The sequence below is a fragment of the Medicago truncatula genome, chromosome 4, assembly GCF_003473485.1.
Source record: "Medicago truncatula cultivar Jemalong A17 chromosome 4, MtrunA17r5.0-ANR, whole genome shotgun sequence".
Taxonomy (NCBI): domain Eukaryota; kingdom Viridiplantae; phylum Streptophyta; class Magnoliopsida; order Fabales; family Fabaceae; genus Medicago; species Medicago truncatula.
In genome coordinates this window covers 29904746-30048924 of record NC_053045.1, presented here as the reverse complement: position 1 = coordinate 30048924, position 144179 = coordinate 29904746, and the positions used below count along the sequence as shown (strand labels likewise).

Here is a 144179-nt window from a genome sequence, read left to right as displayed (position 1 = left end):
ACAAAAGGAGTTGATTAGGTTGAAATGTGAAGCTAAACTTAAAGGTGGATTTTATGTTGACCCTGAAGCTATATTCTTGGTAATTATCATTGTTATCAACCCAAAATCAAGGATTATTTTGCAACTATTATGTTTGAGACCAATAATGTACAGATTGATGTTTATGTTTTTTTATAACTGAATGAATTGGTTTTATTTTTTATGGGTGTTGATTAGTAACTTCATTGGCTGATTGAGAAATTTGTCAAGGTCTGTTTGTGTTTAATTTTTAATGTTAAATAAAATTAAAATAGTATGTTGATTTATAGAAGAACATATATATACTTGTGACTGTATGTACAAGTGACTGTTGCACTTGCATCTCTTTGTTTTTGCATGAGTTTTTGAGGTGCTGATTTTTTGCTACACAAAATATATGTATAGGATCGATGTGTGTTTGTGTCTACATTTTCTTTATGTCTATTGTATGAACTGTAAATTGTAGCTTTGAAACCTATGTATGGAACAAGAATTTTAAGGTGATTGACAACAATCATGATTGAAACAGTTATCAAGTTTAAGGTGATTGAAACAATCATGATTTGGATCTTACTTATTTGATTTTATTTTGTAGATATGGAGTCTTCATGTTGTCCACAATCCAAGTTGCCATTTCCAACTTTATCTGCTACCTCTAAGGGAGAACCAAAGGTTTCACTAGTTAATGACGGAATGATGAATATACAAGAAATAGCGGATGAGAGAAAGCTTGTCTGCTACCCAACAGGTATCTTAGCAAGTAATGATCCTTAGAGTTGCTGATGGAACATTTAGTTTACATGGAAAATACATGGGGGATTATGTGAGTAAGTCAAGATGGGGATTATGTGAAGTTTGTTGAAACTTCACTAGTTATTTTATATGCATTACAACTTACAAGTGATTTGAAATTACCAACCAACTCTCTCTCTGTCTGTGTTTAGTTGCAGCAGCAGGGTAGGTGATTAAAATTCCGCTTACAAGTTACAAGTAATTAGAAAACACCAAGGCAAGTGATTAGTTTGTTTTTTTGCTGCTCATTCATAAGAGATTTTGTTTTGTTTGTTTTCTTGACAGCTTTGTAGTTTATTAGCGTGTTTTCGAATCCAAACATGAAGATTTATGTATTTTGTGAAGTTGAGACTTACGAGTGAATCCCTCATGACCAGTTATTCAATATACTAAATTTAAACTTTTTAGATAATAACAATTAACACCTTTTCTTTGTTTTATGCAGCATCTTTACCTAATTGAAGTTTTCTATCTTTGATTGATTTAATAGCATTCCATATCATCTAGTACAATTGTCTCTAAAAAGGTGAGATATTAGTTCTAAATTTTAATCCATGTTATTTATTTTTTCAATAAGTTTATTGTTTAGTGTTTGATTTAGAACATGATTTGAAGGTTGTCTTTGTTATGTAGGATATTGTGTTTTGAAGGCTGACTGACTTTAGTTGGTATGCAAGGATAATAGGATATCACACCTAGGTATTCAATATGAACTACTTATTTAAGGTTTGGTTATTTGAGCATGAAATCGTATTAGTAGAATAACATTAGTTTAATGTCTAAACAAGGATATGAGTGATTGTGAATTTTTTACTTACTCTGCATTCATGTCACTACATATATTGTTTTTGAATATGACTTCAAGTTTTGGCAATAATGCATCTTAAATGTGATTAACTTACTAGAACAATGGCTGGGTTACTTGGGGGAAGATTGAGAAAACAGAACGTAAGGTGATTTTCCGCCTCCTAATCCATGCTACACATGTAAGTTTTCTCTTCAGTTGTGTAAGTCATTTCGTAACCCTAATTGTTTATTGTTCTATATATAAAGCACTATTAAAGAAAATTGTTGACTAGCTTGATTGACATTGCTTTGTTTCCTTGGCAAAATTATTGAAAATAACAAAAACTATGCTTGAGACCCACATATTTTAAATTTTGCAGGCTGATGGAAGTTACCTATTTAGCTCAGACATTATTCCGAAGCTTTGTTAATTAGCTCAAGAACATGTCAAGAGCATGAGAGAATGATAATGTCAATGAAGGAGGGGATAGTAACAACAATTTAGAGATTTGGAAAGTTTTAGATTCATTATCATCTTATTATTTTTAGGTACCGGATAGTTTTACTTTGATTTGTTCAGTTATTTGCAAAGTATATTTATGTATTTTTAAGAGTACTTTTCTATTGAATGAGACATTATTATGTTGATCAAAATTTGCAAATTATATTTATCTATTTTTAAGAGCACTTTAGGTTGATTTTTTTTTTAAAAAAAAAAAAAATTGAAGTTAGAGACAGAATTTATTTTATGTAGAGACAGATTTGGTTTCTTTGTATGCACGGAAATATATGATTCAGAGACGGAATTTTTCCGTGTCTGGTAGAGACGGAATCTGTAAATCCGTCTCCAATAAGCTTAGAGACGAGCAAATTAACCACGGACTCAATTCCGTCTCCAATTCCGTCTCCAACTTGTTTAGAGACGGATTTTTTGCATTTTAGAGACTGATTTCGCCCGTCTCTAATTTGGATTTTTCTAGTAGTGTTATCGTTAACCATTTGTTTTAGACAAACACTTTCTTTAATATTAGACAACATTTGAGGCATTGCGGTGGATTAAAATGTTGTAGTGAAATGAAATAATCATGGTAAATCACCACGATTTGACAAAAGCTACACTTTTCAACTCCTTTAAACCCATAGTTTATTAAAACATACACTTAACAAAATTAGTTTGTAAAAATTTAGAGGCTCCATAGTGCCCTATACATAATAATGTGCTCATTAAAGCGTGGGGTTGGCTTAGCTTAGAAGAGTAGCTAAGGTAACAAATGCTCTGGCTGCAAGCATGCTTTGCCACATTATTGCGAAGGCACAAATCGCATGCAATAGTTTTATATATACTTCCCACTCAGTCACTCCGTATATGTGAATATATGATGTGACCTTAATTTAAATCATGTCATTCTTCATGCTTTCTTTAGTTCTTCTTTTTTGAGCAAACTTTCTTTACATACATACATATATATATATATATATATATATGGATAGGATCAAATGACACCATGGTGTCAAATTAAATTTGACACCAAATCATAACCATTAATTCAACTTTAATCCAACGTCTATCATCAATTCATTAAATGCTCACATGCTTGATCAAATGATCCAAATTTTAATTTTAGAAACAATTTTTCTTTCTTCTCTTGATTAATTATTTACCAAAAATTCTCTATGGTATTATTATGATTTATTTGCACTATTCCCCGTCATCCTTGTTTTTTTTAGAAACCTTTTTTATTTTTATTTTTCTTAGATGAACCTAAAGAAATTGATTTATAAAGAGCACCACAGATAATTATTGAACGACTGCACCAAAAAATTAAAAAGAACATATGCTATTAAGCGAAAGCAAAACACAAATGCTAGAACACCCGATACAAAGATTAGTAAAAAATAGAATCTCCAAAAAAAATTAGTATGAGAAATCAAATGGCAAAATATAATGAAAACAGTAAGTAATTAATCAAGAAAAGAAGGAATAAATTATTTCTAAAATTAAAATTTGGATTATTTGTTCAAGCATGTGAGCATTTAATGATTTGATGAGAGACGTCAGATTAAAGTGGATTAATGGTTAGAATTTGGTGTCAAATTTAATTTGACACCTTGATGTCATTTGATCATATCCCATATATATATATATATATATATTCATGCTTTCACTTCCATTGCATGCCCTTGTGTTTAGAAAAAGTGGATAGTTACTATGTCTCTCATAAATCCTTCTTACCTCCTGATGAGAAACAATTTTTTTCCCCCTACATAATTACCACATCTCAAATTTATTATATTTCAATGTCGCTTGAAGAAACTTTTGTCCAATTAAGAAAGAGTCATTAAAAACAAAGGAAAAAAATGACACTTTTTGCTTACACCCACATTATCGCAGGGGAAGAAATCTCTGGACTATTATGTTTTGGATTTTGTTAACGAGTGTTCTTAAGACACTCATTAAACATTTTAAATTAAAAAACTATTTTTTAAAATAGTTAAATATTGTCGTTTTCAATGCATCGAATACACAAACTTTCATAAAGACTTATCTTTTATAAGATTCTTTACTGTGTCGGGAACACTCGTTAGCATTTTTTTTATGTTTTTAGTTTATTTTATCTTGTGCATTTCGATAGAAAGAAAAAGGTTTAAAGCTGCGGAAACCTTCTAAGCCCATGTTTGAAGTTGATGAGTTCGACGGAGTTTTGGAGTGCTTTCGACAAAAGATGGTGATTCGACAGGGTTTGAGTTCAGGAGAAGCAAATTTGAAAGTCAAGACATGTGGAAAAGCATACAGTTCTGATCGAAGTCATTCAGTTTATAATTGTTTAGATCTCTGCAGTTATCTTTTCTATATATATATATATATATATATATAGTAGTTTTTCATAGGAAAAACGTGTCACAAATCTCATTTAATTTATAGAATTCATACACTCAAAGTACCAACGTAGAGAAAAGAGTCAGAATGTATGTAATGATTTGTTGAACCACCTTTACTTTAGTGCAATGCAATTTACTTTTCTTTAAGTGTCTTTACTTTCTACATTCTTAAGCTTTTTCTTGCATTTCTTTTCATTAATTTCTATCGAAAAGCAGTTATCTTTATACAAAAATAATTTCATTCATCTTGTTCATAAAACAAATCATGAATATGATGAACATTCAACCATTTTCTGAAAAAAAGATTGCACAACATTCGATTTCTAGTTTGATCCTGCAAGTTATTATTTAAAACTAGTCTTATTTTTTTTGAATAAATTTAAAACTAGTCTTATTGTTTACCAAAAACACCGGTATGTAAATAAATTATAATCACAACGACTGCAAAAATGTGAACACAGTAACACGTGTTGTTCATTAGTTTTAACTCAATTGTTAAAAATGTCGAAATCTTTAGGCAGGACGTCGTGATCGGGGTTCGAACTTCGGTCCATCCACTTGTGTGAGTTTCATTAATTATTTACCATTTCGTTTATCTACAAAAAAAAATGTTCTTAGTACATTGTTTAAGCAATTAAAGTAGTGACTTTACCTAAAAAATTATATTATTATGATTTTTACATGTGTTTGACTTGTAGTTTTAAAACAAAGTTTCTTTTAATGGTTTTAAAAAAGAAATTATGAGTCATTTTACTAAAATATCCTTCATTATTAATATGAAAAACATAAACTAAAAAAATTGGGAAAAAAAAATAAAGTACTTCCTCCATTTCAAGCTAAGTATTGTCAAAAGCACTAAATTATATTCACATAAAAATTGCTTGACAATCCATTTCAATGATCAATTTTTTAAACCCTATAGTTTTTGCGAGTTATATGGTGAGGATAATAATAGCGTGCACTTCATCAATCATGGCATTTTCATAACCTTTCTGTTGTGGTTCTATGTGTAACACGAACCAAGAATATCATACTTCTGATAGGTTAACAGTATTATTAAGAGTTAATAGTGCTTTTCATCCCTGTAATATATGCTATTTTCAATTTTCGTCTCTATAAAATTTTCGGTTTGATTTGCACCCTCGTAAAAAATTTATTTTCCGGAAAACACCCTTAATAGGCCATTCAAAAATCAAAATTTCTTGAAATTTTTTTTTGAAAATGGCCTATTAGGGGTGTTTTCCAGAAAGAAAAAAAAATTATGAAGGTGCAAATCAAACCGAAAATTTTATAGGAGCAAAAACTAGAAATAACATATATTACAAGGGTGAAAAACATTATTAACCCTACTATTAACTTGTAGTAGTTTAAGGGAAGTGGTTGAAATTAGGATTTGGTTTAGATATTGTTTTGACTTCTTTAATCTAATTATGGTTACTTATATAATAATCTTCATAGTTAATGTGCAGTATAACATGTCTCCATAGCAATAATGTTTATAATCACATTCTTTATGGTCTGCTGGGCTGAATTTCAATCCACTCAAAAACTCTCTTATCTCTTCAAAACCTATTGTAATACAATTTATAATAAACTCAAAGACTTATAATTTCTAAGATACAAACTTTGATAAGAAATTCTTAAGTGTTCTTATGCGCTTTTTTATTTGATAGAGTAAGGGCACAATTAAAATAAAATATTCTTGTTTTCTTTCTTCAAGTCTTCAGCTCCTTATATAGGTCCCTCAAGATCTTCTATACTTCAAAGTCTGGAGGTCTTTAGAGTCTGATGGTCTTCAGAGTCTAATGAAGATCATCAGCTTCTGAGTAGCATCCTTTCTTCTGATCCAAGTCGTTGACTTCTGGTTGACCTTTCTTCATATTTTCTACCATAGTCTTCGAGCTTCTCTTATGCTTCAAATTCTCTTATACATGTTCAGACCTTATTAAATTTTGATTTATGGTTCGGCATGTAACACCCCAATTTTTTTAAATATTTATATGTATGTGTATGTATAAATATCTTAGTATTTAAGTGATTAAATTTTAATTTATGGTCCTGCATGTGACACCCCAAATTTCCTTAACCCTGTCATAGAAGTTCTGTTGTGACTGCCTTTTCAGAATCAGCTGGTTGTTCTGTCACAACAGTAGGAGTGGCACAGGTATTGTTGGATGCATTAAGAGTGGGTGAATTAATTTCAGTGGATGGAAGTACAAGAGATGGTGGTGGTTGTGTGTTAGTGATTTCATGGAAGCTAACTTACTTTTTTAATACCACCAATGATAAATTCTTCAAGAGCATTATCGAATTTTGTCAATGTTCTATCAATTTTCTTGATGTTTAAAAATTGATATTTCTCCAAAATTTCATTTCTCGTTATAAGATTTTAATTTTGATTTGACAGACTCTTGTTTTGGTGTTTCAAGAACTTGGATTCTTCTGTCAGCAAATCAAATTGTTTTTGTAAAGTTTTTAACACGTTTGATTTGTCCAAATAACATCTTACACGTTCTTTGATGGTACTAATATATTGTTCTTGAGTTAGTTTTGAAAGTACTTCATCATCATCATCAAAGTATGAGTCAGATTCTTCATCAGAAGTTGTAGTGGTCGCCAGTTCTAGATTAGCTTCTTATCTTCATCTTTTTTAGGTTCTGACTCTTGCTCATGTAACTTTATTTCTTGGAGCTTTTCTTATTTGATTTGTCCTTCTGTAACTCTGGAAAGCCAGCAATGAAATGGCCAAGTTTCTTGCTGCAGTTGAAGCAACCCTTCTGATCTTCTTTCTTGTTCTTGAAACTTGATCCTTTTGACCAACTCCTTCTACCTAGAACCATTATCTTTTTTGTCAGGTAGTGAAATATTTTGATTAAATAACCCATCTTTTCAAAACTTGAATCATCTTCAGGATTCTTCTGACTCAGAAGTTTTTAAAGCTTTATCAGATTTTCCCTTAGATGCCAAAGCAATAGACTTGGACTTCTTATCTGGTCATCTCTAGCAAGCTCAATCTCTTGAATTTTGAGAGAGCTTAGCATATTCTCCAAGCTCAGTGTGTTCAAGTCCCATGCTTCTTGAATGGTTGTTACCTTTGGTTTGAACTTGGCAGGAAGACTCCTAAGAATCTTGATATAATCAGGTACTGTATATCTTTTACTCAAAACTTGAAGGTCTGATACAAGAGTTTGAAACCTTGAATGCATGGTTTCAATATCTTAATTTTCCTTCATTTTGAAAAGCTCATATTGGTGAACCAACTGGTTGGCATTAACCTCTTTTACCTGTTGATTTCCTTCATAGGTAGAACACGATGACTCGAAAAAGGCTTTTGTAGTATAATTATCCACAATCTTATATACTCTAAGTGAGGAAGTGTGTAACACCCCGTTTTCCCAACATAAAAATTTCATAAAAATAATCAGAGTATTCATATAAACGGAATGTCACATTCTTTTCTTAAAATCATAAACTGAATAAATAACTATTTATCCTTTAAAATTCAATAACAAAATATTTAATACTTCGCAGCGGAATTTATTCAATAACTAAAACAGTATTTGGCACGAAGGCCTCTTCATAAATGTCTCATAAAAATCCAATATAAAACATAGTCATAAATCTTCAAAAACAATACGTAAGGAATAGAAAAGCAATAACAAAGTTCCCATCCCGTTACGTATCAGAGCACCTAAGACACACGAGAGAGAAAGCTCACACGACATCAACTATTCTTGGTTACCTGCAAGTTACTCATACGAAGAGCAACATTTCCAAGCAGAAGGGGTGAGATTTCACAAAACAATAATATTAAGCATATAATTCAGCAATTATATTTAACAACATCATAAACTAATCATAGATGGTAATATAATCATATAGCACTGCATTAACAATTCAAATCAATTTCGAATCATTATTAACTCCTTATTCATCACGTTTTATACATCAACATTTAACACATAATAATCAAATCATAACCATCATCATATAACAACATAAACAGTACAGCATAATCATCATCTCATATTAATATAAACAACACAACATAAACAACACATCATAGGGATCATCTTATAACAACATAACATCACATCATAAGAATTATCGCATAACAATATCATAATCAATATCATAATCTTCATAAGCGCTTCATTAACGACACGTGGGTAAATAACAACTTAACAACAACGACACGACTTCAACTCGACAATGCAACTTAGACATCTTATACATCTTGAACCATCTAGACAAAATGCGACTACGACCTCTTAATCATGCATGTGGTACCATTTAGGACATCAAGCCCCCATCGTATTGAGCGTAAATAGGCTCTCATAGCATCAAGCCCTCTCCCATCGTGTGTTATGTATAAATATACATTACAGAGCATCAAGCTCTCTCCCATCTCGTGTTATGTATAAATATACATTACAGAGCATCAAGCTCTCTCCCATCTCGTATTATGCGTATGTAATGGACTCAACTTCTTAACATTTTAGAACATCGACTTCTTAATACAAATCCAATAAATTGGAACATCATCCTTCATCTTAGACCGACTCGTGCAGCTTAGTTAAATAACGACAGCAACACAACTGTATACAAAAACAGCATGACATAATAATATAAAATGCAAGTCAACAACGTCTCAATTATTCACATATAATTCAAGTAATGCATATACAATTATATCATAATATAACAACATCAAATCACCATAAATCAGCTTCACATATCATCATTAATATTATATACAGTATTCATAACTACCCAAGGTTCAACTCTCAACGACTCGTGCGATGAAGATCGCAAAATCCTAAACAAGGCTTCTGTAATTGGGCAACTCGCGAGGCGAGAGCCTCTACTCGCCATGGCGAGTTCAGGTCAGCTTCCAAAAAGTTCATTCTTAATTAATCCAGGTTCATTATCATTCTAAATTATTTCCTAATCATTATTAAACATGTTCAGACACTCAAAAGCATCTAAGGATCAACTCAAAAGTCAAAATCACGAAATTTGGATAGCTCTCTGGTCATGCTCGCGATGGCGAGTTCATCTGCTCGCTATGGCGAGCTACGACGTGCAACTCGTGAGGCGGGTAATTGGGCAACTCTCAACGACTCGTGCGATGAAGATCGCAAAATCCTAAACAAGGCTTCTGTAATTGGGCAACTCGCGAGGCGAGAGCCTCTACTCGCCATGGCGAGTTCAAGTCAGCTTCCAAAAAGTTCATTCTTAATTAATCCAGGTTCATTATCATTCTAAATTCTTTCCTAATCATTATTAAACATGTTCAGACACTCAAAAGCATCTAAGGATCAACTCAAAAGTCAAAATCACGAAATTTGGATAGCTCTCTGGTCATGATCGCGATGGCGAGTTCATCTGCTCGCTATGGCGAGCTACGACGTGCAACTCGTGAGGCGGGTAAGGTTGCTCGCGTGGCGAGCGATGAAGTTCATCACTCGCCGTGGCGAGGATCATAGCTCGGGAGGCGAGCGATGAATGTCGCTACGGGCAGAAAAGCAGTTTCACCTAAAAATCATCAACTCTCATGGTTTTAAGTCTAATCTCAATTCCAGAATTCATCATCATAAACATTATCTAAGGTCTAGGAACAATCTCTACATCAATCTAACAATTTTTCACCGTTTAATCATCAATTATATCAATTTGACCTAATTTCCGATTCTTCTTAAACTCATCCTAATTCATGTTAAATGTAACCGTTGATTCATAGACTTAATAGAATTGCAAAGTTAGTCTCACCCTTACCTTAACAATGAAAATCGCAGCTCTCTAGGTGTTTCTCCCTTCTCTTGGCTTTTTTTCCATTTTCTCCAAAATTGGTCGTACGTTATGTTTTTCCTAAACAAGGTCTCTCCTATTTATAAAAATCTTTAACCTACTTATTTTTCTCTTATATCCAAATCTTAATATTCTATTCTAATATATATATATATATATATATATATATATAACAAGTAACAAATATATCTCTATAACATATATTTCTACAACAAATTATATACACACTTCTACAACAAATAACATATATTTCTACAACAAATTATATATATATACTTCTACAACAAATAACATATATTTCTACAACAAATTATATATATTTCTACAACAAATCATATATATTTCTATAAAAAATCATATATATTTCTACAACAATTAATATATATATATATATATATATATATATATATTATACTAATAAATACCAACATATAACATAACAAAATACCACTCATCAAAATAAATCATATAAATCATATAAGTATATTCTAAACTCATTAAAATAATCAAATAATTAAAGAGGGCGTTACATAGTGCATCCACCAAAATTCCTCTTACTCTATGATGCTTTTTGTATACTTTCGAGTAGCAGTCAGACTTTTCGTGTCTGTCACTATTCCATATGTATCAACAATAAATATGATATCATCTTCAATTATGTTTCGCATTTCATCATCAACATCATTGATGTAACTGTACATCTTGCTTTTCCATCATGAAAATTGAGTAGCATCTCCACTAAAATATGGAGGTTTTACTAAGAAATTGTGCTTATCATTTGTGGAGGTGTTGTAATCATAAAGAATAGCAAAATTATGGTTTCTGTCTGAACTAGTAGGACCAGAATCACTTTCAGAAGACATGATTTTTGTCATACCCCAATTTTGGACCGTTTAAAATCTCTTGTCCGTATTTTAAAATGGTTCACGTTCCCTTTTATTCGTTTTTTTTTTTTTTTTTTCACCATTTAAAATTCGGGTTTCTTGTCTTTAGTCATTCAAAAAGTTTTTATTTTTACATTTAAATCAACGTTCGCATTTCACAACAATTAAAACCGTCTCACTTTCATTTTTATGACGCATTTTTGTTATATAGTCTTTTTAGTCGTAACGATCATGTCTAAAAAAAAAAAGAAGGCCTAATCGCATTTTAAAAGGCGTTTTTTAAAAATCATTTCAACCGAAATTCCGGCAGGGAGGATACTTTGAAGTACCTCATGTCAGATTCCGAAGGGACTTTTTATTTTTTTTTAATTTTTTTTTATTTGTCTTTTTTAGTTTGTTTATTATTATTTTTTTTATTATTATTATTTTTTTTATAAAAAAAAAAACAAAGAAAGAAAGAAGACTCACGTCTTCCTCTCTTCTTTTCTTTTTTCTTTTCTTTTTCTTTTCTTTTTATTTTATTTATTTATTTATTTATTTATTTGTTAAGCCTTTGTCCCCAAGTCTCAGCTGCAGGGGCATTTTGGTCATTGTTTTGTACCAGAGTCAACCCTAGTTTGTCACTATAAAAACCCTGTCCAATCATTGGGAAAGGGGTCCGAAATTACTGTTCACGTCAGAAAAAAATCAGCATCAATTCACAAACCCTATTTTTCCATTTTTCCAACCAGTTTTCAGATCAAACACTAAAATTACAAAGAAATAACATGAACTCATGAAGAACATTCATAGATTCATCAAAATCCAGCAACACAAAACTTAAACAAAAACATCAAATCAGCCCATACAACCACACAAATCATCATCATCCAAACTGTACAAACAGATCCAAACCGAACCGGAAAAAGGAGAGGAGCAAACCGAACCGGAAAAAGGGGAGGAGAACCGGACCGGATTCAAACAAAGAGAGAGAGATCGGAAAAAGAGGTAATGGTTTTCTTTCAACTTTATGTTGTGTTTTGTATGAAGTTTTTTTTGAAACTAAATTTGTAGATCTAGCTCAAATTTCTCTACCCTTTTTAAAACTAATACCGGATTCGAGTAGAGGAAGGGAAGAGGAGTGGTTTGATGTAAAAAATTTTCGAAAAAAAGCAAAAAAAAAACTCCGGCGCGGCGGCGCTCCGGCCGACCACCGCGCCGGAGCAGCTCCGGCCGCCCCTCCCCCACCTTCTTCTCCGGCGAGATTCCTAGAGAGAAGTGGGAGCTTCTCTCTCTAGGTTTTTAGAAAGAGGTTTTTTTGAATTGTGTTATGTTTTTTTGTTAAAACTCTTTTATAATGCTTTCTTTTTTGTTGGATCTTGTGCACATGCGCATACTGCAATTCAGTGCTCCATCGCGTTACAGCCCTTGGATCTGGATCATTCCTTGATCTGAGGGCTCCTGTGTATCTTGATTTTGGATCAGGTGGATTTTTTTTTCTGCGTGAGTATGGTGTGGTTTCTGTTTGGACCATCAGATCGTTGATCTGACGGTCACTGTGTTTTCAGTATAATCCCTTTGTTTCTATGTTGTTCTTGTGACCCTTGGATCGTTGGATCCAATGGCTGTGATGAATCCAGTGAATGAATCTGGACTATTGATTTAATCCAATGGTCCAGAATTAATCCTGTTGAGCCAATGTTTTATTATTTTTTATTTTTAATTATCTTTATTTTTTAAATACTGTTTTTACACTTTGTTGACATTTTTGTGGTTAGAAAAATTCCAAAAAAATATTTTTTTTCTCACTATTTTAATTTTCCCTAATTTTAAAAATCCTTTCTATTTGTTTTCTTTTGTGTTTTTTGTTTATCTCTTATATGATGACCTTAATTTTTATTTGTCTTAATTCTTGCTTATTATTTCTTATGTCTCATTCATCATAATATTTCTTGTAATTACTAACTATTTAATTTTTGTCTTGAATCATAGCATGCACATTTAATTTTCTCATTATATTATTTTGTCATTGACTTAGTATGTATAAATAGGGAATTGATGTAATTTTATTTCTTGCATTTTATTTTGGCATAAAGGCATTAGGGTTGTATCTAGGAATTGATGTAATAATGTAGGTAACACAAGCACCGACACATGCACCGACACTACCACATTTTATTTACCGCTTTCCGTTAGTTTTTACGATGTTACGTTAGTTATCACCGTTAGTTTAGAAAAAAACCTTTTTATCAAAAAAATCAAATATGTCAAATTCAAAAAAAAAAATCATTTTCTTAGCAACATTTTCTCTTTATTTTCTTAATCAAATTCTCAATCAAACTTAATTCAACTTCAACCATTTCTTTTCAAAAATCAATCAACCTCACTCATTTCTTTTATCTCATGCCTTGAGGCCTCTTTCTCTTCTTAAAACCCATTTTCAAAAAAATCTTAAAATCAACCTAACCCACCAAAGAAATTCTTGAGTGGAACTACGTCGGTTTTGATCCCTTCCCAAAAGGGTACGTAGGCAGAGGACTCGTCCTTCCAAATCAAATAAAAATAACCAAAAACATACTTCTTCTCCCTCCATTCTTTCACTTAGATTTTAGGTAATAATTTTTCAAGTAAGCCAAGTGAATTTAGCACAAGATAATTTAGGTAAGCGGTTCCTTCGGAGTACCGAAGTCGTTTAGGGTGCTTAACACCTTCCCTATTCGAAACCAACCCCCGAATCCAAAGTCTCGAAAAGGGTTTTTACTCATTTTTTCCCTTCCCAAGAATAAAAATCGAGAGTTCAAAGATCGACGATTCAAATCAATTAATGGTTTGACATCCGAAAATCGCGAGCACAATTTTCTCTCTAGATCTTTAATTATGGCATGGTTAAGTAGTTGATCACAAACCGTGCTCAAATACCAACTGAAGGTGAGAAAAACATAAGAAGGGGGGTTGAATTGTGTTGACTTTTTCAAATCTTTTCTAACTATTTTTTAACTGGACAAAGTCTAATGAGCTCAGAGTCTGACTTGCACTGGATATAACAAACAAACAGAAAGATATATATATATATATATATATATATATAGAAGCATACACAAGGCAATTTATACAGGTTCCTCCTACAAACCAGGAGTAGTAAAGTCCTCTTGCACTTTCAAGGTATTTCACTATAAGCACACTAGAGTACAATTGCTCAAGGATACTTCTAAGACACTTCCAAATGCTTAAGCACACAAGCAAGAGACTTCCATTGTGCGATCACAACTGAAAGACACTTCTAGTGCTCAAGCACACAAGCAAGAGACTTCTAAATGTTTAGAAATAAATAAGATTTGTTCTTACACTTCAAATGCTATCAGAGGTGTAAACAATACAATTCAAAACAAACTCTAAGACTTAGAATTTCAAAGATACAAACTTTGATAAGAAATTCTTATGTGCTTTTTGATTTGACAAAGTAACGATGCAGGTAAAATAAAAAAAGTCTTGTTGTCTTTCTTCAAATCTTCATCTCCTTATATATGCAAGGATTTGAGAGAAATTTAAGAAGAGTGTTAGCGCATTTAGAGTCTTTGAGAAGCTTTCAAATAAAGGGCATGGGTTTTTGCCTGATATGGATAATGTTGTTGATTAGACATTCAAAATTCATTTATTCAAACTAGAATTATCTGTTCATTCTCTTTGTCCTTGAAGTTATTTGTTTGTTTTTACACGTGATCTAAATAAGACAGATTGTACTATCAGACTTTGATTAAGACAACTACAGAAGAGGACAAATCTTACGTGGTGTCTGGATCCCTCAAGATCTTATGTACTTCAGAGTCTGGAGGTCATTAAAGTCTGATGGTCTATAGAGTGTGATGAAGATCTTCAGCTTCTATGTAGCATTCTTTCTTCTGATCCAATGCGTTGACGTCCGGATGACCTTTCTTCAGATTTTCTACCATAGTCTTTGAGCTTCTTTTGTGCTTCAGATGCTCTTACATGTTCAGACCTTGTTAAGTTTTAATTAATTGTCTTACACACTTAAACATATATTAGCATATCCAATTGTTTTTTAATATTTTGTTATCATCAAAATCTTATAGGAATTGTACAAACCACTTTTATTCCAACATACCGGATTTACCCTTAGGGTGTGTTAACCAGGCAATCGTTGGATCAATTAGCAGATTATGAGGATTCTTGAATGTACGGTCTTGTGCGACACGACTCTTCACTATTACATGTGTACTACTTAATGGGTCTCTATTGTGGTATTTAATTACCTAAGTCTAGAGAATTGAATCTTGGCCTAATTCGAAACAACTAGGCAAAACTAGACTATGGGTCCTTTATCTTATTTATCTATAACACTTTAGTCTTTTATATTTTTATTACATTTAGGTCTTTTATCTTTTAAAGCATGGACAGGTTAACCCTTTTTTGTATTTTCTATTCAAAAAATAAAAGACGAGTTGATTTGCCACGTAGGATTATTAATAATAGTTTTATTCTACAAAATATTTTCTTTTATAAAAAAAAAAAAAAAAAACCCGGAAAATGACAATATTCATAACTTGTTTCATCATCTTTATAACACTAATCATAATTTTTTTGTTGTTGGAATTTCTTGAAAAAAAGATGAAGATTCTTGATTTTTATAGGTTTAATTTTTAAAGAAAAAGATGATGAATATTCAAGATGATGATGAATATACGAATAAATAATGAATTATTTTTTTTGGGTTTTTTTTAAAATAGTTAAGAATAAAATTATTATTAATAATCATATGTGGCAAGCCAACACAAAAAAATTTTAATTAACAAATTAACATGTATACACTTAAAAAGATAAAGGACCAAAATGTTAAAAAAAAAAAAAACTAAATATTACAAATAAATAAGATAAATGATTCTCAGTATAATTTTACCAAACAACTTACGTATGTTATTAATGGCAGTAAAAAAACATATAAGTTAATATTTTATTGAAAAACTATTGACGTTATTCAACAAATTGTTTTGACTAAATATTCAATAAGTTAAATTCAAAGAGATTTCATACTTTTTTAATTGAATTAATTGTTTTGATTGAATTTCATAATTTTTAAATTGAATTAATTGTTTTGATTGAATTAATATTTTATCTATTACTTTAATAAATCAGATACTTATACATTTAAAATCCTCTATATATACATTTGAGAATCTTTAAAATGAACAATACACATGGCATATCAAAATCAAATTCAAAGGAAAAGTTACATGTGGCAATCTGTAAGCTTGAATCATAAAAGTCACTAGTAGAGCTGTCAAAACGGGCGGCCCGGCCCTAAACGGGCCGGCCCTTGCGGGCTTCGGGCTTTAGCGGGCCGGGCCAAAAAGCCCGGTTGACAAAACGGGCTTGAAATATACTACCCGAGCCCGGCCCTACACGGGCCGCGGGCTAAACGGGCCGGCCCGTATTAAAAATTATATATTTTTTTTATTTTAAAAAATACTATAAAACACTACTATAATTTTTTTATAAATAATATTTTTAATATGTTTAAATAATGTCTGGCACAAAAGTAAATTGTAAACATTTTCGTACAAACGTCGTAAACTAAAACGACGAGAAAAATGATTTTAAATAAATTAGATATGTTATGGTTATAGATATTTATATATTCGATCTTTAAAATTATAAATAACGAAATGAATAAATATAACTTTATATTACATTTATATTTGTGTTAATTCATTGAATTTTCACTTTTGTTTTTTACTTTGATAATCAACTAAGTAAATAATTATTTGAAAAATATATATAATTTATAGAATTTTTTTTGTTATGCGGGCTAACGGGCTACCCGCGGCCCATTCGGGCTAGCCCTAACGGGTACCGGGCTTTTAAGGGCCGGGCTAAAAAGCCCTATTAAAATTCGGGCTCAATATTTTAGGCCCAAGCCCTATATTTATTCGGGCTAAACGGGCCGGGCCGGCCCGTTTTGACAGCTCTAGTCACTAGGTATATAACCCGTGCGTTGCATGGGTTTGATTAAAATATTACTTGCAATTTGCTCAAGAACCATACCCAAGCAATATTTTTAATTTGATCCACCAGTTTTCCCACATTATCCATCCTACCTTAAAATATAATATTGTTTCCAATATTTTAAATGCATCATATTGTTGTCAGTCAAACCAATTGCTTAAATATCTTTATGTGACTTTGCGATAACAAAGCTCTAAAATGTTCTCTCTAATTGCTATGAATAGAACCTGAAAACAAAATTAAAAGAAAAACAACATCAATCTTGTTAAAAAATAATGTACTCTCTCTAAAAATAAAACACAACATCAATCTTGTTAAGAAAATAATGTGCTCTTTCAATATATAATGATACAAAATTGAAGAGTATCATCCAAGAGTTGATTGAAGAAAGTTGATTGAAGAGTATCATCCAAGAGTTTATAGAAGGCATGGTGGAAACATCCCGGATTGAGTGAAAATGAATGTGGCATAAGATGTGGTTATAAAGGGTGAGTGGGAATTCAAAAAAAAAAAAGTACACTTTAAAATTTTCCATTTTGTAGGTTATAATTGAAGGAATGTTAAAAGATACATCCAATGATGATGTTGTAAGAAATTATGGAATGTTTTAATAGTTTGTTAGGTGCATAAACCGTTACTATTAGATTCTTAAAACATGGCTATAGAAAAACAATGATGTTTCTATTCATTAACGTAACTTCTTTGTTATTTTTGTCTAGAGTGAGATCATAACCCATTGTATTCTAATGTATTGTATGATTGAGTTAGCATTATTGTGATAAAAAATATGTGATAAGTTACATATTAGATTAGTTTATTAGATAGAATAATTAGAGAATAGAAATTAAGCCTTTTTTAGAGGTGCCACATAGGCACAATCCTTGCATTAGAGTGAGTCAAGTTTAGTTTACATAGAGAAGAAGATATAGATAGATAGATAGATGCCCCAAAGATGCGACACCCAACTTGTTCCTCAGCTCCTCAAACTTGTCATGCTTCACAAATTATGTTGGAAAGTCTGCTTCCATATATAGCAGTAGGACAATGTAGCGGTTTCAGTCTCCCTTTATTTACTTGATCTCTAATACAGTGATTCATTGTCTCAATGTGTCTACGCTAAAATGTCACAATATTTTTTTAGATAGTTAAAGTTTCATAGTGTTTAATTTAAGTTTAACAATTAGATTGGAGAAAAATATGACAACTTATAATTTTTTTCTTGATTTAAATTGTATTTCGAATAATTCAAGTAAAAAATAATAATTTATTTAATATGGTTCCTAATATTCACATACTCTTTTTCCATAACTTATAATATATTAAAATAGACCCCTAAAATTATTTGTTTACAACTCATCAATTATACGCTATATAATTACACATAATTACCTCACATCCTCCTCTAATCCAACAATGCACTCCAAAATAATCATTCCCAAATCTTCTTTTAATTCATTTCTCATTCTCATTTTCTTTCTTTTTTACTAACTCTTTCTCACATTTTCTACCTCTACGCCTTTTTGAATGGAGGATAAATAATAACTACAAATATATTAAGAAAGGATGATAAGTTTTGTAACTTAAAATTACTTGCATTGTTATAATTATTAGATTAGATAGAATGAGAAAGGGCAAGAAGTTATACTATATAGGAGAATGTTTTTTTTAGAAGTGACACATATGAATAATCATAGCTTGAGAATAATGAGTCAAATTTAATCTATGAGAAGATCTTTAAGGTACCATATCATCACAATGCTAGATCAAGAGTAACTCAAACTTACTTTACAGTATAAATATACAAGACTTATATATAATGGATATAAACACTTATACATTCAACCTTAACCTCATACTTTCATATATATAAAATCCATATAAACTTTATGAAATTAAATCTAAAAATATTGCTAATAAATTTATTAAACTTTAATTAAAAGAAAACAACTAAATGGCAATAAAGTCATTTAATTATCCTTAAAATAATGTAATAATAAAACTTCCTCAAAAGAATGTGAGTATAGTTAGACAATTTCATCAGATGCATCCAAATTTACTCTTAGTTGTAGGAAACTCAATTAATGGAAAGTATTAAGGTCAGCCAATTCCATGTTAAATTTCCATGTAAATCATCAAAACATGATTTTGACTCTTCAATTTCACGAAGATCTAGAACATTCCATTAGAATTTTGAAAAGATGTGTGCTTCTACAATTATTTACGTAGGATACTTGATCTTATAAGAAATTATTCAATTAAAAATATAATAAGAGTATTTTTTTCGTATTACAAAGACACGGATACTTGATCAAATTAAACTAACACCTATGGATAAAGATTCTTACTTTCTCTTGTTCGACCCTTTAGGAATTTTGGTGTTGAGAGTTTTGAGTTTCTTGTAAGATCCATCCTAATCCTCCTCCATCTTATGGCAATTAGTTGAGAAGGAAAAATCTCTAATAGTTATAGCAACAACGCATGTTAGCTTGAAATAAAAATGAATAAAAAAATATTCATTTTTTTTTTATGGATTTTTAATATGTTTCCTTCCACATGTTTAGTGAACTCTTTATCTCATAATAATGTTAAATAAAAAATAATAATGAAAAAAATACTTTAATTTCAATGAAAAAAATACAACTACCATTTCATATATGAAGTGTCCTTTCAACAAAACTCTCCTTTTTCCCAAAACATGTGTATTTGAAATCAAAGAAAAATATTCATTAGAGAATACGAAATATATTATAGAAATAGAAACACACACACAAAGCTTGAAGAGAAAAGCAAAACTATCAAAAAATAAAATGGAAGAAGAGATGAAAAGGATAACATAAGCAACACATAATAAGCTTAGAAAAAAATGAGGAGCTTTATAGTAAACTTGTGTGTGTAAGAGGATTGATTAAGAATATGAACAATTTTAAAACGTAACCCCTCAATATTAATAAAATGGATTATAATGCATTCATTGTGTAACTTGCAAGAAGTGAAGTAAATGAAATGTTTTTGCAACTGATAGGAAATGAAAGATAGATAGTAATGAATGGCTAGTAAAGAATCAAGAACAAAAGAGAGCCACTTGGCATAAGTATGAGAGATTAGTTAGAAAGGGGGGCATTGGTAAGGTGACACATAGGCGAAATGTAGCTTAGAATACATGTATATAGAGATAGAGATAGAGATAGAGATTGTTCAATTACACCATTTATAACAAACTTTTTTTTATTGATATCATTTATGACATAATAAAGTAACAAAGTATAACCAACAATCAAATAAAAATCTTCATTAAAAATTTTGAAAAACAATTTAAATAAATAAGTATATAAAATGACATAATTTCAAAATTAAAAAAACTAGAATTATAATTTATTAAATCTGCAAAAATAGATGTTTTTTTAATTTATGGTATAATATTTATTTATTTTTAAGATATATTTTGCATTGATTGAAAAATCACAATCTCAAATGACTATTGCTTCTTACATATGAATTTTTTTGTCAAAAAAAAAAAAAAAAAAAAAAAAACTAAATGGTCTTATCAAAAAGAGCAATGCTATATATCAAGAAATATTTTATCAAGAAAATTTCAAGAATGACATGGCAGAATAATCACCCTTAGATTTTATCAAGAAATTGTCCTGAAATTAATGTTAGCCAATAAAATCTCAGTCTGGCCGGAAATCATGGGGTGGTGGTGGGTGTTATGTATTTTTTTTTATGAAAGATTAATAAATGAGACTGAAATCTAAGGGTGATTATTGTGTCATGTCATTCTTGAATCTTTCTTATAAAATCATTCTTGATATCTAGCATTTTCCTATCAAAAATACATTAAAAAAAGTACAAACAAAAACAATATGAGAAGTACAAGTGACAGTGTATAATATTGATTATTCACATATGTCACACACTACCTCATTTACATTGATCCACAATCATGAAAAAGAACCTTGAAAAGAAAATATATTTACCGTATTAAATGATAATAATGAGGTTAAAAATGAAAAACATAACATTGATTACATTTCCCCAATTCATATTAACAAATGCATAACACAAATATTCATCATTGGTACAAAAACACATGACATATGGTTTTCATTGACGAATGGAAAAATGCGAAATAAATATTTATCAATAAAACATAAAAAAAAAATACGAGATAAATATCATCACTGATAAATATTAAAAAAAATATTGAGGGAAAACATTTTTCAATAATAATAAATATCTTTGAAATAAACAAGAGATGATTATTTTTCAATAAAAATATAAGTTTGTCATTAATAAATAAATAAAAAATATGGGACAAGTTTTTATCAAGAAAATGAAATAAAAAACTATCATTGTCCACCAAGGAATGAACAAACGACATAAATCTATCAATATCCACCAACGATGCAAGAAGCAACCATAGAGGATAATATCTTTTAGGTATGATGAACAACTAATATTGTCAACACGGAGCATCTACGCACCTAGCTCATTCGAGCAACATCAGGATAAAACCAGTCATGTTAAATCGAGATATGCATCCAATAGAACAACACCAGAACTAAAGAACCTGTGTCTTCAATCCAGAAAACAAGATTCAAGATTTTCAGACAAAATCACAGAGCCGAAATAAAGTCATCACCCATCTTCATCACCACGGAACAAAACGAAAACAAACGCCAATAATCAAAAATAAAATAAAAACATAGCAAAAACCAGATCGAGACTACCACATAATCACGTCAACACCAGATCTCTACAAGACAACGACGGCGTTGAACAAAACCAGTGACCACAATAGAATCAACACACACCAAGACTTTGAAAGGACAGCTGTTGCGGCGCTTAATCAACGGTGATCTGAAACCCATAAATATATTTTCATTTATACATAAAAACACGTAACATATATTTACCACTAATAAACATAAAAAAGAAACATGTGACACATATTTATCATCATTGTGGCAATAAAAAAATTCTAAAATATTATTTTTGACAAAAAATACTGACATATTTAAAAATTCACAGGATAAATAATTTTCTTCAATAAATAAAAAAATAAAACAATTTGAGATTGAAAAATAATAGTCTATCACCCGTGCATTGCACGGGTTAACACACTAGTATAGTACATGCAAGTAATAAATATATTATTCAATAAGTTGTTAATTAAAAAAAATTGTACACTCCAAGTTCGAGGTGAATATTATTCGGCATCAAGCGAACATGATTGTTTTTTTGAACAAGAAAGCGAACATGATTGTTGATTCTTTATCTAGGGCGGTTCATTGGCTAGTCACCATAGTTTTTAGCTTTCTCCTTTTTATATTGAACATTTCCTTATTAATGATGAGTAAATTTTGCTTGTAAAAAAAAATGTACAATTGAAAAGAAAAAAAAAATAATATTGAATTTAAAATGAAATATTTTTATCTAAATGAATGTATTCAATTTTTGAATTAATACTATTTAATTTTTCCGATTGCATCCCTGATTTAATATTATATATTTAACTTCACAATCATTAATTTTAAAGTGATAGATAAAATATATCTTTAGTCAATAGTTTCTTGAATTAATATTATTTAATTTCTTGAACGTGTTTTAGTCAATAGTTTCTTCAGTCAAACATTATATTTAAATGTTTTTTTAACTGATTATTTTGACTAACATTAATGACATATATTATTAATATTTAAAACAATTTTACATGATTGAATTATTTATGTATTTCTTTCTTTAACATCTCCCTATAAATATATGTTTTTATTTTTCATATATCAAACATCATTCTCTTTAAAGTAAAAGATTATTGAAGGTACAATGTCTTTATTTATTCAAAAGGTCGTCTTCTTATTTGTGTTAACATTGTTATCGGTGCACATTGTTCTTGGAGGAGTTACGATAAATCTTGTTAACTCTCTGAAAGACAATTTAGATTTAACCTTACGTTGTCAATCTAAAGATGATGATCTCGGATCTCATCTTCTACATCATGGTAATAACTATAGCTTTCATTTTGTTCCAAAACTTCCTCTTTTTGGAGAAACATTGTTCTTTTTGTTCCTTTGCATGGAATGGTGGGTATCATCATTTTGATGTTTGGGTACAAGGTGATGACGATTGCAATTATTGCAATTATAATATATTCAAATCAGGACCGTGTTTATCTCAAGAACCGAAGGCACCTACATGCTTTACATGGAAGGATTAAATAATATAATACATGTTTTTTATTTTAATAAATTTTGTGCTCGGGTTATTGAAAAATTGATGTATTGTCTTAAATCTTATTAGTGGAGAAACTTATATGAATCTATTGTAGTCCTATTCTTACTATTCTCAAATAAAACATAAGATTTGTAGAATACATTTAACACATCATTCGATTTGAATTATCAGTAAAAATAACTAACTAAACGTATAATAAGACTAATGGTTAATCTCGTTTCATTTTTTGGTTCATTTGTATTTTTGGTCCCAGACAATTAGGCGAGTTTTGGTTTGAGATTCCTTTAATTTATTCCGTAAAGCCACAATGTCTCTTTCACAAATCTATCATGAACATACTTTCGTTGAATGTTAATTTCCACATGGATACTAGAAATATCAAGGATGTTGTATGTAGGTTTAGCTGTTTCTCCAATGCAAAGAGACGGATGGGGACTAGGGTTGTATCGTAGTCACATCGTACATATATTGTCTAAGTTATAGTATAAAAAGATATCGATCTCAAAAGGATTGAGGAGTTATAGCTTCATATAGCTCTCTTGTAGAAAGCTTGTGTACGAGAAAATAAAATAAATCATTTGTCACAATAGTAAATATAAAAAGTTAAAGGTTGGGGAAAAACAGTGAAAAAGATTAGAAATTCTCAAGATGAAAAGTGTGGTTTAAACTACGTTCAGCTTTAACAAAGCTTTACTATAATTTACAGAGCTATAGCTTTCTATGACTTCCTGACAACCTGGTGATCTTAGGGAGTGTTACCTCAACCATCGTGTTAAGGTCATAACGTCACACCGTTAATGATACGATTACGCAGAATTTAACACGCAACATTGCTAGCTTAGGTGCTCACTTTTTCTCACGAAGAGTACTCCATGCATGGTCATGTATTTTTACAGACATGTTCCACCAACAGGCCTAACAATATTTCTCAATGTATGTAGGAGAGACAAATCTCATCTAGGTCACTCATGTTCCTTAGCAAGATTTGTCAACTACCCATTAACCAACTTGATATTTATCCAATAACAAACAATGTTTGAATGGTAATAAAGCATTTGAGTCCATAGGGATCATAATGGTTTGGGTTAATAGGTCTTTATCCCCTGTAATATAGGTCATTTTCAGTTTCCCCCCTGTAAAAAATTTATTTTGATTCACCCCCTGTAAAATATTTTTGTTTTGATTACCCCCCTAATAGGCCAAACAAAAACGAAAATTTCTTGAAAAAATAAAATAAAATTGGTTTTTGTTTGGCCTATTAGGGGGTAAATCAAAACAAAAATATTTTACAGGGGATGAATCAAAATAAAAATTCTACAGGGGGTAAAACCAGAAATGACCTATATTACAGGGGGGTAAAGACCTATTAACCCTAATGGTTTTAGGTCTAACGGTGATATACACAATTATCAATGTGAGAATAACTTATGACGCATTTATAACCTACTATGTAGTATTCTGATCGTGGGTAAATTCAGTATAAATGTTACTTCCTAATATGTATACGCATGTATAGAATTGATATCTCATATCCATAACATATGAGATGTAGTCATCAGTCTACATACATAACAGTCCATACGATATATTATTATTCTAATTTATAGTAAAACTTCATTATTGATACTGTAAGAATAGTTTTTTGTATGTTAATATAATCTTACGATTAAGTCTCCCTTAATGTTTTATTACTCGATCTATATATTTTAGGAACTTTATTAATCTTATAGAAAATAATAAAGAACACCTCATATTATTTAATAATAAAAGTTATGATACATAATGTTTGACATAAAATCAATATTGGTCTCTAGGCTTACACTAACAGTTCATCACTACTACAAACATTCCATAAGATTAGATTAACTTAGTACTGGGATCATAGAATGTAGTCATAATGTTTGAAAATCATGTTTAGCCATATATTTTCGAGCAACCTACCTTCACAGTTAGCTCATCTGTAGATTGCCTATATTTTGATAAATCACAATAAGGTTAGATTAACTTATTGAATTCTCTTAGCAAACGAAAATAATAGGATTATACAAATTTGTCATATGACTGCATTCTATGATCCCAGTACTAAGAAAGACTGCTCATTCATCATACGGATATATGAGTTACCTAAATAAAATAATTAAAACAATTCAAATAAAAACAAGAAACTTTATTGAACAAAATGCAAAGTTACAAAGTTCTATGATAAATAGTGGTATCAAACCAAATAAAATTAAGCTTATTTATAATCTTCTTTAAAAATAAAAATAAAAATAAAAACTTATTTATAATCTAAGCACTACTGAACTTATACATTAGTCGATTATTACAAGACTTATGAATGGTATTTACACATGATCATCTAAGTTCTCAAATAAAAAACAACAAAGTTGAAGTCCATAAGATGTTACGGTTGTAGCCAAGAATTATGATTGGTTGTAATAGCTCCCGGTCTTTAAAGCTTAATCTTATGTTTACCTTGCTTGAGTGATAACTCTTTTGGGGCTTATGGCCATGAATTCTAAAGTCTTGATGAACTTCCACTCCTTTATCAATAGGAAAATGCTCTTATCCCATCACGTTTTGCTCACTCCCAACAACACTTATAAAAATACCTCGCTTGGGTTAACTCACACACAGATATTAACACAGTGTGAGTTAACTCACGCTACGTGACTTAAGTTACGAGAAAAACACACATTAAACCTCAATGTGAGTTAATTTACGCTGGTTTTCTTTCACGCTAGTTGCCTTTTTTATTAAAGTTTATAAGTCCCATCAATTGCTAACCATGATTATTTAATTTCTTAAGATACTTAACTTATGGACATAAAACGATTTTGATTGTTTCACTAAAATAATCATGAATGTTCCATCATTTTCTAGTTCTTCAACCATGAATATCCGCTTCATAATAGAATATGCGTCAAAATTTCATCTTCTATTTTCTTTTCTTTTTTGCTTTCGTTTGCTTTTTAAAATTCTTTGCTTCTTTTGTAACACTATAGATAAGAACAATGGAGATAATGAACCCAAGTGTCTTTTTCATCAATTTCCTTCAACTTTTACAACTGTATTATTTTTGCTAACGCAACTTACATCTTATCATAATTTTTTCTTTGAGAAATTATTATATTCCTAAAATTATTTATACTAGCGAAAAGACGAACACGTTTCCGCTCTTTTTATTATATTAAAGTTTGAAAATTATGAACGGTGTATTTTTTATGAAATTTTGATTAAGACTAAAAATATAAATGCTTATTGCTTTCAAGTTATAACAAACCAAACAAATCATGATTATCTTATTTTAATGACACCAATAATATAAAAAAAAATATAATCTAAATTCTTTTTTTAATGACCCAACAATAATTTTATTATAGAAAAAAGTTGTTTAAGGGTATAATTGGAATGATAAAAAAGTAAGTATAAATATACTCATCTAGTTTGTTACACTTTTTAAATGATAAAGGAAAAAAAACAAAAAAAACATATATATATATATCGTGTTTGTTACATTTGTTTTAATATTTAAATTTATTCTTATATATTTGTTACATATGTTATTTGTATTGAAAGTTGAGGGTATTTTTGGAAGAAAAAAATAATTCAACCCAAAAATGCTGAAAGGGGTAGTTTTCTTTATACATAATATAGATAAATAACCTTTTAAACCTTAAGGTGTGAAATAATCATTATTTTGTTTGTTTCATTGTTCCAATAATATTATGAGTTTTTTTTTTCGACAGAAATAATATTATGAGTTATGGCAATGAGTTATGCTCGTTATTAAATAATCAAAAAGAGATTGTTTACGCTAATCGAATACAAAGGCAAAACGTTACAAAATTATTAGGGCATAAAATATGGTGAAGATAAGGTGTTACCTCACCAATCTATATTATCTATTTATATGAAATAATAAATGGATCGATGCACATGTAAGGAATCCAAAGTCATCCACCTAACATGTTTATTTTTTTTTCATTTCTTACCTTTTTCTCTATTGTATATTAAGAAACCAAAGTTTCATGTCACGTTCAATAACCACCACCACCACAAATATAGCCAATCTACTATATAGTGCTAGCTAGCTTCTAGTGAGGCTCACTATTTTGCAATAGTTTAATGCATTAGGATAAGTATCCCAACAGAAATATATTATCAAATTTATTGTGACAGTTGTCAAGATTAATTAGGCCCCAATTATAATCACAAAGCTAAGTGCATGTAAAGAGTTATGTTTTGTTATTTTTGGGGACAACGTACAAATTTGAAGGTCCATGAAGCTAATAAAGCATATTTAGTAAAGAGTAATGGCACATCAAATTTTTCCTAATAATTCTAAGATGATACTTCACCTTTTTTTGTCACTGTCCATTTTCAAGATTACGATACGTACCTAATTGTAATTAAGAGAGAAATACAAAGGAAAGTTAAAAATTATGCCGTTCATTACTTCTAAGTAAAAAAATAAAAAATAGGTTTCTTCTTAACCTCAGTTTTTAAGGGAAAGAGATCTTAGTAGTTTATTTAGAGATAGGTCAAGAGTTAAATAAAGATTGCTTAGAATGTTATAGTTAGGGTTTAAATTCAAATGCTCGTGATCAATTTATCCTCTCTAAAATTTATTAACTATTTGAGTTCAACGATTTAGGTTTTTCGAAAAGTATTTTAACAATTGAACGACCACTTTAAAAAACAAGAGTAACATAATGGCATGCAAGTGTTGAAAGAATATGATGATAATTTATAAAACTTTAAGAAACAAACAAATTTTGATACGAAATTCACAACAAGGATGGATGATAAATATGGCACTTAATTATCAAGAGAAATTTGAAAAAGGACAAAGGATTCACAAAACAGAAAATAAAGGGAACACATAGGAATTGAATACATACATTGAAAATAAAAATGAAAAAAAGACACAAAAGGGATACAAAATACACCCTTGAAACACAAGCAAGGTTATCTACAATTGCATGGCCCCATGTTATTGGTTTTTTTTTTCCTCCAAACCCCAATACAGCTGCAGCTGAAAAGGAAAAGACGAAAAGGCCAAGATAGGACCACTTAATTTGCACTCTTCAACATTATTCTTTTGGAGAAATTAACATCATAGCTTGGTTGGCAAATAAAGCAATTGAGCTAGCTTAATTTAATTAAGCGTTACTCCTGAAGGATCCAAGAGCTTTAATGGCTGATCCTCTTAGAATGTATTGGTGGTAAATTGCAGCCACTGCAGCTCCAATAAATGGACCGACCCAGAAAATCCACTGTTCATCACAAAAACAATTCAACAAAAGTTAATTATCTATTAGAATATTATTATCAACATATTTAAAAATAAATTCAAGACTATTGTAAAATTAAAGAAAACAATTGTTTTAGCACTAAACAAAAGTTTAATTAATGGACAAAAAACTAAAAACTGAAAAATATAAAGTTTGTCTGGCTAATATAAGGAGAGACTTAAACCTAATCAAAGTCTCCTCAAATAAACGGTTGTAAAATAGTTATCAGTGTCACTTTAATAATTTAATGATATGGATGTTTACCTGATCATCCCAAATTTTGCCGTCGTTGTAGATCACGGCTGATCCGAAACTTCTTGCCGGGTTAATACCGGTGCCGGTAACGGGGATAGTAGCCAAGTGAACCATGAAAACAGCAAATCCAATGGGAAGTGGTGCCAAAACCTTTTCATCATTTCACCAAACACATAGTTAGTTATGCTTAAAGTACTTATTATGAAGAAAAAGGTGATGAGTGTGTGTGAATTGAGTTTATAATTAAATGCTTACAGGAACATGGGAGTCCCTAGCGTTCCTCTTAGGATCAGTGGCAGAGAAGACAGTGTAGACAAGAACAAAGGTACCAATGATTTCAGCACCTAAAGCTGTGCCTTTGTTGTAGCCATCATGTACAAAGTTGGCACCACCTCCATACCTGTCAAAGTATGCTTTTTGGAAACCTTTGGCAAGTCCGGTACCACAGATTGCACCGGCACTCTGTGCTGCCATGTAAAATACAGCCCTAATCAAGGACACCTTTCGTCCCACGAATAGCCCGAATGTCACGGCAGGGTTGATGTGTCCTCCTGCAATCACAATTTCACACATAAACTCATTAACATAACATACTACCAACTAACATTTAGGGTTTCGAAGCTGGTGCATAGACCTATAAAACTTTCACACATTATTTGTTTAGAGAATAGGGTATTGCAGGTTCAAACTCGCGCTCCATATATTAAATGTCCAAACCTTACTATATGACTTGCACTTATATTTTACCTATATTCTTCAAATTAAGTTATTTTATGCAAACCTATATCCAAATTTAATAGCAAATTTTATAAAGTCTTTGCATGTGTAAGAGAGTGAGAGGAAACTATAGCATACCAGAGATACCGGCGGTGCAGTAAACAAGAATGAAAATCATGCCACCAAAAGCCCAAGCAATACCCAAAATTCCAACACCATCACAGTCGGTACCACCAGCTTTAGGATCAGACTGGTGGCTATAACCAATAATGGTCAAAACAGTGACATAAAGGAAGAGAAGTGTTGCAACAAACTCAGCTATAAGAGCTCTATAAAATGACCACTTTGTTAGCTCCTCAACATCTATCAATGGTGCTGGAGGTGGGTCTTGGTAATCTTTTGCTGAGTATTCTCCTTGTTCTTGAACCTCAACATCTTTAGCCATATTTGCTTAGTTCTCTTAACTTTGTTTTCAAAAGTGGGAGAGTAGTGGATTGAATTGAGTATGGTTTGAGTAGAATGAGGTGGTATTTATGTAACAAAAGAAATGAAAATTAATCAAATAATTAAATGTGTAATTTTGTTTGGTTATAGACAATGACATGATTAAAGTTTTAACACAATATTTTTTGCCGTCCTACTTAGCTTGATTTCGCTTGCATGGACCCACTTTTAAGGCCCACATTCCAACGGGACTTGTTGATTTTTGGAATATGATATGCATGTGGTAGGTCCAATGTGACCTAAAAAGGTTGTTGTAGACCAACGGCTACATGTGAGTATGGTCATGTATGGATTTTGAAAAGGGATTGTGTGTAGATAGATATAGAATTCTGTGGCAAATTAAGCATCAGCAACAGGGTGTACTGGTTTTGCTTCTCTGTCTGTCACTAGTTTAGCAATGTCCAGTTAATGATTATGGTCCCATTTGTTTTTTTGGTTTGAATTTTAACAGATTTAGACTAATATAGAGAGTTTTGGATGAATCTAGATTCCTTTACTAGTCAAATAGTCATATTCAGACCCTCGTCACATCAATGACCTTCAATGGAGATCGGATGGTCTGGATTTTAAAATCGAGATTTCAAATTTAAAAATAAAAATCAAAAATTTATTTGAAATTTACATCATCTAATCTCGATCCAACGATCATTTATATGATAACGAGATAGAAAAGTTAATTTGAATATAGATATAAAGTAAATCTTTATATACTTCGTATACTTAGATTTTCAACCTTTTACTATAGTTTTTTTTTTCTAAAGACTTTTTATTATAGTTAAACAACTCATATTTTGCGTATATATTTTTGTGTCTCTCAAATTATGAGCCCATGTGTGGTCGCACACGCCAAAATACATTGTTCCTCAATGTCGTCACTATACCTAATGTTTCATTTGCTCCTCTTTCATGCATTCAACCCCATTTTCATGTGAAAAATCCATTGATGCTGCAACAACCTGTCCAACGTAATTTCCAACACAAAAATTGACACCAACGTATCCCTGACCTTGAACATTGTTGCACTTCACATACTCATAAAGCGGAGAGGTTGTCAAACGACATTAAACTAGCCAGCGGCGAAGCTAGTAAAAAAATTATGCAGGGGCCAGGCTCGTCTTGGGGGAGTGCAATGTGTTCAATCAAGCCAGATCTCTAAAAACTATGGGCCTTAAAAAAAGGTCAGTCTAATACCCACCCCCACTTAAATTAAAAAATATATATATATATGTTACTTCTTTTTCTTTCATCAGTACATGTTTGAGTTTTTTCTAGACTCTAGTTCTCCTTTCTGAACATAAATTTGATGCCATCAAACCACCTTCAATGTGTATAATCACTTAATCAGTCAATTTGAAAAGTTATTTCATTGAAAGAATCACAACAATCATTTCTTTTTCGCATAAACCATTTGTTTCCCCTTTCCCACGACGAATGAGTGACAATCCAAACGACATTGTTAGGTAAATTTCACCTCTCTTTAAATTTATTTTATTTTATTTCATTTCATGTTTAGAAGTTCTTCTGATTCTAATTTTTAATAAAGTTTAGCTGCACAGAAAAATTGCATTTCTATTTTACTGGAGCCTATTTTAAAAAGAGAGTCGAGCCTCATATTTCATAGGAACGGACTTGAAAAGGGGCCAATTATAAAGAAACAATAAAATATTTTTAAAGCCAATATATTAAATTTAAGGGAAAAAAATATGTTTTTAATCTTATAGATTATAATTTTTTTAGTTTAGTCCTTACATAAAATTTATTCAATTTTTGTCTAGATTTTTTAAATTTTACAAAAAGAAAAAGGTGTTTAATTCTTGTATTTAATCTCTAGAAAAATATTGTTACTAAAATCAAACAAAAATTTAGAAACTTAAGTTAAAAATCGTAAGTGTTGTAGAGACTACAAACAAATTTAATCCGAAAATTAACCAATACATAAAAAAATCACAATAGTTTTTACTTATATGAAATGTAAATTAAAGCAACAACAAAGGATAAAAATTTACCGTAGGTATTTAGAAAAGTTGGGTAAAATGCATTTTAAGAAGTCAATTTTGTCCATAATTGATTGTTTACTAACTAGATTAATAATGTCTTTTCCAAGTAAATAAATAGGTTATTTGCAAAAAAAACTCATTGTCCATTTTATTTGTTTATGACTATAGTCTTAATAATTTTTACCGTTTAAAAAGTTTTCTCTATAATTGCTATTGAGACCGGAAGTATCAAACCAATATAAATAAATTAATCAATCATGTAGTAATATTTTAAATTTCTTATTTATGTTAATTTTCGGCAACTGAATTTATTTATGGTGGCTCAATATTTATTATTTAGGGTAGTTGAATATAAATTTATAACAACTATTTGAAGAATAATATATTTTTTGGGATAACCAGGCTACCCCAGCTTGTCTATGAAAAGATAGACCTCTGAAACTACTCCTCCCGCCCCGTGGTAATTAAGTGGTTTCATTTCAAACGGTGAAATATGTACTTTTTAACCATGGATTAATGATGTTAAAATATAAATTGCAATAAAAATTTGTCGTATTTTTTTTTTGACAAAAAACTGTTTTAACTATTCCCATTAGTAACAGGTGGTCAGGTGCTACTAACAATAGAGGAGAACTTTCTAATACAACACTAAATAAATATTTTATATGGATATATTTTTGATTATACTTCCTCCGGACACTATTATAAGCAAAAAAACTATTTTTAGGTTTATCGAATAAATGATGTATGTGGTTATATTAATGACCACATTCATCACTCATTCAATAAACTTAAAAAAATATTTTTTTCTTATAATAATGACCCGAGGGAGTATAATATTATATTTAAAATTAGGGTTTTGTTAACCAGTGTTCCAAAATATTGGTTAAGGAATTCATAAGTAAAATATTTGTCATAGAAATTCAAGATATTACTACTAATGGACATATATAAGATGTAATTACTTTACGTGAACAAATTGGAATTCTCTAGAGCTGTTGGAATTGATTAACATTTAACTGAAGTATGTCGTGTTACAAGTAAACATTTAACTGAAGTATACAAGTAAAATATGTTTGAACCCTGGTGGTTGTACTTCGGTTTGAAGTGAAACACTTCTCTTTTTGTTTTTATTTATTTATGTGTGGAGTCTGAATTGAAACACTAAACACCAAAGTTAGTGGCTAATAAATATTCCCATGATAAAATAACAAGAGATTAAGATATATTATCCTAAAAAATAAAGTTATCACAATGATTTTCAATACTACAATTATGATTAAGTTTATTAGAATAGTTTGTCTTCGTTGGATGACGAAGCTGTGCCAGAACAACTTATCTGGACGCACCTAAAATCAAATGGATTTTGGACACACTGCGGGTTCAAATTGGTTTATCCTTCACCACTCATTCTAATCAACTATGGCCCTCATAAATAATTTAATTAAGCAATTTTTTTATAGTAGTAAGTGTTTATGTGATATATGTAATAGATTTTTCTTTTTAAAAGGGACATAGATGTAATAGATGTTGGTGTGGAAATATGAATTAGAAGTCTCATATTCAATTAAAAAAAATTAACGTTTTTCTTTTAGGAAAAACATAAAAATAACGTTGTTAAGCATGTAAATGACATGATCTATGTAGATAATATTTAAGAGTTTCAGATGAAGATGTCGCGTCAAATTCTCTATATATAGTTATTTTTGACCCAATTTGATAATCTTCGGACTCTCCTCATAACTCAACTCTAGTATCAAGTATGATGGTTTATCTAATGGTGTTTTTTTTTCTGCAAGAGCTTGTCTAATGGTGTTGGTAATTGGTATCACATAATCACATTTGATAGAAAATGTTATTTTCTACACTATTTATTTACACTTCGACTCACACCAGCCACGAAATATAAACAAATCATTGTATCAAAGAAAATCAGAAATACAAACAAATAAACTAGAAACATTTAAACAAAAAGAATGTCCAACATCTTTGTCTTATCTAATAAGCTGTTAGAAAAGTCATCCCACTCTATAAAGAAGTTCTGGATCTTACTTTTCCTTTTAAATAATTCCACCTAAGGGTGTTTTGATTGGATGTTACGTGTTTTTTTTTAGTATAACAAGTGATTTCGAGTCTTAAATTTCAGTCTTGCTAAAATTCTTTAGTTTTGTTGTCTATGTGATTTTATCCTATAGGTAGAGCAACACCTATTTTCTATAGGGACAAAAAGTTAATTTTAAGTCTATTAAAAAATAATAATATTTGTACAACTGTTTTATAATTTATAATATGATGAAATTCACGTAATTTTTATCCAATAAATAAATATATACTAAACGTAAAGTATTAGAATGTGACTTGCTAGTACTTGTAAAAAAAATAAAAAATAGCTAGAGTGACAAGGCTGGCCCAAATCAATTAGAATGGCCAATAATTATGAGAAACCTCTATTCATCACGATTAATTATATATATGTATAGTGATGCATATGCCAGGGTGACTAATTGTATGAGACCAAAATAGTTGGTCCTCTTTACAGGTCAGTAGCTTGATTAGAAATTTAAAATACGAAATGGCCTTAATTTTCCAACAACTCTCTTAACATGGATTGGCAAATAATAATATTTATTCTATGTTTGTTAATAGAAAGTGAGGGTAAAATTTAAATGAATGGAGGAATTTCCATCACTTCCATAAGCATCAAGATCTCAGCATGAAGTTATAATGTCTATAAAAATTATTCTATGTTCTATAATGAGTATAATGACAGATTTGTGATCGTCATAAAAATTTGGACTTCATTTTTGGAACACAAAGTATGATGTTATGGCTGAGAGTGCACCACGTTTTAATCATATACTAATAATTAAAGTGATGATATATAATTATTTTTGTTTTAGCCGGTGTAATATGAGAGTGACTGTTTCACTGGACGGTGGCTGCCTTGATTTTATATTGAATAGTACAACTTCATGATCTTCACTTTGCACTTTAGCGGTGATAGATAGTGCTCATTCAAAGAAAAATAAATTATCTGAATTTGAGTTTATATATTCAAATACGGTCCTTTTAGAATCAAAATTAAACTTTGAGGTTGAGTTTTTAATTTGATATTGATGGCAGCATTGATGACCTTTGTATCGTCTATGCATACACTATAACCTTATATTAGGGTATTTGGTTATGTTGGATTTTGGAATCTAGGTTAGACTTTAGAGGAGTGTGGTTTGTTATACAGATTTTCTTCATGCTATTCAAATATGGTCCTTTGATTCAAATGTATGGACTATGGTACTTTGATTGCTGCTATTAAGATGCTGTTGCATCAAGATTGAGAGTGTGTTTTTCAAGATTGAGATGTTGCTTGTGTATGTCATAGGAGTGTCTCTTGTTAGAAGTTAGTTTGCCTCTTTTCTTTGCTTTGTTTCCTTTTCTATCTCTTTTAAATACTCTTTTGTTATGATAGCTATATATTTTTATAGTCTCTTTTTTTTTTTTTTTACAATAGGAAATCAAGTCATTTCATCCAAATAGGAATCTCAATATTACAAAGTAGAATAAGATTAAAAAGAAAATTTGGAGACTAGGCATGGATAATGTTGCTCTTGCAAAACAATGAACAATTGTGTTTGTTTGTCTCCTAACCAAACTTACACCACACAATTTGGATAATTATTTAATATGGTGGAATAAGTTCTAATAATATCCCTAATTAGTAAGGATGCCTAGTTTAAATTTGATTCACCACACTACCGAAGTTACAAAATGCTTATATTTCAAACACCCACTATATCTTGTATAAGCACTATAATTATAATCCGCACAACAACAAAAAAAAAACACTATAATTATAAGTATAATCAATTCAAAGTACACAATTAATTTAAAATACAATAAAAGTTTTCTTAAAAAAAAATAGTCGGTTGAAAATGTAGATTCATGGAGCACTGATTATCCCACTTAGTTTCTTTGGACAAATCAAAATATGACTAGCAACTTAGAATGCAAGAAATCAATATGATAAATTGACGAGAGATTAATGGCGCACTTGCACAATGGTATTGTTTCACTTATCAACATTGGACAATAAAATACTACACATTATAACAATTCCCAGAGACATGAATAGATTATGAATAGATTGTTAGATAACGTTAGACTTATTGGATATACCGAGGCTGAGGGTATGCGTTAACATTCTTGGGTGCAAAGATATGTAAATTGTACAAGACAGATTAGATTGATTGAAACCTACTTTAATTGTGTTTTCTTTTTACAGAAGTAATTTAATTGGTTGATGACAGTTGTTTTGTTCTACCAAAAAAAACAGTTGTTTTGCAAGTATAATTATAAATTATAGATTGATCAATAATTAATATGTTCCTTTAAGAGATGGATGCTGCGATTTTAAACTCCAGGCATGGCAAGAGTTAATATATGATAAATTTAATTTATTCGTGTGGAGCTGATTAACGGATTTAACTATACTTTGTGATCATTGGAGTGTCAACCGATGGAGTGTTTGCGTGAAATGTGGAGGCCTGTTCGGTAGACAGAAAATCACAATCAACATCTGCAATGAGTGTTGTGACTTGTGATGAGTAGTTATGGAGGAGATTGGATGGTACAAGGTTCACTGCACATGCATAATGTTGAGGATTGCAAATTTTGTGCAAAATGATGTATGTGAAGAGGTATAAGGTTACCACATGATTTATAAAAATGTGGTGCAGTAATAGGCAGTTAGCATCAGATGCTTACAATCAGGGTGTTATGAACATTCTCTAAAACGTGGCTGGATGGACAAATTTAATCACGGAAGATGTGTTATTGTTACCAGAAAGGTGTAGAGGGCATTTTGCAGATGGTTATATGGTACAGCTTGAACATTAGGGTAAAAAATCAACGTAATGGAACGATGATATGTTTAATCTGAGTTCGGATATATCCCATTTAGGCTAAGCTCCATTTACTCCATTTAGAGTTTGGATGCATTACATGTGGCAAAAAAACATCTAACAATTGAGATTTTAAATTAAAAAAGGTTGTTGCGATATGAGAGAAGAAGGGAACCTAATATGTTTGTTATTATTATGTATTTATTAAACAAATATTTATTTTTTAATTTAAAATCTCAACTGTTAGATACTGTTTTGTCATGTCTTGCATCCAAACCCTAAATGAAGCTTAGCCTAAATAGAGCATACCCGAACTCATAATCTAGGTTCTTTAACAAATCTTTATCTTTTGAATGGAACAAAGTTCAATCAAATTTTGCATGCTTCAAAATAAACTATTTCAAATACCAACACATCCAACCAAATGATTTGACTCAAGTACCCAAGTTCAAATTTGGAGTGAAAAAATTATTGGACATACTATAATTATCTTGTAGCCGCACTCCAAATTACTCAGGAATATTTTCCGCTAGGAAAAGGAGGGTTGACATCAAGACAAATAATCTAAAACATCGAGGAAAGTGTAAACCAAACAGTGCTGTAATAGACAAAATCAATCTACTAGACTGAAACATTGGTTTAGAAAGTCAAATTAATCGCATTTCATTCGCACACAAAAAAAAAAACAGAATAATTATGAATGTGTTTCTGCATATAGCATTTATATGCATTAGAGACTAAAGGTCTGCCTCAATGTGTTATCTTAACCATCGATCCTTTTCCTGTGAATGAGACGGGTACTTCAAATAAAAGAGGTTGTCATAAGGAGTTACAAGAAGTTAGAAATGATATCATGAGCATGGGATGTTATATGCCAAGAATGAGAGATGGCAGATATATAGTAGGAGAGATGGCCTAGTAGGGGAGTAGGCTGAGATACTAGGACAATGAACAAAAGATATGTACAAGTTTATGGAGGTATCAATCCAGTCCAGGCATATTCACGACAATACAGAATGCAAACTACTTTGACACTAAAATAACAAAACTGAACTTACTAAACCACGTAGATGAAGATAAAATTGAGGATAATCACTTACTTTATCTATCAATCAGTAACCAAATAAATTGACACATCTAGCTAGTAGCAAACAATTAATAGCATTATATAAGTTGATGAGGAAACAGAAAACACCCATCATTGTTACTATTAGCAAAAAGAGTAGTTTCAATATGGATAACAGAAACTTCTAAAAATAGACAGAAACAACAATGTTCAAAAAATTGCACAATCACAAATTAAAACCATCCAACAACCTAGCACTTGGATGATAACAATGAGACATGATTGACACATCAAAGAAAAACTTTTTTGAAACTGATTGTTAATCAGTATGCATCTGTATAATTAATTACAAAATCAATTTCTCAATAACAAATCCAAGAATAGTTAATTCCAGAGATAATGGCATTGATTCTAAAGAGGATGACATTGGCAGTGTGTCCTAAAAACTTAAACTCTATCCCTCCTTACATGTTTCTAACAAAGAACCACAATAGACAAAGCATAAAAACTCAAACTCAATCCCTGCATAAAATGTCTAACAAGAACAGGATAAACAAAACATGAAATCTAGACAACCAATAACACAGGAATATGTATAGAATCAACAGTTTAGGAGCCAACCGACATATTCACATCTTGCAAACAATTACAGCAGTAACTTATAAGAGAATGCAGTACAGCAGCTAACACTTAATAGTGATGACAATTATAAAACAAGGCCACACTCAACTAATTGTGTCAACCAATTGTGTCAAGGGAGACTTTCCTAGAATTGATTATTCATTGGTATAGTCTATTCAATTTAATTCAAATTCAAACTTTAACTCCATAAGCAATAGGACCTTTAAACCTAACTCAATGCATACTTACAATCACGACACAATCTCCAGAATAACAACACTGAGAACTGCACAAACATATTATCAAACAAATCACCCGATAACAAAAACACAAGAACTACACAAACAACAACGCCCCACAAAAAGGGTAATTTTCATAAATAACTATCTGGATTAATCTGAGACACAGAACATTAAATATGAAATTACAGCAAAATTCAAGCAACCACGCATTAAACAGAGAATACCCATAGCAAAATTCCATTGCCGAAATTATATGGAAACACCATTAAACAGAGTGGCCATAATAATATAGGCATAACGATTAAAATTCATTGCCAAAATTATATCGAAACACCATAGACATAATTAAACTAAACTGATAAAATTCGTCAAAATGGTCTAAATTATCCAAAACAGTAAAATTCAACAACAAAATTCTCAAACTTATATTAAAAAAACACATTAACGATAATAGTGAAAAAATCAACAACCACCTCAATCCTGAGGAATCTCAACATCACCATCATTAATCTCCTGCTGCAAATCCTTTGGATCTTTCCCATCAACAGTACACCCAACAGAAACACAGGTCCCCAAAATCTCCTTCACAGTTCCGGCAAGCTCTTTCGCCATCGACCTCGGCTTCATAATCTTTGCAATCTCAATAACATCATCAAGAGAGATATTCCCATTATGCTTGATGTTCTTAGTCTTCTTGCGATCCCTTTCTGGTTCCTTCAAAGCCTTGATAACCAGCGCAGCCGCAGACGGAACAACAGCGACCTTAGCCTGACGATTCTGAACGGTGAGCTTGACTGTCACCCTCAGACCCTTCCAATCCTTTGCGGTTTCTTTGGCGATGTCTTCTCCGATCTTCTTTGGTGAGAGACCGAGAGGACCGATCTTGGGAGCGAGGGAACTGGCGGCTCCGACTTCACCGCCGGTGACGCGGACGTAAACTTCGACGATTTGGGATGGATCGAGCTTTGGCGGCATTTTGGAGGGTTTGGGTGAGATTAGGGTTTCGTAGAGGAGATGAAATGAGGAGAAGAAGCCGCAGCAGCTACTGAGAAGAGTGTGAGAAATGGTTTGTGAGATGGATTTATATGTAGGGTTTTGGGGTAAGGACTGTTTTAGCCTTATCGTTATTGGGCTTTTAGTTCATTTTACGCAAACGAAATATTTTGTGTTTTGGTAGGTAAAAGATGGTTAGGGAGTTTCTTTTCCCACCCTCTGCGTCTGCTTCGGATTATAAAATCCGAAAAGTTATAGGGTGATTTTAGCGTGTATTTAGGATTTTCAGATTATATAATTTGTATTTCATCACGTGCGTAAGAAACTAAGAATGTTGAAAAAAAAAAACATTAAAATGTTAATGGATCTTTTGCTTAAAATAAGGAAATCGGACACAAACCATAAGGATTGTTAGGCATGGCAACATAATATGTAACCTGACACATAGGGTTGTCGTAAACAATTCGGAGACCTTGTTGTAATTTTAAAAGAATAATATTATTTTTGGGAGGCTAAATTGGAGGAGAGTTGGGCCTGAAATCGAGAACAAATTGGGCTCCAGATTCAAATCTCTTCCCTTGTTGAACAAATAAGAGTGTGTTTGGATGAGGTAATTGTGAAATTTTAAAGAATTTAGAATTCTAGACAATTCAAATGATTCCATTAAAATACTTTCATTTCTTAATACTTTTGTTTGGATGTAGTAATAAAAAATTTCATTGTCATAATTTTTGGCAACTTTTATAAATTTAAATTTTTTTGGACCATATTTGAAAATTGAAATCAGGGGTCAATTTGTAAATTTGATAAAAACATAAACTATTTTGAAATATTGTCAAAAGTTTCTCAATTAAACTCATGTTTCCATGTTTCTTTCACATGATGAGGGACTTAATTGAAAAACTTTTGATAAAGAGAGTGACTATTTTGAAATATTAATATAGTCGTAGACTAATTTTTGTATCACTTACAAAGAAATGGACCAAATTGATGGTTTACTCAATTATGGAGGCTAAATCTTATTTTCTGTTTAACTACAGTTATTTAGCTTCGTTTGCTTGTTTATCATATTTTTCTCATATTGTGTAGTACTTTGTTTTTGGTCAAGCTCTCTTCAATACACCTTTTGCGATGGCTTGTTTCAGTTTCTTAATATATCGGTATCTTTTGGCCTTTTCAAAAGAAAAAAAAGTAAATATTAGAGTGTGAGAGTGAGAATGAACGAATGTTTAATGTTAAGGTGGAGGAGGAAGAAAGAGGATTGAATGAAGTAGTCATGAGATATCTTCTTATTCTTCTTTATTTTTTTCTTCAATTTTCATGTTGACAAATACAGAGAGATGTCACGTAAAAAAAAAAATTGACAGTGAAACAACTTCATTCAATAGATAAAGCAACAAGCATTACAAAAAGATTGAGACACTTGAATTGGGGCATTCCCCATCCATTGTCGAAAATCAAAGTTGAGAGAAAAACTAACACAAACATAGTTAATCATACACATAGATCCTTCAAAAGTCAAAAGGACATAACCAAACCAAGAACAACAAACTAGCATTAGTTCATACAACCTCTTACAAACCCGAAACCTAGCAATATAAGAATGAGAATCCAAAGTCTTTTTTCCAATCCAGTTACGGATAATATCTTTGACTTGTGTTCGCATATTTCGACTATCATTGGTCTCAACATTGTCCAAATTTTCCAGATGTTTGATGGTTGGTGGATGATTAAAGAGGTTGTTGCAATGGAAGTCAGCCTCGTAAGTTTCCCTAGTCACTATGGATTGCCAACATACACTGGCTACTTTGTTCCAAAAGACATAACTCTTTTGGGGCTTTTTGTCAAACAACAAGAGTGCAGCCTTAAACCAGACAAAACAAAGACATAAACTATAAAATAAACAAACAGCAGAAGCCATATCTGAAGGGCCCAAGGACAACAAACCATGGACACTCCATGGTGGCTTTGGAATTGGTGGAATGAGTACCAAGAAAGAAGGTGTAGCAACAGCAATGGATTCATCAATTATGTCAAGCTTCTCATAGTTCGGTGGCGGTGGCTCGGGTGGAGGTCGTGTAGTCAGGAGAAGATCACGTCTTGGGGTCGACACCACCAACAGATCTGGACTTTTGTTGTGGTTGTCTCAAGCAGGAAAGATGGAGGTCGTGGATGATTTTGGTGGAAGGGTCATGGTGGTATGTGATGGTATACGGCTGAGGCATGATGGCAGTGAGGTGGTTATTGAGCAAACCGGCCTTGAAAGTAGAGGGGAGGGACTAGGAACACCTAGGTGCGGCGACCCATATGGTCGGGAAAGGCAGATCACGAAGATATGGGTTGATTTGCCGCCGCTGAACCAAGGTGAAACCCTAGTTTGGGTGAACGAAAGCATGTTAAGTTCAGAGAGAGAAGGTCCTCCTTCTCTCTAAAAACACATGGGTCTTATTGTCACGTAATTAAAATTAGCTACATAGGTGATTGATTTTTAGTCAAAATTGGTCAAAACATGCATGAAAGACTAGTAAGTGTAAAACAAGGTAAAATTGAGGGTCAAAATCACTCATTTTAGTCTATATTATAGGTTACGTGTTGATAAACATTGAAGACACGATTGAACACACGATCCAACTGCTCAAACACAATTTTGTCATGTTTTGTTGTCATTCACCTCACCATCACGATCATACATTTCTTGTTGGGTTAATAGGTCTTTACCTCCCTGTAATATAGGTCATTTCTGGTTTTTCCCCCTATAAAATTTTTATTTTGATTCACCCCCTGTAAAATATTTTGGTTTTGATTTACCCCCTAATAGGCCAAACAAAAACGAAAATTTCTTGAAAAATAAAATAAAATTGGTTTTTGTTTAGCCTATTAGGGGGGGTAAATTAAAACCAAAATATTTTACATGGGGTGAATCAAAATAAAAATTTTACAGGGGGAAAACCGAAAATGACCTATATTACAGGGGGTAAAGACCTATTAACCCTTTCTTGTTCATAATCAATTCTTTGTGAAGTTGGAAATTGTAGCTTCACACATGCTTTGTTCAAGAAGTCAAATTAAGCAACCAAAATTCTCGCTCGAGAGAATGTAACTTGACTCTTTAAGAGGAGCATACTCCGAGATCAATTGCACACATGTTAAAACAAGTTATGGTCATTTATACACCTAAAATCAATTTTGATACAAAGTATCCAAATAATATTTTCATACAAATCATTTTTATTGTAAAGATATCCAAACATAAATCTCTTATTTTAACTCACTTTTAATCGAAATTAATTTTACAAAAATCAATTTTAACCACATAACTAAACACATACTTAAACTTAGCGGCCAATACATCAAACCAAAAAAACTTAGTGGCCAAAATATTGTTAAATTTGAACACGAAAATGCAATTAAACCTATTATATACAATCTCCCGAACTTATATCTAGCATCAAACGAGACATTCCCTCAAAAAAAAAAAAAAAAAGCATCAAACGAGACTGTTAAAAAAAAGTAAATAGTTTATAGTTTTTTTTTAGGGAAGTAAATAGTTTATAGTTAAAATCCAATGAAAGTACGTGGTCTTAAATATTACACTAACTTTCCGAAAAAGATTCAATAATGGATGAACCGTAAAATTGGTGAATGAAGCCAGAATTGGATTTTCTTATTTTCTTATAAAATTGGTGGGTGATTTGGCATTCACATACACAAACTGACGAAATGAAAGAAAGAAAGGACAGAGAAAGAATATTGAACCTTATCCACAATGCCACCCAATATTATTATTTTTTCTTCTTTTTTTAACAACAAGAATAAAGAAAAGCTTCATATGAAGCTCTTTATAAAAGCATGACAAAGGCATGTCATTGTGGAACCACCATTAACAACGTAGGAGAAAGAAAAAATAAACCATTGATCATATGCAACTAAACACACACATATACTATATATATTAGTGATAAAAAAACATTGTATTTTAACTTCCAAAACCAACATGGCAAACAATAAGGGTTACTTTGCAAGAAGAAACCACCTCTTTCTTTCTGGTGATAGAGACTCTTCTCTAACGGATTCAGATACCATGTTTGAATTTGAAGAATCAGACATTTACAATTCCAATCATGCTAACTCCATAGAGTTTCGCAAATCTATTCATGGCTCTCGCTTGGCCAAGAAACCATCTTCACCGAAGCAGAAGCAAATGGACGCTGGAGTAGCTCCAGCGTCCATGCCAGTAAAGATCCCCGACTGGTCTAAGATCCTCGGGGATGAGTACAAAAATAACTATACCAAGAGAAATTACGTGGAAGAAGAGGATGAAGACGACGATGAGTGGTTACCACCACATGAATTTTTGGCGAGGACAAGAGTGGCTTCTTTCTCTGTACACGAAGGTGTTGGAAGGACTCTCAAGGGAAGAGATCTTAGCAGGCTTAGAAATGCAATATGGGCAAAAACTGGGTTCCAATAATTTTACCATTTTTCTGTGTTTTTTTGCTTTTATTTTTGGTGGGTGAGCACATTACGTTCGTATAATATATAGTATGTGTTTACTATAAGTGAAATATATCTATCATTTACTCAAAAAATAAGTGAAATCTATTATTTACGTTTGTATTGAGATTGAGATGATTAACATGTATGAGGTTGCGGATATTGATTTGAAACCTGGTGTTTGTATTGATGTCCATATCCTCATGAAGAATTAAGGATTTTTTCATCAACATTAATGTTTTTATTTTTTGAAGTCTTTATTGCTTTCATTAATCTAATAGTCTAAATTCTAAAGTTATTTATATATTAAGAAAATTAATAAATTTTTGCTACTTTTCATGAATTTATTTAGTCGTTTACTTCTTCAATTTTTTTTTTTGTCTTTTGCTTATATAATGTTTCGAATTCTCAAAACATTGAGCAATCTAACTCTCACAAGTAATATCTTTAATTATATATTTATCATATTTTAATTTTTTACTCAAAGTAATAATGATAATGATGCATAATTTTGAGTTTTTTTACAAAATAATAATTGATAGAACCCTCACCCGTCTCACAGTAACTTGTGAATGCACATTTGACCACATTTGATATAGATTAAAAAAAAAAAATATTGCTTAGTACGAGAGGACCAATAAAAACAAATAAATCACACTACCACTATCCATAATTCTCACTAAAAAAACAAAATTATATAATTTTAATTTTATTTTAGAAATAAAAAACTGTAACTATCAGTAAAAAAAAAACTATAAGTGCTAGTTTCTCTGTATTATAAATTTTCGTCGTTTTTCCAACCCCTACTAAATACATCATTGTACAAAATTAGAAAATGATGATAAAATCTAAACAAATTGAAAACGACAAATAATAAAGAATAAACAAACCCAACATCGAGTCAGTATTTATTTTGATAGAGAGAGTGATGAGACGATACCTATGATGAGGTTATGCTCAATTATTGAAGTGTGTCTCTTTTGATGAAAAGAAGAAAAGAAAATGCTAATAAATGTCTTTAAATTGTTGTTTAAATATACGAAATAATACAACTTTTATATTAAAAATTAGAGTTGTGTTATTTAAACAATTATTTATATGATAATTTTTTAGATAATCAAGATTTTATAAAGAAAAAGATGTATTGATACAAAAATCAAAATAATAAAAAATAAATAAAAACATAATATAAGTATAAGTGATAAGTTTACCATAAAAATTGTTAAGAGATGGTTATATAAATATTAATTTTTTAAAAAAACTGTATAGTCATTGTTAGCAAAACATAAAAAATCAAAACGATTGTTGGAGATTTGAGGAAGGAAAGGGAGTAGGGTCATTGTAAGAGCAGAAATTGAAAATAGTCTTGGTTGCTCAATAAATTGGTGCATATCGCATGGTGGGTGGGGTTTCGATGTGATTTTTGGCAGGTTAGGTCTTGGGAGTTAATAAAATGGCCACATGGCAGGTCATCCTCTACCACAAATAGCCTAAAAATATCCAATCATCGACATAGTGGATGATAATAGTTAGATATTAGTGTTTTCCTTAAAAAAAAAAGGTTAGATATTAGTGTTTATTTATTAAAACAAAAGAAATGCTAATAAATTCTCTTTTGGACACTCTCTCTAACATTCACTCTTTTATTGGATAAAATCAATGTATGTCCTACCACTTTATGTGGATTTTATTTCCAAAATGTATGACCCATATCGATTTAATTCGATGAGAGAATGAGTGTTAGAGAGAGTGTCAAAAAGAGAGTGTTGCTAATACTGATCTTAAAACAATAGTTATAGATAGTGATTTTTGAATTACAAGTGATATTAGTTTAACTTGAATCTATCGAAAGTAGTATAAAAGGATTTTATACATATATTTTTCTTTAAAGAGGATTTTATTTTATACATATATCTAATTAAGAAGAGTGTTATGTACATTCTCTTTTTAACATTATCTCTAACAATAATTTTTTATTGGATGAAATACATGTGAGTATCACATATTAGAAATGAATTAAACTCTCACATAAAGTGGTGAGACTCACATGAATTTCACCCAATAAAAGAGTGGGTATTAGAGATAACTAAAAATAGAGTGTTCTTAACATTTCTCAGCTACTCAATTTGTTAATCGAGAACAACAATCAATCGAATGAAGGTTAGTCAAACAAAAAACGATCAATAAAAAACAATTAAGTCTTTCTCAAATCCAAATAAGTTCACGAAGATCGTTGAAGCATTAAGACCAATTAGAGCTAAATGGAGTGTGACAACTTGATGTTTACTCTATTACACCCAAAATTTGAATAACATTACGAGACAAATAGCAAGTCAAAGTCAAGTGACTATGTGAAATGCTAAAGTATTTCAAAACAAAGTCATTTTTTTTTACTACAGATACAAATATTCAAAACAGGTTGTATCACAAAACAAGCATATATACTCGAAGAAGGTTTTCCTCAAATTTTAGATAAATGCAATTTGTAAAAAGGCACTACCAACCAATATGAATATAAACCCTCGATTTAGTTCTTAAACTGTCACTCTCTCGTCAATTTAGTGCATATCCAATTAAAATCCCATCCAACAATTTAGTTCCGTTATCAACAAAATTGATTTAACCCGCTTAGGTTGGTTTGGTGGTATTAGTTTAGGATCTGAAAGTGTGCTCCTCCTCAAGGTCTCAAGTTCGATTATCTGTGGATACTCGAATTATAAAATTCGCCCCTATACACTTTCTTGTGCCATGAATTCATGGAAAAAACATATTGTATACAATTCAAACTGTATCAGCGCAAAGACTTGAACCTGTTTGTGACAGGGATGTCCGGTTTAATAACCTTACTAACCATAGTAACCCCCGCCCTGTGTTTTAGGTCATTGTTAGTGATTTCTGCTATGTCCAGTCGAAAATCCGATTTTCAGACTATTTGATATAATTGCTCCAAAACTTGCCGAGAAAATTAGGAAAAAAATCATTGAACAAACTCCTTTAGAAAGGATTTTCTTACCAGACTCCGCTCCTCAAAATTCAAATTCTCAAGAAAATCCTAAAAAAAATTACTTTAGCATTATTTGATTTTTAAAATCTTTTTGGTGGTATTTATTTATTTGACGAATTTTATCATTTTTTACTATTTTTTAGTTGACTTTAAAAGTAAAATTCACAACTGCTGAAATGGAAAGAGTTCTAATTGTTGCTTACATATAACATAAAAAACTGATATTTGTACAATCTTTTTTTGACAACTTTCCTTCTTATACTCACATTATGTGTTTACTTTCTTTCTCTATTGCTTTGGTTTCTGTGTCAATATTTCATTTTCCTTATAAATTTATGATTGTCACAAAAATTGTCATCCAAATAATTATTCTAATAACACAACGCTTTCAAATTATATAATTTAAAGCATGTTTTATCTTCGTTCGAATTATATAATCCGAACAACAGAAATATTTAAGGAATAAGTCAGAGGGCGCGCGAGAAGAGAGTACGTTGGGAAAAGTAATTGCCAAAAATATTTGAGCATTGGTTGGGCCAGTTTAGGCCTTGAAAAGCAATGAACTAGCCCAGCCCGGAAGCATGAGGACACGATCGTTGCCTTGTCTGAACGCAAGCACGAACCAACCGGTCAGACTTCACCACGGCAATCAACGACCGACTGGCAGCAGCGTAAATAACAAACTAACAAAACAAATTTCAAAACTCCAAAAAATTTCTCTCACTTCACTTCCTCACTATGTCATCATCATCTCAATCCACCGAACCGGTAACAGAAGAAAGAGATATAGATATTCGAACTTCAACCGAACCCGGTTCAAATACTGTCTGGGTTCGAACCGGTTCCGAGCAAGAAATGGATCTCCCTTCAAGCCCTAGTAGTAGCGGTTACGCCGGAGAAGGTGGAGGTAGCACTAGTGCCACCACCGGTTCCGCAATTGAGATCGAACATGATGATGAAATTGAAGAAGAAGAAGAACAATCGAGGATTCGGAATCAAATCGATGAAATTTCGATCACTGATTCTAATACTGATTGGATTCCTGGAAAACGACATCAAGATGAGGTACTTACATTGAATTCACCTCTATGTAGTGCATGCATTACTATAATCGTCTCATCCATTTGTAGCACCAAATGCATGTGTCAGTAGTATTCGGTGATTACATTGAACTATGTCATTTTCGCAAGTGTCAATTATTACTGGTATCGGTGTCTGTTTAGTTGTTTCATGGACTATATCTATCTATAAGTATCGTATTATGTGCAGGACGATGGTTCTATATCATGGAGAAAAAGGAAGAAGCATTTCTTTATTCTTAGCAATTCTGGCAAACCTATATATTCTAGGTTAGTTCATTCACTCATAGATTGCAAAAAACAGCGGATTATTAAAATTCCGCTATGAAATAGTGTTATAGCAGCTATTTGAAAACTTTAACACTAGGTAGTGTATCACAGAACAATAGCAATTTGTCGAAATCTGCTACGCTATAGCCGTATAGGGCCAATATAGCTGTTATTTAACAACACTGTTCACAGTCACATGGTCTTATTCTTGATTTTCTTTTGTTGCATTTTTTTTGTTTCCTTGTAGGTATGGAGATGAACACAAGCTTGCAGGGTTTTCAGCTACTTTGCAAGCAATCGTTTCTTTTGTCGAGAATGGGTATTAATACAATCTCTCTTTCTGTTTCTTGTTAATTAATTGAATAATAACACTAATGTACGTATTTTAATTTGATTTTGCATTGGACTCTTTGTTAGGGGTGACTCTATCAAATTGGTGAGAGCTGGAAAACATCAGGTCTGATCAACTGATCACATGCTTATTATTATTTATTGATGTTTTTATTATGCTTGGATTTTATATGCTTCATTATTATTAACATTATAGTTTGAAAATATGGTGTAGGTGGTTTTTCTTGTGAAAGGACCAATTTACTTGGTTTGCATCAGCTCCACGGAAGAACCTTATGAGTCGTTAAGGGGGCAGTTGGAACTAATTTATGGACAGGTATAATTGAGTTGTACTGTGGAAATTACTGAATTCGATTACTTCTCAAATTGACAATGCTTCATTAGGACGTTCTAATGACATTTCCTTGTTGTCCACATATGTGCAGATCCTTGTTATATTAACAAAATCAATAAACAAATGTTTTGAGAAGAATTCGAAGTTTGATATGACACCCTTACTTGGTGGAACAGACACCGTCTTCTCTTCTTTGATTCACTCTTTCAGTTGGTTTGTTTCTCTGCTCTTAGCATGCCCTATTTCCCAACTTTCTTCTTTATATCTTGGTAGTAAATATTGTTATTTGTGTGTCTATTTTAGGAACCCGGCTACATTTCTTCATGCCTATACTTGCCTTCCTCTTTCTTATGCAACGAGGCAAGCTGCTGGCGCTGTCTTACAAGACATTGCTGATTCTGGTGTTCTGTTTGCAACACTGATGTGCAGGCACAAGGTTTGACTCTGGTAACTTTTTTCTTTTTATTTATCTTTTGACTTAGAATAATAACACATTGAAGGTTGAATGCAGGTGATTAGTCTTGTTGGCGCTCAGAAAGCTTCCCTTCATCCAGATGATATGTTGCTGCTGGCCAATTTTGTCATGTCATCAGAATCCTTCAGGCAAGTAAAATTCATAATATTTTTGAGATAGCACTCACAATAGCCGATGGTTTAATTTGACTGTATAACTTACTCCACGTTTCTTAAAGATTTAGTTAATTGTTTATTTTGGTTATGGAAGTTATAAGCATTCTAGTGTTTTCTTTTAGAGGTAATTATGGCAACTATGATTTATGAAAACTTGATGTATTAAGTTTTCCTATCTAGGATTGAGATGATCTTAATCCTCCAGTTCTTATGAATCTTATTTTTATTGCAAAGTAATTTAAGTTAACATGTAGATCTTTGCTTAAAGTTTCCACAACTAAGTACTAGTATGTTTTGGATATCTTCCATTATACGGTGATCAGTTTTTTAGATGGGGAGACCATGTTGATTCTTTACAGCTAGGGTTGCTCAAGCTTGGATTGTCGATATAACTAATCCACAACCACTTGTTATAACATATAACCGGATATCATAACCAATACATACAACCGGTTTTATTTTCACAAAACCAGTTATTGGTTTAATTACCGGTTTTAGATTTTAAACCAGTTTTAGATTCTACTAAATTTTTATATATAAATGTAACCATCTTTTCTTTTACTCGATATAAACAATTTTTTATTCATGATATAACCGATTTTAGATATTAAATGAACCATGAAATTCACATTTTTTTTGGGTACTTTTTTAGTTCCAACTTTCAGACCAAGAATCATTATCCAAATTTACGTTTCCCAAAAACTAAACAACCAGAAAATAAATTGAAATAAAAAAAAAAAAGAAAATTAATTGGCGAATAAAAATGAAGAATCTGAACCTTGAGCAAAGAACATGATGAATTGTGGAGGACTGTGCATGACAGACCGGCATGGGGAGAGAAGCGCCGTGGACAACGTTGTATTGGATTAGCAGTTAGACATGGACAACGGTGGCACCATCACAGAGGTTGATGACGGTGACAATGATGACAAAATCAACGACGGTTGTGGGGTTTTCTTGATTTGATTAAGCCGAATCGCAGATCTATTCTCTTGTTTTACTGGATGCCAATCCTCTCTTAGATATAATTATAATTGCAATTATTATTAGTTCTTCATACTAGCAGAATACAAAACACAGGAATCCAATGAGGGAGAGAGTCAATAGGTGGGAATTAAGCGAGAAGCAAAACAGAATTTGGTTGGAGATGTGAGATAGTGAGACTGAGAGAGACCAAAGCAGAATTTGGTTTTGCCTTTGATTATGGGTATCCAACTAATTGGATATGGTTATCCACCAATATCAATTTATATAGGCGAGTAAAAAAAATCCAAATCAATTTATCCAGTTTTGCTTAACCGGATCTGGATCCGAACCTGGTTGTGGTTAAACCATTTATCTGGTTAAAATGAGCAACTCTATTTACAGCTTTATTCTCATTTAGCTTTAACATTTTAAATATTCGGTCTAGCGTATTTACTGTTGCTATTACTTATTGAACATTCATACATTAAAGGAGCTTAATTCTTGGCTATAGTATATGGATTTCTTATTAAGCATTCTTTCTGCACGTCCTTATTCTATTTCAATGGGCAATAATTGTGCAGGACGTCGGAATCATTTTCTCCAGTTTGCTTGCCAAGATACAATCCTTCAGCATTTTTGTATGCATATATCCACTATTTTGATGTGAGTTAGATTTTAATACATGTGCACTGGCCAATGTTTTTATTTTTCTTAACATTAGGAAAGAAGTGACAGTGCTTTGTATATATGTGGCAGGCGGACACATACTTGATGTTGCTAACCACTAATTCAGATGCATTTTATCATCTTAAGGATTGCCGGTAAATGACGAGTTATAATCCAATCTTACTATTGTTGGTGGTGGTGCAAACCTTAACTTTACAAAGCGATCACATGTCTCTGTTTAGCAACTATCTTTCTATGGAAATTTGTAGGATTTGTATTGAAACGGTCCTTTTGAAGTCCAATGTCCTCAGTGAAGTTCAGAGATCCTTGCTAGACGGAGGAATGCATGTTGAAGATCTACCACCAATACCTCAGTCTGGAGCAGCTCATTTGGGTCAGCACATGCATCCATCAGATTCTCCTGAAAGATTTAAAGACCCTCATCATGGCATTGGGGGTCCTGCTGGGTTGTGGCATTTCATATACCGCAGTATATACCTGGATCAGTATGTCTCTTCAGAGTTTTCATCATCAATTAGTACTCGTCAACAGCAGAAAAGGTGCTATTTTTTTTTTTTTTTTTTTTTTTACGTTATCTCAACTTTTTATGTCTTTAGGTGCTATGGCCTTTTTAAATTTTTCACCGCCGTTGTGTATTTTTCTGTCAGAAATATAACCTACTTAATTATTGCAGATTGTATAGAGCTTACCAGAAACTTTTTGCATCAATGCATGATAAAGGAATCGGACCACACAGAACTCAGTTTAGAAGAGATGAAAACTATGGTAATAAATATTGTGGCTCTTACCGCATATTTTTGGGGATTCTGTCTCAAGTAAAATGGATATCTGCATTGTGCGTCTTCATTTTGACTATTTGTTAATTGGGTGGAGAATATGCATGTGTAAGGACATGGCATAATACATTTTTTACATTGGTTTTTCGTGAAACGGCATTTAGCAGGATGTTAAATTATTTTTTTCCTATGTCTGTTATGTCTAAATGCATTGACGCACACTGATCATACTTTTACAAATTTTTCCTCGTAATATTTAACTTTTGTATCTTTCTTGGTAATTTTACTTACCAATACACAAACAGAATTAATTTGAGCAAATTTACATTTGCTGAATATTCTTGAAAAGTTGATTCTTTCCAAATACAATCTTTTATGGAAAATTGAAGCGGTTGGGTACAAGTTCATGTCTTTTTATTTATTGCTTTGTTCTCAATTTTAAGCTTTTATGGTTATTTTAGAAAGAAACTTTATTCTATGGAGAAATTAGCTGGTTCACCACGAGGACAGTTTTTAGATTTATACCAATAAAAGATAACCACTTAAACTTCGATGAAACTCATATCACCTTTTTCGTGGCAGTTCTTTTATGTTGGGTGACACAGGATTTTGAGCTTTATGCTGCCTTTGATCCCCTTGCAGACAAGGTACAATTTTTTCTTTTTTTCTTGAATGTCCCTTCCCTTATGTTATCCATCAGTGTCTAGGCATAGATTCATAATTAACTGTCGATGAAGACCTGTTTGAAAACAAAGTATTAGAAGTTTGAATCGATCATTATGGATGTTTTGCATACCGTTCTTCTCTTTAAAAAAATAAAATAAGGATTTGGTGTAGTTTTTATTAGGCCAAATGCAATCTATGGTCCTTTAAGTTAGAGGTTTGTAAAATATTAGTCCTTTATATTTTTTTTTTGTTAAATATTTATCCTGAGTCGTAAATTGTGTACGCCATTGCCCTTTTTTAATTTTTGCGTCAAACTGTTAAAAGATGGTGACATGGCAAGTCCACATAGGATTACAATCAATATTTTATAAAATACATTCTAAATATGAAAGCCTAAATTAAAATAATTAGGGTTCTTAAAACCTTTAATCAAACCCAGAAATTACCAGCTCTCTTTCAATCTCTTCATGGTAGAACATCAAGCTTGGTCCCAGCAATTTCCAGCCTAAACCATTTCCATCCGTAACATTGTCGTTCAAATCCATTCATCAGGGAAGCAATCTGAGGGAACAAAGCATGCATTCTCTGTCCCTCAACAACGCAAATGCAAGAACAACACACACTCCGCACTCTCACTCCTGCACCTTCATCCAGTCCAAACATGTCCCTTCCTTCCTTTTCCTCAAAACAAAACCCCCAACCCGTATCCGATGCCTGTAACAACAACAGCAATATCATTGACATTGACATGGAAACTAGTAACCTACATTTGAAGGCACAAATCAACAATAAAAACCCAATATACTTCATTGAATGAACCCCAATCTTCTAAGTGTTGTAGACATTTGAAATTAAAAAAGGACAGATCCACAAAAAAATCACTGTAATTGCATTGTTTATGATATGGTTAATTATGAATTATTACCTAAGAAACAAGGGATTCCCTCTTATTGAGTTTGCGTGAAATTGAAATTGTACGGTTGGGTTGAACCAAAGGTGGGATGAATTCAAATTTAAATGGAAGAGAAGTAACAGTTTTAATAAAAAAAACGGTTCTGAGATTGACATAGAGATGAATAATAAGGGTTTTGATCTCACTTGATGTGAGAGATGGAGAAGAGAAAATTCCATAGAGAAAACACTTGATGATGATGATGATGATGATGATGATGATGAAGAGGTCGTGTTGAGATTTGAAAGAGGGTTGGTAATTTCTGGGTTTGATTAGAGAGTCTTAAGAACCCTAATTATTTAATTTGGATTTTATATTTTTAATAAAATAAATTATTTTACACAATAAAATATTGATTGTAATCCTACCTGTACTTGCCACGTCACCATTACAACGTCCATGTTAGTGTTTTTTATCTGAGTTTGAAGGAAAATTTAAAAAAGGGTAATGGTGTACACCCTCCTCCGGTCACTATTATAAAAAAAAAAAATCTTTTCAGATTCGTTGAATAATTGATGTATCTGGTCTATATATATCAAAGGGTGTACATATTTTATGACTTAAACAATCAATTTGTTACAAAAATAATAATTTAAAAGACTAATATGTTGTAACCTCTAACTTAAAGGACCACGGATTGCATTTGGTCTTTTTATTAAAAAGCAAAGCTGTTTTGTCTACTTGTTTGTAAAAAGTAGGGAAAGCTATATTAAATAAGCAAATGGTCAAATTTTACAAATTACTGTACATGTATTTCTTTGCAACTCTAGTTTGATAAATTCTCAAATGTTTGTACACTGTTGAATATATGCAGGCCTTGGCAATAAAGACATGCAACCGTGTTTGTCAATGGATAAAAGATGTGGAAAATGAAATATTTTTGCTAGGAGCTAGCCCCTTTTCATGGTGATTTATTTGCAAATTCTGTAAACATGTACTATAATTTTTTTATTAAATAAAATTCCTCTAGCATTTATTTCTTTTACAATTTCTATTAGTTTTTTTTTTCTTCTTTTTATTTGAAAAAGAAACTATCCATTGTGAAAATTATTATCACCTGTTTCCGACAACATCATTTTTAATGGTGGTAGAATTAATGATATACAAAAATAAGATTACAATGTCCAGGCTCTGTTTGGATGGATGGAATGGAACGAGTGGAATGATACAAAAATAAGATTACAGTGTCAAGTGTGATATGGTGAGCCTTATCGATCTAAAAGTGAAGAAAATTACTTGTGCATCAGTGAATTGGCTGGTGTTTGAATGGTGAAGATTAATCCAACAGATAAAACATGAGAGATTCTTAATGGAGACAACTAATTTCCACAAACACCTGCATGCAATCTAGTGCTATGTTAGTATAACCAAGAGAATGTAAAAAGACTCATCCTCACATGATGGGTTCTTTCTTTTTTGTTCTTTTGGTTCATTTATCTGAGTTTATATTTCCTCCATTAAACTTGCCAAGACTCGGTAAAAAAAAGTAGATGTACCTACATCATAAATTGTACAAAACAGACTACAGACACATGCCTACTTTCCCGCTTTTTCCATGAAGTCCAATTCAAGTTCAACCGTGCACTTGTTTTGACGAAATTGTGATAGAAGTTCTAACTTCTAACCAATGATTCTTGCAAGACCCTATAGTTTCCAAGTACAATCAATGCAAAAATCAAAACATCACCAATTAAAAGCTTCAAATATGTTGTATCTTGAAATTTATTTGATTTTGTCTTTAGTCATTGTACTCATACTAAAACTGCTAAAAATAAGGTATTAATGTCGAAAATCTAACCAATTAGGAGTAATTGCTAAAGAGGATATGATAATGTATATTTTAACATGGGATGGGTGAGTCGTGTAATCTAAAATATCTCTTAAGAAAAGAGAGTGTACTTTACTAAAAAGAACACATGAAAAAGGAAATAAACTATGTGAACATGGAATGAAATCAAATCACTTCAAAACAAATCCTGAATTTGAACTTGACGAGATCACAATAGCACTAAATCGACCAGTTGAACAAGAAATCGATTAGTTTGTCTATTGATTTAACCATGGTTATTTGTTAATTGTTTAGAATCGAATCAAATTGAACTAACTTAACTATGAATTATTCAATCGAGTATTTCTTTTATATAAAACTTACTTTTCATATAGTTTTTAAACAAGGAGCAGTGATATTTGAACAACTCTTTTGGTATAACTTTTGGGACAACCTTGTTGTGTTCTCTTCTTATTGGTTAAAAACAATAGAGAGAGAAAAAGAAAGAGAGAGAATAAGAAGATAATGTGAGTATGAGAGAGAAGGTTGTACAAAAATGATTATACAAATATCATTTCTCTTAATTAAGAGAAATATCAGCATGTGTCCTTAAGATAATTTCTTTTAAGTTCGCTATCTATATCAGATAAAGAATCCAAAATCCAAAAGATATCCAAATTAAAGAGCCGTTTACTTTAATCAATAGTAAGTTGTAATTGCTTGATCATCATCTCCAAAAGTTGAATACAGGAATGAAGCCTACCACTAAAATTCAAGAAATGTGAAAATAGTTAGGGATATTTTAGTAAAAAAATAAGCAATACAATAAAAGTTAAAGAGAATTCTATATAAAGGAAGACAATAAAAGTAAAAATTCTAAATAAAAGTAGTAATAGTAGTATAGACAGTGTTCCATAGAATGACATATGTACCAAAATGTCATAGTATAGAGATCTTTACACCAACCCGTCAATAACAAAGCTCACAAAAAAAAAAAATGGATATAACAATTAAATATAATTTTGATATTAGAAAATATATTCTCGTATATGAGTGAGTGACATATACGGTTCTTCCATGGAATGTCATGTGTACCAAAATAATGTGATGGTCCATTAAATGCATGGATGACGATGATGATAAGGTGGTGACTGTGTTCATTAGTTAGGTGGGGAAGAAATAATAAATAAGAATAAACTTTTTTCTTCACAAAGCCTCTTTCATCATTTACGTTGGTCTTCTTCATTGTGGATTCGGTGGCTCCATTTTTGTCAAATGCTCTATTCAGCAATTTCGGAGATTACAAAAAGTTATGTTCCCCACTTAGTCATATTGAATGAACATAAAAAAAAACTTTTAAGGAAAATATTAAGTGTCCTTTTTTTTTTACACAAGAAAAATATTAAGTGTCTTAAGAAATATAATAAAATTATCTCAGAAACAGTAGTTAGCACGACCCAAATATTAATACCATCTTTTAGACCAATTCTATGACACGCAAGTGAAACAAGTCTTGCATTATGCACAAGTTAGTTTACATTATTGCAGTGTTAATATAATCCATTTTTGTTTGTTCAAAAAAAAGTTTACATTATTGAATCAATAAATTTCATCATTAGATTAAATGAAATATGATATAATTTATTAATCAAATGATAAAAGATGGCATATATGCAGGGGCCAAGGTTCGAACCTCGGACACCCCACTTATTCACCTTTGAGGTAAATTGACCAAAAAAATTGAATAGTAAAAGATACATTTGTGTATGATGCAATATCATTTTAAAAATACACCTCAGATGCAATTAAAAAAATATTTGTATACACTGTTTATGTGTTTTTTTATCTGCATATTATTAACATATTAAGAAATCATCTCTATTTTCATCAATGATATAAAATAAAAATAGTTTGATATAAATACATTTTGCTAAAATAATCTTAGTTAAAATGGGTATAAAATAAAATACTTTAAACATTAAAAAAAAAATTAGGATATACTAAGTATTAGAAAACTCCTTAAAGCATATAAAATGGTAGTCCTTCATCTATCTAACATCAAACTAAATAAACACCCTCATTATAGAATGAATAGATTTTGATATTTGTAGATAAAAATTGTTATAGATACACTCTCTTTTTTCACTATCTTGTTGTGAGTCCTAAACTTTCAATATACTCCCTCCGTCCCACCCTTTTATTACAGATGAAGGGTGCCAACATACAAAGAACGAAGGAAGTATAAACTGTGTTAATGAGATTGATTGATTATTAAGTATTATCACTAAAAAAATTATAAAATAGATGATCTTATCACCTTGCTCGATATTGAATAAGGCAACATAACTTTTCCTTTTTTATAATTGGCAAGATAACTATCCTATCACCTTTTATTATCCCCCTACCTATGTCGTCGTCTGTCATTTACAAAAAGAGAAGCCACCATAGTATGCATTCATATTGAAGAAAAAAAACACAAATATTTAGGGTTAAGTTAACGAATGTTATAAGAGTAACGTTTAAAGATTTTAGTAAAGAGAATATTGTCCTAATATAAACATATTATATTTAGTATTTCAAATAATATTTTAAGGGCACTAATTAACATTCTAATTTTCAAATATATTTGCGTAATCTCACAACTAGTACTAATTTTCAACTAATATTATATACTTGTTACTTAGTTGATGTTAACTAGTACTATCTTATTTTCTAAGGTATATTTGGAGATTTTTTTTTAGTGAATATGGAATCGAAAAGTAGGGAGTAATCTCACAAATTCAAGTCACGTGACATCATGTTATTGGTCCTTCAACTTGAGTGGCTCTTGCATTATTAACGACATTATGAAAAAGCAAGTGCATCTGTTTTACTTTTACCATCATGACCACCATGTTTGGAGCCATTACCTATTTGCGTAAATCTTTTCATAATTATTCTCAATGTTCCAACTTACTTTTACATAATCATTAAAAAATCAACAATTAATAACAATTTACTTAAAGAATAGTTGGATGAAATAACATTTTCCCTTTTCATGAGTTTAATCAAAGGTCTCTAGTTGATTTTTCATAAAGAACTAAAGTGTTTTTTTGACAAAAATAAAGAACCATAGTTGATATTCAATGAAAGCAACTATTAATAAAGAACCATGTTGTGAGAAAGTTTTGTCTTTCATATTTATGGTCTAATTTATACCTAAAAAATCAACAATTTTTACATATCAAGGTAATATAACAATTTATTTTTTTAGAAATAGGCCTCAATTATAAAAAAAATAAAAATCAATGATGTGTCATTTTCTTTTTTTAATGCAAAAATAGTCAATGCTGTGTCATATTTATAAAAGAATAAATATATTCTTTTCCAATAAAAAATTCTCTTAATCCATCAAAAATATATTTTATTAATAGTTTATTTATGTTTAATGTAAATATATTTTTGAAAGGTTTATGTAACTACTTTAAATAATGGTAATTTTTTTTTAATGAAAATGAAAAATTATAGGCTAAATTACATTTTTGGTCCTCTAACTATTTAATTGGTATAAGATTAGTCCTCTAACTAAAAATTGATTTATTTCGGTCCTCTAAGTTTCTCACTGTTACTACATTTAATCCTTTCTGTTAGTTTTATTCAAATAAACGTTAGAGTTTGTGTTATGTGGGTCCTCTAACTTTATTTATTAGTATCATTTTGTTCCTATGTCTTGTTAAGGTATTATGATTAAATAGTGACTGATATTATTGGTAACTGTTATGGTTCATATCTATGTGTGAAACAGGAGGTCAGGTACCCACATAACACAAACTCTAACGTTTATTTGAATAAAAACAAACAGAAATGACTAAATGTAGTAACGGTGAAAAACCTGGAGGACCGAAATAAATCAATTTTTAGTTGGAGGACCAATCCGATACCAATTAAATAATTAGAGGACCAAAAAGATAATTAAGCCAAAATTATATCATTAAAATATACTCTTATACGTACTAGGATGATTCCTTCCTCTTTTTTTTTTTTTTTTTTTTTTTTTTTTTTTGTGTGCCTAACTTCTTTTTACAATAACGTAGAGAGGCCCGTAAGATGCTTTACAAACACAACAATATGGAAAGAGGGGCACTGTTCTACAAATATGGTCGTCGAATTGTGGTTAGTGTATAATTGTGTTCATATTCTATGTTTAATAACATTACAAACTTTAATTAAAGTGCATTCGGAAAAAGTTAAATTCTAAATAAAATACAATATAAAAGAAGTGGTCCAAAGTGATTGAATACCCCAATTTTTAGGTGAGTTTTACGAATTTGTCAATATATTACTTTGCTCGTGTTTAATGGTTGAATTTTAGCTTGAGAACGCATTTTTTATGCTAAATTTTTATTGAAGTTTATCAACTAATAAATTATGTGTTTGCAAGAAAATTTGCATCATAATGTCATGAAAATTTTAATATAAAAGAAATTATCTAAACCAAATGAGATTGAATATAGCAAAAGAGGCTAATCTCCATACAATATACGGTTTCAATTATATGATATGCAACTAAAATTTTGCATTTTTATTTGTGTTGTTTGTCACGTATCTGCCACGCAAGCAAAATTTAACATACTGTAGTTAGTAGTAATTGACTAAATGATTAACTTAAATTAATTTTGTTAAACTAAATAACCAAACTACTACTAGTACATTTAAAAATTAAAGGATCAACTTGTACCCCTAAAGTTAAGTCAATCAAAAGTGGACAAAAAAGTACTACATTTAAACCAAAGTTCAATTAATATGATTAAAGTGAAATCAAGAAGAAAAAAAAACCAGGACCTTGGTGCTAGCTAGCTAGTACGTACCACTAAAACAAAAAGGCCTAAACACGCTATTAATTTCAATTACGCGGTTCATTAACTGTCTCTCAACATCAAACCTTTTGTATTATTGGGTTTTGCCAAACCATGTTTCGGAACAATGGTTAAAGAAATTATAAATAAAAAATTTGTCTTAAATATAAATTTTAACTTTTGATTAAATAATAATTATATCATTTTTAACAATAAGTTATTTGTAACACTCACCTGTTTTATTTTGAGACGGAGAAAAATGTAAAAATGACAATTCCTATGAGACAGATGAAGTGTCGTATGACACGTCATTTAAAATATATCACATCATAATTTTTTAATTAAAAATATAAGAAATGAACCATCACTAGGTAATTTTTAAAACAAGGTGACCAAAGGAGTTTATTTATTTTTTATTGACTTTTAGATAGTTAAACTGGTCCTCAAATTTCTTTCCACAAAAACAAAGAATCTTCACACAGAAAAATAAGAGCGAAAACTAAACAACACCAGAAAACCATCTAAATTCCTATCATGAACACCCAACAACAACCTAACAAAAGGAAAACTAGGAACATAACCCCATCAATCAATCAACCCCAATACAAATCTGCCACAAGACATTATCGAAGGCAACACAGAACGGGTTCACGATGACACTCATAGAAGGAACATGTTTGACCATAGTGTTTTTCCATAAATCACTTCCATGATATAAATTTAACCATATCCACTAACTAGAGTACAAATATCTTATTACTCGAAAAGATGTGAGCATTTCGGAATTTTCACAAGGACCACACATCAAATTGCCAGATAAATAAGAAACATAACCTCTCAATTCTCTCCCCTAATTCAAACATAAAATTAAGAAGACTCGATAAATTTGAAGGTAAAACACACTCTTATCCCAACCACCTAAATCAGTTCTCAACTATGTTTTTTGTTGATCAATTTTGTACATTAAATTCTAATAAAAATGTATTAGAAATGTGTATAATATACATACACCCTCTGTCTCGAATTAAATATATTTTTTACCATTTTTTCTTGTCTCAATTTTTTTATGGTGGTGATTTCTTGTCTCAAATTATTTGTCTTCACTCTTTCTCTTTTAAGAAGATTATTTGTCCATTTTACAATACTAACACAATATTTATTATTCTTTTCCATTAACATATATTTTTTATTGCATTTTAATCATCTAACTACATCATTAACTATAATTTATAAAAGTATTTTAATAAATGAAATTCATTTTACCATTAAAATTAGTATTACTAATCATTTTTTAATAAACACATAAAACTCAATAAGAACATATTCCCCACAAAACCAATGAGTTAACAAAAAGGGTCATGCTAAAAAGTAAATAGTTTTGCATTGCAAACAACATCTTTTAAACACTTAAAAAGTTAAATTCAACACATTTTACTTCTATTCAACGTATTATTACTTCTATTCAATGTATTATTTTTATTTTTGTTCTCTTAATCAATACGATAATGATACTCTTTAAACATTTTTCATACTTTTTACTCGAGGACTCATCTCATTTGCTTTTTTCCGACTCTTAATAATACGAATATTTATATAAAGGAAAATGTTAAAGAATGTCCTTAAGACATTGATTAAGAAGACAAATTTAAAAATATTGTATTAAAAAATAGTAAAAAATGATAGATTTAACTTTTGAAAAATTAAAAAATTATTAAATTCAATGTAAATTTACCACTTTTAATTTCTTTAACTAGTGTATTAAGGACACAACTTAAAATATCCCTTATATAAATAAAAACTTAGTTAGTGTACGTTACATAGAGAAAAACAGATTCCAACAAAAACAAAAAGAAAAAAAAATCTAAAGAAAGATCACATCCATGCAACCAAACACTTCAGTTGACTCCCCATCAAACAAAGCAATAAATAACTTTCTCATTTTTCAATATACTAACATTATAATAATATAACATTAAATCTCATATACTATAATATTCTTATTATTAAATCAAAATCAAAACATTTCTAATTCTCATTTTCTTCCTCTTCATCTTCTTCCTTTCTTTCTTCACTTTCTCTTTCTACTTTCTCTCTTCTCTAAACCCTTAACAGAAAACAACCCATGATTTCTCTGAAGCTAATTCACCTACACAGCAACCAAAGCTTCCACCTTTAAACCATTTCAACCCGACCCGTCTCCCAAAACGGATCGGATCTGTACTGGGTACGGTACAGCACTGGAACATTCAACGTTAACTCACTTTCTAAGAAAGTGAGGAGAGAGAAAATGTACAAGAACCAGCTACAAGAGCTGGCACAAAGAAGCTGTTTCAACCTACCTTCATACACGTGCATAAGAGAAGGTCCTGATCACGCGCCGCGGTTTAAAGCTACCGTTAACTTTAACGGCGAGATCTTTGAAAGTCCTCAGTACTGTACAACACTTCGTCAAGCTGAACATTCAGCTGCTGAGGTGGCACTTAGTTCTTTGTCTCATCGTGGTCCTTCTCATTCTCTTGCTGCAAAAATCCTTGTGAGTTTGTTTCTCTTTCAGTTTTGCTTTTTGTTTTTCTTCTGTCGGTGTGCTTCTGTTTCAGTTTGTTTTTTGTTTCTGTTGTTGAATTACATAATTGCCCTTGTCCTTTTTTATTTTCAAAGAGTCTAGCGGCGAAACTCAAACACATTAACTACTTATAAATAGATAATTGTGGGTTTGAACTTCCGCCCCTGTATATATCTGTAGTCTTTTATCGTCTGAGTTGTACTTACGAGACAAATGTACTTGTCCTTTGTTTAGGATTTATTTATGCAATACTTATATGAGTTGATTTTGTTATTGTGTAATGTTTTATTCTTTGATGATTTTGATTTATTTTTGTTTTACTGGTTTAATGAAGGTGATGATGTACTTGATGATGATTGTCATTGAATAGTATTTTTTTTAATGGGGGTAAAATTGGCAATTTGTAAATAGTTCATAGTTTCTTGAGTGAGGATGTAAGGGCGTCTTTTGAATTCCGTTGAGTTTGACATGATCAGTAGAACTGTGATTTTGTTGAAGATCCAAAGAGTATCTTTTACTGAAATCGTGATATTGTGACAAACTCGAAGTGAATCAAACATATATGCACTAAGATTTTGCTTCTTAAGAGGGGATTGGGCTTTCCACTGATTTGTTGTATATAATTTGCAAAGAAGCTTTTTTCCTTTATGCTGGCTAACCGCCTTTTTGTTGTGTCTGTCATATATATATACACTCATATATTCAAGAATGTTATGTAATGTACAAAAAAATTGTTGAAATATAAAATAGATTCTGTCCTTTTAGTTGTCTTCTAAAGTGGAATTTGTAGGATCCTACCATGTAGTTCAGGTTCCAATTTTCTCCTGTATTTACAGTTACCTCACATTTTCCCTCAGCCATGGTTCTAAATTGCAGTTGTGGTTACATTGTGAATGTCGACATTGCGGCAAAATGTGGTTGCAATTGCAGTTGCAATGCTATTGTGGAGACTTCTAAAATCTTAATATCGTGGACCGAAATTTTGAACTATGCTTTCATTATATATTTTATGCATATTCTATGAGCATTTTCTTCAAAGTATCTTTTGTCAGTGTTTAAATGTTTATCAATTCACATTGCATGGCATGTCTTCATTGTGTCATTGGTAATTTTTCTGTTTGAATACTTATCACTTACAAAATTTCAGGATGAGACGGGAGTGTACAAGAATCTCTTACAAGAAATTGCACAAAGGGTAGGGGCTCCATTGCCGCAGTACACAACTTTCCGGTCAGGCTTAGGACATCTACCTGTTTTTACCGGGACGGTGGAATTAGCTGGAATTACATTCACTGGCGAACATGCCAAGAATAAGAAACAAGCAGAGAAAAATGCAGCTATGGCAGCTTGGTCGTCTCTAAAGCAATGTAAGTGGCTACCCAGCTTTTCTATGTAGACGATTTTCTTCGCTGAAAGAAATATGAAACTTTTGCATCAATTGTCCCATGAACTATGGTGTTGAAACCCTAGCAATAATTGCGGTCACAGAACTTGCATACTTGTTTTTGAAACCCTAGCAATACCCAACCTAGTACAGTTTCCCTTATTCCAGTCATTCGTATAAATTTCATTTTTGCTCTTCTTTTTATCTGTTTTTAATAGTAGCGAATCACAGCACTACAGTAGCAGTGCAGAATGGAACAGCTTCTGGCTGTTTTAAGAAGTGCTGTCAATCATGGATTGCTATTAATGGTGGTTTGTTCAAATTGCGCTACACTACAGTCTATAGCGCTGTGATTTGGCAACACTTTGCACTAAATGGCATATTGCAGAACCATAGTGATTTGTTTAAATTCTGCCACACTATAACTTCTATTTGACAATATCAGTTTTGAGTTCTTTGTTGCATCATTTTTTGATTTGGAATATCATGGCTGAGCAGGAACAATGGATCTAGGGATTGGATTCTCGTCATCCATTAAAAAATCACCTGAAGCCTCACCCTCTGTTAGCATACCGTGTTTTTCTATTTGTTTTCCAACTACAACCCTGCAATTCATGGCCCGTTTGTTTTAGATTTTTTTTCAAAAGAAATCTATTATTTTTCTTAAAAAAATCACTTTTTTCATTTTTAAGTGTTTGTTTAGGATTTTAAGAAAAATCATTTAATCAAAACAATCTATTTTGATCCTAAAATGAAAAGCTATTAGAATTAGCTGTTTGATTGTTTACTTGATCACAATGCCTTAGATTGGTGGTTGTACGTTACACTAAGACTTTCAACTATAAACGATAAATGTCTTTAATTTAAGTGAACTTTCATTTTAAAGAATTCATGTGAACTTAATTTATATTATATCCTTAATATTTGGTAGAGTAGTAGCCATTATATTAGCAACGGAGTTAACAACTATAGTTTATATATCCAAATATGATTAAATCTAAAATTGATAATAATTTTGTTCATTGACAGTGGCGAAAGAAACTGCAAGCTCTTCAACTGAACCGGAGAACAATGACGAACTAGAACAGATCACCATAGCACGAGCCTTACTGAATTACCGTCTGAAGGAAAAGATGGCAATGTCAAATCCAAATGCTATGATTTCATTTCCAATGAAGTTTCAGTTTCAAAATCCAAGGCCAACCAGCCCTCAACCTCGGCCAGCAACATCAAAGATTCTTCCTCTAATTTGCCAAAAGACAGCACCTCGAAGCAGGCATCCCGCAACGGCGTCAGCCAGCAGTGATCACAGTTCCATTATGTCACCGTTTTCTTCTACACCAGAAAGCCGATGGACCCGTCGCCCGAAATTCCCTGCGGCAGGAGCAGCACCTTATGTTCCCATTCGACATATGCGATCATCATGCCAGGGAGTTGCACCTCCAGTTACCGTAAGGAATGCAATACCTGTATTCTCCCCGCCACCAGCCGCCGTGTCCCCTCAAGTAATGCGGCCACTTCCTGTACGAGTTGCTCCCCCGATCAATATTCGGCAAGTAGTTCCAGTATATGCTTCTGCTCCACCGGTTCGAAAAGATGAACCTATTCCCATCAGCAAAAATGATCTGGCACAAGTACTAAATGCTGCTACACCGCTTCGAGTAGATGAACCTGTTCCCATCAGTAAAGTCGATCCAGCACCTGTAGTTTATGCCGCTCCACCAGTTATAATAGATGAACCTGTTACCGTCAGCAAAGTTGATCCATCACCAGCAGAAAATGCTGCCCTACCAATTCCAGTAGATGAACCTGTTCCTATCAGCAAAGATGATCCAGCAGCTTCAGCAGTTAAAATAGATGAAACTGTTCTTGTCAGCAAAGATGACCCAGCACCAACCAGTGATTCAGATAAAACCGACACCAAAACTGAGAATATTCCAGCAGGATCTGAAACAGTGCAGAGGTTGGAGCAGCTGAAAATTTGATTGTGAGAATCTAGAGTTTGTTTCTGATCTCGTATAATGAGTGATGTAATAGTTGAAGGTTAGCATGAGCAATGGAATGAATATATATGAAATTGAAGAGCAGCTTAGCACATAATTTGCTCATATTTTTGATATTACTATTATGTATGTTGGTCGTATCATATCTTAGTATAGCTGTTCTGCCGGCTATTCATTGCTCCTCTCTCATGAGATTCTTGCATAGTTCCAGAGAGAACTTCTTTTCCCACCCCAAAGTCTCTTTGAAGCATACTTATGGGGAAAAACATTTTTTGACATTGGAGAGTATACTTTAGACACAAATGTGGTTTTACGTTGGGGGTGGGAAAAGAAAGTCTCTAGTTTCATATATACAGACATTGGTTAAGGAACTCATAAATAGAAATTTTGTCTCGAAAATATAAAATATTATTTTTTATTAAATAATGATTACACCATTTTTTTTAATGAAAATTTACTTGTTTTGCATGTTTAATTAATGTTTTTGGGGCACTCTTTAACATTCTCCATACTTGATAATTGCTGCGCTATCTACTTTCCTTAACATTTTTCATAGTGTTACACTGGGGTTGCATAATGCACCCTTTGTGTTTTTGCTCATACATCCCATAAGCCGGTTTTAATTCCTTCTATCAATTATTCAAACTTGATTTACATTTTGGAGGTTAACTTCTTTAGCAATATAGTATAATTCCAGTATGTGTAGAACTTACCTTTTGGATGATATAGGTGATTGAATGTTTTTAAACCTACCGGATATACTAACTTTGGAAACCCAATTTTATGGGATCCAGCTCCTATAAAGTGAGCAACTCAGTGTAGAGTAGGTAATAACAACCCATTGCGCAACAACGACGATGATGAGCTCTTCGACGGAAGCCATGGGTTGAAAATGAGAAAGAGGAAAAAGAATGGATGTGATTATTGTGATTATGGATCTTGAAAAAGAAGGAAGATTGAAACGAAATTTTTGGTGTGAGATTCATTTGCAATGTTCGACGCAATGTTGATGATTGTTTTGTGTTCTTTGAACTTAGGATAAAAATTGAAAGGATTGATTATGACTGCTTCTTGTTGATGATAGTTGTGTGTAAGGGGTTGTAGATCCAGATCTGATCAAAATTTAAATTTAGGCATGAAGATGAATGGGTTGATATTGTTTATGCCTAGAAAAATTTATCTCCTTTCCTTTTTTAATATAGATGAAGAAAGTTTTTCGAATAGGATGTAGAAAAAGAAAGAGAAAAAGAATGAAGTTTTGTAGAATAAAGGGAAAAAAATGAAGAATGAAATTTAGGCATGAAGTTCTTACAAATTGAGCTAAGTTTACAATGACTGATTAAGCTATATTTTAAAATTAAGAAATTGAAATAAAAATAAACAAAATAGAATTTTGGATTCATTAATTTATTTTATATTTTTTTTTGTTCCAATTAAAATCTACGTGTGACATTCATACACAGTCATCAAGTGTCACATAAGCAAAAATACGTCAAATTAGCAAGAAAGTGGGTACATGGACTATTTTAAAAAAGTTTTTTTTTGCAAGGATGGATTTCAAAAGTTTTTCTTTTTGCAGGGACCAAAACCATACCAACCCATATTTGTAGGGTTCAAATGCATATTTTAGGCTTTTTTTTTTTAAAGGAGGGCATACTATCTCAAGAATTGATTTAAATTACTTTTGTCCTTAGTGCCTCAGCAATTATAGATAGATCGTTGGATTCATCAAACGATCAGGAGCATTGATCTCTTATCCATTATATCAATCTAACAATCAACCTCAATATCATGTAGAGACAACAAAGGAATGAGAGAGAGAGTTTGATCTCCTTAAGTATAAGTATAACTTTATAATCTTCTTTATCTTCATCTTTTTTTTTTTTTTTTTTTTTTTTTCTTTTCTAAATCTATTATTTGTTTTTGTTTAATTTTTCTCTCAACAACATTTGCGTAATATACTTACAAACATTCAGAAATAATAACAAAAGAGTTAATTTATATACAAGAATGATGAATTCCTTTTGGTGGGATCATTCGAAAGGTCAAAGTAGAGGACTAGAGGTATTGACTGGCTTTTTTGGGATAAAATGTCTATACACAAGAATGATGGAGGTATGAGTTAAAAAAATTTACCTACCTTTAATCTAGTTATGTTAGGAAAATAGGATTGGAGACTTATGACAACCCATGATTAATTGGTAGCTAGACTTTACAAGGCAAAATATTATACCAGGTGCAATTTCTTTGAGTCGACTTTAGGACATAAGCCTAGCTTTGTATGGCGAAGCATATGTAATTCTAAATTTATTCTCAAAGCTGAAAGCAGAAGGAGGATAGGCGATGCTGATGATATCTCTGTTTGGTGTAACAAGTGGATTGCAAATGATGTTACACTTATCTCACTTGTTGATGGGGATTTCCCTCTAGCTGATCTAAGAGTCTTAAATTGCATGCTACACGACCTCAAGGAATGTAATCTACCTTTCATGCAATCAATTTTGTATCACCAGGTAGTTGAACATATAGTGAACACACCGCTCTATCCATTAGTGATAGAAGATCGACTCATCTAAAAAAAAGAAAATCATGATGAATACTCTATTCGTAGTGCATACCATTTTTATTAGTCACTCATTGTTCTTTCATCAAACTGTTTGATTTATATTACATATTATTTTGGCACGCCCAACAAATTATTTTGACAGGTTATGTTTCATCTCTCTTGTTTTAAATTGTACTTTTATTGACAAAATGACGAGCCTATTTTATTTCGATTTATAATTATTTATATATTATGTCATATGTGAATTTACAGTCAAAATTTTACTCAGGCTCGATAAAATTTCTCGCTCTGACGCTGGTACACACGAGTATCTCACTAGTGTGGATTAAATTTTTAACCACGTATATTGATCTTTCAACTACTATTTTTGCTTATATTTTATTTTGAAGGATAAAACATTATGAAAATATTCATCCCCCAAAGGAATCTTCTTTCATCTAGGCACATCATTAAAAGCTTCATTAGTGTGTAAATCTACTCCCTTCTCAAGGTGTCTCCCTCCCTGTTTCTAAATCTCTCTTCTTCTTTTTTTCCTTTACTAAAACTGAGTGATGAGACAATAATCTAAGTTTCTCCCTTCATTCTTATTTTTGTCTTGATTTTGCATTTACGGTCTCGGTGTTTATGATGTTTTAAATTTTGAGCTTGCATTGGAATCAAATGCACAATAACATGAAGGTTATAATTTTGAATAATTGTTTGATCATATATATATATATATATATATAGGATATATTTGGTAGTGTTGAAAATGATAAGATATGCAACACTATTTTTTTTTTTTTTTAAGGAAAGGACATGCAACACTTTAAAATTTGAAGATACGTGGTAAGTAATTATATACTCCTCCCGTCTTTTTGTTTTTTTGTCAAGCAGTTTAGTGGTTAGAAATCAATTTTTTTAAGGTAAATAAGTGGAGTGTTTGGGGTTCAAACCCCAGCCCCTGCATATAATAATACATGTCCTTGCCAACTGAATTATACTCACGGAGACCCTCCTATCTCGTTTTAATTATCACTAGCATTATTTTTCTGTCTTAAAATAATAGAGGATATATTTGATAGTGTTGAAAATGATAACATATGCAACACTTTAAAATTTTAAGTTACATGGTGAGCAATTTTTTTTTTAAAGAACATGGTGTGCAATTATATACTCCCTCCGTCTCGTTTTAATTGTCACTTTAGCATTATTTTTTTGTTTTAAAATAATTGTTACTACTTTAAAATATCAATATAATATTTATTAATTAATATACCTTTCTTGACCAAAAAAATAAAAATAAAAAAATATACCTTTATTTATTAAATTTCTTTCCACTTAACTACTTAATTAATATGGGTGTTTTAGTAATAGTAACTAGCCAGTGACACTTAAGTTTTCTCAAAGAAACTTAATCCTCACTCATAATATTCCTCTCAACTACTTACATATATTACGCATTGTTCATCTCAAGTTAATAACCTTGTTTGTGTTAATAAGCTTGGAATGTTAAACCAGCAGAGGCTGAGACTAATCATCTGTAACACAGTCTTAAATGGAAGTACAGAGTGAGTGATGGGGGTGGTAGTTGGTGTTTGATTAATGCTAGTTTAAATCTGGACATAGTTAAGCTGGTCCAAGTTAATGATTTTAAGAGGCAGGTCCTCTTTTCTAGAAAAATAACAATCAGAAACTGCAACTATATGTAATAATTGAGTCCACAAATACCCAAAACCGTATAACTGCTTGTTCTTATTCATTTATTGCTCTGGAAAACTTGTTTTACTACTGTGTACTGTGTACTGTGTTATATTGTTACCTAACTTGTCTTTGTGCTTGATATTCAAATGCATGAGGCATATTACCAATATTAGAACTAATTTCCATCTCTCAAATCGGGACACATGAGAAGAATCCTATGGCTACTATAGAAATCAATACTTTTGGATTTCCCACATTTACAGCAGCCTCTAGGCCGTCTGATTTCAAATAGGTGGTTGAGATCACTTTACAGTGTAAAACTGTGTTTAAAATATGGACCGTTATTGTTGAGAATCCAAACCTGTGTGCAGGCACATCAAAACTAGTTTTCTATAAGGAAAACACTATTAATTTTGAGTTTGATGTCAAAAAAGTTATGGATAATTTTTCATCTCTTCATCATGATAGAATGATATTCATAATTGTAAAAGAAAATGTTAACCGGTACCTCCGGATACTAGCTAAGGTATTATAAAAGAAAATGTTTATCTTAAAAATTGTGCATTTTACCTTTTTAAACTTGAAAAAGTGTTTTTTTAAAAGCTAACTTTGTCGTTTCTTTTTGTTTTTAATTATTTAACTAATGTCTCGGGAACACGGATTAACATAACATATTGTAAAATTATGTTTTCTCACTTACTTTAGATATTTTGGCCAGCTCACGAGATTCACCTCGGATCATTGTTATCATTCAGAAGAAAAGTAATTATAATTTACTTATATTTCATTAAAAAAATATTAATTAAAATGCACTTCAAACGCATTCAAGATGAATTACTAATTATTTCTACACTTTTTTTAATGATTTCATTCTTAAAAATTGCCTCTAAAAAGGAAAATCATCCTTAAAATTGACACGCAATAATGCCTAACTAATGGCTGACTTTAGAATTTGGATGTATTAGAGAAATTTTCTTTCTCAAACTTGATTGGTTTCAATGAAGACAAAGAAGTTAAGGTTGTTACTTAAAGTGATACGACGTTATCCCACTTTGCATATTTAACAAGTTCAATAAAATGATTGGAAGGCACTACTTAGGAAGAGATTATGTTACTTGTATAAGGAGCCAACATTAATGTCTACGTTATTAAGAAAAAAATAATACTACTCATTGAGCCAAGAAAGATAGAGTATTAAGAAAGATTAGCATATTAAAATCTCACAAATGATTCTTTAGATTTCCTTCATTCCAATTTGTTTGAACTTTTTTAATGATAAAGGTCAATAATCAATTTTTAGAAATGTTAGTCCTAAAATTCAAACTCACAATCCAACCAAACTTTACCTACATTGGTTGGTTTAATATGACATACTTCCTAGTTCCTAAGAACAAAGCATTCAATAGGGTATGCAGGATTGGATTGTAAGTCAATTATCAACAAGGTCTCAAATATTAATCAATGGTGCAAAAAGGTGTGGAAGGATAAGACAACCCATACAATGAGTGACCATGCCAAACATTGGTGATCAGTGATCACATTTATTTGAAGTGACTAATGGGTCCATTGTTCTTTCCCTTTGGCCTAATTATAGTCCTCTTTATGACAAGCCAGGTGCTTGGAATCAGGTAGTTAAACAATAGTAACAATTAATTTGCTTGTGGTACTAATTGTTCTAAAAGTCTTGTATGATATTCAATAAAAAAATTTAAGAGTCTCACATCAGAGATAAAAGATAACCTAATCATATGTTTATAAATTGGATAATTCTCACCTCACAAACCAGTTTTGTGAGGTTGTGTTAGACCCAATCACGAATTTTAAGATGGTATCAGAGCCTCTTTAAAATTCATTGGATCACATGCTATCTGATTTCCGCAAATGGGTCATCCACCGTTTATGTCCACGAACCAAATCCAATAATACTGGTCGTGAGGGGGTGTGTTAAAAGTCTCACATCGGATAAGAGATGATATGACAATATCTTTATAAGTGGGAGCATTCCTCACCTCACAAGCCGGTTTTGTGGGGTTATGTTAGACTCAACCACAATTTTTTTAAAAAGTTTGAAAATACGATTATAAGTCGGATGTAATTATCACTCGAGTTATGTTTTAGGTGGTGAGTGGGGTCATCATCTTACAAACTAATTTTTGTAACGTTTGATTAGATCCAACTCAAATTATACGAATGATAAAAGGATGCCAAGTCAATCAATGATTTTTTTTCCTGGTGGAAGGGTAGAGTGTGTATATATGTATGTGCTCAATTCAAACCAAGTACATAGTTTTGCATAGGCAACACCCTTAACCACCAAGACACTGCAGTGTCATCTTTTATCCATTTGTGGGTTAAAGCTTTATGGTGAAAAGAACAAGGCATGGGGGGTGAAATGATGTGAGAAAACAAATTTTGAAAAGAAAAGAAAAAAAAATAGGGTAAGATAATGACAATAAATAATAAGTGTGCCAAACAAGCAATAGTAAATGAGAGTTGAAAAGAAAAAAAAAGTGTGAAGATCCACTGTGTGTCAAAGTGGCTGACTTATGTGGGACCTAGTCTCCACTTCAAAGACACCAACCCCTCAAAGCAAAGGCCACCTCATTATTCTATTCATTTACGCAACAAACTATATTTTATTTTAAGAAAAGGGAAAATTTAATTCAATGAGGGGGTGTGTAAGTGTATGGAGGTGGCTCAGACAGGAAGGCCCCACTTTTGATTGGACCACAAATTGGGGCCCAAAGGGTGCACACTGGTATTATATTCCTTTCCTATGAAAAAAGCAATGAAAGAATGAAAAAGGAGATGGGAACCCTCCACCCATTAGGAAGAAGGAATTTAATCATATAAAGAAAACAAATAAAAGATGGAACAATCAGAGAATAAGAGGGGGACAAAGTGGAAGAATGTTAATTCCATCACTGTAAAGTTTATAAAAGAAAAATATTCTCAATTTGACTTTGTTATATCTCATCATACACCATTGATTGTACTATATATTTAGGGGCAAAATTTTTCACATTCATTCTTTATGTAACCACTATTGTGCCTCATGTTGTTACCTTTGTTGACAAAAGAATGAAATCAAACTTGTTTTCAACCATGCTTTGTCTTTCAATTTTCAAGTCCAATGATTTAGTGAATAAATCACTTTTTTTTAATTAAGTTGTATTTTAGATCTGCTCACTAGTTATCTATTAAAAAAAAGTTCAGTAAAAAAAATATTTTAAAATAATTAAATATTTAATTTGGTTCTTCACAATTTTCTCGCGATTCAATTTAGTCACTTACAAAAATAAAACAAATTAATTATTGATATTTTTATACGGATGACAAATTAGACCATGACTTGTTATAACAAAGAGACTAATTTATTCTCAATATGAAAATATGATGGCCTACTTAGGGTTTTATGGTTGTTAGAGACTAAATTGGATCACGAGAAAATTGTGAAGGATTGCATTGACTCTTCACTCAAAAAAAAAGGGAAATTGATTTTTCTTTTTTGTGGAGTTTTTCACAGATTCCATCTACCAAACATAATCATATTCAAGATATTGTCGAACACAAAATGCACTTTCGACATGAATTTGAGTTTGTGAATCCAGGAAGCGTTAGTAACAATAATGGATCAATGCTCCATAATCACAAGAGAATGATATGCCTTATCTCCACCTAAAATCTTAAGGTTTGTCAAACGAAACTCTTCAGACATGAATTTGTGTTGGTGAGTTCGTGGAGCGTCCTAAGCAACATCGGGTCAATGATCACTGAAGAGAGAAATGTCACGTCTCCATCCAAAATTTTAAGACATTAGGCATATGAGTCACGTCTTTTATATATTCAACATTAAAATTATTCATAGTCGATGCAAGTCAAACCATTCACACGTAAGTTAAACAATCTTCCCATCAAGTGTAAGTCTTCCACATCCTATACCAGAATCCAACACTAGGATCCTACTCACCCTCTTCCACCAAACCAAAATAAGACTTTGATACCACTTGTTAGAGAGTCGAAGGGAGCGCGAGGAGAAACAACCGATTAATATTCTATGACCATAAGAGAAGGAGACGTCACATTTCATCTAAAATTTGAAGACCTTAAATAGATACGTCCAAATACAATAACGATGGAAATGCATATTGATTCTATAAAATTCTAAAACATGAATAAATCAATTGTTATGTTGCTGTCCATATAGTGTAATGCATTTTTTCACTTTCTCACAAGGAAATAAAGAGAGAATGGGAGAGAGGATTGTTGTCCGGTGTGAGCTGATTGCACCCAAATAATGCCGACAACACTATGGAAGCAAAAAGGACTTTTTTCAATGTTGGAAGTCAATTTCGTATAACTTGTGCTTCCCATTGTCCACATGGTTATTTGCTATTGGCTTGCTTGGAATGTAATTAACGCAAAGTCGTATATATAGTGGAAAATCTTTCTTTTTTCAATTTCAACATCCCTTATCAAATCCAAACAAAGATCTTGACTTTTTTTTTACGTGTATTTTAATCTATTTTTAGATGTCAAAATTTCTCTGTTTATGTCATCATTTTCTAGATTTTCAAATGCCTTTTGCCATTCATATTTGTTGCTTAGTGTTGTTTCAATATACTAATATTTTTGTATTTCATGTGAATTCATTCATTCACCACAATCGAAGTGGATGGTTCGAAAACGGAAATCTAATAGTCGATGATCAAATTGATCATAGAGGAGAATCTAATAGTATATTAGAAAATGGTTAATAAAATGGACATTGTCTCATTCATAAACACATGTTAAAGTTATTTTTTATCCGATGTGCGACTTTTTCACAAATGATACTATTGTAGAGATGTGCAAACCATTGTATTCCACCAAAGATAGTCAACGACGTACATCCCATGAATCACAATAATTTTGATTAGGTCTATCTGATTTTATTAATTAATCTTTATCGTGTTATTTTGATAGTGTGTTAAGTTCGTCAAAATCACGGTGAACTACCATTATGATCATATAAAATATTAGATTTTTAAGCTTCGACAAAATTATAATACCAAAGTATCATCGTAGCTTTTCGTAATCCACCCGAATATCAAATAATATACTCATCGTTATATTCAAAATTATCGCATATATATATATATATATATATATATTTATAATATAAAAGTAATTGTGTGTGTTTTAAATGTATTTGCAGGTTACAGCTGCAAGAGTTCTTTCACGTAGATCATATATTCGCACAACCATGAATGAGGTACACAAAATACAAATGATGCATCAAAAAGATCAATTTTGACCTCCAGCGTTAGAAAGAAAATTTTATAATATCTATTTCTTGCTTGTGATGCAATAATAGAAAAGTTGGACTAATTATTGAGTATAATGACAAACAACAAATAATATGTAAGGATAAATTAATATACCTTTTGTCAATAAATCCATAAATAAATTAATATACCTATCACTATGTGCTGTGTAAGAATTTTTATTTATGGGAAGCACGTGACACTGCTTTTCGCGCATGCCAAAAGCAACCAAAACATGGGAATGACTTCATAATTTAATTTTATAATTCCTTTCAATACTATATGTGGGTCGATATTCAACTTTTATTTTTTCTTTGAAAGAAGGATCAGTCCTCTAGAAATATTTTTTTTTTATAATAAATTTTGAAGTCTAATACAAATTTCTTTTCCTTCTGTGTCTATTTAATGTAAATTGTTGAAGACAAACAATTAAGAGCAAGAAAGAGATTTTCTTACAAAATAGAAGAAAAGAAATAAATACTATTACGATGTACACTTTAAAAGTATCATATCGCTTAAAAGTTGAGGACAATAGTAATTTATATACAACACTCACGCTCCTCCACCTATGAAATGTCTTTTTATAAAGGACAAAATCATAAAAGGTTTACACCCAAAACAAACAATAACCTGGAAAGCGGTGTGCATGTCAATTGATCTAAAGTGGACCTTGATCTACAATTTGCGAGATGGAGGTTGAGCGTTGATAATGACAGTTTCTCAACAAAGAGGTGGTATACCAGTAAACACTTTGGTGATCAAATTAGTGGTGAATCATATGAGACTTTAGGGTTTAGAGAACATGTACTCTAACCCGAGTCATAAGTTAACTTTAATAGGTTTTAAATTAGGTTTTTTTCAAGACAAAATCCTTATAGGACAACTATCCTCAAAGACAACCACGGACAAGTCATGGTGTGATGAAGATCACACGACCCTAGTCATACCTTTGGACTTGCTTGGGTGTGCCTTTGTGCCATGTTCATAATGCATTATGTAGTGAGTTGCTACCTTGGTAGACTTGTTCTTGTTGTTGGATTGGACTTGACTCACTTCAGAACACCAATCTTTCGCAAGAGTTACACTCATATATAAAAATAAGTTAAGATAAACTACATGTCGGATTTAAACCTTAAATCTTTTTATTAGATTAAATTTTGACATGTACACTTTGATTTTGTTGAAGCTATAAATAATAACTCAATGTGAATCCAAGCATACACAAAATAAAGCTTATTTTGCCATTATCTCATAAGTAGGTAGAAGCGGTTTGGACAAAACCTATGAACTCGGAAAAATAAACCAAGCCAAGAATTACCTGTTCTTTTTTTGTTAGGGTAAATTTTTTATCTAAACCAAAGAAAACCAAATTGGATTGGTTCGATTCTCGTGTTTCAATTTCGAAATCCAATAATCAATGACGTTGATTACGAAGCTAATTACTAAACTCGCATTGACTTAGTTTACATACAACATTTTACTAACATCATCACCCAAAAGAAATAAATAAATATATGAAAAATAAAAGAAAAAAACTAAATTCCTCTCCACTTACTTGAATGAGTATAAAGAATTAACTAAAAATAACAAATGACAAATTTATTCTTTCTAACTGAAATTTAAATATTAAAAACTTGATATTATTTTTTGGTTCAATTTCACTTCTAAAAATTATTAAAATCTGAATAAATCGAATCGATGTAAATTTGATCGATTCTAATATTATCATTTTGGGTTAATATATGTTTACCCCATGTAATATTAGTAATTTTCGTTTTACCTCCTTGTAAAAAAATGTGTTTAGATTCCAACCATGTAATTTGAATATTCTTTGGTTTTGGATTTTCATGACGTGAAATTACAAAATTTTAGGTGCTTTCGCTTCTTGTAATTTGAGAGAATTTCGGTTTATTATCTGCCATATCATCGATTTTGTACGGTCAAAATTGAAGAAGGTCCAAAACCAAATAATCTTTAAATTATATGGTTGGAATCTAATTTTTTTTTTACAAGAGATAAATCAGAAATCACTAATATTACAAAGATAAACATATATTAACTCTATCATTTTTTACTGAAAACCGACCAAACCGAACCGATACACCCTATTGACAAGACAAATTTAACATTGAAAATGTGGGGTTGACAAGAGTTGGTGAAATGTGGGGTGGATGATGTAAATAAGAAGGAACAAGACAAGAAGAAGGACAGAGACGTAAGTGCACCGAAAATGTTTTATAAACAAAGAAAACATCAATCTCATGCCATGTTTCTTGATATCTGAGCTTACTCTTACTCTTACTCTATTCTCTTCTATTCTGATTCCTTCTTCTTCATTCCTTTCTTTTCCTTTCCTCCATCACCAACATGCTTATTAAGGTTTTTCCTTTTTCTTTCTCTTGATTGATACACTGATTCTAATACTTCCAAAAAAACAGCAACAAAGACAAGACAATATTCCTTCTTAGGACAAAGACAACTTCACTTTCTATTATCTATCTTCTTCTTAACTCTTCTTATTCCTTCCTTCTAACTCAAGCTCCATTTCATTCAAACTTATCTTGTTCAAAAGAAAAAAGCTCTTAAATCTTCATTTTTTTTTTCAAACCACCCTTCTCTTTTATTGATTCCATTAACCTTTAAACCATAGCAATATAAGAAGAAGAAAAAAACCACCTTGGTTCACAAGGTAATGGTTTTATTAGTAGTCAAAGTTGAAGTGAAAAAAGAAGGAACCGTAGAAGGTGAAGGTTGTTTCTAAAAAATAATAAATAAAAAAAACCAAACTTTCTTGTTCATTTTCTTGAATTCTCACAAACCCATTTATAGTTTCCCTTAAACTTTTCATATTCTATCAAATCTCTTCCATTTCTCATGCAAAGTTACATGCTTTATTAGAACCAAGAACTTTCATTTGTCTTGAGGTTTGTGTGTTGTGTGGGAAGAAACATGGCTATGGCTATGGCTGTGGCTCATCATAGAGAAAGTAGTAGTAGTGGTGGAAGCATTGATAAGCATCTAGATTCAGGGAAATATGTTAGGTATACTTCTGAACAAGTTGAAGCATTGGAAAGGGTGTATGCTGAGTGTCCTAAGCCTAGTTCCATGAGAAGACAACAATTGATTCGTGAGTGTCCTATTCTTTCCAACATTGAACCCAAACAGATCAAGGTTTGGTTCCAAAATCGAAGGTATTGAAAACTTTGGTTTCTGCAAGTTGGAGCTTCATTGGTATATGTGAAATCAGCACTTAGATTTGTTTTGGTTTTTGGTGTTGAATTTTTGCAGGTGTAGAGAGAAGCAGAGAAAAGAGGCTTCAAGGCTTCAAACTGTGAATAGGAAATTGTCTGCAATGAACAAGTTGTTGATGGAGGAAAATGATAGGTTGCAGAAACAAGTGTCACAGCTTGTGTGTGAGAATGGATTTATGAGGCAACAATTGCATACTGTAAGTGTGTGAGGAACATGTTTCATGTCATAATTCTACATTTGGTGGAGGCAAAATTGATTCTATACGAGTATAATTGATTTTGACATGTTCGGATTTTTTCGATTAGAAGTGATTCCAATTTAATGCAAGAATTCAATGCCTTTTTCTCTACAATTGATTACTATATTAACTTCAAATTTGCTGTTCAATTCACTTTGACATGAACGTATTCAAATATAAATCACTTTACATTAATTCACTTTTAGCCCGAATCAATTTTACAAACCAATTCATTTGAAATCAAGTTTTTGTCACCAAAATACCAAACATGCACTAAGTTAAGGCCTCAGAGTTGATATTAATGGATATTATACTTGGTTGTTTTGATCTATGCAGCCATCAGCAGCAAATACTGATGCAAGTTGTGACTCAGTAGTTACTACTCCTCAGAATTCTAAGAGAGATGCTACTAACCCTGCTGGGTAATTTGAAGGCTTATGAAATGAACTTCTTGTGATTTTTTTTCTGTGTTGAAGATTTCCTAATTTTTTTTCTATTGCGCAATCATTTGCAGACTCCTATCAATTGCAGAGGAGACTTTGACAGAGTTCCTTTCAAAGGCTACAGGAACTGCTGTTGATTGGGTCCAGATGCCTGGGATGAAGGTCTCTTATTTGTATTCCTTGCTATAAATTTAGTACGAACAAAACATCAATTTAGTCCCTAAAATATCACCCTCTCCAATAAAGTATCTAAAGTATATGATATCTGTCATTTTAGTCTCTGCCATTAAAAGGTTAGGGACTAACATGACGGATTTGCATATACTTTAAGAACTAAAATCAAGGATTTGATATACTTTAAGGACTGCTTATTTATTTTATATACTTTAAAGACTAAACTCGAGAGAGAGTAACACTTTAAAGACTAAATTGAAATTAGTGGTCATGGCTTTTAGGAGATAATAAATTTGATTTTCATTATGATACTATGCCGATTTGAAAATGAAGGCTAAGTTTCTTCTACTAAATTATCTTTGTATTCATTTGTTATTCTCTTTGCCAGCCTGGTCCGGATTCGGTTGGGATCTTTGCGATTTCACAAAGTTGTAGTGGAGTGGCAGCTCGAGCTTGCGGTCTTGTTAGTTTAGAACCCACAAAGGTAGATTCCATACTTCCAAATAAGATGTAAAAGTGTGGTTTGCAATTTTTCTGTCATTTGTTGGCTTGCAAGTTGAGTTCTTCAAACTGTATGAATTTCTAAATCTAAGTTTTTAACAGATTGCAGAGATCCTTAAAGATCGTTTATCTTGGTTTCGCGAGTGTCGGAACCTAGAAGTTTTCACAATGTTTCCTGCCGGAAATGGGGGAACCATTGAGCTTATTTACACACAGGTGAGCTTCAGATATAAATTTAGAGACCCGTGTTGATTTATTCATACCTTTGAGTAACCTTCAGATTTGCTACAGACATATGCTCCAACGACGCTAGCTCCTGCCCGGGATTTCTGGACTCTTCGATACACTACAACTTTGGACAATGGCAGTCTTGTGGTGAGTATAATTTTTCATCTGGGGCATAGTAATAAAAGGAGTTGACTAATCGTATTTGACGCATGCATTTGATTCCACTTTTGAAGGTTTGTGAGAGGTCCCTGTCTGGTTCTGGCACTGGCCCTAATCCAACTGCTGCTGCTCAGTTTGTAAGAGCCGAAATGCTCCCGAGTGGCTACTTGATTCGACCATGTGATGGTGGAGGTTCAATCATCCACATTGTAGACCACTTAAATCTTGAAGTAAGACATCTTAACAATATGAGATCATGTATATCTTTTCATTCGTTACACACATTAATTTGTTTATTCTTGTCTTCTAGCCGTGGAGTGTGCCAGAAGTACTACGGCCACTTTATGAATCACCAAAGGTGGTGGCTCAAAAAATGACCATTGCAGTAAGTTCACTATTCTTAATTTGTGAAATAGGATTTATTGCAAAAGTTTGTTGACTAATGTTATTGGTGCCTTTTGTGATAGGCACTTCGATATATTAGGCAAATAGCTCAGGAATCGAGTGGTGAAGTGGTATACGGATTAGGTAGACAGCCTGCTGTTTTGCGAACATTCAGCCAAAGATTGAGCAGGTAGCCACATGAAATGATTTGTTTCCTTGAAGTCATATCTGTCCGCAGTTCTGGACTATCGGTTTTTACAGTATCATTCTTGATTTGTATGTCAGTTTTTTGGCTGAAAACTGATTTATTATATCTGCAGAGGCTTCAATGACGCTGTAAATGGATTCAGTGATGATGGTTGGTCTATACTGAACTGTGATGGCGCTGAGGATGTAATTATTGCTGTTAATTCAACCAAGAATTTAAGTAGCTCTTCTAATCCAGCAAGTTCCCTCACATTGCTTGGAGGAATTCTCTGTGCAAAAGCTTCTATGTTACTACAAGTGAGTCTTGTGAACTCGATGTCACAATATTTTCAACAGTGTCCGTTTTGGGATGTTGGTTTTTATACTGCTTTGCTTGCAGAACGTTCCTCCTGCAGTTTTGGTTCGCTTTCTAAGGGAGCACCGCTCAGAATGGGCTGATTTCAATGTTGATGCATACTCCGCTGCATCACTGAAAGCAGGAACCTATGCTTATCCAGGGATGAGGCCTACAAGATTCACTGGCAATCAAATAATCATGCCTCTTGGGAACACAATTGAACATGAAGAGGTATCTTAATGTTTGCATTCACACACTAGATCAAAACGTCTTTAGTGTCGTGGAATCCATTAGCATGTTATGTAGAGTCATGTCAACCATTTTTGATCTGATCACTGGAAATATTTGTTCATTCAAATTATGTTCCTGATGAAGTTAAATCTTCATTGCAGATGCTTGAAGTTATTAGGCTTGAAGGCCACTCTCTTGCTCAAGAAGATGCTTTTGTTTCTAGGGATATTCATCTGTTACAGGTAATGCCTTACTATTGATAAATTATCGAGCACTTTCCCTATTAATCTCTTCTTACATTAGCTGAGTCTTCAGTACAAATGGTTAATTTTTACAACGCGATGAAATGATTTCTTGTAATGTAGTTGTGGGCTAAACATAAGCAAATATGATCAATATAGGTATGTACTGAGGTGTTTTATTTGTATTCATTTTGCAGATATGTAGTGGAACTGATGAGAACGCTGTTGGAACTTGTTCTGAGCTCATATTTGCTCCAATTGATGAGATGTTCCCAGATGATGCTCCATTGGTGCCTTCTGGTTTCCGCATCATCCCATTAGATTCAAAACCAGTTGAGTTTTGTTCCCTTCTTTTTCCTCTATTGAGCTAATTTTTCATCTTTTTCCTGATTTACTCAAATTAAGTGTCTTCCTATAGCGGATGAATGTGATGACTTTGGAGTTCAAATAATTTAATTTCACGCGATGTTACTCTTTTCTGTTTTAGGGTGATAAGAAGGATGCCGTGAATACAAACCGGACACTAGATTTGACTTCAGGTCTTGAAGTGAGCCCAGCAACAACTCACGGCGGTGCAGATTCATCATCAAGTCAAAATACCCGATCAGTGTTGACTATTGCCTTTCAGTTCCCTTTCGACAGCACTATGCAAGATAATGTTGTAATCATGGCACGCCAATATGTTCGTAGTGTGATTGCCTCTGTGCAGAGGGTTGCTATGGCTATTTCTCCGTCCGGTATAAACCCAGCTGTTGGTGCCAAACTTTCTCCTGGTTCTCCAGAAGCAGTAACACTAGCTCAATGGATCTGCCAGAGTTATAGGCAAGTCTACGTATTTATCTCGAATATCTTGAGCATTGTAGTTGATATTTCTTTTCTGTAAAAAGTCTAATGCGTTTATCTTTCCCTTTAATCAGTTACTATTTGGGGACGGACTTACTGAGATCAGATTCTCTTGTTGGTGACTTGATGCTAAAACAACTGTGGCATCACCAGGACGCAATTTTATGCTGTTCATTGAAGGTATGGTTGCAATTCTATTTCATTTTATGGCAGCGGTGGCGGTTCTTTGTTTAGAAATGAAGTTGGAAGGTTCGTAGCCCTTTATAACGCGAGATTAATGTGATTTTCCAATTGGTATTGCAGTCGCAGCCGGTGTTCGTATTTGCAAATCAAGCTGGCCTTGACATGTTGGAAACAACTCTAGTAGCTTTACAAGACATCACATTGGATAAAATATTTGACGAGTCTGGTCGCAAGGCGTTGTGTGCAGATTTTGCCAAGTTAATGCAACAGGTGATTTCCACAACTTAACACGAATAATGAAATAGATGTGTTTAAATCTTTTTTTAAAGAGCTTGTACTAATTATAATTTGTGTGTACTTTGATTAGGGGTTTGCTTATCTGCCAGCTGGGATCTGCATGTCCACAATGGGGCGGCATGTTTCGTACGAGCAAGCTATTGCATGGAAAGTGCTAACACCAGAAGATAACACTGTTCATTGCTTAGCTTTCTCTTTCATAAATTGGTCATTTGTATGAAAAATCCAATGTGAATGTCTGCCTGCATTTCCCCTACATAAATCTAAAATACTAGTGATCAATGATAAATTTGAAGGGGAAAAATCAGGAAATTTTGTTCATGTACCAAGTTTGCATTTAATTAGATTTAATTTATTTTATTTGCATTGACCAAGTTGAATTAATCTTGTAAATTACTGGTAGTGCTAGAGTGAAGTTGAGACTTGTATGGAGCACTTGTTTTTGTATTTAGCATTAGTATCTGTTTAGTTCACTGCACGTTTTGTATTTAGCATTGTCCTCTTTTTGGCATCGTGAAAGATAACAAACCAAGGAAGATTCATTAATTTTTTTTGTCTGAAAGATGATGGAAACATAAGTGAGTTGAAAATTTAGATAAATCAGAATTCTAGGCAATTTAAATCTAAAACTTTATATGTACTGCTGTACCAGCCACGCCTAACGTTTACAGCCTAAAAGTACATCTTATCTTAAGAATGTATAAGCCAAAAAGATTTGTAGTCTAATTAGATTAACTACTTGTAAGTAAATTAAATCTCATCATCTTTTCCTTAAGAATGTGATATGGTAGTTAGAGTTGTAACAAAAGTTATTTGAGGAAAAACTCATCATCACTGCAATTAGAGAAAAAGTCAAAATAAGCATTGAGAAAAAAGTCATGAGGAGTATGTCTCCTTTCCTTTTATATGGCTATAAAGGGCTTGTTTTTGGAATTTGATTGAGCTTTATATTAAGCATGCTGATGGTACAACTTATCATCAATGTGCGGTGTAAACGCTTTGGAGTATTTGGAGGAGACGCGGATCAAAGTGTTCATACGGGATGCAACGTTTTTACAGCAGTGGCAGCTTGCCAAGCTCATGGTAGCGCAGCCGAGACAAACTCCACCGAGTTACAACAGATGGAATAAGCCTCTTATCGGTATGTACGCATGCAACATTGATGCAACTTTCTCAAATAATAAGATAGGCATTGGAATGTGTCTTTGAGATAATCATGATCATGACTCATTTTTTATTCTCTAGTTTGAGCATTCTTCTAAACAAGAAGCAAAGAGGAGACTAAGGTCTCAAAGAAACAATAGCATCAGTAAGTAAAAGCTGATAATATGTGTCAATTCTTGACCAAATCATCTTGAGATATTATAGTTTAGCAAGTTTATGCTCTTTTATCATCGTTGGTTGCAATTGCAAATGGGAGATAAGTCAAAATGTACATTAAGGAAAAAGTGAGCATATCTCCTTTCCTTTTTGTTCCACTCCAGCTAAGCTCGTCTTACTTAATTCCATATGTCAATGTCAAGTACAACCCAAAGAAAAAAGGTGCTCCTGTTTATTATTTTTTAGAATTTAGTGTACCCTTTGTTACCTTCATCATAGAAGAAAAAGTGTTTAAGGAGATTACTTTTTCCCTCTTTAACCTCAAGATATCGAAGTTTAGTGGAGACAAGAAAAAAAGATGCACAAATATCGTCGAAAATGAATCTAGTTGGGAGAATGATCCATGCCAGACAAAAAAAACTCTCATCTTACTCCCCCAATTTCATATTGTTAATCATTATGAAGTTTTTTTTTTTTTTTTTGGGTAAAAAGCTGCTTTAAATAGGACATTTGACGCTCAAGCAAGTGGCTCCACAGTCATCTGAACTACTATTAGACATTTAGACTAATCTATGTTCAAGTGTTCAGGTTGCAACTTAAAGTTTTTCTCCCCTTAAGAATGTGTTCTACGAATATTGAACTATAATCCTCTCCCACAAACCCGTGTTGTTTAACCAATTGAGTTACATCTTTAGATCATGTCAGTTATGTAACAATGGATATTGTTGCTTTTTAAAATAATTGCTCAACTCTCTCAAAAAAAATAAAAATTGCTCAACTTTTTTTTGACAAAAATAATTGCTCAAATTATGTGCATCCTTTACCTCTGTGATATATCGCTTCTCCGTATCTTATGTCTTGTTAATTTATTAGGTACATATAATAGTATAATTTTTGAAATAGAATTTTTGTAAAATTATAAATAAGCATGAACTAAAATGTTACTTTGTGATTACATACACGATGATCATAGATGAGAATCTTGATTCTATGTGGCCAAACCAAAAAAGTGTGAGCCCTAAAGGGCTAGTTTGTTTTTTGGTTTGGCGACATAGGATCCGAATTCGATTAAATTATTTATGGGACTGGACCGAAAGAATTGTTGCTAATCAGTTGGTTAAACCATAAAAACTTTGCAACAAGATACTAGAGAACAGTCAATTAGACTAGTTAATTCTTTCAATTGAAGGGGCATAACTAGTTTTCAGTTAGAAAATGAATATGTATAAATTCTTGTGTCTTTCTCTATCTCTTTAGGCATCTATATTGCATTACATTGCATTGTAGCAGATCTAATACACCCTCATTGTGGAGTTAGTCCACCGGACGTTCACAACTATATTACCGTGAATGCAAACACAATCTTTTTTTTTTTTTTTTGACAAAATGCAAACACAATCTTAGAAGATATATTTTTGCCATACTTGGCGAGAGGGAAATCGAGTTAGGAGCAATATAGTATATATATTGAAGTGAAACGGCCAATAGAATGGAATAATGCACATAACTATATTGTAAGTCGTGTTTAATCATTCTACCACCAAATGTGAATTAAACCATAACACATTCCAAAATCCCAATTCAGATATCTTGTTTGATCAAGGAAAGAGTACATGAATGACACCATTTGGTTCTACTACTAACATATGATACCAAGCTTAACAAACTTCAAACAACAGTCACAAACCTGATACCAAAACAAACTTTATAAACCACCTGCCCTTGTTTCTGTTGCCATGTGTGTGACACTGTTTTTAATTACCTCGATGCCAAAGACCAGAAGTTAAGAAGAAATGACGGCACTGTTGTGAACCAGCATATGAATGCCATGCCTGTAGCCGTTTCAAACTGAACACAGTGGTTCTCATTGCAATTACCAAGATCATTATCAATGAGCACTGTTATGCCTGCTGATGCACAAGCTGCTGCAAATATAAGCGTCGAAGTCACCTGCATGTAATAAGATACATGTCTTCTTAATATAGCATTTTCGAATGGGAAAATAACAATAATAGAAGTTAAAAATCCAATGTCCACATTATGAAGCTTAAGAGTGAATGGAACAGTGACAGTTATTGTAACAATATTAATGAGTCATATTGGAGATCTTACCCCATCGCCAATTGTAAATGAACTGACAAGTCGGTAGTTCTGCAAAGATCGTCTTACTAAAATGGCATAAACATCAGTAATAGCTAATGCAATGCTCCACAAAGTCTGCAAGCCAGCAGCCGCAACAAGGAAACTGATAAAAAAATGAGACAGATTTTACGTAACGTAGTAGCCTTTCATAAACAAAAGAGGAATTCCTAAAAAGATAAAGCCAAAATATATAATGACCTGTTCAATTAGGTAAACAGCTTATGTATACATTAAATAATCAACGGAACGTAGTTAAATTGTTTTTTATATAGGTTGTAAGATTCATAAGCTATCATGAGAAACTTGATGAAATATGCTGAAAACATCTAATAGACATGTCATAAGTTAATTTCAAAAACTCAATAAAACACTTGCACAGGTATTTATGTCCGATAATTCCAAATAAACTATAAATAAGCTCTTCCAAATGACCCTAAACAGTGTAGGCTAGTATGTATTGGCAAATATCAGAACCATCAAAACCTGGTATCGCCTACAAATACATCGAATTAGATTTAAAGAATCCCATCCATACAACTATACCAAATGCTTTTAGGCATGGCTCTGAGTCATTATCATAATCTTTTTATCCCATTCTAAGACTCCCTACAACAATTGCTGTTCCAATAGTTAATAGGAAACTTTGATAGAAACTGACATCTCAAAAAAAAAATTATGCTTAATGTTAAGACAGAGTCAAAACACGAAATGGACAACTATTTTCTTACAACACTTACTTGACCATAATATACGTCAAAGACAGAAGTAAGACTTTTTTGGTTTCTTAAAAACAGAACATGTATGTGAGAGAGAACGATTTTACACATTCACATGTTTCTCGTGGGTTCCCCTTCGTACCAAATAGAACTACTACTAAAAAAATAGCAAAAAACTTGGTTAGAATTTTAATTAGGCCTAACAGAACCCCATAACACCAGTTCAGAAGGTGAGAAATGTCGCTCACTAATAAACACTTTTTCATGTCATATCTCATCCAATGTGGGACAATCAACATACACCCCTTGCACCCAAGACATGATTGGACATCTGGAGCGTGACGGGATTGGCCGATAGGGGGTAGCCTAACAAGCAGCGGCAAAGCTAACAAAATTTTCATGAGGTGGCCACTTATAAAGCAAAATAAAATATTTTTTTAAAATTAATAGTAAATTTTACCAATAAACAAAAAAATAAATCACAACAACTATTACTTATATAAAATGTACTTCATAAAATACACTTAAAGCAACAAGAGTGGATTATAAAGAGTTTTTTTTTTTTTTTTTTTTTGGTTACAAGTGGATTATAAAGAGTTATAATTTACTAATTACTTTTTTTTAGCTATCCCAAATAAAAAAAGCAAAGTGTTCATAAAAGGTTAATTTTTTTTTTTTACAATAATAAAGGGTTAATAAAGCATTGCTTCCTTTCTTTTTCCTAATTTACTAATAAATTAGTAATACTAAAAAAATGGGGTGGGGTGCCCCTATATGAAATCTGTTTAGACTAATAGTAAAAGATTTTTGTTGTTCTCATATTTTCTTTGTTAAATTAAAGAATATTATTATTCTTTTTGGGTGTTAACCCTCCGATTTTTAGAAGACGGATCAAATAATCCAAAGTTCGATTGGAAAGTGTAAGTAAAACCAAACAAAAAGTTATTCCACCTAAAATCAAACTTGGGGTAGCCAACTATATATTATTAGGGGTAGCTAAATATATATGTATACCTACTTATTCAATAATTGTTTTCTCTTTGGGGTAGCCATAGCCACCCCTTTATCAATCACCAAATGCGAACTACTTTATTTCCGGAACAGAAATCTAGGCTAGACCAAAAGTTTGTATGGAGTATGGACCAGAAATTACAAATGGAAATCCCAGAGATATTTGAAAGACTCTGGACTCTCCTACTTACTCTCCAACTTTCCACACGCTTTCCTCCACACCCCATTACTATATACACATAGCAATCGACTAAGATATATTGTGTGTCCTTTCAGCAGCTCAAGTAGATGTAAATAAAATGTAAGACTCCCTAAGGTATGGAGAACAAAGCATTAGATAAACTAAACATGTCTTAAAGTCATTGTATTGTACGTTACAACAGCTCCATTTTGGCACCAAATAGTAACATGGATGGCTTCATTTTGTTGGGAAATAATCCTCGAAATCATCTTTATTAGTACAGTAATTTTGATACCATTAGCATGCATAACCATGCAGCTCCATCACACTCAGACCCATTGAATTCACTGACCATAAAAGTAAAAAGATATGACAAATAACTAACCCATTATTAAGTTTTCATATAGCGACACAATCAGACTCCTCTAGAACAATTTCAAATTCATAACCATGTATCAGAAACATAAGTAAAATGCAGTGATGCAGTGTATTATTACCAGTCCAAATCCACATGCCACTGATATTTATACCATACCCATGTGGCAGAAATTTTGATGAAAATCGATCAGAATGAAGCTCCCAGTAGATAAACATTTAACCATTTTCCCATGTGGCAGAAACATTTTAACCATATATCAAAACTACTATTGTTTCACGATGCGCTACTTGGTACAAAGTGTTGTCAAATGGTGGATCTAGTGGCGCTATAACACACTAGCATAGCTCAGATAGAACAAACTGCTATTTTTCGCAATCTATTATTGAAAACACTGCTCGCACCCTATTTAGATTTTAGTGTGAGAGACAAATCTCTTATCATAGAAAAAAAAACTCTGAATTGTAATCTCCTTGATTTTGTAAATGATAATTTCACCAAATCCAACGGCACAGGCTTCTTACAACCGCAGATAAAACAGCATTTAAATGTAGAAACAAAAAAAAAAAAAAAAAACCAAAACTTGAAAAGATAAACAAAATGAATATAAATATAAAACCCTTAACAAACTCGCGTCTGGCGTGTACTCAGCCATTTGTTATTTTCTGTCATTTGATTGTAACTAACTAGCTCTTAGGAGGGAAAACAATTACTCTGAACCTTTCATACTGAGTGCTAAGAATTAGAGTGGAGAAGAAAAAGAAACAGTGAGAATATCTTAGAGGGATTCGTAGTAATTCATAGCTGAATCAATAGTGATGTTCTAAAGGTGTAAACTCGAATCATATAGTGATCTTTCAGTCAGATTCTATCCCGGAGACATGGACACCGGACATGACACTGGCGCGTCGACACCGGTAGGAATTTGAAAAAATGACATAATTGATTGTAATCACATGTGTCGTGTCGGTGCTACGGAGCGTAGGAGCAAATCACTCTGAACTTCCTTAACAATTTCTGGTGCTCTCTCTTTCATCTTTTTTAGTCTTTTCTTGCTATATTGAATCTTAGATCAGTAAGAATAATTGTTCTACAGGATCTGCTAGCATTTCTTATTGTGTGTTTTCAGGTTTCGTCGTTAATCTGGACGATAAAATCACAACAATTACTAGTCCAAATACACATGACACTGATATCTATACCATAACCATGTGACAGATACTTTGATGAAAATTTATCAGAATCAAGCTCTCAATTGACAAACAAATCTGATCTTTTCACACAAGTTTCTCTTACCTATATCACTTTACACCTCTTCTCCCTTTGTATTTCTCTCTTTTATTCTCCGTCACATTTCCTATTTTATCTCCCTGACCTAAATCTCTCGCCGAGTGTTGCCAAATAGCGGCTATGGTCTATGGCAGTGCTACAGTGTAGTGGAATTTGAAGAAACTGTTATTGTTCTACGATAGTATAAACTATTTAGTACAAAGGGCCTGTTTGGATTAAACAGCTTATAGCACAAGCGCTTATCATGATAAGTGCTTACGTATAAGCTATTTTTATAGCAAAAGATAAAGTAACATTTTGTTTTTGTATGTGCTATAAGTTGTTTTTATAAGCTATATTGGAGAATTTATGAAAGTAAGTTGAAAAAAGTTTATGAAAATTGTGATAAGCTGTTTTCATAAGTTCTCCCAAACAATCTCACAAAACTTATGTCAGTAGATATGCTCAAATAAACCAATCCAAACAGGCCCATAGTGTTGTCAAATATTGGCCATACATAGTGTATTTAAACAAACCGTTCTGTTCCACGATCTGCAATTGACAACACTGCTCTCACCCTTTAGTGTGAGACAAATCTCTAACCATAGACAAAAATCTCTAATTCGGAATCTCCTTAATCTAAAACGTGACAATTTTGCCAAATCCAATGGCAAAAGATTCTTACAATCACAATTACAAATAAAAAAGCATTTAAATGCAACAACAACAAAAACCGAAAACTTATACGATAAACAAAATGAATTACCAGAAGGCAGTGACAGAAGGAAAATCACTGGTGGAAGCCATAACAGATAGCGCAGCAGCCGCAAAAACAAACTGTGAAACACGCAAAGCAAGGCCACCAATAGTACCAGGCATGCCTTGAATATCCTTCATCCTCACCATAGGAACATTCACGTTTTGTTCAGCAACAGCAACACCACCATCAGTAGTTGGAACTTCTTCAACTGGGTGAATTGAAGCATGGCTCACGTTCATTTCTTCACCCAATTACACTTCAATTCATAATCACACACCACCCAACTTTTTCTTCTACTTCACCAAATCTAATCAAAACCCATCAAATAATTTCAATAACCCATGATCTAAAAAGTAATAAAATGGTAACTTTATGCTATTTTTTATTGGATTATTAAAAACTAGCGATGACCCTTTAATTTATATACATAAAAGATTATAACTTTATAATCAAAACTAACAAAACAAAACAGAATCAATTCCTAGCTTATATAGTACATGAATTAAAAAAACAAAAAAATACCCAAAAAACAGAAAAATAAACATACCAAGATGAAGAATTGGAGAGAGAGATCTGTGTTAGAAGCAAAATGGAAGAGAGAAGAGAAGAGTGCCTGCAGAGTGCAGTTGTTGAATGTTGGTGCACGCGTCAGTTGTGAGAACTTTTCTTTTCTTTGTTTTGATTTTTCTTTTTTTCTTTTTCTTACTTTTTTTCTTTTTTCTTTTTTTGCTGTTGTTAGTTGTGTACATTTTACAAGTCTTGGTTTTTTTTTTTTCCAAACCTTTGTTTGGGAGTTTGGAGGGAGGGTTTTGGAAAAAATAAAGGAGCAAGTGAAAGAAATAGAAGATATTGAGAGGAGAGAACTTTGAAGGTTAATTTTTTACTTATAATAAAAAATTTCACTCATTTGGAGAACTCAAAAATTGTATTGAAGGAGGTTTTGGGGGTTATGGAGGGTTTATATGAATTCTTTAAATCCAATCTATGTTGTTATAATATTCTTGAAATTAAAAATATATTAATCATAAGTATTAGTTTATCATTCTCTAAAAAACTGTTCTTTTAAAAAAAAGTGAATTTTTTTATTCATTTTTCTATATATTTCCAACTTCCAAAGCCCTCTCCTCTCCTTCCTTCCCCTTCAAACTCCGTAACAAAGCCTAAGTAAAAATGCCTTTTTCTTTTACCAAACTATTCTCTTTAGCCTAACCAACACTTCTCTTTTCTTGTTTTAAGGTTATATTAACGACGTTTTCTCAAATATTTACGATCTTATTAAATAAAATTAATATGAATCTTACTGTTTTATGTGAGTTCTATTTTTAAAGTATAAGACCCGCTTTGATTTCATCCAATAAAAAGGTAAGTGTTAAAGATAATGTTAAAAAAAAATGGTGGTGTTAACACTCCTTCGTCTTTTTGACATAACCAACACTCATCTAAAACGAACTTTTCTTTCTTTTATTTAAATAAGTGATAGTTATGTATATATTTAGTTTTCCTTTTATATTTTATGGTGATTTCGTAATTTTTGTGTAATAATGTTTGTTTTGATTTTTGCCTTGGTGCGGTTTTTTTGTTGTCTTGATGTGGTATTGGTTTGATTTTGATTGAAAGATTAGTTTCAATTCAATGCATATTCAATCATTGATTTTGATGTCGTTGATGTTATTACATACACTTGAATTTTGTAGTATTATTTTTGAATATTGTGAGTTCATTTGAGATATATTTTTTTGTTTTACTACCAACTTTAAATTGTGTTCAAACTTTACAAATCTGAATTTATTTTAAATAAAAAATTCTCCTACTTTGAACAGGTTCGAAGAAAAAATCAAACATTATTTTGCTAATAGGTTAGAACAGTTTTTGCCTTTTTCTTTTTAAGAAACAAACACTATTTAAAGAGGACAAGGTGTGATTTTATGCTAAGAAAAAATATATGGAATAGTTTTTGCCCTTTTCTTTTTAAGGACCAAGTTGCAACTTGTGTATTTGAAGAAACAACAAAAGAGAACATCTTTATTTTTATTTTATTTTTTGAATAGCCTAATAGTTAGAAATTCTTTTTTTTTTAAGGAGAATAAATAGGTGTTTGGAGTTCGAACCCCATCCTTACATATATTATGTAATGTTCCTATTAACTGAGTTAAACTCACGAAAATTGATCTTTATCTTTGTTATAAACAAATGGCTTGCACGAAATATAAAGTACACTTGACACTTCACGTTTCTAATGATCAGTAAATTTAAATACACCTCATAAAAATATATATGTGTAATCAATTTGACAAGACAATGTATATGTAATCATGCATCAATAATACACAAATTTCATTTTGAATGGAAATCATATGGTTGATTACCTTGTTTATTTCCTTTTAAAAAATTATTATTTTGACAAAAAAAATGCTATCAAAGCAATTCACATATAATCGCCTCGCTCATTGTCAATTTGAATGGATACTAATAAAGAAACTTCTCTCGTACAATAAAAACACACGTTTTCAAGATTAAACATGCACTTGTTTATTAAAAACTACATGAATGAAAAAAATAGATATTAGCTCCATCAATACTTGTGAATTATGAAAAATGAAGCGGTGTATCACATCTCTCTATATCAATCCCCTAAAAAACTACTGTTAATTAGTTGTGGTTAATTTCTTTACAAATCAAATGTGATTCCTCCTTTTTGGTTTTAAAAACAAAAAGATTAATATTTTAATTTTAAAAATTGACTATTTTTTCAGTCTTTGATGAATATGCTCACTTACTTTTTGTCAAGTCAAAATAACAATCACATTTTGTTGAATATGACCAAGTGTTTTTTTTTATTTTTTATTTTTTTTTATTTTTTATAAATGGAATTTAATATGGCCAAAGATAATAATTTCTAACATACAAAATCTATAATATTTGCACCTTAAAAATAAAAAGTTTTTGTGGGAATCTACCTGGTCAATAGACATAAAAAATTGAGATTTAGAGTGATATCATTAGTTGAATATTTCAATAGAACAATGTATTTAACACGTGTTAATGACATTAGAAAAAAGTTGTATACTAATTTTAGTGATACAACAAAAGTATGGAAGCTCTAAAATTTTATGTTTTTGTTTCAACATCTAGTAAGATAATTTCATTTGAAACGGTTTTGAATAACTCTCAAAAACAATGAATCAAGTATTTGCAGTTGTATTGTATTGAAATTTTTTTAATGAAGGCTTTTATTACTATAAAATGTATTTACTTTTGGATCATATTTGACATTGATTGCAAAGAAAGCAATGCCGAATTAAACACGGAATTAACAATTAACAAGAAATAACCATATATTAGTTCATCAACAATATAACCAAAAAAAAAAAAAAAATTGTGCACGCACAAGAAACATTAACAAAGTCTAACATCCATTAAATTATGCTTTACTTTTAGATTGATTACACTAAGGATTTTCATGGATTGATTTTATCATGCATTAATATTTAGAGTTTTGTGAGACATATAATATATCATTCGTTTTGAATTTGTTGTTGAATGTAGAAATCATAAAAAAAAAAAAAAAAACAAAGAAACTTTAATTTAAATGTTGTTATTAAGTTTAACAAATGTAATAATTATTAAGTTTAACAACCCTTGATTATTTTTCTAGATCTAGAGAAACAAAACACAATTAACCATACGGTTTTAAAAGAATTTGAAATGAAGCTTCAAGGATCATTGATAATAATTTAATTACAGTTGTATGACTAATTTGTTATTTTTTTACATCATCAAACTGATTTTGACTCAAATATAAATAAATTATTATCGTGTCTACATAGTGATTTGTTATACAGCAGTGACAGATCTGACATTAAACACGAGATATTAGCATATGGTTTGAATCTCATTATATTGTCCCATAGTTTAAATCCCATTAAATTGTTGGTCATATAACACTGTGAATTATAAGATTAACTTATTTTTTCAAATTAAGTCAATTTTTTTTTACTAACTTACAAATTTTGATTACATTGGCAGCGACTGGGCTCAAACTATTGTGTAACAAATTACAAATTTCCACTTCATTATATATTGAATATATGGAAGGCGAAAACATTGGCACCCGTTCCGGTGAACATTGACTTTGGTGCGTATTTATACGATAGAAAGACTTTACAAACATCAATGGTAATGGCCGCATGAGATATGATAAGAGCAAGGGTGGATATTTTCCTAGGAATTAATCTTGGGTTAACTGTGAGCTTATTTTTCACTAGGGATAATATCACTGCAGCTTATAAACATTATTTATTCACTTTTTAACATTAAAATAGATTAACCACATTGAGAAAAAATTAATTGCATTTTGATGGAATGCAGGAAAAGAAAATATGTTCAGGTTAGCGGTTATAGGCAAGGAGAAGGTGTCGGTGTTGCTTTGAAAGGTAAACATTTTCAATATTTCAACCACACGGTTGCTAAACTAGAGTAAAAAGATATTCAGTTTTCATACGTTGAATTGAGCAAACAAAACATTATTGACAACAAGTCTTGCCTGTAAAGGCAGATTAATAACTAGAGTAATAACATAACATAACATAACCCATATCTATTGTTATAGAAAGTGAGTTAAAAACTTGAACTAAAAACCAATATTTAAGCATGCTAATATGACCCACCATATCCGCACTTCAGGCCAAATCGACTTTCTTTGATATCGTACATTTATTTTAGGTAGAACTTTTAGTTACCAACATTAGATGCTATTTCACCTATCAATTTTTTTTTTCATGTTGTAATTATTTATTCAATTTGATTTTTGTTCATTCTAATTTTTGTTCTGTTGGGAGCAATTCATTATTTTTGGTGTTTGATTATTTGTTAAGTTATTTCTTGTAATATACATTTATATATAATTTTGTTATTGTTGTTGAGAGTGTAAGCTCCATGAATGTTTGATTTGTGGTTGATACAGATACATGTGTGCATAACCAACCTATCAATTTTATGGTATCCCTCTCTACTCTACTATACATGGCAACAACGGTTTCATGCTCTTATGTCTTCACTCTCAATGAATTTATCGTAAGTTTTTATTTATTTTTATTTTAATAAACTATCAATTTTGATTTTTTTTAGTTACACCCAAAAAGAGTTTATAATACCAAAATTATTCATTCTCACAACACATGTACGACACACATTCGTTTAACTCCTGTAAATTCAATTCACGTACATAATGTTGTATATTTTTTAATATTTCAAAAGTAATTTGTTTACCATTTTATTTTAATTTGTTTAAATTTATTTGGAAATAAATTTTATGGACTTATGCATAATATGCATGATGTCACGTTGTCATGTTACATGACCGGTGGAACATCCTCTTGAAAATGACTACCTATTTTTTAGGTGATATTAGTTAGATTTTAATCATGTTCAATGTGTTTTAAATGTAGCTAAATGATTTTCACTTTATGATATTCATTTTCCTTAAAATGTTTAAAGTTGTATAATCAGATTACTGAAAATTTTATGAAAAAAGGAAGAAAAGAATCCAATAAATTTTTAGTTTTTTGTGTTTTTGTAGATTTGAATTCAAATTTCAAAGGAAGTTATGGTTAATTGTCTTTTTGCGATGGAAGTTTTTGCTATGTATTTATTAATTTGAATAGGCATTTTTCAGATTGGTTTACTTTTTGAAGATTATCATATGTTTATGTCCTCCGTAATGATAAATTATTTAATTAAATATTAAGACGACCACTTGATTTTACGATCAAATTCTACGGTGGTTGAAAGTTTTCCTAGCTTATTTACATGTTTGATGTCTCATTTTGTGTTGTTGATGTTATACGGGTCGTGGTAGTATTGGACAAGGAGAACTATTCTTTAGAAGAGCTTCTGGATGAATAGGAAATAACACAGGAATGCATGGCCCTAAATAGCCGTCTCATTAACTTGTATGTTTCATAGCAGTTCAATGTAACAAACGTGTTCCTTCCCTGATGTTTTTTAGCCATTCTTGTGCTTATTTTGGTTTGTTGTAGTCGAATTATGTTGAGTAATCAAAGTAGTTGTCCCACCGTAGTGGAAACTAAAGCTTATTTGTTGTTGTTGTTGTTGTTGTTTTACTTATTTTATGTATTTGCTCATTTTTACCTTTAATATTTTGTGAGAGTAAGTTTAATTACATAGATGATTTCATGAAAGCTAATTGCTAATTTTTTTACTTATGTTTTTTTATTTTCAGTTTAAGAGAGATGCCTCAGGTTGAGCAATTGTTTCACTATGTACATTGTTGAATAATCACCAATTGATGCTGAAAACAAACAAATCTTCAAGTATGCAGTTTTAACAAATAATTTGATTAAAAAGAGCTTATGTTTCAACTTTCTTATTTACCTCATTTTGGCATCTGATCATTGATCTATGGTTTAGATTTATGTTCATGGCCTACGAGATCTTTAAGTGTAAAATTGATGTCATTTTGAAGACCTTGGTTGAGGAAAAGGAGGTTTATACTCCATTTTCATGACACACTTTGTTTTTTGTTCATGGATTTGTTGTTCTCCTTCTTGGAACCTGACCGTTCTCAAAGTCCGTTACTGGTTGGGTACTTCAACAAGGTATATGTTTGACAGTCGGAACTTTTTGTTTTTATGACATTTTATCTACAGTAACTATATGAATTTATTGAAATCACTTGTTTGATGCTAATTTCTTGTCATTTTTAGGTTGTTCTTTGTCTAATGGTTTGGAAAACGGCTTAACTTGTCATTTATGTTCAAGTAAGTAGAGCAATGTTGATTTGTAGTAGTTTTTGTACGAAAAAAACTTATATATAGTTACATAGGTACAATTTTTTCTGTTCTCGAATAAAAATATGACATCTTTATTATTTCTTTTGAATGATAACCACCGTTGAAAAAAAAAAACTTCTCTTTAAGTCCACTCCCTCAATTGCAAGAAATAACCGAAAAAAACCAATCATCTTTTCATTTTCTTCTAATGTGGCCAACAATATCCACATAGACTATTGCTTTTCGTGACCTCCACATAGCAATATTAGCCCACTTCTCCCTCTTCTTGAGCCCCATCATCCTATGTAATACTTCGCAAAAACGATCATAACTGCTCATCATATATAATACTTCGCAAAAACAAACCTAATTGCACTCTCATCATGAACAATGTGACAAACGCAGCAAAACCCTTTGGTGGGGTTTCTTTTATTGTTTTAATGAGATTTCGTTTCCAATGTTGCATCGCGGGATCTGTGAATGACAAATATGAGTGTTATTATACATTAAAGATATGTAACGTGGTGGGGTTTTGCCATCATCAGTTCTTAGAGGTGGTGATTTGTCGTCGAGAATGAAGTTGGCATTGGATGGTGACAATTGGCAGAGAAGTTCAATTGATGGGCTGCAAAGACGAAACGATTGGAAAGACGAAACTAACGGAGGTTAATCATCTAAATGAATTTAAATTAAATTGTCCAGGTGTCATATTTCTATTTGAGAATAGTAAACAAATGGACCTATGTAACTACATATAAGTTTTGTCCTTTTTTTTTTGAGTCATGATCTGTTGACATCAGACGTTAACGGATTTGTTGATACCAAATCTCAAGTGTTCACTACTCTTAAACCAAAGACCAAAATTTGTTCAAAATAAAATCATAATATAGACATTCATTATTCCATATCTTACTTCAAATAGAGATAATTTCCTTTTTCTCATCATTATATGATTTCTTTCCATTTATTATTGACATATTATGAGCACTTAGATCAATCAATTACAACGGTTGAGATTTGATGTAAGTCTTTTAGACTTACACTTGGTGTCAACTGATCAAGCCAGTCTAAAAAACTTACATCAAATCTCAACCGTTGTAATTAATTGATCTAAGAGTTCATATTATGTCAATAATAAATGAAAAGAAATCATATAATGATGAGAAAATGGAAATTATCTCTATGTGAGATATTGTTTAATTCACAACTAATTATCTTCTCTTTCTTCTCAAAATATGAAACTATATTTGTTTGTGCTATTGCCATGCCATTTGCAAGATTTTTCTGCCATGTTAAAAATAATTTCATTCTTTGCACACAAAAAAAGTGTCCCATCTTTACTCAATTAAAAAGAAAAGAATGGTTATTCTTAAGACCTGCAAAATAAAATATAAAATGACATTTTGTTCTTAGTGAAAACAATTGTCTCCGTGTTTGTGAAGGAAAAAAAATGGCACTTTGTTGTTAGTGAAATCTCAACATTGTTTGTCATCAGTCGATGGTCTCCTTTATATTGTTGAGTCGGATTTTAAACTACTTTTGAGTTGACTCGATTCATTGTCAAATAAGAGTGTTAAAAAGTGTGATGCTCCCTCCATTCCAAAATGTAAGCAAAAAAGACAAACTTTTATTTTGTTTAGTCTTGTTTAAAAAAAAAATCATCTTTTTCAAAAAAAACTTTTGTTTATTCTCATGAAATTAAATACAAATTACATTTAATTTTCTCGGTTATCAATAGTCAATGAAAATTATTTTTACATCTTCCTATAAAACTTATTACAAAGAAAACATAAAACACTATACTTAAAATTCTTATGTTTTAGTTTTATTAATAAGTGTGATTTGATTTTTTCTTACAATTTGGGACGGAGGGAGTACACTCTAAAACTCTTCAATACTATTGTAATAAGGGAACTTCTACGGTACACCTCACAAATTGGGGTGTACCGATACTCCTTGCTTCATAAATTGATAAATTTATGATTATTTTAGGAAGTAAAGAGCTATTTGTCAAGGTTATCCTTTAGAAAACATCATTTCATAAGAAGAAAAACATAATTTCATTGTTTATAATAATCATATTAAATTTTTAACAATCATATTAAATTTTTAATATTACTCATAAAAAATAATCAATAATCTTCATTATGAGTAATAAAAATTCAAAAAATTAAATTTTATTTCGTCGACACTTTTAGTAAATAAGATTTAATTTTTATAATTGTAAATGATAGATTTCTTCAAAAAAACAACTCATTTGATTAATAATTTAACAATTTAGTGTATTATAGAATTTGCCTTGTAATAAATAGAAAAATAAAGATGATCCTAACTCTAGTAAATGATGAAGTATTAATTTTATCGTTAAGATCAACACAACTAATATTTTTTTTAAGAACCACACACAACCTAAATATGACATATTTTATGAGACGAAATCCATATGCTCTCTTTTTCCAACTCTTGTAATTTATCATTTCCATATTACTGATGATGAACAATTTTATAAAATAATTTATATTTTCTCATTTTTATTAAAAATTAACCATGTTTCTTAAGAGATGTATCATGTGATAAAATGACTTATATTTTCTTTTTTATTTTAATCATAAGATACATTAGTAGTTAATGAGAAGATAATCCTTATATAGATAATGGTGACAAATACGATGAAGTTCATATTAAGTAAATGACTCTTTATAATTCATTTGAGTTAATTTGGTGGTGTTGACTTAAATCCTTAAAGTGCGTTCATTTTCAATGTCTCAAATTTAATTTTTTTCGATATCAATTACCATAAAAAAGTAAATGACTCATTATTAGAGATGCTGTGATAAAAGACTGAGGGAGTAGTAAAAAAGTATGGAGATGCTTCTCCATCCCAATGCAAAAGAAGCATAGTCCAAAAACTACGGCTTTGGAACTGAGAAGAAAGGGAATTCAACTCATTGGAACGTGTTTTCTTTTGTCTTTGCAATTTGTGAATTGGCATGCCCCATAATATATCTTCTTATTTGGACACAAATTATCTTCCAATTGCCTTCTTGCCCTTTTGACTATTAATTAACTTGTCTAATGTCTACCTAATTTTTATTCAAAATTTCTCATGCAAGTGTTTCTTCTGCGGGCTAGCTAGTTTTATTTTCTTATGAAAATTGCTTCCTCTAACTATACTATACCAGAAGTAAGGATGTTCACCATTTAACAAAATATAAATGGAGTATGCTATTTAGAGAGAAATAAACACATAAAATAGATAGTTGATTCTAAATATCTTTATATTTGTTTCTTTAACTAGTATTCAGAGATACTAGTTAATATGACCCGAACATACGGTATGTTCCGAGTGACATAATAACAAAAAAGTAAAAGAAAATAATACGTGAAATTAATAATATGAATGAAAATCACCTTAATTAAAATGTAGTGGAGGCAAATCCCGAAAAGGTCCGAGCATCAAAACGGCGAGATAGGTGGGGAGGTGCCGTTTGCATGTGAAAGTAATAAAAACAGTCAAATTTTTTTATTTTGAATGGTGGTATTCAGCTCCTCCACGTACATTAATTTGGTCTTGTCACACCCCCACGTGTGCTTAGTAAATGACTTTGTTCCTACTCAACAAAACAAACACTTAATTATTTATGGTTATGGTTGGATGAATTGAAGAACCTTTTTGTTTGTGTACTTACGACATATCACGTCACGTTATGGAGAATTGAGAATTAAAGTGATTAACCCCATGCATGCAAATTCAACACAACATAGTAGTGTGTGTTGAGACCAATTCCTGTTTCTCCGTCAAACAACTGCCTTCAAAACCCATCCCATGTTTTCTGGATTTCTAGATCCAAAACCTAATCAAAGTCAGGTACGTGCGCACGGGTTGCTTTCCAATTTAATATTCAGCTATGAAACACCCATCAGGATACAAACAAACACTCTGACACCCTTAATAATTTGATAAAATCATATAATTTAATGTAACTATATATGTCGGTGTCTTGTTGGACACGACACGTATCCAACATCAGAATACACCTTATCTGATAAGTGTTTGTGCTTCATAAATTTGAGAAATGAAAAAACACTATCTTTAGAGAGTGCATGTTAGAGATAATGTTAAAAAGAAAGTGTTTTTTTTTTTTTTTGAAAGACTTAAAATGAAAGTGTTAATTTTTTCAAGATTAAATTTTTATATTTAATTTCTTATCTTGAAACCTTGGGGCAGAAGTTATCTAGATTCATATAACAAAAGTAATACTCTCTCTCACACATATTTTTAATATTTTTTAATCTCTGTTAAACGTCAAATAGATCAATCATTGTGAGGCGAAGAGAGTATTATTTAAGAAAATGATTAATTATGCTAATCTCGTAGAAAATATGTTGAAGATTAAAATATATCTATGAAAAAATAAAATATCAAATTAATTGGAATGTTTTTTCAATTGAATTAATTGGAACAATTGAAATTGACAGTAGTTCAAATGCTAGTTAGGTAGATATACTATTTAAGTGAATAAGGATATTATAGGGAAAAAATAATGAATGTTCTTTATATTTTAAAGTGATCAATAATTTAAGAAGGTAAAAGTTATAAACATGAGATTTATAATAACACAGAGTGAGTACTAGCTTTTCCAAATATGTGAGTTTTATATAAATCTCACAAGAAAACAAAGGTATAAAAGAAATCCAAACAAGAAAAATTCTTTTAATGTGAAATTGTCAACAAAACAAAAGGACAAGCAACAAAAGAGATGAGGAAAAGCAAATATGACCCCTTGCTATAGGTGGTTCATATTAGACCATATTTATTTTTAGTCTCTATTATTAGATCTTGTATGATTGTTAGATATAAATAATGTATCGTTCACACCAAATCATATTTTCCCTCTCTTCTCATTCTTTTTAAAAGAGTTAATTCATATATCTAATGCATGAGATTTTAGATGAAGTTGCAGTGTCTAATTAACTCTTTTGATGGTTATAGATGTCTAGTCCATTATTACTCTTAACGCTTTCTAAGACTCCCCAAACTCCCCAACAAGACGATGTTCAACATTCTACAAGGATATGATTAATCTAATGGTGCTAAAGTATGATGTTTGGTGGACCACCTAATAGTTGAAGTAACTATTAGATTGCATTACAAATTATATGAGTTATAATAACAAATAATCCCTCCGATTCTAAATATAGTATAAAGTTAAGTCAACAAAAATTAATATAATAGATTCAAAATTTGAACTAAATTCATTAATTTTTATTGATCAAACTTTCTCTCATTTAGGATCAGAAGTCACAAAATGGAGAAGACAATTGTTTGGGACCATAAGCGGAAACAAACAGAAGAAAAAGGTTACAAGATATGTCATGAATATCAAGATATGTTTGGTTTATTAGAACTAATAACGTGGATACACGCAGGTAAGTGCACAATGTAAATGTACATAAGCAAAATCAAATCACTAAATGTGGGGTCCAAATCTTGGTTAACATTATTACAATAATAGTTGACCATGATATATGCATCATTATTTCTAAACTTAAAAAAACATAAAACAATCCCATCCTTCTTGATAAGAGAATCTTCTTTTTTTGGATACAATAGTGACCTCCATAAAAATATTCTGTTCATATTCAGAGGTAATTAATATTAAAAACTATCCTTAAATTTCACATGATCATAATAATAACAATATCTCAGATGTTACACTACATTAAGTAAACAACAATATCTTAGATGTTACATCACATTATGCAAATATGCTTAGAGGTCCTGTTTTGTTTGATGCATCCAATCCATGTTCACCTTTGTGAGTTCCTGTAATCCATGCCCTACAAAACAGTTTTTGGAATAAATGTTACACAAAATAATTTTGGGATTATTATGAAAAGGAACCCCCCCTTAAATAGGAGTATATGAAAACTTGTTTATTAGAGACTAAAAAATAAGATGGAATTTCATACACTATAAGGACTAAAAACTAAAGTGAGAGTAAGCAAAATGTGGCCACTCATTCTAATGCACAAATTGTGACTACTTATATTTCATTAGAATCCTCTTCTCTTCAGCTTGGTCATCAAAACTACATGATTACAAGATCCTCTTATATAATGTAAACACATAATCATTTACATATATGAATAAAACAAAACTGAGCTCATTTTCTCTCTTACCCTCTGACATTTTTGCTGCCTGAATCTGTCAGAATTGTCAATCTTTTTGCTGTCTTCATGAATTCACTGCAATAAGATCACAAAACCCCCCTTTAATCCAAGAGTAATACTATTTTGCTACTGTACACAATACAAGACAACAGCAGTAGTATGCATCTGAAAGAAGTCATGGTAAAAATGGGAAAATTCAAAAGAAACAAATAGAGTGAAGTCATTTTGGTCTTCGAATGTGCGTGTCAGCATCATCATAGTCCTATAATGTATTGAAACTTAAAAAAACACAGTAATTTCATAGACTAAACTACCAACCGGGCCAAACTGTCTAGCAAAAGACACATTTAGATATGTTTTTGTAATTTCGATACATTCAGAGACTATAGTACTACCGTCTGACATATTCAAGGACCAAGGCGCTTGGTTACTCAAAACACAAAAGCAATACCTGAAGGGTTCTTCACCAATTAGCTTCACAGCACCTGTTGCATCACGGTAGAAAACATGATTCAACATCTCAGACTTTTCTAAATCAAACATGTTAGCAAGTTTATTGTAGAGCTCTTCATAAGAACCAAGAAGTGACAAATCAAGGGTCCTTCCAACATCTTCTGACTCCAAGAAAACCTTGCAATGACCAATATCCAATCCAAGTTGCCAACTAAACTCAGCAGCATTAGAACCTTTCCCAGCTGAAAATGCATCCAAAAACCATTTCTCTTTGTCTTTACTATCATCTACTGAGTTTTTTTCTGAACAGTTTCTAGAAATTTGTTGCTCAGTGAGTATTGGTTGACCAAAAAGACAAAACTGATGTTTCTTAACAACATTGTCATCAGATTGAGATTTCTCCAAACTTTTATCATATTTTTTCCCTATACTCAACAGGCATGATAAGCTTTCTTTGGTCTTATCATTGTTGTTCATCATGTTGTTGCTATTTGAAATCCTACTATGCACATCAAGGTGCTGAATGTTAGTAGGAAACAACCCTAACTGAAGTTTATTGTTGTTAAGGTTGAGATCTGAAAGAGATATTCCTCCAAATTGAGCATGCCTGGCTCCCTGTATACATGCAGGAGCATTGTCAGATAAACCAAAGAAGGGGCTGTTTGGCCCGAGCTGGTTGCCTGAAAACGTCGGTGACAGAAATTGAACATCGAGGGGGAAGTCAAGGTTTGGTGGAAACCGCAGCTTCTTCCTCGGTGGAGTGAAAGGGCTGAAATGAATGACTGGTACATTTGATACTAATTCGACCAACCACGGGCTAACACGCTTCACATTTTGTAGTAAATCTGGCTCATCCCATGTAACCTGTAGTAGTAGGCATAACAATGAGATCAATAATCAAGAATGTGAGATATGATACCGTGCAAAACTAAATTGATTTTGGAACTAAGATGTGAATGCAATCAAGCATACAAAAACATCTCCCTACTTAACACTGGTTATTTCATCCTCATAATCACAAGAGTGAAAAACAACCAGAGTTCGAAAAAAAAGTTCACACCACAATCTGGGCAACAATATCAAGGATTTAGATATCTTTGAGATCGCAATTGAGGCGTATTAGCCACATTTGCCTGTGATTATCCACAATATCATGACTAGCAATGCGACTGCAATATAAAACCTCGCAGTATGACAATTGAGCTATTTTTTTTAACAATTTCACTTGAATTAGAACACGAATAAATGAAACAATTAGTAGTATAGGAGGTTGATTGAAAAATTATAGTACCTATGATTTCAGCTCAATCAACTTGTTTTTACAGATATTTACACTATATAACCACAAACACCAGAGATGACCATAAAACAGAATAATAACAAAGCAAGATAGATATCCGAAGAAGCATAAAAATTGAGTCCCTTATGTAAAGATGTGTGCAACATATTACTCCAAATCCTAACTAAAAAACAATACCTGAAGAAGGCGCCAAGGAGAGTTAGGCCAACGAATAGGATCAACAACCTGAACAGAAGCGATTGTTCCCATAAACCAACTAATCCTAGAAGAGTCTTCAGTTTCAAAGGGCATCTTGAACCTCATCCCAGAACACCATTGAATCCTCATAGCAGCCTTCACAGCTGAAGCCTTAACACAGAACTCAGGAGTGCTAGCTCTTGGATAGTAAACAACTTCAAATGGTTGGTTGTTAGCAGCCAATTTCACAGCTTCCATAACATCTTCAGCCCTCACTCTCACTCTTCCACTCAAATTACCATCAAAACAACCATTTCTCAATGTCTTATTCTCTTCTTTCAAGAAAAAAGAAAATGCCCCAAAAGGTCCAATTCCACAATTTACATTGTTAGAACCAGAACCTGAAGTCCATCCACAAGATGAACCATCAAAACCACCACCAATTCCCTTTTTCGCCCTACGAATTCCAACACACAATTCACCATTCTCAGCCCTCAAAAACACCACAGAATCACCAGCAACAAGCTTCTTCTGGTTCACAAAACTACTCCACCCTGTTGTAAGCAAGTGCCGGCGCGGTGTCCCTCTATAAATATGCCTAAACTTCCAAAGCTCACCGTGCACATCCTTCGCTACCACCGTCTGAACAGGTGGCTCAGCCGCGTAATCAAGCCTCGGAAAGATCGTCTCAGCACAGTACCTTGGAACAGAAAACCCCCCACCATTGTTTGCATCAGATTGAGTCAAAGTCTTAGCAAAAGATGCAGGCTTTTCTGAATTTTCCAAACCATCACCACCACCACCACCTTCATCATAACCAAGCTCTGAATTCCTCAAAGGAAGAAGCTTCATTACAGCAAAAACTTCATCAGTTTCAGGGTCAGCCATGAATTTAACACCAACAACCTTACAAAGAATCAGTGGTGAAACTGAAACCCTTAGATCAATGTTTGTATTAGCATGTTCAGCATGTCCTTGTGGAAAGTAGAAAACTTTGGAGTTCACTTGAGGTATCTGAACCATTCCACCAGCACAGGCATGCCATAGCTGTGGATCCAAATACCCTTTCTCACTTTCCTTCATTGAAACACTTTTTCTTTCACAGATTGAATCCTAACACCCCAACAAAGAAAGATTCCAACTTTAACACTCTTTCTTCTAGAATTAGCAACCCAAATTCTTCTTTAAGAAGAATATGAAGATTTTGAATAGAGGGTCATGTAAAAATTGAGTTTTTTTTTGGTTTTCTTGTGGTTTACTCAATTGAAAAGAAAAGGGTTTCTTTTTTCTGCAGAGAATCTGAAAATGGAAATTGGAATCATTCACTATGGTTAAACAAGATCCATCAAGCAAAAACTTCACTCACCTGAATTTGTTTTCTTCTTCTTTCAGATCTCAAGAAGAGAAAATGAAATGAAAAAACACATATTTATTTATTTCTCTCTCTCTTTCTGTCTATTTCTCTGTGTCCAACAACAACACAGACAGACACACTCCGGAATCTATGAAGAAAACAAACGACCGAGCCAAGTTGTCATCATTTTTAATGAATATACTGTTTATGTTACTACTATTATATTTATTGATTAATAAGAAGAATAAAAAGAAGGTATGAGAAAGTAAATTTTATTTTTTGTTTTTGTCTTATAATGATGATCATATGATGTGATAAAGATAGTAAAGCAATTAAAGTTGTGTCAATGCTAATATGTCAGAAAACAAATATCACGAGTCTTCCTCTTGACTTTCATTCAAAATATCACGATTCTTACTATTGACTTTATTCAACTCAGAATAAATTAATGGAAGCTTAGAAAATGTGAGGTAAACTTTGTTTAAACTCTCTCCTTTGGACAAGTAGCATCAATTTCACTTAATTACCCTTGTTACAGTTATCGGACTTAGACATGGCAATGGGCGGGTTGAGGGCGGGATTTTACATTTTCCGTTGCCATATCTTGCTTCTATATATTTATTTGTTACTCTACATATATCAATTGAGGATGGAAAATCGAATCTTATCACTGTTCTCGATGAGTTTGAGTATCTTCGATCCATTTCTGTAATAGATAATTTTTTAAAATAAAAATGGAAGCATTTATCGGCTTCGAATACAATGTTGTGATGCATTATCCAGCAAAAGGAATATGATGATCAATGACTATGGTGATGGAGAAGAGAAAGGTCGAGAATGTGAGATACGAAAAGAGAAAAGAGAGAACTATGAGAAGTGAGTGTCATTTGAGAGACTGAGACTCTAATTGTGTAAGTGAAATGATTTAGGGTTTGAGTTTCTATTTATATAAAAGAGGTAATAAATTAATTTTCTACATTTGAGACGAGTTTAGGTATGAGTTTAGGGTGGGTACATATACCTCGATTACCCATCACGTACTCATGTTTTAAAATCGAGAAAAATTCAAACTCCTACCTAAACCAATCAAAGCGGTACTCTTGCTTTTAGTGGAGGTTAATTACAAAATAACCATGTAAAATTACCCGCATTTCCCAAAATTTCCTATGTTCGATTTACATAGGTTTATAAACCCCGCGAAATGGAAAAGAAACTGCCGCTAAATGAAACATTTCTTTGTAGGGTACATCTATGAATTTTTTTCCTGGGTGAACCATGACCCACCCTTGCCTAGAGTAGTTCTGCCTCTTACAGGTATGCCAATTAGTGTCCATGAGATACTGGTTAAGGAAACATTGGTCCAAACACATTAAAACTCAACCTAATAACATCTCGACTTTGCTTCATACAGTAACGACCATATCTACTAATTTGGATTCCGTAGATGTGTAGCTCCCTAACGACTCTCAATTGACGTTGGAATCCTTTATTGATGGAGCCTCGATCATAACGACCTCTCATCAACTCCAAAACGACATACTCCTAATGCCTATAAAAAAACACATTTCATCATACATACAAGGTACACAATTTCTATCCTTTCAATATGCATTGTATAACACAACTAACAACAACACCAAAATCAAAGTAAAAGCAAACGTCATCTAAACCTATGATTAGAAAAAGAATTCTGCTCTTCACCCTGCACATTTTGCTCGCGCCCTGCAGCCATGCCAAAAATGCCCTTGCGCTAGTTAAGTCACGCAGCGTGATTTAACTAGCGCACCTTATAATCTATGCGTGGCTTAAGTCACGCACCAATGGCCTATGCACGAGTTAACTCACGCAACATGGCCGGTGGTCAGAGCTGAAGAACAAACGTTTTTTGGTCCTTGATCAGTTTTCCAACATTCATTCCACACGTTTTTTTTACCAAATTTTACACGTTTTGACCACATTAATGGTATTTACAACCTATACTACAATTCCCACCTATATATACCCCTTCATACTTCCCTAATTCCTCAAACCATCTCACTTTCTCCTCCTCCTCACTCTCTCCCTCTATTTCTCTTCTTTCTTTCTTTTTTCAATATTCTCTTTAGGGGCAAAAGTGATCAATCTTCGTCGGGGTAAAATAGTGAGTAGCCGACATGGGGAAGTGATCAACCCTTGAGATAAGTTTAAATCTGCTTTTTTTTTTACTCCATAAACTTTTTACCGTGGGTAAAAAGATACACGGTAAAAAGATTTGTCTTGGGGTATAAAAAAACCAGATTTAAATTTAGTTCAAGGGTTGATGATGTATTTTCCCCATGAAGGCTGCTCACTATTTTACCTCAAGATGATTGGTCACCTTTTAACCCAAAGAGGAAGAAAATAAGTAGATTTACTGATTTCGAATAAACTGTTGTATCAATTATTGTATTGTATGAATTCTATTAATAAAATGAGATGATATTGTTATATGCATCAATTTTTGCTTATTCCTTTTAATTTTATATTTTCTTTTATTTTCTAATTTTGTATTTAATGAATAAATATTAATTTAGTTCATTTCATTTTATTTATATTTGTATTTATTTAATGAATAATATCGTATCAAATAAAAATCGCGATAGCGTGAATTCGAATAAAAATTGCAACGGCGTGAATTCAAATAAAAAGTCTAATTAAGGTTTTGTTACATTACATAAACGATATGTATGTCAACAGTTACATTACATTACATGCACCTTTCAACTACAACAATTGTCTTGCCCCTAAATGGGGCAAATTCAAACTTCCTAAGCAGCAGGACTCCAACATACGATCAACATCTTGAATGACGGTATTCAAGTGTCAAAAGAATGAGGTGCATTCCTTGACACTTGAATACCAGCATTCAAGATGCTTATCGAATGTTGGACTTCTGCCGATTAACAAGTTTGAATTGCCCTATCCAGAGTAAGATAATTGTTGTACTTGAAATGTGCATTCCAACTACAACAATTGTCTTACCTTTGAATGAGGTAAATTCAAACGTGCCAAACAACAGTACTCAAGCATTTCACCCGACATTCATGTTTTCCTTTGAAAAGAATAAATTTTTGTTAGGCTTGCTTTAGATGATGGTATTCAAGTGCCAACGAAATGAGATTCATTCCTTGACACTTAATACCTTCATCTAAATCACCCTAACAAAAATTTAATCTTTTCAAAGGAAAAACATGAATGCCGAGCGAAATGCTTGAGTCCTGGCCGTTTGGCAAGTTTGAATTACCCCATTTCAGAGGTAAGAGAATTGTTGTAGTTGGAATGCACCTTACCCTAACTAATGACGATCTTCTGGCGGAATCAAGTTGTTGATGATATCTTTAGTTGATCTCAGCAACGTCACCCGCATATCGATCCACTGGAACATGTTGTGCTCCCAAAACATGCTCGTCACGTTTTCGTCGTTCTTTAATTCCACCCAAGTGAATGATACCCTCCCCTCGTCGAGCGTTAGATGTTTATACCTAGGTTGACTCCTTGTGAATTCAGTGAGTTCATCCTTTAGACCTCTTAACGTTACACCAAGGCACCGAACTTTCAACCTCTGCGGTTCTCCGCCGTTGAATTGTGCATAAACATCGATCCACCAGGCCATTGCTTCAAATCTACACAATAAGAAATTAAAAACAATCAATGAAAAACTCATTCAAACAATTCATCAAACACTTGGAGTGCAAATTATACATAAACCCTAAAACTCATAACTACAACATTAACATGCAAACATCCAAACACAATTAAGCAAGATAAGTCATTTGCATGTAACATTGTATCATATCTTGCAAAAAAAAAAAAATCAAAATTTAAACAAACCCTAGTCTAAAAAAATTCTCTAAAACTCAAAACTACAACATAAACATGCAAACATCTAAACATTTAAGTAACACAAGTCATTTACATGAAAACATTGTATAATTTCTTGCCAAAAACACCAAAATTTAAACAAACTGCAAATCTAAATTTTTTCTAATTTATGATAAAAATATAAAATATAAACATAAAAGGTTAATGGTGTTTGATCATGAAAACTTACTTGTTATTGGAGTGTTGTTTGATTTGAACTTGAAGGAATTTTGGATTTGGATGATTTGAGAGAGATTTTTGAGATTTTTTGAGATTTTAGATGAGAAATTAGGTGTTCTGCCTTGTTTAAGACAACACGTAGTGCAAGTTAACTAACGCCGCGCTAGTTAATTCACGCAGCATATGTTAAATGGCGGAGTGATCAACACTTGCGCTAGTTAACTAGCGCAAGGACATTTTTGGCATGGCTGCAGGGCACGAGCAAAATGTGCAGGGTGAAGAGCAGTATTCTTAGAAAAACCTAATATCGTTTTAGAAAAATCTCTAATACCCACTTTTTATTTGGTGAAATTTATGTGGGTATCACAAATTGAAAATAGACTCACATAAAGTGATAAGACTCACATGAGTTTCACACAATAAAAGAGTGAGTGTTAAAAAAGTGTTAAAAATATAGTGTTGATGATATTTCTCCTAATGTTGTTCATACATATGTGTCTAAGACGCCAAAGAATCAACCAGGAGTTAGGGAAAGCTTTAATAGTTAGAAGAAAATCGCATTCTAACCAAAAGAGATCTAGCTAGCTCATAAGCTTTCTTAATGGCAAACATTAATCGAATGAATTCAGCCTTAAAAGCAATAGAGACTCCAAGTTAGCTGCAAAACCTCCAAGTAAATCACCATTTCAATCCCTAATCAAACCACCACATGCTGCTGATACACCATGATTACCCTTAGAAGCTCCATTAAAGTTGCACTTGATCCAACTAAAAAGAGGGACATTCCAATAAATAGAAAGAGTAATTGAAGCAGGAGGAGAATTACACTTCATAATATTTTTATTCAAGATCATGCCTTCTTCATCAAACTTCACACTTGCCTCTCCCCCCAACAAAATAGAATTGTTGAAGAAAAATAAATCTAAGTTTTTTTATGACTAATTAATTCTAAGTTTTTTGAGAGATAATTAATTAATTCTAATTTGTTGTCTCTAAAAACGTATTTTATATCAAACATTTATATTTTGGAAAATTAGTAATCAAATTCATATTTTTATTGACAAAAAATTTAAAGGCAAAATATATTTTTTGTCCTTTAAGTTTGACAAAAATATTGGATCAGTCCTCTAAGTTTTAGCTATGTTCTTTGATTTTTTTTAAGTTTCAAATAAGTCATATAAGTTGTTGATTTAATGCATCTATTCAATGTTTTTTAAGTTTTTATGTTTTAAATATGTCCTTAAAAGGGTAATAAAGACCTATTTGAAACTTAAAAGATTAATCCGATATTATATTTTTGTCAAATTTAAAAGATCAAAAGAGGTATTTAGCCAAATTTAAATTAATTACTTATTTTGAGAGGTTTTCTTTTAATTGCTCATTATTAATATATTTAATGTGATAGTTATTTATTTATTACATATGGACCACTTTGCCCCTAAACTAAGCAACAGTTTTCTGAAATTTGGGTCCCTTAAAATTGACAAGTTAACTGAAGTTTGGCCATTTGCCCATGTTTAAGACTTGTTGCCCAAAACAACTGGCCACCATAGACAATTGAAAACTGAGAAGAAAGGGAACCCTACAGAGTAAAGACACATGCTGCTAAAACCAAAAAGGAACGTTGCTTTCCTCTCTCTGCTTGCTTTTGTCTCTGATCAGTCCCACTCTGCTCACAAGAATAATTGATGTCCTATGATAAAGTTTTCAGCATACATATTAATAATTAATCCACATATTTAAACAGAAAAATTATTAATTTACCATATCACTATATTATGTAAATGTATAATAAAAATAAACTGTAATTTTACTAAAGTTTTTTTTGGTTGAAATGTAATTTTACTATATGTAATTATTTGTATGAAAATATAAATACAAAACTTATGGTATATGACAACTAAATAACCCCATGCTATAGATAAAGAGCAGTAGTGGCATGGTATAGGCATACGTAACGTGTAGGTCCCACTAAATATTGATGGAGGAAACATACACACTTTATCTTGTATGAAATCTCTGTCGTTGTGATGTGTTCTCTCTTCTTAGTCACGGGTGAGAGATTGAGACACATTCATATTTACGACTTTGTGAGTTTTACTAATTTTATTTGGGTTAAATTAAACATGAAGTTCTTTAAATAATTTTTAAATTTTATTTTCATTTTTTTTGTTTTATTTTAATCTCTTATGTTAAAAAGGTAATAGACATTTTAGTGCATGTTTGCTTAATCGTTTAATTTACCAAATTCATGGTCGCCGCATAAGTTTAATATTGGAGATTCTATACATTGATTTGAATGTAACAGTAGAAATGTGTTTACTCATTTTTGTGCAAAACTAAATAGACAATTAGTTGTTAAGTTTTTTTCGTTTTATTTTGGTCTATTAAATTATAAACATTAGACACTTTAGGTAATCAAAATATCTAATGTTTGCAACTATAGGTACCGAAATTGAACAAAAACCATTTATATGACCAAAATGTACGTCTAACATTTGTAACTTAGGGGACCAAAAGAAATTGAAAAGAATTTAAGGGATGATGGTAAAATATAAAAATAATTTAGTGTATATTTGGTTATGCGGTAAGAAAAATTGAGTTTGAATGGTGAAATTGATTTTGGTCAAAATTATTTATGATTGGCTACATGGGAAATTCTAATATGGACAACCTAGTTGTCTATCGTGGACTAATATAAAAAATGGTTAAGACTTAGACGATGACAAATATAATTCTTTTTGTGGTGTCTGGGGTTCGAACTCCGGAGTTTGCATATATCATGCATTGTCTTTATCAGTTGAACTAAGTTCACGGAGACGACAAATATAATATATTGGTAGTACGTGTTAATGTTCCATCTCATTTTTACGATTTAAACATACTAGTTTGATTTAAACAACAAAAAATAAATATGTAGCTCATATTGAACCGATATCAATTAAATCACCGTGTTAACCCTAAATGTGAGAAAGGGCGTGAATTTTATCTATGAACAAGGTGAGTTATTTGGTGGACCTACGAAACTACTAATATCGTAATGGCAAAATTACACAATTAGTCTCTTAACTTTATTTTAGGTAATACTTTCGTTCTTTATCTTTTTTTTGTCACGATTTAGTCCTTTATGTTATTAAATGACAATATCTTATCATTTTTTAAGAGATTTTTTTCAAAGAAATTTGATTTTCTAGGCTTGTATGATGAAGATTTACGTTTGCCTATGAGTTTGATGATTTTTTTTTTGGAGTTTTTGATTATTTTTTTCATAAAAAAGGATAACTATGTTGTTATTTTATAACATAAATGACTAAATCGTGACAAAAAAAGATAAAAAACGAAAATATTACTTAAAATAAAGTTAAGAGACTAATTATGTAATTTTGGCTATCGTAATCTACATTTTTATATGATAAGGAAAGTAAACTAAATTAAACTACTACACTATTCACTAATAAAATTAAGTTGAATAATCTTTTCTGTTCAAGAGGTTTTATGTGGATTAGTGGGATGTGTTAGGAGAAACATCAAATCAAAACATGCTAAAAGGGTGAAAGTGTGTGTTAGTGTTAATTATGTAGTGAGTGAATGAATGTTTGATGGCAACGATAGCTAGCTACAGCTTCATACGTGTCTTTTCATGCTAGACACACTCTTTTCATGTTGGTGTCATTTCTCTATAGAGTTACAATGTCGGGTCACAATCGTGTTCTACTTTGATTGCTTGTTCTTTTAGCCTTCTATACATAACAGCCAAATCTCGTTTTGTTCTTGGCCATTTAAAAGTAGTTGTAACTTAGTCAAACAAGTCACGTTTAAAATCATCATTTCCCCCTTAAACATAAAATTAGACATAGAATTAATTACATGTTTCACTATATGAATTTGACAAAATCATCGCGAGCCATTGTAATTTTTGAAAAGGTATATTTTAGAGCTATAATTGTGTCAACGTGATTTCATCAAATTCAATGTGATACTAAACATGCATTTAAAATATGTTCATATAGTTAATAAAACTTTGACATGCATTTAAAATATGTTTATATAGTTAATAAAACTTTGAGTCTCTTAAAGACACTTTCAAAGTTCATTATTATTTTTTATTTTTATGTATTATAGGTCAAGCATTTGATCCCTTAATAAAAGCTTTGAATATGTCAATGTCTTTTACCTTAATCAAAAGTTTTTGGTTCAAACTCAGCTCTGAGAATTTATCAATGTTCAACCTCTTGAAGGAGAGTTTAACCACCCATTATAGTACTATCATATTCGAAAGATTAGTCTTTGTAGTTGTGTGCAGATGATACTCGGTTCATACACACAAAAAAGAGAGCGAAACATGTAAAAATATTTTTGATTTATTTAGTATTTAAAGTTTTGGACTATCATTCTATATAATACCAACATAACATTTTGTTGAAAATATCTTAATTCACATATAAAATACCTTAAATTTATAATTGATCAAAGTTGTTCTATAACTCTAAATCAAACGAACATTGCAACATGACGACAAATCAAACAACGCCTCTTTAAGACATAAAACAAAACAATGTGCATCACACTCAAACGACAGAATCACGAAGAAGAAAAAACCATATCTGGGTGAAAACCACTTTATTTGTTTTAAAAAAAGAAAAAAAAAAGATGATTAAAAAAGGTGAACCTTAAACAAAAATGCCACAAAATCACCATCTCCTATCCTATAAATAAAGAAGTAGAGAGAAGTGGAAAAAATTTAAATCATTATAAGGGCAAAATACTTTGTTTGTCCGTGACACTCAAAATCATACGACATAGACTCATTTTCAATTCTAGTGAAATGAAAGGTGAAAATTGTGGAAAAATTCTAAATAATTAATAATGTGATACGTGTGTGTTAATTTTTACACAAAACAAAAACCATAATTTCATTGTTAGTAGTAATTTCTAGTACTACAAGCCAACTAGAAAGCGACATTATTAGCATGAGCAAGATGGAACTCATCAACCAATACGTAACTATAGAGTAGCATAATTAATTATGGAATTGAATTCACTAACAAAAATGTGTTATAAAAATTAAAGGAATTGGGGGAATGTTGCTGTCAGAAAACAGAAAGTTATGGTATGGACCATGTAATTTAATTAAGAAGCATATTTATGTACTTTAGTTAGACTTAGGATTAATGCATGTTCTTTCATTTCAATTTCATCTAAACCATATTTCTTTTTTGACAAACCTTAGGTATTGGGCATTATGTATAGTCTTTTAGACTTTTAGAGGCAAAAAGGGATACATGGTCGTTCATCTAATTAAAGTTGGCATCTATATTCTTCTATGTAGCATTAGGAGGGTGGGGATAGATGCATATAGGTTGAAGAGGGAAAACCAAACACAACACGAGCGTTCCTTAATTAATTATGAGTAAGTAGGAACATTGTATACACTAAGCATCAAGTAGTCAGTAATATTGTTGACTTTAATGCTTGCCCATGAGCAGTGTCTCACCATAACCACTCCTTTCATAATTATAAAAGTTGTTATCATCTTCTATATTTATCATCTTGTGTGCAACTTAAAAGAATAATTCTTTTGAGGTAATTAAAATTCATTTAAGTGGTTGATCTTTCTCAAGTCATAATATAACATGTGTTTTATAGACACGTTGATCACGAGATCGAACTATGAACCAAATAGTTTTTTTTAATGGCCTAAATGTTTGTCACTTGTTTTTTATTTTGTAAGAAAATACATATCACTTATACTGCATCATGTTGGTAAATTGTTATCAAAATTTTTGCAGTGAAATATTTTTGTCAAAAGACCGGTCCTTCAATAATATAAAATCTTAGGTTTTGAGTTAAACTCAATGTCACAAACGACTTGTGAAATAATTTTTTTTAAATATTAGATGTTCTCCAATGTGAGACTTGAGATATTTTTTTGTTTTTATCAACAAAGTATTATCACTTTGATCTCTTCATTCTACCCTTTATAATGCATATACTTCTATAAGTGCACACATAAAAAAAACCCAACTTTTATATTTTAACACCTTATATTTCATGTACTTTTTTAAAAAAAAAAAAATCATATTCGATATACATCTTCCTATCACATTTACAATATATCACATCTTGTTTTGGATGTCTATCAATATTTTTCCAAAAAAAAAAACTAATATCATTGCATACCGTTCACGAGGGTTGAAAGTTAGAAGAAAAGACATATTTGTTTTGTCTCCAACTACTTGTTAGGATCTAAGCCCATTACATGTTGGTCATACGGGACCGTAGGCGATGGTGGGGCCACGAGAGAGATTTCCTCCAAATAATCTATATGATAAATATTAGGTTTATGTACGGTCTGGACCCCCTATTTTTACTCACTCAGAAATTGATTTTACTATTTTAAAATCACATAGTTTTGGTTTCTTTCTTGTATTTTTGGACTAAAAAATGATGATGTGGCATATTTTAAATGAGACGTCATACAATCTAATGATATGAAATGATCAACAACCATAAAATTACAATAAAACTCCATAAAAACTTCAATCGAAGTATGACTTTTCACTGTTTTTATGTTCAAAAATCCAAAAGAGAGATTAAAACTGAGTGATTCTAAAATAGAGAGGCCAATTTCATGAGTGAGTGAAAATATAAGAACCAAAAATTGGGGGTCAGTTTTGCGAGTTTTGTTTCGACAAAAATTGGGGTACGATATGAAGAAATCAGAGAACAATTTTTGTGGATAATGTTAGTGCTGCATTGTGTACTAACGTGAAATCGTGGCACGATTAGGTAAAATTGGGGCACGATTTTGACAGGACATGTGCACTATTTAAGACTTCATTTTTCATGTTTTGTGTAGAGGCTTCAAGAGAGAGAAACTTGAGAAATCAAATGAGGTAACTTTAAGGTTGAAAGTCTTTGGTGAGGGTTCTCTTGGGTTGAGAAACATTTGTAAATGAGTGAAATCATTAAGTCTATTGTTCTTGGGAAGAGATTGAGAAAAAGGTAGAAATTAGGTTTTGTTCTTAGAAAGCTTGTTGAAGATGATTTCTTGTACCCTTTTTGTATCTTTTTGTAAAGAACTCATTGACAGTGGATTGGAGATATCAATCTATCCCCATAGTAGGTCATTGTTTGACCGAACTGGGTAAACATTTCTTGATGTGTTTGTTTCTCTTCTCTCTTTATATTTTGCTTGTGATTTTGTGTTTTACACTTGAATTCACACAACAATATGGATATTTTTGCTCCACACATCTAAGTTTATTGCTGTGATTTTGAGTTCGAATTCACAACAGTATGCATCGTGATTGTCAACATAAGACTTTTATGTACATACATTCAATGACACTTCCTATTTTAATACTCATGACAATATATTTGTAAGGCACGGTTGAACCGACAATGCCAATACTTTTTTTGTTGAAGAAAACCGACAATACCAATATTGTTAGGTTGTATATTTATTGTGGTATCCGAAGATAATGTAGAAAATTAAAATAAAACGCTCTCATAACCTAGAGTTTTTGGTTTCCCGATGAATTTTAAATTTAGGATTAACTTTATCTTATGGGTGCCGGTACCTGCAGGTTTTATGGATACTTATGGTCTCTTTAGAATTAACTTTATCGTATTATTTGTACGTATTTTGCATTTGTATGTTATTAACTTAAGTGAGTTTGTTGAGAGATTTACCATTTACGTTTTTAGCATGTTGAACATATGGTTGGATCTGATATACTATATATCAATCTGAATGAATGAATATCGTTTTGCTTCCGTAAAAAAAAATAAAAAAACAAAGAATTCTCCTCCTAGTTAATCTCTCAATTATATATTGACCATGGTCACGGTCACGGTATGCTTCTTGAATTTTCGTAGGTCTCGAACCAGTATGTCAATGATGCTCAACTAGTTGTAGTTAATTGCAAGTACATTATTGTAAAGTTTTCCCTTTGAATGAATTCAGCTTGAATTTACTATGAAATCATTTGTTTCTTTGGAGACTTAATTCATATATACCATGAACAAGCACATAAGGACACGGTCCTCTAAAAAATAACAGGGTGAGACTATGACCTGTCTCTGAATATCCATGGCTTTGGACAAACAATTTGCAGACCCGATACAGTTTATCCAAGTCATGAACATAGTATGCCTGAAATGTCCAAGAAAATAACCGAGTATGACTATGTCTGCTTCGTGGTTTCGGCAACTATTCAGGCTTTACCGGTCAAACCATGTATGTTCTTTCGCTATAGATGTCTCATCCACATTCATGTTACTAGGCATGGAACATCATTGTCATTCTACAGTTCAATCTTTCATGTCCTTGTACTAAAATAACAACTAACAAATACTTGCACAGTGTGAGTGTTGTAAGCCCTCAGATACCGAGTTCGAATCCTACTTATAAAAAAGATTAACAATGAACAAATAGAATAATGTCTAGTACTAACATTTGTTCTTTCTCAATAATATCTAACATAATATTATCCTAGAGAATTCCTGAAAGGTTTGATGATAAATACAACATAGAAGAACCTTTAACAGTCTCCTGATTAACCTTTTTCCTGATTTCCAAGACCTTCTTGTGAGAATTTGAGTGCACTGATGCTTCAAAGGTTGGGCTAGCTGCAGGCCGATATTCAGGAAATAGGCGACCAGACCTGTATCGAACTCCACAAGCATTGCATAGGGTCTTAGGACCCTTAGGCCCCTCTCTCCATTGTGGTGTTTCAGTTACCTCGCAATGCGTACATTTTCTAGGAGCAATAGATTCATGTAACGATGATCTCTTCGTCTCAATGCTATCAGAGAGCTGGGAGGTATCGTCTTTCCTTGGCCTTTTTTGGGCTCTGCATAATGATTTACCAGCACGCTGTTTATCCGATTGCTGCTTTTGAAAAGCAGGTATGAATGGAATTGAGAATAGCCTGTCGAAGCTTGAGAGGCGCCGGCGTTTACCACGAGGACGCTTTGCCGGGATCACTGGTAATTCAAAGTTGTAACTCTCCACCGAGGAATAACTGCTGCTTTCAAAAACTGAAACTGGGCTGTAGGTTCGGCATCCGCGTAAATTTGTTCCATTGAAGGAGACATTTTGGATGGGAATAGTTTTGCCATATGCCGGTCCAGCAGTCTTTCCAAGCTGTTTTATTCGAAAAACACGCAAAATATAAAACAATCAGATGCTAATTTCTGACAACAGAAATCAAAAGATTAAATTTTCAATAGTACATAATCTTTTAATTAAAAAAAAGGAATCCACTAAAATTCTTCCATACTTTACATGTATACACGCCACAGTCCACAAAGAAAATCACTTGAAAGGAAATTTATAACAAATACTTTTCATTTATCAGATGCCATTCTATGGGTGCGCTTTGGCGAATGCCTAGCTTTGTAATCCAGTGATACAAAGTTCAATCACCGTTGAAGACTGTATGATGGTCAAATGCCTCTCCCGTCTCTAAACATATAATAATTTTTCCCCTCCCTTATTTTAAAAAAATATTATCAGATGCTGTAACATCAATCATATATTGAGCCAAAAGCATGCAAGTAAAATTACTTGTATCTTTTTGCAACTTCAGTTTGTGATTCTGCACAAACTTGCCTACATAGACTTTATGTTGCAACTCAATCAACTTAGTCCTTGGCGGCATGAGACAGTTTCTACTTATCTTGTCATTTGTGATCATCGATCGATCTTATCCTAGTTGTCAGCCAAAGGAGTGTCATTCATTACCATGTTACCTAGCCATAAACCATCTTCAAGCACACACATGAATACCATCTATTCATCACAACTAAAATACTTGCAACTTCAAAACATGGTTACCAGAACTTTCTCACATTCTGAGCGCAATATACCCCTACAAGTTAAGGTATGAGTACTATTTACCAAGAGAATTTTGAGACAGATTTTCAGTGTCAAAGTATCATATTGTAAAACTAATACCTGAAAATTAATCATGCACGAACAATTTGTGTGATTACTTGTTAGTCCTTTTTTGAACATATTTTGAGCTTAGCTTTTAATTTTTTACTCATTAAGTGTTACCATTATCATGATTTGTGTTCGGAACCAAAATGTATCCTAAAAGTAAAGGTATCATCAGCACATTTTATAATCATGTTTATCAACTAATTGCATGAAAACTGAAACTTTAGCATTTGATTTTGCTCATGTTCTTCTAAACTAGACTTAAGTCATTCAACAAATCTTCTTATCCCCAAAAAGGTTTTATAACACATCTATCTCTAACAACCTAGAAAACATTTCAAAAAGAACAGAGTCAAAAGATACTTAAACATTAAAATCATTACATTCTCCCCTTTCACTTACTAGTCCTCGTCGATCTTTTAAGCTTGAATTCACAACATTTCTTCTGTCAATATGAGAAAGTTCCTGCACAACATCATTGTAGTAATTCTCAATTCCCGCTAAAAATCCTGACCAACAAAATGCCATAGTCATCAAAGCAAGCATACAAACTTATCCAATTAAAAATGTCTACGAAGAGAGTTACACCCATTGAAAAGGATAAACCCTATCAAACGAATTAGCCTTTGCAAGTAACCAAACATACACAACAGGACTCCGATAATAAAAAATGTGTGGTTCAATGTTGATATATTTATGTAACTTTGGTTTTTCACACATTCAAACCATGCACATAATTAATTTATCAAATTAATATAATTATTAAGTAGACAAAGAAATCCATCCAAACAGCAAAGATGGGAGCAGAAAGCTCACAGCAGCAGAGAAATTGTTCACAAGCTTTGGTTTCTCATATTGAGTTTCGCCGTGTAGCTCAAATGATGGTATTGAAAAAACACCAAGAGATGGTTCTTCAAGGTGTTTGAATTGATCATTCCAATCTTGTTCCACACCATCCGTTTCCACATCTTCAAGTGGAAAATCGAAAAACTCAACGACGTCACCAAGAATCTCATCCGACACACCATTAAAATTCTTGTCAAAAAACCAACTGTTCTTCATATTAGCAGTATCCTGTCAAAGAATTAGAGGAAAACTACGTATTAGAAGTTGAGGCATTCAACCACAATTTACTTCCTAAAGTCGCACTTTGTATACAACTTAACCCTTAAAGGTATATAAAAGTTTATGAAATCTGTCACTCGTCACTAGTTACTGAAGTATATGAAAATCCGTCATGTTAGTCTCTTAGATTTCAACAGCATAGACTAAAGCGACATATTTTATATACTCCAGAGACTACTTATCTTATTTATATACATACTTTAGAGACTAAATTGAAGAGATATTGATAAATTGACGGTTTATTCTTTCTCTACCATTGTCACATTGAGCAATCACATAGTCACTATGTAAAAATCAATGTTAATGATAAAATGAAACAACACTACCTACTGCATGTGCACCATTCTGATAAGATAACCAGTCAAGCTTTGTTTGCTAGTTGAGTTTTGGGTTAAATCTGTATTTTAATATATATTTGATTTTTCTAAAAAAAAAAACATGATAAATGATCTTATAATATTATTCAATATTAAAAACATTTGACAATACGAAATAATAAGTATCACTTGAAACTCACACAAAGCTGCGAGGTCGATGTTCAACCTAACAATATCGACAGCGTATAGTAAACTGTAAACCTCTCCCCTCCAAAGTATGGTCATATATTAGAATTGAAGAACAAGTAAGATTGTACATTATGAATATGGGAAAATAAGCGAAATAAAATTGGAACTGAAAATGAAAAAGAAAGAAATTTGACATTTGAGGAGACTTACCGGAACTGGAAAAAGAGAAATTTAACGGCGGTGGTGGCGCATGAATGATGATGATGATAGATGAGGAAGCCCTTATCTGCAGTTCACGCAGTTGATGGATGCTGTCTACTCTCTGCGCTGTCCTAACTCTAACATAAATGTATCTTTCCCACTTTTTTCTTATTCCCCCATGTGACATGTCTCTTTTCTACTGTTATTCCACGTGTACTACTCTTTTTTGGTACTACTACTTTATTCCACATTAGTCTACATTATCTTTTGATGAATTAAAGATAATTTACTAGACAAATATCATATACTAATTCAAAGAGATGAAAAAGTTTGATATTCTTAAAATGAATTGAAGATGAAGAAAGATTATTTATCTTTGATAGAGTTAAATTACCCCAATTCATTAAAAAGTAATGTAAAAAACCATTAAATCATGTACACATCACATCAAAATAATTTTTACATACTTCGATTGTCTTAAAATAATTGTCACAATTGCATTTTTTTTTTATTTTAAAATAATTGTCACTTTAAAATATCAATGCAATATTTATTATTAATTTTTATCAAATACTCTTATTTATTGAATTTAACTTCATTTAATTACTTCAATAACTACAAATAATGAGCATGTTTTGGTAAATGTTACTGATTTATACCATTTGACATATTTCAATTGACAGATAAGCATGATTAAGTTCAAAACAACATCTTGAAACACATTTCATTTCGTCACCATTCTTGAGTTTTCTCAATGAAACTAGTAAATAGACACTTCAATACTAATATTTTCATAAACTTCCATGAGTTAAACTTAAATCCAACAACGTAATAAAACACAACATAATAGATCACGGATCACACAAACTTGTGATCCCAAAATTGCCTAAAGCTTCTTGAAAAGAAGAACGCAAAATAGAGCATCAAGAGATCATTACACTTCTAGATGATGCCCCTTTAAGCCATAAAAAATGCATCTGCGTTGTCTTTAAACTTTGATATAAACTTGTCAAAGAGCATGTCCTCAGATAAACATAACACATGAACAAAACTTGAAACCTTACATAGATTTTGTGATTTCAAAAGCTGTAAAACTCTATATCGAGGATGTAAGTTATTTCATAAAGAACAAAAGAAATAACTGCTTAAACAGCGGAAACTTAAATTAAAGGATCAAGGCATACCTTCAGCCATTGCTCCTGCTTGAAGAAGTTGAGGCTCTTCTAAACCTTCCACAATCTCACTTTGATGGTGTAAGTCTTCTGAATAGAGATGTTAGGCTTAGGGAATTAAAACAAATGAACTGCACTCCTTTATATAACTTCTGCCATCAAGAACTGAACGTGCAAAATAAAACTGCTCCTCCACTCACTCATAATGGACAGTTACTAAATTTAAGGGAAGAATAAAGACCATTTTCTGATTAATGGATAATTACCACTATGTGCACTTAATGGGTAATTACCACTTATTTATTTAATTAAAAATAAATAACTTAAATAGGGAAAATCCAACAGAGGAAACACTCGATCCTCTATGCTATACATCAAAATCATAGGCTTATTAACCAATGCTAACTTTGGCACCATAACGGTATCTAAGCAGACTTGAATAAAATCTTCCTCATTCCATACAATTATTCTTTGAAAAAAAGAGAATAATGCAAGAGCTCTAACATTCGCCTTCACTATCTTGCTCTTTATAATTCATTTTTATAACACATTTTCAACACGAAACTCTAACAATTTGAGATGATAATTTGATTCTTACTTGTTCACGATATTACTTGTGTTGTATACTCATTTGTATCATAATTTATTGACTCTAGACTTTACTTCCATGACAATGAACTTCTATCTTAAATTGAAAATTTACCACCTTTGAGTTTCATCATCATGTTGTTGTCCTGTTCTGATCCAAATTTACATGTCTTGGTCATTTCATATGTTAAGGGTGCTTAAATAACTTGCAGGTGTTATACATGATAAATAAGACATGCTGCTAAAACATCATCTAGTATATATTCATTCGTTTCTTATATATGCTATCGAGTGTGAACTTTCAAGGAATACTTGCGTATAACAAGAGCATGTCACATATTTTTCCACATGATTATTGTTCTTCTAAAAGAATTGGCATACATGCTTTCACATTGTTTGTGATGCTTTGCGTACTTCACTTTTTGTAGTCTTCGATTTTCTTATACAATAAAATAAAAAAGTTGTTGTTAAATCAGATTAGACACAAGAAATTCATCATCTCGAAAATAAAGGAATGGATTAATAAAGTTTCAAAAATTGAAATTGAATTGATTAACAACCTTAATCTGTGTGGAAAATACTTGTGTGGTCACAAGATTTGGGTACACTTACATAAAAAAAACATATCATTTAATTATTTGAAAAATAAGAGTCTCTCCATTTGTATATTCTCATTTTATAAACTTTGGACAACAAAGAGAACCAAAATGCTGATTCACTCTAATGGTGATTAACTCGACAACTTCTGTCCAACAAAAATGAAATTAAAGTAAAAAGGAAACGCCTCACAAAACCCTACTCATCAACGGACAAAACATCGAACAACATCAATTTGCGTTATAGGATTGGTGATGGAAATATGGATCACTCGATCCAAACCTGAATGTAATTCTGTCTGAATATATTTTCTCTAAATCCGTGTTAGTTACCACAAATTATGACTCGACTACTTTACTTCTTAACCTTCAACATTCTTCTTCTTGCATTTACAATTTGTATGAATAAGAAAAGAAGGAAGAAGAGAGTTAGTGCTAATGTAAGAATCTTCCACATGATGATGACATATTCGCTGCTTGATATGTTATCCCATCTCTCCTGCAATTTAACACAGTAAAGTAATCAAAATTCAAGAAAGAAGATTTCAGTAAAAGTCATGATAGTATCTGCCTGAATCAACAAGTAAAGATCTAAATGTTACCGTTTTTGGTTGTGTAGCCAAGTTTACAGAGTAATATCTCTTTCATTTTTTGTTTTTTTTTTATGAATATGAACTCTAGCCCATTGTTAACAGATGAATATAAATACTACACACACTTCATAATAAAATATATCAAGTTTTAAAAATTCAATTAGATATGGTTTTCATTAATATCCAAGACAAGATGACGATAAAGTTGTTTCATTTTTAACCCCCCTTGAGTATTTTGACTATACCTTCTGCACCAATTTGTATTAAGATAAAATTTATATAAATAATATGCATATAATAGATAATTAACTATATACCGTGACGATAAAAAAAAAAATTGTCAAAAAAAAACTCTATACCGTGACCATATTTTTTTTATCCGTTTTAAGCCGTTTAAAATTTAACTACCAATCTTTTGCAGCCATGGATAAAATTATCTATATCTTACCATTTTTGTGCAAAGAGAGAATGCATCAAACCTAACAGTTATACCTCAGTGATCAGCGATGAGGTTTTATGTTGCTTATTGAAAATGGCTCTCGCATATTCATAGAGCTCCAAGTCAAGATCGTTAAGAGACCGTAGCTGCTGGAGAACCTTTTCAGGAACTTGAAGTCGTGCCTGCAAAATCACAAAAAATATTTAGAAAGGGATAACACATAAGTACAAGCTGACAGAAGGCTATAGAACTACCCAACACTTATCAAATAGTAACATTAACTCAATGTCATTGATAAGGGATACGTATAAAAAGAAAGTAATAGACGTTGAAACATTATGTAAACGAAAACATGTTCATCATTCATGCCATCAATATTCCAATATGTATAGATGCAATTGATTTGTATATATGATATTCTGCACCACTGAAAAGCCAGTAAAAAAGGATATGCAATAGACGTGGTTTCAGATAATAAATTATATTAGCTTGCAAAATCTTCAGAAATAGAATGTTTTTTTCAACACGGCTATGTTTTAATCTTGTGAAGAAACTATTATAACAGAATCATGAAAGCATAAATCCATGTTAAATTGTTCAAGTTGATTTGAAAGTCCTGTGAAATAATTTTAGTAATACAAAAGTTATCATCCAAGGTTGTAAACTATAAATTCGAAACTGAAGATTAAGGGTGTGTTTGGATTGGGGGTTTATGAGGGGAAGGAAGCGGAGGGTTTACTTTTCTATTTTAAATTATGGACAATATAATTTATTTTTTTTAATAAATTAAGTGTGATTGAAGTATTATATGATCATTATCATTTTGTTATTTCAATTTATTAAAAACCATTTTATAGTGTCCGTAATTTAAAAAAGAAAAGTAAGCCCTCCCGTCCCTTCCCCTCCTAAACCCTCCCCATTCAAACACACCTTGAGTAACTTGAAATAGAGGCACAATTAAGCAATAGATATCCCAAGCAGTAATAAATGTATCCGCTAATAGAGTGAGCGAAGAAAGGATCGATATCCAGGCCACATAATGATAGTGAAAGAATTATAGAATGATATTATGTTAGCACTAAATCTGTTAAGCTTGCCTCCTTTGTAAAGTTCACCGGAATCCTCTTCAAAGAGGAGATGCGTCGGCCTGATTGGGAGCTCCGTAAATTAGAAATACAGGCTTCATAAGTGTCCATGAGTTTCCCAACAGTCATCTGAAATCAATGAAAGATCAGTAAGCTGATAACATGAGAAACGGATAATATCTGGCACGTCCATAAAATAAAACCACCATATTTGCAAAGGAAACATGCTTACAGTTGATTCTGCTGCTTCTCCATTTTCAGTTGAAGTAGCGTCACTTGCTCCCCTGTCCGAGGTGCTATTCTGTACCGCAGTCAGAAACGTTCTAAGAATGCTTTCCATATTCAAATCTCAAAAACAAAGTTCCTCCATCCAAGAGATGCTTCTTACCTGATGTTCACTGCTATCAGGATCAGCATCTGAAAATGAACTCTGTTCTGTTGACAAGTACATGACAAATGCCATATGTTAAATAAAATACAACACAATCAATATCAGAGACAACAAATGTCAACACCAAAACACACCCAAAGATCATTTCAAAACATAATATTTGACACACCCACTCATATACTCAAAATATTACATGTCCAGTATATGCAAGAATATGAGCGCTAGCTTCATGCTCCAAATTCTGTACCATTCCCGACAACTTTTCAGCCCTTCTTCTAACTTGAGAAAAAAGTTTGAGCGAAACAAATAAGTGTTTAAACCACACTAACCTGTATTTTCAATAGTATCCAGGCTGGTGTTTGGTGCATTAAGCTGTGATATAACCTGAGAACCAACCACATTGGCAAACATTGTTGCAGATTCTTTGTGTTCCTCAGTAAGACCAACATATAACATACTGTCAAGTCTCTTCTGCAAGATGTACAAGCACATACCTTAAAAAGGATTGAGGAAAGGAGCAGCTGGGGAGGGGGGGTGATTAAACAACCATGAGATGCAACTATTAAAACTTCAAAATTACCTTCGCAACTTGTAGCACATATTTACCAAGAACCTTATATTTCTGTACACAATGGCGCACTTCATGTGCTTCTGCTATATAAGAATTGTTTGTCAAACCTGCAACCTGATGATTGAACAGTCCACTAAACTTCATTACATGTATCAAACATCATTACCAAACAAACTCTGTAAATACAAGATCTAAGTTTTTCGATTGCAATTGGGGATTTTAATTTGCAGGATAAACAACTAGAACAAACATGGCCATCTTGCTTGCAAAGTAATATTCAAATGATAGCTATGGAATTCGGCATTAAGACATAGGTCAAAATTGAATTATCCAACAAAAAAATGGATGATTATAATGGATATTGCAGCTTAAAAAAATGCACCCATATTTTTTAGGCGGTAATCAGTGGCATCAGAACAGTAAACAGATTGAAGGCAGAATATTATAATTGAATCATAATTTCAGAAAACAGTTAAACATTGAAGGAATTCATAGAAATTGATTTAGTATAAGAACCTCAACACCACTAAAGAAACATATTACATGTGCTGAAGTACCTGGAATGTGGCTCCATTATGTACAATATCCCAAGCCGCAGGATGATTGATGTATTCTTGTAAAGGCATTGCAAAATCTTTCATATCATAAGGATCACTGCCCTCGACAGTGTTCATTCCCTTACTATACCTAGCTTCCCTCTGTAAATTAAAGTCTATATCAATCACATGTACATCAAATAGAAATATGGAAGAACATATTTTAAATGTATGAAGGCCAAATAGTATCACCCATCATGTCATAATGCTAAAACACATTAGCCAACAAAATTGCATTATGAAGTAAGATATCATAAACAAGACATGAATGGCTGCACTTGCATATTTAACGTATCTAGATCCATGAACATATCAAAGAAAGGAAATTATGTTAAGATTAATCTTCATATAAGAATTGGGCTTCTTGCTCTTCGTTTAGGTTACATGGTATTAACACAATGATCCTTTTACAACCTTATATGAATTTAGAAGAATTGAAAAAAGAACACAAATAGACAAACACCGAACAACAAATAAAGTAAGACATACCCTAGCAAATAGGTCTTCTCTCATCCATGGAACAAGATACTTCCAAGGCCAGATATCCAATGTGCTTACTCCTTTAGCCTTAGAGCGCAAGCGTAAAGCCATCTGTGTTGCAGATGTCAAGTTTGGATGCACCAAAAATCTAGCCGCAACCTCCATTGAAAATTCATAAGTACTAAAAACTCGGTCAATCGGATCCCTAAGTATGGTAACCACAGAAGTTCTCTCCTTTGGAAATTTAGATGTCATGCTATAGTCATCGTGTGTACTTAACAGTCTACATTTTTGTTGGCTGTAAACACATGTAAACAACAGACGGAAAATAAGTAATATATGATGGATATTTCAGTAGATTTTTACATGGAGAAATGACTTTTCAATAATGTACTAATAGAAAGTTTGGTCATGTAGCAACAGAAATCATGATGAAAAACTACTTTTAACGCATAAGATTAGTTTTGTCTCTTCTGAAAATTCCAGATGGAACAGCATAGGGACGCGAGAAACAGTGGCCAAACGTGCATCCAAACACATGCTAAGAGTAAGTATGACCTAATACAAGTTGTTACGCTTTACAATCAAATAAAAAACAACTCCAAAGATCCGCCATTAGTTTGTTGGGTACAAATAATATAAAAGCAGATGTAATTTTATGCAAGTCAGTTTATCAAAAGACGAATAAACAAAGCTACAGAAAACATCTACATTTAAAGAGAGAAAGGTTGTAATGATAACCCCAACCTACAAGAATCTAAACCCGGAAAAATAAACATCAGACAACAAAAAAAAATGCTGAAGGCCACATTAGGTGTTAAAGATTTCTTAACGATTGCAGCAGCCTAAAAAAGGAGTTATCTAAGGCACTCCTCAAAAGCTATTTTGACTAATATTGTCAAAAAGCAATAGCAACAAAAGCCATAAGCCCACATCTGCACCAGTTAGAACTACTCATTCGAATTGCTACCAACTTTACTCTAATGAACAACCAAAACAATCATGCAAGATCATTCAAAAAATTGCAACAAAAAGAGCAGCATGCAATCATAATAAGCAAGAATTCAGGCATCACCTTGGATCAAATCGCAACTTATCATAAGATCGAGGACATTCCAAATAACTTGGATACAATTTCCTCAAAAAGCTGCATAAAAAAACAAACCAGCATAATCAAACAAACAGGTCAATGAATTATTTTTGTTTGAACATGGTATACAATTGCAGAGACTCATCCCTCGAGTCGAATAAGACCACAATGGGCCACAAAACTTAATAGACTTAGTGCATGTTTGGTTCCACTTCTAGAGGGACCAGAATTGATTCTGGAGGTGTAGAATTGATTCTGACATATTTGGTTGTTGTCGAGTAGTATTGATTCTACTTTTTTGACAGAAGAATTGATTCAACTTGAAACTAAGATTTGTAGCTTTTGGTTGTAGAATTGATTTTCACACACAAATTTATAGTTCAACACACTTTTACATGAATATATCCAAACACAAATCACTTGTAGTCAGAATCACTTTTAACCAAAAATTCATTCTAGAGAATCAATTCTATCAAAATCAATTCTCCCCACCGGAGAACCAAACACATGCTAATACCACTGGTGTTCCCAAGGTTGGATTTGAACCTGAAACCATAATTAAGCTGAAAGAGACCCGATACATCTAATCCAAACGCTCTTGCAGACCGACAATGAATTTTGTTTAATAAAAAAAAAAAACTTAAAAGCTGAAATAAAAAACTTACCAATGAAAATAAGCTCGTCCTCCGGTTCTAGGAACATGCAAGAAAAACAACAAATCCTTAAGGGTATGTTTATCTTCTTGTCCAATTTCTCTATCAAGTGAAGAACTTGCCCAGCTCTTGACAACTCTTTCACAATGTCCAAAACCATTTTCCGCAAAACACGCATTTACTATCACACAAAAAAACGCTTAATCCAAAAACACAAAAAAATAAAAATAAAAATAAAAACATAGTTGATTGATTATACCTAATCCAAAGAGAATGAGAAACGCGAAGAGCTTGAAAATATGATCCATAGTTACAAACACGAAATCCCTAACAAAAAAAAAAACGTGGGTGAATTGATGAAGAGTGATGAAGTAAAGAGAAACAAAACCAGAATGAAGAGAGTGGGACCTACCTGTAATGAAATTCGGGATCTCGTGTTCGTAAATTTGTACAACAGTGTTGGGATTCGATGGGACAGAAACCGCGATTCCAAAACCCTTTGTTTTTCTGTTTTGTTTTCTCGAGAAAATAATAAGGAGAAACTTTCCCGGGAAAATTAACGCAATGAAGTTGAAGAAGGTGAAATTGAAATGAAACGCTTGAAAGGTTTTGAAATGACAAAGGTTTTTGTTGAAAATGGCAAAGAATGCAGAAATTTTATTTCTGTTTTTTTTTTTTGACTCAATTTCCGTTTGTTTTCTAGTTTCAAGTTTTTTTTTTTTTTTTTTTTCAGTTAAAAAGACCACTACTATTTTTTTTATGTTTATTTTATGAAAGTCAAAATGTTAATATTTTTTTATGATTTTTTATTTATTTTTACTTTCTTAACTAATGTCTGGAGGCACGGGTTAACATGACTCAAAATCTTAAACCCACTTGGGTTAGCGGCTGGTATTGACTTGGGATATATGAGTGTATTTTTCTCTGAAAATCTAGGTTCGATTAGGAATATGTAATTCTGTATTATTATGTATTACAAATTACAAGAAAAAAAACAAAGGAGGATTTGAAATGCGAGATCTAAAAACATATCTCTCTGTGGCACCGGTGGCAAGTACTCTATGGTTCGCGGTTCTAGCAGGTCTCTTGATAGAAATCAATCGTTTATTCCCGGATGCATTGACATTCCCCTTTTTTTGATTCTAGTTATTGGCACGGGAAAGGGGTGACAAAGATTAGAGATCCAATAAAATATCTGTGAATAAATCCCTCTTCGTTCGTTTTTTTTTTTTTTTTCTAATTAGACTAGAATAAGTTCGAAAAAAAAAAAGAGCAAATTAATTTAAGAAAGGTGGATTTGGCCTCCGTGAAATTAGGAGTTTCTGATGTCAATTTAGATGCCTAATTTAACTTTAAAAAAATAGCACATTTGTACTTGTAACTAATTGCAAGATATAAATTTGTAGCTCGGTCCAACCTTGAGTTTTTCTTTTATTCTTTTCTCACTACTTTTGCTATTTGTTTTAAAGTCAATTTATTTGCATCGTTTAAAATTTTGAATTTTTTTCTGCATTCGTGTTTAAAATATTATAATAATATCTAACAAACAATTATAATTTTTTAGCAAAACATAAACTAAATATGGATATTATGTATATGTACTTATAAATTTATGTTAATTCATATTTTGTTAAAATAAATTAATTTTGTTTGAAGAAATTCTTATAATCATAAATATATTTGCAAAATTTTATTCAAAATCAGAAAGATACGAATGACATGACCTAAAAATAAATTATGTTCTAGATATTGAAGAAAAATTTTAACCATAAAAGAGTTTATCAAGAACAATCATGTATACTCCCTCAAAAAAATAAAAAACAACAATCATGTATACATGTTAAAGATGAAAAATAAAATGAAAAACTATGTTGATTTATTGATAGTCTGTATTTTGAAAAAACATTACAACTTGTATATAAATTAAAATTAACTGAATGTGATGACTTTTCAAATTGTTTGATAATGAATATTGTTACCAAGGTATTCAAAGACACCGTACTAATAAAATACATATTTATCTTAAAAAAAAAAGCATATTTATATTTTAACCAAGTGTGCAGTACTAAACATTTGTTCCTTGTATAGATTAAAAAGTAAATTATTATTTTCTTCATATTTTTATCTATAAGATAATCAAGAGACCAAAAATTAAAATATCTCAAATTTATTTTTAAATCCATAACCCTCTTTTCCCCTTTCTGAATTTAATGTTGCCTTTGACGTAGGGGTAATGTTGGTATGTAGACTAAGAAGATAAGGAGAAAAGGGAAATAGGAAGGTGTTGTCCTAGAGGCCAGAGCTAAATGTAATCGTAAAATGCTATTTGCCTAGTGTTGTGAATTTCGAACTCAAATTTTACACTAATACAAACTATGATGTGTGGAGCAAGTATCAATGACAATCAACAACTAAATATTAACCACAAGCAACAACAATAATATAGATCTAGTCTATAAATCAAATGCATAACAAAACCACAATCATAATCAAAGCAATAAAGATAAGCAATGAAAGAAGATAACAACACCAAGAAATTGTTGACTCAATTCGGTCTAACTTGACCTAATCTAGGGGAGGGATTGATCTCTCCAATTCATTATCAATGAGTTCTTCCGAAGAGATACAAATGAGTTACAAAAAATTAGTTTCAACAAGCTCACAAAGAACAACCCTAATTTCTACCCATTTTTCTCAATCTCACCGATGAACAAGACACTCATGATTTTCACTCCCCCAAGGTGTTTAGAATTGTTTCCCAACTCTAGATCACTCTCATATGCATGTATATGCTTCTTTGTTGGTGAAGATTTTTGGTTTAAAGGAGCATATCCCTAACATTTATTTCCAACATGTGTTTAGAGAGTACATCTCTTGTACGGATTTTTTGACCAAACGCTCTTCAAGGTTAGGTGTGACCTTTTGACAGACTTCCCCGTCGAAATTGAAGTCATGTTGAGGCATGATGTCCAAGACCGAGTCATGTTTATTGGGGTTTTTCCTCCCCTCTTTTCCTTTGTCATTCAACAACAAAAAAAAAAAAAAAAAAAAAAAGAAATCACCGTGGAAGTGTAAGTGAGATAAGTTCGTTTCCTTCCCTAAAAAAGAAAAAGATAAATTCGATTCTTAGTGATGAAAAATTTCAATCACTCAACTATCATTCAGTTTATAGGTCTTGCTAACTTGTTCCCTTATGACACATATTAAAAATTTTATACATGGTAAATATTTAGGATCTTGTTAACGAGTGCCCCTGGGCACTCTTTAAGCTTTCTAAGTTAAGTAATATTTCTTTAATAATATCAAAGTGTTCAATTTTCAATGCACTTTATTACACAAACTTTTATAAAAAGTTACCATTTAAAATGCTTCATCAGTGCTTCGGGGGTACTAGTTAACATTTCTCAATATTTATATAAAACATTAATTTTCAATCCTTAGAAGAATAAATTGATACAATTTTCTAGACAAAATTTTCACTTTTTATGTTTCTTAACATGTCCCTTAAGGAGGGACATAATTAGTATTTCCCTTAATTAATTAATTTAAATTAATTTATACAATGTGTATCGTGGAGTGTGGCCTTTCAAATATCAGAATGACTGATCTAACCTTGCAGAAAATGGAAGTGGTGGTGATAGCAATGGAAAGGAAAATCAAAAGAGTATTTTATCTTTCTTGTTTTTTTTAGGGAAAAAGAGTATTCTATCTTGTCAAGCAATTTGGTGGACAAAATTTCACCATTAAAATAAATTAAGAGTGATGATATATGTACCAACCTATGTGGCAATACATTCTTTACATTCACACAAAATTCTGACACGTGGCAACCTGAACTCCAGACAAATAGAAGATAAAGTATGGTTATGAGATGAACTTACTAAAATATTTCTAATACATAAGATGTATAATGGGGTGTAAAAATAAAGGATGTTCATGTAACATTTTCCTAAATGATAAATTCCAAATTCAAACCCCACGACCAAGGCATATTGCAATGTCTTACTTAATTGCACAATCTATTATAAAAGGAAAAATTAGAAAGTGGCGGGCATGTGGATGTTGAACATTATGCACGTGGTATGGTTTCTCTTCTCCTACTATTTTTTATTACACTTTTCGGTATAATTGTGGTGATTCAATCACTTTTGACTCATAAATGATATTTATAGAATCATTTTGTAACAATAAATCGATGAATATAACTAACAAGAAATGTAAAAATGTAAAACAATAGTTACCTATTAATGTAAAGAGATGTGTTATTTGAATAATTATCTAGATGATAACTTTTGATACAATCATAAATTTTTAAAGAAAAGTATGTATTGACACGGAATCCAAAACAATAGAGGGAAAGTAAAAATATACATAATATGAATATGAAAATCTTATAGCCGATCCTAGTTTTCTAGTGAGAGAAACTTTAACTTCTCTCTAAACTTTCTTTCTCCTTTGTTCATCGAGGAGGGGTGGTTTGAGGTCTTTTTTGACCTAAAATCACCCCTCTACATCTTTTTTCCCCTTTTCTTTCAATCTAAATAAGTGGTTTTCACATCTATCAAGTTTTTCCTTTTGTGTTTTTTGTGATTTCGTCGTCTAAGTGCGGCGTGTGTTGTTCGTCGTCTTGTGCGGCGTTTGATTTCGCGTCTTGCCGCGGTGTTTGTTCAGTTCCTATTGAAAGATCTACATCAATCAGTTACAAATTCAAGCAATGATTTGGACGTCAACGTTGCAGATCCGGAAGCATGAGTATTTTGGTGATTTAGGTTTTATCATATTATTTGTAGGCATTTTGCCGCTGTATGTTATTAACTTGGGTGCTGTGAGTTTGTTCGCATATTCACCCTTTACGTTTGTAGCGATGTTTGTATCTGATGTACTCTATCGATTTGAATGAATGAATATCGTTTTGTTTTTGTCAATATATATATATATATATATATATATATATATATATATATATATATATATATATATATATATATATATATATATATGAAAAAAGAAAGTTGTTATAAAAGTTGTCAAAAATTGATTTTACAAATATCATTTCTCTAATGTAAAACAACCCGAGACTTTTGTGCTGAAATCCATGACTTGGAAAGTTGGGAAGTTTGCACTATTTTTTTTTGATAATTTTTCATCATCTAATTTTCCCTTAGCCTCCATGAACTTGTTGTCATCTCTTACCTTATGCTTAGATGAACTTCTTGATGGGTTTTGAGGAGAGTCTAAAGCGTCGAAAAATCATAAATGAATTGAACATCACATCTTCGTCCAACCATAACATTATGTATATCAGTCCACCTACTTATATATTGTTCAATTTCCACTTTTTTATCTAATGTAAAACTCTTACTATGTCGTTCAAATTCCACTTTTTCATCGAATTTAGGACTCCAACTCACAGTTGTCATGCCAATTAACAATCTCCTCTCAATTGTGAGTTCATCTATTAAATGAGATTGCTCTCTCTTAAACGAAAGTTTTTTCATCCATATGCATTTACAATATTGTTGACTCACATATATCAATGAGACATGTCATCTGACCGCAATTGTCACGAGAACTTTAGATATAAGGAATCGGCCAAACCATCAATTCTGATAGCACTATTTGATCTTGAGGAGAGTCTAAAAGATCATGAATTTTGACCCAGAACTTTAAGATGTTAAATATATAATTTTCACATTTATATGTTGTTCAACATCAACTTTTTCATCTAATGTGAGACTCTTACTCACACATGATACACCAACATTTCTTTTGATGGAAATGTGTGGATGTTGATTAATTTCTTTCATACTTGTTTTAAGGTTTGTTAGTGTTATTGGTTTCTACTCTTTTGTTTTTTCCTCTATTCTTCATGTCTTCTATACTTTGGCCATCCTTCAAATGGTTATTGGTTTTCTTAGAAATTGTGGTTGGGCTTAACACAACCCCACAAAATCGGCTTGTGAGGTGAGGATTTATCCCACTTATAAACACATTGTCAGGCCATGTCCTATCCGATGTGAGACTCTTAACAGGTTTTACCATTTGAGAGATTATAAACCTTGTAAATCTTTAGGTTATGAATAGTTATTGAACATTCATTGCCCTTTCAGGATTCTTGATGTAGATGTTTTATTCCTCTTTGATTTACTTAAGAAGCTAAGAGGTTTAATTAGGAATTGAGAGCCATCTACCTAAAAAATTAGTAATATTTGAATAATCTTGTGAATGTTGATTGATTAGGTGGTGCTAAAATAGATAAAAAGAAGTAATCGAAAAAAATAATTGTATGAACTACTATAGTAGCATATAATAGTTTTACATCATGATTCAAAGGTACATTGACACATGATGTTGTTTGATGACACATGAATTGTCAAAGTAATCATATGATATGACAAAATATAATTGCACAAGGGTATACAACTTCTTTTACATTGAAAGAGTGCATAAAAATGAATCTATAAACAAAATTTGATTTACACTAAACAAGGTACCCTGAGTGAACATTACAATAACCCCAAATTATGAAAGATCTTGAAAAAAAAAACACAAAGAACATGTTCTATTAAACAATAGAGTCCTTGCTTGATTTCTTAGACTCATGACTCTCCTTTTCATGATCATCCATGTTTTTACCATTCAAAAGTGGTGAATTTATATCTTTATCTTTAACCTGAAAAATATAATCAAAGATAAACAACAAAATTCTCATGAACAAGAGAAACTATGTGAGAAAATTGGTGAATTTTTTTTTACCTGAGACGACAAAGGAGGATCGACTACGAGTTTCTTTTTGTTTTCCTGAGTGCAGAAATAGGAATACAAACCCATTCCAAACACTGCTACTAGTATTCCAATAATGTTCCTTTCAGTGAAAGGATCATGGAGCAATGTGTAGCCAAATCCTAGAACAAGACAAGTCTTGAGGTGGCCCAACACTTGATACGTTACTGGAGATGTTTTTCCTATTACTAGAAAAGTGCTAAAGTTCACAGAAACAGCTATCACACATGACATGATGATGAAAGTCTGAAAATTTAAAAGTGACAATGTGAGTCATACAGTCATATTCTGTCAAATGTCACCGGTGAATTGCACGGGTTTATAACTAGTATAAGACGTCGTGAGGATTGATGATTTGAAATTTGACATTACTTACCAAGACTAGAGGAGAATATTTGTATGCAAAGACATTTTGCTTGGTTAGCATCCGATCGACAAGAGGGCCTGAAACAAAAAGAATTGCTGCTTGGAATGGAGCAGACTGGTAGAGAAGTTGTGTGGAAGTGACATTAAGCTTCTTCTGTATTGTGTTGGTAAGCTGAATTGTTCAATAAGTTAAGAATCAACAATCTCTTTTAACTTTGAAGCCCTAAATTAAGTGTTTATGTATAAACTATTTCTATAACAAAAGATAAGATAAAGTTAAAACAGTTTTCATATCCTAGATAGCTTATGGACTTGTCATAAGTTGTTTTCATAAGCTCTCTCACAAATGGTATAACAAGTGCTTTTCTAGTAGATAAATCATAATATTAACATGCTAACAATAGGAAGATAGAACATTAAAGGATACAATTTGGCCAACACATGTTGTTATGATAGCTAGAAGTGAAAGAATGGTTCCAACAAAATTGAGCTGAAGGTCTGTGATAGAAGCAATGCCAACTCCAACAAGTAAGAAGAATAGAGAGAGTTTAATATTCCGGCTGCACATAGTAGTAAATTAATTCACAATCAGATTAAGCAATTTAGCATGACCATGGTCAGATTTAATTTCAATATCACTAGGAGGGGTCTCATGACTAATTTGTTACCTGAACTGCTTCTTTAGGAAAAGGGTTTCTAGCATAACTGTGAATGGTATGATTGCAAGTTTTGTCATCTACAAAATTAACATTAAAATCAATATATACATCAAATGAGTAGTTCAATGCATTATGCATACCCATATTACCAATGTTTCAAAAATCGGACCGAAGATTGAATCGGTGAGACCTTTGGATCAAGATTTTATTTGTTCAATCGGTTTAACCATGATTGAACAAGATGATAAATAAATAAAAGTAAAAAAATTATTAAAAACGAAAATCAGTTGAATCAATCGCAGTCAAACCGATTTAACCTCGATTTAATCTGTTTCAAGCAGACTGAAAAATAATTGGGATCAAACCAACCGACTAACTAACCAATTCTCGGTTCAATTGGCTAAATTGGATGGTTCGGTCCGATTTTTAAAATATTGATACATGCATCAAGGGCCATATATTTTTAACATTTTTTTTTATAATTAATATATTTATTACTAGTGGTAAAAATGTTGAAGTAAACCTGGTAGAATCCAATGGAATTGAAGCCAAGGCTCAAGTTGAGAAATCCAATGGAGACACCATTTAGAATACCAAAAAGCATGACAGTCTTCATGTCAACAGGTTTGGCCTCAAACAGATTGAAACGTAGAGCCACATGAAGGGTGCAAAAAGTAACCATCAAATGCCAACTTGTAAGTGTTGTGGCTGGTCCAAAATTAATGTGACAAAAATAAAGTTAAATAAATACTATTGTTTATCATGAAAAATACATCATATTTAAGAAGTAACAAAAAGATAATTACCGAATGGAAAACCAAGATTGCTCATTAAGGCTTTGTTGCATATGACAATGGAGACTGAGGAAGCCACAGAAAGGAATAGTGCACCAATAACCCCCAATTGAGTTTTTGACATCTCTCCCATCTTTGCCACCAATATACTTTTTCTATAGACATACATAATATATAAGTGATAAATACATAATGTGCAAAGAGTACTAATCACTTTTCATGAACACTATTGATTTATTAATTTCTAATTATAAGGAATAAATGCTACTAGTACTAACCAAGTTGAACATAAAGACATGTTACATGCAGAAATGCTACTAGTACTAACCAAGTTGAACATAAAGACATGTTGCATGCAGAACTAAATTGTTATTACCACAAACCTTACGAAGGAGAACTAAAATTGCAAAAGATTTCACACCTGAAATTCTTCTCAAGTCCAAGAGAGAGAGAGAGAAAGAGAGAAGAGAAGTAGTGACTATCTTGTTGGGGAATGCAATTTTTGGTGAGGCCTTTTTATTTTTGATGTAGAAGAAGTTCAATTCATTGAGTTTATGTTTGTTGGTTTGGTTGAGTTAACGACCATTTGAAGCAAAAAAGAAGAAGAACATAACATAAAATTAACACATGGACATTAAGCTTTCATGGTTATATTTTAATGTATAAAAGCATGCAGCAAACAAATTGATAGATGAGATGTTAAAATCATGAGGTTGTTTTAGGCCAATTAGATGCATTATAATCTATTCAGATTTTTCTACCAAACACTTTTTGTAATATGTAGCTTTCAAAAATTGTATAGTAATTGAGTCTTAACTCACAAGTTTGGAAGGTGAGAATGAAACTAACATTTGTTTTTTAAACAAGGTGTCTGCCACTTCAAGCAAGACTTCTCAACCCAATTCAGCATAAACTTCAATCCTACTCCTAATTCATGAATGAGACTTTCATTACAAAAAGCAAAACAAAAAACGTTTTGTTCAAGCCCCTACTTATTTTTGTTTATCTTTGCGAAATACACATATACATTTATGTAGAAAATATAAACTAATAATACTTGAACACATACCTGTAGAAATTGGTAGCTCACCTTGAAAAGCTTAAAATATATCTTACATTGTCAATAAATTTCTCTTATATTGTTGATTTCAGATATAATACAATTTTTGAACACAATTAACAGTGTAGAGTGTTATTGAATATTATGAGTTATTTTTTTATTTTTATTTTGAAAAACTTGGTAAATATTGAGTTATTAATTTTAATTTCGTTAGTTTTTTTTATTACATTTAATACTTTAATTCGTAATTGAAAAAATATTTTTTTTTACAAAAAAAATGAATTAGTCATTTAAAAAAAAATATTTTATATTTTAGTCCAAAAACAAGACTTTTATTATGTAGTTGTTAATGAAATTCATGAAAGAAACAACTTTATCATGAATTGCATTAACAACTACATAATATCGGCCCAAATAAAAAGTGAAGTTTTCACATAAATCATATTTCTATTTTCACTTTGATGCTAAGATATATATAAAAAATCTTCTTTAAAAGAACTTAAAAAACCAAAAATTTGTCTATTGACTCTCCTCTCTTTCATTAACTTTACCTTCATCCACAAAAAACATATTCCATTCATCCCTTTTTATAGGAGTAGTTTACAAAAATCGCAGGTATTAAAACAAATTGTTGGAGTTAGGGATGAGAATACGTCTAGCCACCCGCCAGGGGCTATGCCCTGACCTACTTAAAGTCCGACTCGGCCTAGTTCTTTTATTATATAGGTTAGGATCAAGCTTTTAAAAAACTTATTAATTTAAATAGGTCAGGTTAAGACTTATATAAAAGCCTTCTAGTCCTATTAGGCCTGCCTATATATGTGAAATTATATATACTCCATCATACTAATAAATTTTTGGTTCCTTCACATTGTCAATTCAAACGTGTACACATACTTTTGGGTATTACCATCTTAATCTCTTACTATTGTCATTTTCATCTTATTCCAAATTACAAAGTAAGGAACTCTATTAGAAACAAATATAAAAGGAAGTAGATTAAATATATGCAATGCACACTTATCAGCCTCTACAACATGGATGTACAAGCTCTACACAATTTTATTGGATATACATGCAATATATGCTTATAAAGTGGGAAACAAATGAAAGTACATATTTTAAAAAAATTTATTGACCCATTAGCCTTTTAAGAAGTATATGTTTATTAGCCTTTTTATAAATAGATCAAATGTTCTATTTAAATTTTTTAGTACAAATTAGACTTTTAGACAGGCTAATAGGTCAGACCATGCTTTGAATAAAACCTTTAACATGCTAATAGGTCAGACTTAGGCTTTAATTTTTTCAACTAGGTTTAACCTATTTACGCAAATCTCAACTTGGCCCAGCCTATTGTCGGACCATATTTCCACCCCTAATTAGAGTAATAAAGTTGTCTCAAATGTGTGTAATTATTATTAAATTACCCTTAATTAAAGATATTTTAATGTTAACTTTCCATATATAAGGGGTATATTTAGAAAAAGATTAATAAATGCATCTAGGAATTTGTATATGATCTTATATTTAGGGACATGACTTTTTGTTGTAAATAGTCTTATAATTAGGGACATGGAATAATTTTTCATGAGAATGTTTTTGTTAAAGAGAAGAACATTTTAATCTTACAAGTAAAGAAAACATCCTCATCAAAGAAAAAGAGCAAGAAGAAATGCATGAATTTTTTGCTACATTCAACATTTGCATCATTAAAGATCAAACACCAAAATATTCCTTATTTCTCCCCAAAAGAAAATACAAAGAACCTTTAACAATATGGCATAAATGGAAGGAATCTAACGTGTCACAATAAGGTCTTGCATTAAAAGAAGAATCATCATCGAATGGTTGAAGAAACTTAAGAACGTTCTGGTTAAACTACAAAAGGATACAAGTGACATCATCAATATGACATATGCATAGCACATCAAGAAGCCCCAATATCACAGTTGGTCGACACCACATGTGTTTGCTTCAAATATGTTTGGAATTAGAAGAACGTTCTTGAGAACGCTCTGCAGTTATCATAAGTCACAAGTTGGAGATTCTTTCTACCCAAGCGACAAAGGAGAGCACATGTCGCATTGGGAAACATGCCTAAGTGGTCTCCAAGTTTCTCAGCTTTATAAATATAGGAACACTACAATGGAAATAACAAGAGTTTTTACAACAAAGAAATCATCTCTCTCAAGGGAAAATTATCACTACACTCAAAAACTCATTACAAACAAACAAACTCCAGCTCTCTCACCTTATTTGGATCATAATCTTTTTTGAATTTGTTTATCAAATTCTCAAACATGTGTTGAGAAAATCGGATCCAACATGAAATTCTAGTACTCGTAGGATATATGTCCTACACAAG

The 144179-nt window shown here is 31.7% G+C and overlaps 11 protein-coding genes and 3 long non-coding RNA genes across 24 annotated transcripts in view; 7 read left to right on the top strand and 7 right to left on the bottom strand.

Moving 5' to 3' along the window:
* LOC11407981 (uncharacterized) overlaps positions 1 to 1032 on the top strand; it is a 1718-nt gene extending 686 nt beyond the window's left edge. For 2 of the 6 annotated variants that reach the window (XR_005645590.1, XR_005645589.1), the window contains exons 3-4: positions 8 to 79; positions 614 to 956. This is a non-coding gene — a long non-coding RNA (uncharacterized lncRNA). The other 4 variants (XR_003011745.2, XR_003011746.2, XR_003011744.2 and 1 more) reach the window with 4 other exon arrangements.
* Positions 1033 to 1255: 223 nt separating this feature from the next.
* LOC112421416 (uncharacterized) lies at positions 1256 to 2258 on the top strand. The gene is made up of 4 exons (XR_003011743.2): positions 1256 to 1336; positions 1444 to 1509; positions 1716 to 1796; positions 1977 to 2258. It is a non-coding gene; the product is annotated as an uncharacterized lncRNA (long non-coding RNA).
* A 25949-nt stretch (positions 2259 to 28207) lies between these two features.
* On the bottom strand, positions 28208 to 30187 carry LOC11407982 (aquaporin PIP2-7). The gene is made up of 4 exons (XM_003606335.4): positions 29813 to 30187; positions 29213 to 29508; positions 28967 to 29107; positions 28208 to 28684 (listed from the first exon to the last, which is right to left on the bottom strand). The coding sequence occupies exons 1-4, from the start codon at positions 30117 to 30119 to the stop codon at positions 28571 to 28573; spliced, it is 858 nt and encodes a 285-aa protein (XP_003606383.1). The 5' UTR covers positions 30120 to 30187; the 3' UTR covers positions 28208 to 28570.
* A 9096-nt stretch (positions 30188 to 39283) lies between these two features.
* On the bottom strand, positions 39284 to 40067 carry LOC11412068 (60S ribosomal protein L12-3). The gene has a single exon (XM_003606337.4). The coding sequence runs from the start codon at positions 39975 to 39977 to the stop codon at positions 39477 to 39479; it is 501 nt and encodes a 166-aa protein (XP_003606385.1). The 5' UTR covers positions 39978 to 40067; the 3' UTR covers positions 39284 to 39476.
* A 3739-nt stretch (positions 40068 to 43806) lies between these two features.
* Positions 43807 to 44719, top strand: LOC11409526 (uncharacterized). The gene has a single exon (XM_003606328.4). It carries the CDS (start codon positions 43990 to 43992, stop codon positions 44464 to 44466), a length of 477 nt encoding a protein of 158 aa, XP_003606376.1. The 5' UTR covers positions 43807 to 43989; the 3' UTR covers positions 44467 to 44719.
* A 3354-nt stretch (positions 44720 to 48073) lies between these two features.
* On the top strand, positions 48074 to 55192 carry LOC25492445 (vacuolar fusion protein MON1 homolog). Its single transcript, XM_013600554.3, has 14 exons — positions 48074 to 48558; positions 48763 to 48842; positions 49090 to 49161; positions 49260 to 49299; positions 49408 to 49509; positions 49619 to 49740; positions 49831 to 49963; positions 50039 to 50130; positions 51705 to 51786; positions 51880 to 51944; positions 52059 to 52349; positions 52484 to 52575; positions 53169 to 53233; positions 55019 to 55192. Exons 1-14 carry the CDS (start codon positions 48232 to 48234, stop codon positions 55112 to 55114), a joined length of 1659 nt encoding a protein of 552 aa, XP_013456008.1. The 5' UTR covers positions 48074 to 48231; the 3' UTR covers positions 55115 to 55192.
* A 7616-nt stretch (positions 55193 to 62808) lies between these two features.
* Positions 62809 to 66935, top strand: LOC25492444 (double-stranded RNA-binding protein 2). The gene is made up of 3 exons (XM_013600553.3): positions 62809 to 63340; positions 64518 to 64737; positions 65784 to 66935. Exons 1-3 carry the CDS (start codon positions 63095 to 63097, stop codon positions 66737 to 66739), a joined length of 1422 nt encoding a protein of 473 aa, XP_013456007.1. The 5' UTR covers positions 62809 to 63094; the 3' UTR covers positions 66740 to 66935.
* An 11606-nt stretch (positions 66936 to 78541) lies between these two features.
* On the top strand, positions 78542 to 84504 carry LOC25492443 (homeobox-leucine zipper protein REVOLUTA). The gene is made up of 18 exons (XM_013600552.3): positions 78542 to 79503; positions 79601 to 79760; positions 80139 to 80224; positions 80317 to 80407; positions 80808 to 80903; positions 81023 to 81136; positions 81212 to 81295; positions 81382 to 81537; positions 81618 to 81692; positions 81775 to 81881; positions 82012 to 82195; positions 82278 to 82466; positions 82628 to 82708; positions 82906 to 83040; positions 83196 to 83530; positions 83626 to 83731; positions 83855 to 84004; positions 84102 to 84504. The coding sequence occupies exons 1-18, from the start codon at positions 79262 to 79264 to the stop codon at positions 84249 to 84251; spliced, it is 2541 nt and encodes an 846-aa protein (XP_013456006.1). The 5' UTR covers positions 78542 to 79261; the 3' UTR covers positions 84252 to 84504.
* Positions 84505 to 86795: 2291 nt separating this feature from the next.
* LOC25492442 (CASP-like protein 5A2) lies at positions 86796 to 92514 on the bottom strand. Its single transcript, XM_013600551.2, has 4 exons — positions 92354 to 92514; positions 91813 to 92113; positions 87464 to 87596; positions 86796 to 87301 (listed from the first exon to the last, which is right to left on the bottom strand). The coding sequence occupies exons 2-4, from the start codon at positions 92043 to 92045 to the stop codon at positions 87110 to 87112; spliced, it is 558 nt and encodes a 185-aa protein (XP_013456005.1). The 5' UTR covers positions 92046 to 92113; positions 92354 to 92514; the 3' UTR covers positions 86796 to 87109.
* A 4859-nt stretch (positions 92515 to 97373) lies between these two features.
* On the top strand, positions 97374 to 98585 carry LOC120580213 (uncharacterized). The gene is made up of 3 exons (XR_005645918.1): positions 97374 to 97757; positions 98048 to 98423; positions 98532 to 98585. It is a non-coding gene; the product is annotated as an uncharacterized lncRNA (long non-coding RNA).
* Positions 98586 to 104041: 5456 nt separating this feature from the next.
* On the bottom strand, positions 104042 to 107784 carry LOC25492440 (auxin response factor 10). Its single transcript, XM_013600548.3, has 4 exons — positions 106702 to 107784; positions 105223 to 106088; positions 104781 to 104846; positions 104042 to 104438 (listed from the first exon to the last, which is right to left on the bottom strand). The coding sequence occupies exons 1-4, from the start codon at positions 107782 to 107784 to the stop codon at positions 104357 to 104359; spliced, it is 2097 nt and encodes a 698-aa protein (XP_013456002.1). The 3' UTR covers positions 104042 to 104356.
* A 12631-nt stretch (positions 107785 to 120415) lies between these two features.
* LOC25492439 (GATA transcription factor 11) lies at positions 120416 to 124066 on the bottom strand. Of its 4 annotated transcripts, none has more exons than XM_024782195.2 (4): positions 123905 to 124066; positions 122880 to 123137; positions 122466 to 122528; positions 120416 to 121265 (listed from the first exon to the last, which is right to left on the bottom strand). In XM_024782195.2, the coding sequence occupies exons 2-4, from the start codon at positions 123123 to 123125 to the stop codon at positions 120612 to 120614; spliced, it is 963 nt and encodes a 320-aa protein (XP_024637963.1). In that variant the 5' UTR covers positions 123126 to 123137; positions 123905 to 124066; the 3' UTR covers positions 120416 to 120611. The 4 variants fall into 4 exon arrangements, with proteins under 4 accessions (XP_024637963.1, XP_024637964.1, XP_039688924.1 ...); XM_024782196.2 differs by lacking the exon at positions 123905 to 124066 and adding an exon at positions 123706 to 123809; XM_039832990.1 differs by lacking the exon at positions 123905 to 124066 and adding an exon at positions 123515 to 123657.
* Positions 124067 to 126270: 2204 nt separating this feature from the next.
* On the bottom strand, positions 126271 to 132831 carry LOC25492437 (protein-tyrosine sulfotransferase). Of its 2 annotated transcripts, none has more exons than XM_013600545.3 (13): positions 132562 to 132829; positions 132409 to 132476; positions 132162 to 132330; positions 131482 to 131553; positions 130416 to 130704; positions 129888 to 130028; positions 129340 to 129444; positions 129089 to 129230; positions 128757 to 128803; positions 128601 to 128669; positions 128381 to 128497; positions 127337 to 127465; positions 126271 to 126750 (listed from the first exon to the last, which is right to left on the bottom strand). In XM_013600545.3, exons 2-13 carry the CDS (start codon positions 132455 to 132457, stop codon positions 126607 to 126609), a joined length of 1473 nt encoding a protein of 490 aa, XP_013455999.1. In that variant the 5' UTR covers positions 132458 to 132476; positions 132562 to 132829; the 3' UTR covers positions 126271 to 126606. The 2 variants fall into 2 exon arrangements, with proteins under 2 accessions (XP_013455999.1, XP_013455998.1); XM_013600544.3 differs by having other exon boundaries at positions 126617 to 126750; positions 127293 to 127465; positions 132562 to 132831.
* A 5688-nt stretch (positions 132832 to 138519) lies between these two features.
* Positions 138520 to 141425, bottom strand: LOC25492436 (UDP-xylose transporter 1). 2 transcript variants are annotated; one of them, XM_024780399.2, is made up of 8 exons: positions 141135 to 141425; positions 140764 to 140906; positions 140481 to 140665; positions 139967 to 140034; positions 139726 to 139858; positions 139309 to 139470; positions 138906 to 139178; positions 138520 to 138822 (listed from the first exon to the last, which is right to left on the bottom strand). In XM_024780399.2, exons 2-8 carry the CDS (start codon positions 140882 to 140884, stop codon positions 138715 to 138717), a joined length of 1050 nt encoding a protein of 349 aa, XP_024636167.1. In that variant the 5' UTR covers positions 140885 to 140906; positions 141135 to 141425; the 3' UTR covers positions 138520 to 138714. The 2 variants fall into 2 exon arrangements, with proteins under 2 accessions (XP_024636167.1, XP_024636166.1); XM_024780398.2 differs by having other exon boundaries at positions 141173 to 141424.
* Positions 141426 to 144179: the final 2754 nt, after the last annotated feature.

Coding starts and splice junctions, on each gene's coding strand:
- LOC11407982 (XM_003606335.4), bottom strand. CDS start 30,119: ATGGCTAAAGATGTTGAGGTTCAAGAACAAGGAGAATACTCAGCAAAA. Junction 29,509..29,812: donor CTGCACCGCCGGTATCTCTG/GTATGCTATAGT, acceptor TTGTGATTGCAG/GAGGACACATCAACCCTGCC. Junction 28,685..28,966: donor GCAAAATTTGGGATGATCAG/GTAAACATCCAT, acceptor TGTGATGAACAG/TGGATTTTCTGGGTCGGTCC.
- LOC11412068 (XM_003606337.4), bottom strand. CDS start 39,977: ATGCCGCCAAAGCTCGATCCATCCCAAATCGTCGAAGTTTACGTCCGC.
- LOC11409526 (XM_003606328.4), top strand. CDS start 43,990: ATGGCAAACAATAAGGGTTACTTTGCAAGAAGAAACCACCTCTTTCTT.
- LOC25492445 (XM_013600554.3), top strand. CDS start 48,232: ATGTCATCATCATCTCAATCCACCGAACCGGTAACAGAAGAAAGAGAT. Junction 49,162..49,259: donor GTTTCTTTTGTCGAGAATGG/GTATTAATACAA, acceptor ACTCTTTGTTAG/GGGTGACTCTATCAAATTGG. Junction 51,945..52,058: donor TATCATCTTAAGGATTGCCG/GTAAATGACGAG, acceptor GGAAATTTGTAG/GATTTGTATTGAAACGGTCC.
- LOC25492444 (XM_013600553.3), top strand. CDS start 63,095: ATGTACAAGAACCAGCTACAAGAGCTGGCACAAAGAAGCTGTTTCAAC. Junction 63,341..64,517: donor CTCTTGCTGCAAAAATCCTT/GTGAGTTTGTTT, acceptor ACAAAATTTCAG/GATGAGACGGGAGTGTACAA. Junction 64,738..65,783: donor TTGGTCGTCTCTAAAGCAAT/GTAAGTGGCTAC, acceptor GTTCATTGACAG/TGGCGAAAGAAACTGCAAGC.
- LOC25492443 (XM_013600552.3), top strand. CDS start 79,262: ATGGCTATGGCTATGGCTGTGGCTCATCATAGAGAAAGTAGTAGTAGT. Junction 79,504..79,600: donor GTTTGGTTCCAAAATCGAAG/GTATTGAAAACT, acceptor GAATTTTTGCAG/GTGTAGAGAGAAGCAGAGAA. Junction 82,467..82,627: donor ACACAATTGAACATGAAGAG/GTATCTTAATGT, acceptor TCTTCATTGCAG/ATGCTTGAAGTTATTAGGCT.
- LOC25492442 (XM_013600551.2), bottom strand. CDS start 92,045: ATGAACGTGAGCCATGCTTCAATTCACCCAGTTGAAGAAGTTCCAACT. Junction 87,597..91,812: donor CCTTCTGTCACTGCCTTCTG/GTAATTCATTTT, acceptor TTTTTTTATCAG/TTTCCTTGTTGCGGCTGCTG. Junction 87,302..87,463: donor CATTTACAATTGGCGATGGG/GTAAGATCTCCA, acceptor TATTACATGCAG/GTGACTTCGACGCTTATATT.
- LOC25492440 (XM_013600548.3), bottom strand. CDS start 107,784: ATGAAGGAAAGTGAGAAAGGGTATTTGGATCCACAGCTATGGCATGCC. Junction 106,089..106,701: donor CTCCTTGGCGCCTTCTTCAG/GTATTGTTTTTT, acceptor CTACTACTACAG/GTTACATGGGATGAGCCAGA. Junction 104,847..105,222: donor ATTGGTGAAGAACCCTTCAG/GTATTGCTTTTG, acceptor ATCTTATTGCAG/TGAATTCATGAAGACAGCAA.
- LOC25492439 (XM_024782195.2), bottom strand. CDS start 123,125: ATGAAGAACAGTTGGTTTTTTGACAAGAATTTTAATGGTGTGTCGGAT. Junction 122,529..122,879: donor TGAACAATTTCTCTGCTGCT/GTGAGCTTTCTG, acceptor GATGTTGTGCAG/GAACTTTCTCATATTGACAG. Junction 121,266..122,465: donor TAAAAGATCGACGAGGACTA/GTAAGTGAAAGG, acceptor CGAATAAAACAG/CTTGGAAAGACTGCTGGACC.
- LOC25492437 (XM_013600545.3), bottom strand. CDS start 132,457: ATGGATCATATTTTCAAGCTCTTCGCGTTTCTCATTCTCTTTGGATTA. Junction 131,554..132,161: donor GGACGAGCTTATTTTCATTG/GTAAGTTTTTTA, acceptor TTTTTTATGCAG/CTTTTTGAGGAAATTGTATC. Junction 128,498..128,600: donor GAGAAGCAGCAGAATCAACT/GTAAGCATGTTT, acceptor CATTGATTTCAG/ATGACTGTTGGGAAACTCAT.
- LOC25492436 (XM_024780399.2), bottom strand. CDS start 140,884: ATGGGAGAGATGTCAAAAACTCAATTGGGGGTTATTGGTGCACTATTC. Junction 140,666..140,763: donor CAATCTTGGTTTTCCATTCG/GTAATTATCTTT, acceptor ATTTTGGACCAG/CCACAACACTTACAAGTTGG. Junction 139,859..139,966: donor TTCCTAAAGAAGCAGTTCAG/GTAACAAATTAG, acceptor TACTATGTGCAG/CCGGAATATTAAACTCTCTC.